The 144179-nt window shown below is 38.0% G+C and overlaps 2 protein-coding genes across 2 annotated transcripts; both read left to right on the top strand.

Annotated features, from left to right (window-relative positions):
* Positions 1–62626: 62626 nt before the first annotated feature.
* On the top strand, positions 62627–91195 carry LOC143624563 (uncharacterized). The gene is made up of 9 exons (XM_077095173.1): positions 62627–62696; positions 62811–62936; positions 63051–63179; positions 63290–63547; positions 64067–64070; positions 64193–64630; positions 64747–65073; positions 90023–90693; positions 90786–91195. Exons 1-9 carry the CDS (start codon positions 62627–62629, stop codon positions 91193–91195), a joined length of 2433 nt encoding a protein of 810 aa, XP_076951288.1.
* A 369-nt stretch (positions 91196–91564) lies between these two features.
* LOC143624562 (uncharacterized) lies at positions 91565–92791 on the top strand. Its single transcript, XM_077095172.1, has 2 exons — positions 91565–92419; positions 92786–92791. Exons 1-2 carry the CDS (start codon positions 91565–91567, stop codon positions 92789–92791), a joined length of 861 nt encoding a protein of 286 aa, XP_076951287.1.
* Positions 92792–144179: the final 51388 nt, after the last annotated feature.

Raw genomic sequence — 144179 nt, 5'->3', positions numbered from 1 at the left:
CAAAACAGAAAGACTTCTATGTCGACGTCATGCCAAGAAACTGAATAAACAACAACTTATACATGTTGGTGTTGTACATCGTGTCAATCAACAACACATCTGGAAAAACACGCCACATCGTTTATAAGACATTTCATGAAAGAAGAAAACATCCTCCGTCCTGTCCGTTGAAGGATTCTCGTAGGTCTGAAAGACGAACCCATGGTTTTCGAGAAAGTTTTCAAGTACCTGCATTGGGTTTAACAAAAAGTTACTAAATATTACAAATATTCGTATTAAATAGTCAAATTCGGAAGGGTTTCAACTACCTTCATGGGGGTGTCACCAAGTTTATTTGGTCTTTAACGATCCTCACGACGTTGTATACGTCCTTAATAATACATTTGTTACTTGGAAACCGATCTGTTAAGGCTGGCTTAATTTGACTAGCCCTCAACCCTTGTTGTTGTAACGTTGCAACCATATCAAGTTCCTCGTCGGTCAGTTTATATGTGTCCCTCCTCAAAGACACCATGATCGTGGTTGTGCATCTCGTTGACTACCGCCAGCTTCCAACAATCACCTCCCGCGTTGTGCCTCTCGATTAGTTCAAATATGCAACCCCTTTTAATATTCCCGATATGCATCATTGTGGCCTTGAGTTTGGGTTTCCCTACACGATTGCATGCAAGGTCCACACTTTTGTTCCTTGACCGTTGGACCACGATAACACAACCATGCTCCCATCATGTCATCTTAGCCTAATCCACCAACTCATCACAAGAATTAAGATACTGACTTCAAGTAATGTAAACAAATATATAAAGTGTGTTAAAAAGGAATAAAAATAAGTTGAAAAAAACATATTGGGTCACACATTATCCGTTACATACGAAAATGTCATCTCGTGTATGTAACGGTCACCATCGCCGCCACCGCCACCACCACCACCACCACCATCATCATCATCTTCTTCATCATTGCCTCTTTCACCGTCAGCCTCTTGAATGGCATCCTCGACGTATGTTGGTACCGGTCGTGACAGGTATGATGGCTAATTTAATGGTAGCTGGTACAAACTTTGGGTTCCTTAATACGGACCCTCTAACGGTAGCTCGTATGAAGACTGGGTTCAGTAATATGGTTGACCATAAGGTTGTTCTTCCGGTGGGACTTCGTATATGTTCGACTTGCTATTATCCTCCCGCTTCGAAGGGTGACTACCACCGTATATGCTATACCCCCTGACAAAATATAATGGCAACATATCTTATTTAAAAAAGAACCATCGACTACTATGATATATAAATATACAACGAAACCTGGTCAGGATTTGGTAAGTCGGACTGCTCGATATATGAATACCCAGACTCCTAGTTCAGATCAGGAAGTACATTCAAATTTGGTAAGCCCGGCTTCTCCGATTGATCATTATATGCATAGGCCGACTGCTCGTCGTTTAAGCCTAGAAATAAATGATCATACCATAACATTTTTTGTCTTGTGTGTAATGTGTGTTGTGTTTGTTGATTGTGATTGAGTTGTGATATCTAGAGATAAATAAAGGGGAGCCGGAAGCATTAAATATTCAGATTTTACTCAATCTGCCGCCGATAGCCCTATCCGCTGCTTATAGGGTACGTGGTTTGACTGATTTGATTATCGCAGGTTGTCAGGGTACCTTATCCGTTGTGTATAGCTCTCTCCGTGGCGGATAAGGTACCTAGTAATTGGCACAACCTACAAAAAAACCTCCCTGTGGCGTATAACCATATCTGTGCCCGACCATTAAAGAATTGAATGTGGTCGTGTCCGTTCGTTAGTACTGCAAACGGAAACTAATGGAAAACCAAACACTATTGGACAAACAGGCACCGATGAACACTAATGAACATTACACCATATGATATTTAGAAGTACTTAACACTTTACAAAGTAACCAAACACATAATCATATCAAAATAATGTTTTGATTTTCAATATCCATAAATTTCTAGTGTTTAACTAGAGGCTTCATATTTTTTATTCTTCAAGGAATTTCTACATACACCATTCTATTAAACGGACGTTATCAGACGTTCATAAACACTATTGAACGAATAATGTCTTTATCCATGTTCGTCTGTTAAGCTTACCGAACAAATTCTTTTTGTCCATGTCTAGTTCGTTTATTAAACGAAAGGACATAAACGAACTTCTCACCGAACGGACAGCCGAACGTCCATCGGACGTCAGGTTTGCTTACAGCCCTTGATGCAGATAGAGAAGCTACTGGGAATACTCTATGAGCATTTCCAATCGGTTCTCCATCTCCATCTCCAAATATATAATTACACTAATAATCACTACTTTCTCATTCATTCTCAATTAAATAATATTTTTTTATACATTTATTATTACAATTTCTCTCTACTCCACTTACAACCACTTTAAAAAATATTAAAAATTATGGAGGGTGAATAAGTTTCTCTAAATTTAACCACGAACAATAACATTTTCTCTCATTTACTCACAACCACTTAAAAAAAATATGGATGGCGAGAAGTGTTTTCTCTAAATTAGCCATGAACGATAACATTTTTTCTCTGCTCTACTCACAACCATTTTAAAAATTCCCTAAAAGAACATACTCACATAAGATAAAATACCCATTGTAAATGTTCGCACCGGCTTACTAATAGGTGGTTTTAAAAGAGATTCAAATTATTGTTTATTGTGATGCTTACATTATAAAAAGTTTTGAAATATACCTGCAAATTCTTGCTTAGGATCTCCTTGCTTGGTAAAGACTAATGTACGCAGACACATGACATACATTGAAGAAACACGGATCTACTCCCCACTAATGGGTCCTAGATCCAATGAGTCAACAGGGTAGGATACGGTTAACTTCCTATACGATATGAACACAATTCCCCAAAGTCCAATGACGTGAACCTGCAAAACAAACACCGTGAGCTCGTTATGGGAAGGACAAGAGGGGGGGGGGGTCTTCCCGTAACCACCCTCCGGCGTGAGAATAAGTACAGTTCTGACGAGACTAAAGTACTTAAGTAAATTGAGATAGTACAGTGGGAGTGAATGAATATCTCATGATGATTGAGAGGGTATTTATAGCCGAAGTGTGTGGGAAAGTGATTGGACCAGCTGCCCCTTTAGAAGATGCTTTCATAACCGTCTGGACACGTGTCCTCACATATTATAGGTTTAGCCTATACGTTGCATGTGCATGTATAACAACCTGGACACGTGTCTTTATAACATTGGTTAATGGGGTAATATTGGCTATGTGCACGGTTATAACGACCTTGCCAGGTGTCATTAGTTGATTGGCCAAGTGATCACGTATTGCTCAAGAAATCATCTTTGATAAATCTTCTAGAAGGTAATAGTTGATAACAGCTGTCCCGGGACATTACCTCGTGGTCATTTACGCGGAAGGATGTTCCTTCTTGAGGATGACTTTTGAGGGTGCCAGGATGCTTCCGCATGTGCCATGAGGATGTTTCTTCCTCAGATGATTTATGCGGATGGTTCATATGTCCCGCGGGTGACTTGTGACGTGCTCTTGGTTGACCCGCGGGTGTTACTTAAGGTATTTAGGTCTTTTTAGTACCCTACCTCTATAAGTCCCCCAGTCCAGTGTTTCTTCCGTGTGAAGTATTTTATGCCGGTGAAATTCTGGACTTAATGTGGATTTGGGGATTTGATTTTGCAAGTTGGTGAGAAATATCTTTTGTTGCTGTGGATAATCATGAAAAAAAGACTAGTTGACCACTCGCAGGCGCGTGTGCAGGTGACAGGACGTTTATGACGGCTGTCACTGTGACCGATTGTACAACTTTTTCCCTTTTTCGAATTTCCCACGTGACGTGGCGATCTTTTACTTGATGGTTTTTTCTCTCTCCACTGTTCGCATCCCATCGCATTCATTTCGGTGGGTATAAATAGAGGGAGTTAACTTCTTTTTGAAGTTTATCGCCTTTTAATCTTGGATACTAACTTGCTCTCTTTTTCTGAGTCCTTTGATCTTTCTTTTGATTCCTTTTGAACTAATCCAAATATTTTCACTGAGTGTTTTACATATGGCATCTGTGCAATCTGAAGTTGATGAAATAGAAGTCCAATGGGACTTGGATGAGTATCAGAAACTAATTACGATCTACGGTATTCCGCCGGAATGGGGACTACAGTTCCCTTCTGCCGGCTCTATAGCCGGCTTTCCAATATGGCATCTGTGCAATCTGAAGTTGATGAAATAGAAGTCCAATGGGACTTGGATGAGTATCAGAAACTAATTACGATCTACGGTATTCCGCCGGAATGGGGACTAGAGTTCCCTTCTGCCGGCTCTATAGCCGGCTTTCCACCTCCTAGAAAGATGGCTTTATACGCCGACTATTTTGACCATGGGAACTTTCGCCTTCCCATCACAAAGTTCTTTCTACGGGTGGTTAAAGCATTTGGGATTCACTTATCTCAACTTCACCCACGTGCCGTCATGCGAATTCGACACTTCGAGTTCTTGTGTATGGCACATGAACTAGTACCTCGGTTGGACCGATTCGTTGTATTTTACAAGATGGCCAATCAGAATGGATGGTTTACTTGCAATAGCTTGCCAGATAGAGTTATTGGCAACGTGGCCGAGGATACTTCCAAGGATTGGAAGAAAAAATTCTTTTGGATCTCCGAGGACGTGGTGCCTGAGACCATGATCCGTCGCGCTCCCAATGATGCTCTTACTGATATTACTCCGGCCACCCATGAGAAGCGCGACTGGCTTCGCACGCTTACTACTTCACCAACGCCGATGCGAGCACTTCCCGAAGAAGCCCTCGTATGGGCGGGTATGAGTCGATTGTGGCCGTCTCCTTTCATGGAGCCTGTTTTTATTGAGCTAGACGGCTGTAAGTTCTACTACTCTGTTCTTTGTCTTGTATTTTTGAGGTTCTATTATTGATGTTTGGTTTTGTTTCCAGGTTTTGGATCGATGTTGCATGTCCTAGATGATGATAAGGGCTGCGTGGGTAGGAATATCCGTGATATGAAGGATACGCCTGTTCTTGAAAGAACGGCTAGGTACTTCCTTTTTCTGGTCAAAGTACGCGCTGAACCAATTATCTCGGAGGCTATCTTCGAATCAGGTGCGTATTTCCAGAACCCTCCGCCTCTTAATGCGCTGACCTCCGATGGGACAATTGTCATTCTAAGTGATGATTCCGCCCTTTGTGAGGGAGAAAGCTCAGATGATGCTTCTGAAATTTCATCTGTCTCTCATTTGCTGGCAGAAATTTACCGGAAGAGGTCCCTCCATGTATCTCAGGCGAGTGACGCAGGTACTAGTGCTGCAGACGCCGGGAAGGAACCGAAGACGAAGAAACGCCGGACACATCGTCCGAGGAAACCACTACCGCCCAACCTTGCAGAGCGTCTGGGGACAGTAACTGGTGAGTTCTTATTTGTTAACTGTTGTTGTTCATGATAATGAGATCTGACTATGATTTTGTTATGCAGATCCGTCTATTGCTAAAGGTCATGCATTTGGTCGGCTATCGACGCCGACACCAAATGTTGAAAAACAACCATCTCCTTCTCTGGAAAAGGAGGCGGATAGACCTGTTTCCCCTCCTGTTGAAATGACTTTGGAGGGGTCTAACATTCAACCGGTGATTATCGGGTCCCTGGATTATCTTTCCGGGGTGGGGATGTCACCGATTCTCAACATGATAACCCTGAAGTCACTGCTGAAGGCTTCAGGGTTAACGAATCTCCAATGCGACCTCCTTCTCAGTTTAACCCTACCTCTTCGCCTTTTACAACGGGCGAAGGGGATGATTTCTTATTTGGAAGCCTGTTTATGAAGCTGGAGGGGGTTCCTCGCAAGGTGGCCCACAACAGTCTTCCTCCACTCCTGTTCTTCTCGGGACCTCAAGTTCTCAATATTTTGGGAACGTACAGTTGCGGGAAGACTTTGATTTGTTTGTCCCGTCTTGGGACATTGTCAACGGGTATGGATTTGTTCTTCACTGTATGCCGCCTGCTGAAGTGGAATACCAACGAAGTCGCTCCCGTCAGGATCTTCATACTGACTTGTCTATTTCTTTGACTAACATCATAGCCTGTAGTCAAGAAATCCTACGGGAGTGGTGAACAATGGGCGGGAGCTTGGTGTGGCTTCCGAGGCCGTGAAGTTGCGGAGAAGGTAGCTGAGGAGCAGCGGAAAGCAGCGGTCGCGGCTAAATGGAAACAAGTTGATGCCGAGGCTTCACTTAAACTGGAAAAAGATCGAAGTGCTGCCGCTGCCAAGAGTTGGAAAGAGGCCTGTGAAAGGTCTAACGCCACTCTCGAAGCTTCCCGAGCTGAAACTCAAAGGAAGAAGGATGATTTGGCGAAGACACAGGACGAGGTGTCTCGTCAAAACACTCGAATCCAAGAGCTCGATGAGGAATTGAGGTTGCAGAAGGAGTGCAATCTGAGCTAAAAGATAAATCTGCTGCTGAGATGCAGTCTGCTTATGACTCCTTACTGCAGTCTCGTGCTGAAGCTGAGAGCCGTACCTCTATCAAACTGCAAGCGCACCGGGATGGGGCGGAGCGTGCTGAGCGGGAAAGGCAGTACTTCCTCAATCGTGGCCCTGACTCAGTATGCGTTTCTCTCATGAACTGCTTCGTTTTTGTGTATTTATTTCTATGATGTTTCACAAATCTTGTTTATAGGTCATCCGTCACATCAAGAGGAGCACGGAGCTTACTGATTGCTTCGTGAATCTGACGACTGCTTTGGAAGGGATTGGCCGGGTGAAAGGCTTCAACGAGGGGTTGTCATTTTCCCAATCCGGATAATCCATTGAGACCCATCCCCTCCACGGTCTTGATGCGGAGCAGGAACTCGGTACGCAGGTCCAAGAATATGATGGCCTTATCTTCCCGCTGCAACATATGCTCCTGGAATTTGCCTTGGCGGAGGATGGTGTGAAACAGTTGCGGGTTTATATTGATGATGAGTCTGAGGAAGATGAGTCTGATGATGACAAGTCTGAAGATGTGGCCCACAATGCTCCGGAAGGCACTTCGGCGCCTAACCCATAGGATAGATGTAGGAGTTAGAACCGAACTTGTAGTTTCTTTTCATGTTTTTGTAATTACCCTTTTTGAATATTAATGAAAAGAACTTGAAGTTGATAATATCTTTGTGAGATATATTTTCTTTGAATTTTGAATTTTTGGTGCAAGTTGGATAGTGTCGATGACAGGGCGGAGAGAGAACTTTAGGCTGTGGCTGACAAGACGTGTAAAACGCGTATTTGACAGCCTGTAAACACTTTTTCGAATCTCCCGCCTGACGTGTCACTCATCCCCTGGTCCACATTTTCTCTTTCCTCTGTCAGTCAGACGGTCGCATTAATTACGATGGGTATAAATAGGCCTTGATGTCTTCAACCCATTCTTATCACTTACATATTCTTTCCTTCAATCATACCAGAGAAGTTTACTTTCTTGCATCCGTCTTTATAATCTGTTTCAATGGCTGCCCAGAAGAAAAATCCTCCCGCTATTAATGAAGTCGGGTGTGACATTAAAGAGAAGGACTTCGAGGACGTTAAAAACTTATACGGTATTCAACCGGAGTGGGAAGCCGAACGTCCAGCAAAAGGGGCTATTGCGACGGCGCCTCCGGCAAAGAAGATTGCCGTTTATTTGGATCATTTCACTACGGGTAACTTCCGGTTACCCGTGACGAAGTTTGTTCGGTCTGTTCTGAGAAACTATTGGCTCTACATATCCCAAATTGACCCATTTGGGATGCTGAGAATTCGGCACTTTGAATTTTGTTGTCAATCCCACAATTATGACCCATCCGTTGCCATGTTTGCCATTTTCTACAAGATGACATATCGTGACGTGTGGTACGGTTTCGCTACTACCGGAAGAGGTCCAATCGTCTTTGAATGGATCTGGAGTATTCATGGATGGAAATCCAAGTTCTTTTGGATTCGGGAGGACGTCATCCCGTTTCCATGTCCCAACGGAAACCGGAAGACGTGGCTTCCGAGATTCCCGTCATTGAATATGAAGGTCAGAAGTGGTTTGACATTTTGACTAAGACACCGACACCCATGAGACCTATTCACGAAGGGGCGATGGTTTGTGCCAAAATGAGTCGTTTATGGCCATTTCCTGCCTTGGAGCCTTACTATGAAAATTCTGACGGAAGTAAGTTTTTACTTATAAAATTCCGGGTTCTCAGTTTACTTTTTTTAACATTCGTCGATTGCAGGTGAAGGTAAAATCCTCTCCACTCTTGTGCATAAGATGGAAGGCATGATGTTACGCCGCCCTATTGCTCGGCATGACGTACCGTTTTTGGAACGCACGCAGAGTAATTTTATTTTTTCCACCACACTTACTCCGGAGCCTGTTGTCTCTGAGGCGATGTATGCCCAAGGTGAGGAGTTTGTCACGAAGTGTGAAGGTATTCTTCAACCTCAACCTATAAACTGCTGCTACTTCAAGCGGGGTGATAGTACTTCTTTCGTCTAGCGAAGAGTCGTCACTCTGCGAAGGAGGATTATCGAGTGGTGCTACTAACCCTTCGCATTCGTCTGTAGGTTTGACCCGCAAGCAATATTCGAAGGCCACCATCGGCCCGATTATAGGTGAGGAAGGTGGTCTTCAATCTGTTGAGGGTGAACCTCAAGTTACGTATGTGGGCGCTTCAAAGGCTGCTGGCAAGCGGAAAACGCAACCTTCCGATGCCGCGCCCAAGAAGGAAAAGAAGAAGCAAGAAAAAGCCAAAATCCCGGACTTGGGGGCTCGTCTTCGAGAGATTTCCGCCCAAGACGCTTCTAAGGGTAAGATTCAAACCCTTGTGATTATATTTGAACTTGTCGCTTCTCGGTGACTTCAGGAGTTTTACTTTGGAAATGTTTCAGGTTTAAAGGATTCAGCTGCTACACAACTTCCAACTCTACCAACCTCGCCATTAAACACTACTCAAGATCCGATCAAGTTATCGGATACTTCTCCTATTAAGGAGAAAGAGGTTAGTGGGTTCGAGAATCTTCCTACATCTCCACCTCATCACGAGTACCACTTCCGGAACCAAGGCGGAGTTAGTGTGTTCAAATATGGGGGGCAGGCTTCCTCATCTCGAGTGGAGGAGGATACTACTCCGCATAACCCTCACTGTTCGTTGCGTCAGAACTCGGTGTTGAACGATGCGGACGTCTGTCATGAATATCTCCAAGAGAGTCTTCCTCCTACCGAGAAAGAACGACAACGTCGCCGTATCCGCAAGGAGCTTTTAGACTCAAACTCTTACCACATGGCGAACACTGTTTCCACCAATCAAGAGATACGTCGTGATTGGCTGGCCATGAACGAGGAATTGTACGAAACCGAGCTCAAACTACTTGACGCTAAAAGGAAGCTCTTAAGGCGCTGACTGAAGCTCAGGAGAGTCATCAGGCCATGGAGGCGGAGAAAGCCGAACGTCTTGCTGCTGAGGAAGCCAAGGCTGTTCTTCAGAAACACCTGGATGAGCAAGCTGAGCTGATAAAGATCCTTCAGGCTGACTCGGCAGCGTCGGACAAGCGCTTGTCCGACCTGAATGCCAAGAATCGAGACCAAGCCTTGGAGTGTGCTGGTCATAAGATGGATCTTATCCGGGCTCATGCGGATAAGAAATGGCTTCTATCGACAGCGATTCCCAAGGTATCAATTCTTTTTGTTAACATAATTAATTCAGATGGGTATGTGCTCACACATGTTTGTTTGACTTAATAGGTTATTACTGACGTTCGGAACAGTGACAATCTTGGGAATTGTGTTGTGGTGCTCCTCCGTGCCTCCGAGCAAGCAGGCCGACAAATGGGCTTTGAGGAAGGATATAAGTTTGGTTCTGAAAGCCGGGTTCCAGAGGAATATGTCCTGACCGGCAAGAACACTACTGCTATCCTTCTTGAAAAAACCAAGGATTTTGATACTCTAAATTTTTCTCTCTCCGATCATATATCGGAGCTCGCGTATAAGGAGAATGCCATTGAACAATTAAAGGAGCTATTGGATCTTCATGAGGAGGAGGAAGAAGAAGCTAATAATTCCACGGAAGATGAGGATGTCACCCCATAAATATATATGTCTTTGTTGTAAACATTTCTTTTGCTTGTAATCTCATTTGACTATGAATAAGAAGTCTTGTTTTCTTCCGGTGCACTTTGTCTTATTTTCTATAATATAAGTGTCTGTTCGGAACTTCGTTTTTGTTAATAAAAGATTACAACTTATCAAAATAACATGATACTAACTCGACATTTTCATACATTGGGCATAAGCCTTTTTACAATAAAGGAAATTGCATAATTTGCTAATCTATGTGGGCACACAGGCCAAAATAAAAGAGGAAATAAAACTGCTACATGTAGCATTTCTTTAACTGTGCTGCGTTCCAAGTTCGAGGGATTTCTGTCCCATCCAACTTCTCCAACTTGTAGGCACCTTTGGATAGTACTTGTTTGATTTTATATGGTCCCTCCCAAGTTGGGGCTAACTTGCCCGGAGGCTCCTGACCAGAGGCCTCGTTATTGCGGAAGACAAAGTCTCCCTCATCGAATTCACATGTCTGGACCCGCGAGTTGTAATAATTCTGAAGCTGTCGCTTGTAACTGTGCTCGCGGATCGATGCTCATTCTCTTCTTTCTTCAAGTAAATCGAGATTCATCCTAAGTCCCTGATCATTATCATCAATTAGCAGAACCCTTGCGGATGGAATCCCAATCCCTACGGGGATCATGGCTTCAGTACCATAAGTTAGGCTAAAGGGTGTCTCCAAATTACTGGAGTTCTTTTGGGTGCGGAAAACCCAGAGTACATGAGGCAGTTCGTCCACCCAACCCGTTCGTTGTGTCCCTAGCCTTGCCTTAATCCCTTCCTTGATAGTTCGGTTGGTCCTTTCGACCTGACCATTTGCTTGCGGATGAGCTACGGATGTAAAGGTTTGAATGACTTGAAGTTCTTTCAACCATTCTTGCAATCCGCTATCAGCAAATTGGGTCCCATTGTCACTTACCAATTCCTGCGGGAGACCAAACCGGCAGATGATGAATTCCCAAAAGAATTTTTTCACGCTTGAAGCCGTGATTGATGCAAACGGTTTGGCTTCCACCCACTTGGTGAAGTAATCAATGGCCACTCTCAGGAACTTGACCCGTCCCGGGGCTTCTGGGAAAAGTCCTATAATATCAATAACCCATTCTTGGAAAGGCCAGGCAGATGTTACTGGAATCAGTTCGTTCTTTGGGTGCAGGGTATTGGGGGCATGACGCTAGCATGAATCACACTATCTGATTTCCTGCACAACGTCTAAGTGAATGACGGGCCAAAATACCCTGCGTTCATGATCTTTGCAACTGTCATTCTTGGTCCCGCGTGTAACCCGCAAATTCCTTCATGGATTTCTCGAATTAGGTAATTTGTGTCTTCTGCGTCCACAAAACGTAATAACGGACAGAGAAATGATCTCCGGTATAAGATACCATCAGTCAACTAGTAATTCAGAGCTTTGTGCTTAATCTTCCGAGCCTCAGCCTTTCCTGCTGGAAATGCTCTGGAAGATAAGTACGCTTTAATGGGCGTCATCCATGATTCAACGCCAGTTTGAATTATCAGGACCTGATTTTGTGGAACGGATGGATGATCTAGAACTTCAACACGAATATCTTTGGCAAAATGCTCAAAATTCGTTGAAGCTAGCTTGCTAAGAGCATCCGCCGATTTATTCTCACTCCTCTTAATGTGAATAACATTGAAAGAGGAGAATTGGCGGATCAAGACCTTTGCTTGCAACAAGTAAGAAGCCATGACATCGTTTTTGGCTTCATATGTTCCGTTTATTTTTCCCGCAATTAGCATGGAATCCACCCGTGCTTCCAAATGTTTCAGCCCAAGCTTTTTCGCTATCCGCAGGCCTGCCAGGAAGGCTTCATATTCCGCCTCATTGTTGATACTTTTGAAGTCCAATTTGATGGCGTATGAACTCGTGCCCCTCAGGTTTGACTAGCCTTAAGCCTGCATCGGCCCCTTCGCTGCTTGAAGCTCCATCCGTGAACAATGACCAAACTTGCCCTTGTTCCGGAGGTGCTTGGGGTTGTTGTTCAATTAAACCTTCTTGTTCTTTGTGTTGCGAGACTTCGATGACGAAGTCCGCCAGCACTTTCCCTTTGATTGCCGATCTTAGTTTATATTCTATCGAGTGTCACCCAATTCGATAGCCCATTTTGCTAGTCGCCCGGATAGTTCAGGCTTACTCAACACGTTCTTGAGTTTGTATCCGGTTAACACATTGATGGGTTGACCCTGGAAGTATCTGAGGGGCCGACGTGATGCGTATACTAATGCCAAGACCAACTTTTCCAACATTGAATATCTTGTTTCCGGGTCTGACAGTGTTCTACTGACGTAATAGATCGCTGTTTGGACATTTTTCCTATCTGTCAGTAAAACAGCCCCTACGGCGATGTCAGATGCCGATAAATACAGCGTTAATGGTTCGCCTACGTGAGGAGCAGTTAACGTAGGTAATTCCATTAAACACTTCTTGACCTCCTGGAATGCTTGTTTGGCTTCCAGAGTCCATCTAAATTGTGCCTTTTTGAGGCGGTTCATCAATGTTGAGATAAACGGGTAAGATTTAGCAGCGTGGTTTGCCAGAAACCTATTTAATGCTACTAATCTTCCGTTAAGTGTTTGAACTTTCTTGAGGGATGCGGGAGATGGCATACGGGCTATTGCTTGAACCTTGTCCGGGTTAGAATTGAAACCCGTGCCTGTAACGATTACCCCGAGGAACTTTCCTTCCTCCATCCCGAAGGAACATTTCGCTGAGTTGAGTTTCATGTTAATGCTTCTCAACTTTCAAAAGTTTCCTCTATGTCTCTTAGCATTTGGTCTTCTTCGATGCTTTTTATCAATAAATCATCCATATAAACTTCGAGATTTCGACTTATCTGACCCTTAAAGGCCTGGTCCATTAGTCTTTGGTATGTGGCCCCCGCATTCTTTAACCCGAAAGGCATCATTCTGTAACATGATGTTCCTTGGTCAGTGCGAAACACTGTCTTGTCCTCGTCACCAGCCGCCATATGAATTTGGTGATACCCTTTGTAGGCATTGAGGAAGCACTTGAATTTGAATGGGGCCACAGCATCTACCTTTATGTCGATCTCCGGCAGTGGGTAACAATTTTTCGGACATGCTTTGTTTAGGTCTTTATAATCTATGCACATCCTCCACGTTCCATTGTTTTTTGGGACAATTACTGGGTTGGCCACCAAGGTTTGATACTTGATTTCTCGTATAATCCCGGCATGCAGAAGATCTTGTAACTGTTCATTCATGGACTTCGTTTGTTCCGGGCCCATCTTTCGTTTTTTTTTGCACAATTGGGGTGATTATTGGATTCACCTTTAACTTGTGTTCCGAAATGCTCCGCGGGACACCGGTCATATCCGCAGGCTGCCATGCGAAATGTCAATGTTCTTAGTTAATAATTGCTTCAAAAAGGTTCGGAGATTTCAGAAATGGCTGGACCAATTACTACGGTTTGATCGGGAAATTTCTTGTTAAGAATCCATTTCTCTGGTTCAGTCCTTTGATTTTGCTTCAAAACTTTACTTGGTCTTGAACTTTCGGTCGTGAAGCAATGTCGATTAACATGAATTATTGCTACACCAGTGCGGGTTGGAACCCCTACTGACCCGTGAGCTGTGGACGGATGGGCATTGAAGTCACCAATTGCCTCTCGTCCGAGGATAATATCATGTTTAGAAGTTGCCGGTAAAACTAAAAATTCGACCTCCTCAGTTCTTGAGTGAACCCCATCACTAAGTGTGACCGGGAATGTAATGACACCACGCGGGTGCATTATTTCCCCACCAAACCCCGAAACGGGTGCATGGATAGGTCGTAATCGTTCTTTATCATCTTCCTCAAGCTGTTCAAAGCACTGTTCGTACATAATATCGGATGTACTGCCAGTGTCGAAGAACACATATTGTGACTGATAATGCCCAAATAGAGCAGTAATTATCAAAGGATTCTTGTTGCACGGTCCTCCTTTGATACATGGAAAAATGACGGGCTCGTTTTTCCACTCTTCGTCCGCAAATTCTTTTCTCTTACCATTGATCTGTTGGCCACCCTGAATCATGTGGACGTTGAGATCTTTTATTTGCCTTTGGCCCGGGCCCTGGTTATCCTTTGTGGGAGGTTTACCAGCCCCTGGTCTTACGCTTTTGACCAAATGATCTAATTTCCCGTTCTTTACAGCTACCTCTATTTCATTCCTTAGGGCCACACACTCGTTTGTATTGTGCCTATATCATTGTGATACGTGCAATGTTTTTTATTATCGAGGAATGATTTCCTTGGTAACGGTTGAGGCTTGCCAAAAGTCAAATTCTCCGTTGTGAGGATTTCTGAAGGAGTTTTTTACAACTAAGTCCAACTGCTGTTGGAAGATCGTGTTGGAAAGTTACGCTTGTTTTTGTTGCCAATCAACGATCTTGCATCGAACTGCTTCGGTTGCTCTATGGTCGGTTGCAGCCATGACCAGTTTGTTCCTTTAGCTTGTTTATTTGGTCTCGGAGTCTGGAACTCGACCCTTGGTAATTGCTTCTGGCTGCTGGACCCTAGTCTTTTTTCGGTTCTTGCAAACAACTTAGCTGCTGTCATGATATCGTCCCAGGATTCGGGCATTCCGTCTTTTCCAGTTAGCGTGCGAATTAAGGCGTCACTATGGACATTTTTACGGAATGCTCCTCTCAGCATGTCTTCACTAACCCCTAGGATATTAAGGCTCTCGTTATTAAAACGGGTAATGAAGTCCTCAATGGATTCATTATTTCGCCTTTCAACATCCAGTATTTATGAAGGATCACGCGTATGCTTTCTTTGTTGGCTGAAGTGTTGAGAGAATTTTGCTACAAAATCTTTCCAACCTTTAATCTGTCTACATGGTAATTTCTCAAACCACTCCCGTGCCGCCCCGGTGAATGTAAGTGCAAACATGCGACACCAATATGGAAGAGTCCAACCACTGACTCCTCCAACTTCTTCAAACCTTAATAGATGATCACTAGGATCGGTCATTCCATTATATGTTCCAACAGATGTTGGAATCTTTGAGTTAATCGGTAATGGAGCTGTCGCAATGCTTGAAATAAATATTGAATTTTCTGCGAAAGATTCTGGGCGATATGGTATGGAAAAATCATACTCAGCATTACTGTGATACTCCTCATGGCTGACAACTGGCCGCGGATAGCTAGTCCCTCCGTACGAAGGGAGGCGACTATCCCCGCTGTAGTAACTGTTGGGTTTTAACAAGATTATCAAAGTCCAAAATAACCATTTATTAGGAAAACGCAGCGGAAGATATAAATTTAAATCTTGTTATATTGATTAATATAAAACCCATTTTATATGTAAAACCCAAGCCCCGGATCCATATACGAATTACATGCATACCAAAACTAACAACTATAGGGGGTTTATGTAAAATAACCTTTCAATAGGCAAGAATATGAAGGAGATGACAGTTTGAATGGCTAGCCTTCAATGGAGAAGAGCCTCAAGCTTGTATACCCTCCAAGCCTTCAACAAACACCTTGCTTGCCAGGATTTATTCACTCTTGCACTTGAAAGATAAAAACCTCTTGTGTTTTCTTCTTCCTTGAACCGAAATCAAAGAGAGAGAGAGAGAGAGAGAGAGAGAGAGAGAGAGGTTGAAGAGAGCTTTTGCATGTAATATGGTTGGGTGTTGATATGTTGTGTCCCAAGAAGATATTAATAAGAGAAAATGAAGTTTAAACAAAAGGGTGGGAATTTTCCCCCCAAAAGTGGGCTGGTCATACCAGAAATTATTTTCTCTTTCTTCCTGGAAACAGACTAATACCCCATGTACTAGTCTCAGGACTAGTATTCATATACCAGTCGCAGGACTAATACTCCACGTATTAGTTCACAAGACTAATACTCCATGTATTAGTCACAGGTCTATTGAAACTTTGTGACATTTAACACTTTTAACTTGCCATAAGTTTCATGCAACATACCACAACCATTATCATATATATATCATTTAACCAACTTAAATAATATCATAAGATAATCTCTCTAAATAAATTATCCATATAATTTATCAATTCCTCAAGTGTAAATATTTAGAAACCCATTTTCTAAATATCATAAGTGCTAATATTTATTTGTTAGATTATATCTACAATAAATATTATGGTGTTTGTCTAGCTTGTTATTGGGTATGACCTGACTTGGATCATAACGTACTAGCTACATCAACTCTAATATGTGTCTTGGGCAGACTGATTCCTACAATCTCTCACTTGCACAAGATACATAGAAGATTGATGCAAATAGCAAATACCTCCTAACAACGGTTTACTACCCGTAATACGTATGACGAAGTGCCATTCATTAATATCATCCCCTTCAAGTCCCTTACTTGAAATGATTTAGGTGAACCTATCATTTATCCTTTTGCCACAGATGTCATGTCAAATCCAAAGACTCGGAATGATCATTCTTTATTGATTTAACTTAGCAGGCCTTAGACATCTCACTCTCAACGAATAAGAGGGACAAATCCCTCTATTGACTACATACGTCTCTCACAATCACCTTGTACTACACTTGAGCTCAGCCTTATGTACTGACATGTTTCAGAGCAGCGAAGAGCTAAGTCAAAGTATAATAGTCGATGAATATCAAGATCCAATATGTATCTCAGGTCGGAGGATACTATGATGTTCGCCTTTACTCAAATTTACTTATGATCACAAATCACAAGGATTCCATGCAGTAAAATTGAGAGCGGGCAAGTCCAATATTTATCCCACAAATATCTATAAACCTTGGCAGCAACCATTGCTATATTCATAACCTATGAATATCTACCAATCCAAGTTCATAATAGTCTTACCTTCGTACTTGTTCCCACAAATATGAACGACTACGGACATTTAGAATAATTAAGTTATTCACGGATTTAAACATGCTAAAATGGAACATAACTCAAATGTCATAATCATATGAATGAGTCAAAATAACAATTGTTCCGATATCAAAATACAAAATTTGATCAAATCCAATCACTAGAATATCGAAGTCCAAAGGCGCAAATATGACCCTCATGCTTAGGCCTTTCAAGGAGCTTCGTGAGTGGATCCGCAATGTTTTGATCAGTGTGAACTTTGCGAATACATATCTTTCCCTTTTCAACTTCATCCCTTATGTAGTTGAATCTCCGCTCAATGTGCCTTGTCTTTTGATGTGCACGAGGCTCTTTGATTTGAGCAATCGCACCCTCATTGTCACAAAAGATCTCTAGAGTGTCCCGAATGGTATGGACTACCCCTAAATCGGCCACGAACTTTCTAATCCATTCAGCTTCTTGAGCTGCCAATGAGGCGGCGATGTATTCAGATTCAGTGGTGGACAAGGCTACCACATCTTGTTTTGCGCTCTTCCAAGAGACAGCCCCACCATTCATAACGAAAATATATCCCGATTGTGATCGAGAATCATCTCGATCAGTTTGGAAACTCGCATCCGTGTAACCCTTTACAACGAGTTCCTCCTCACCAGAGCTATATATTAGAAACATATCCTTAGTCCTTCTAAGGTATTTCAGTATGCTCTTAACCGCCATCCAATGGCTACTTCCCGGATTTTGTTGGTATCGACTTGTCATACTCAAAGCGCATGACACATCCGGTCTAGTGCATATCATGGCATACATGATGGATCCTATAGCCGAAGCGTACGGGATTCCTTTCATTTTCTCTTGCTCATCCTTTGAGATTGGACATTGAGTCGCACTCAATATCGTTCCATTTTGAATAGGTACCAAACCTTTCTTAGAGTTCTCCATCTTGAACGTTTTCAAGAATTTATCAATGTTTGCACTTTGGTTTAAACCTATCAACCGCCTTGATCTATCCCTATAGATCCTTATTCCCAAAATATAGGCGGCTTCACCAAGAACTTTGATGGAAAAACAACTCCCAAGCCATGCTTTTACACATTCTATGGTTGGAATGTCATTCCCAAACAAAAGTATGTCATCAACATACAATACTTGGAAAGTAATGATGCTCCCACTAGCTTCCTTATACACACAAGCTTCATCAGCGTTTTTGATGAGTCCAAATTTCTTGACTTCTTCATCAAAACGGTGATTCCAACTTCTAGATGCTTGTTTCAATCCATAGATTGATTTCTTTAACTTGCATACTTTATTAGGATGTTGTGGATCGACAAAGCCTTTGGGCTGAACCATATAGACATCTTCTTCAAGATGTCCATTTAGAAAAGCGGTTTGACATACATTTGCCAAATCTCATAGTCATAATATGCGGCTATGGCAAATAATATCCTAATAGACTTTAGCATCGCCATGGGCGAGAAGGTTTCATCATAATAAACCCCTTGAGTTTGAGTGAAACCCTATGCTACGAGTCTAGCTTTATAAGTATCCAAGTTTCCATGCATATTAGTTTTCTTCTTGAAAACCCACATGCTTCCAACCAGTTTGGAATTAAGAGGTGGAGCAACCAAGTCCCATACTTGGTTGTCATGCATGGATTGCATCTCAACGTTCATGGCTTCCAACCATTTATCACAATCAGATTGAGACATTGCATCTCGGTATGTGGTGGGTTCATTCGAATCTACCACGTAGCATCCATCCATGAAAAATCCATATCTTTCAGGTGGGGTGCTAATTCTACCAGTCTTGCGAACGCTTTGTGTGTTTCGATCAACCATTTGATCATTATCAACAACCTCTTGTTGATCGCTAGTGTCAACCGAATGTGTATCGGCTTGTGGTTCTCGATCCTCCTCGAGTTCCATAGTTCTATCAGTTCCTTCCATAAGGAACCTTCTTTCCAAGAACTTAGCCTTGCGAGCTATAAACACTTTATGATCATTTGGATTGTAGAAGTAATATCCCATCGAATCTTCGGGATATTCTACAAAGATACACTTAGTGGAATGGCTTTCAAGTTTATCAGGGGTGTAGATCTTAACATAAGCCTCACAGCCCCATACCCTTAAATATGATAATGACGGAACCTTTCCATGCCATATTTCGAAAGGTGTCCTTTCCACTTTCTTGATTGGTGCCATTTTAAAATACGGGCAGCAGAGATTAGTGCGAAACCCCAAAATGATAGAGGTAATGTGCTTCTAGCCATCATGGATCGAACCATATCCAATAGAGTTCGATTCCTCCTTTCAGACACACCATTATGTTGTGGTGTTCCAGGTGGAGTAAGTTGTGAGACAATCCCACAACTCCTAAGATGTTCTAGAAACGCATCATTGAGGTATTCACCTCCTCCATCGGAACGTAGTTCTTTGATTGTTTTGTTGAGTTGATTTTGTACTTCATTTTGGAAGACTTTGAACATTTCAAAGGCTTCATTTTTGTGTCTTAACAAGAACACATACCCATAGCGACTATAATCGTCGGTAAAGGTAATGAAGTATGTTTCATCATTCCTTGTCATTGTCGTAAAAGGACCACATACATCCGAATGTATGATACCTAATAAGTCTTTCGCCCTTTTATTAGTTCCATTAAAGGGCTCCTTGGTCATCTTTCCTAATAAACAAGATTCACATTCATCAAATGAATCATCACTTGATTTCAAAGGACCATTCTTTTGAAGTGTATGAATGCGATCCTTGTTTATGTGACTAAGGCGACAATGCCAAAGAAAAGTTTTACTCAAGTCCCTTTTGAGTCTTTTGGTGCTAGCTTGGTACAACGAGTTATGAATGGATGTATTATCATGAACCAATTCATAATTGCCATTAACGGCATTGCTTTAAAATAAAAGACATCATTCATGAAAACATAAAACCCATTGTCTACAAACTTGAAATCATAACCACATTGTCTTAAAAGAGAAACAGAGATAATGTTCCTAGTCAAACTAGGAGCATACAAAATGTTTTTCAAAACAACTTTCAAACTATTTGGAAGCTTCAAAACATAGTCTCCTTGGGCTTCGACATCAACCTTTGCTCCGTTGCCCATGAAGAGACTTGTATCTCCTTTCTTGAAATGTGTATTTCTTTTGAACTCTTGCAACAAGTTGCAAATATGAGTTCCACATCCGGTATCCAATACCCATGTATAAGAATAAATAACATTAAGATCAATATGGATCATGAAAGTTGTACCCGAGGTTTGCCCCGCATCCCTCTTGTCTTTCAACTCTTTGAGATAGGTTGGAAAATCCCCTTTCCAATGTCCTATCTCACCACAACCAAGGCACGGTTTGTTTAAGCTAACCTTTAGCTTCTTTTCCTTTGGTTTGGGTGGTTCCGCTTTAGCTTTCCCTTTGACGTTACCCTTGACGCTTCCCTTACCTCTAGCAACCTTTGCTTTAGGTTCCGGGTGACGCCTCTTCACCGATTGTTTTTCTTCCATATGACATGCATGAAGCGCTTGAACCCTTTCAAAGCGTTCCACCGTAACTTGAGTAAGGAACATTTCCTTAAGTTGGGTGATCATGCCATATTCCCCATGAGTTTCAAAACCCTTTTGAATCTCGGGAATCATAGTTCCCAACATGAGACAAGAAACTTGCACCGAATCCTCGGTGTATTTCATCCAATCGTTATAGGCATCTAAATCGTCAATGTTTGGTTCATCGGGAATAGGATCGTCCAATATGTAGGACCTTTTCTTGTTTGAGAACAATTCTCAAATTTCGATACCAATCCATAAAATTATTATGGTTAAGACGATCCTTATCAAGTATAGCTCTTAGTGATAGGTTATGCACGGGTGGGAAAATAGCGTTAGGTGGATTGTAGATTGCGGACATCTACATATTTTAACAAAGTTCACTTTTTGTATTTTCGATATCAATAAATTTTAATCTTTAATACCCTTTATGTCTTCAAGACAATTAATGTTTAAAATCTAGAAACCAACGTTACATTCACATAGTAGTTAGGTGACCCTTATCCTACTATTGAATTAACAAGGTAGTCAACGTTTGACGATTGCAACCCTTTGCAACTTCTAGTTTTATGGGATCGGTTAAACATCATATGTTTTGTTGGCATGTTTAATAACATAAACACCTTTGAACGCCATGTGTCGGTGACCCTATTTACATGGTTTCCAAATCAAGTCGTCCTACTTACACACACGTGTGAGTTTACACAAACAAGTGGTTAGGTGACCCTCATCCCAAAAGTATTGTAAAACCACCTTAAGATCACAAGTTTTCTTAAATGTGGTTAGCTGACCCTTACCCCACATCAAGTTTACAAGTGACTTAAGTGTCGTATAAAAGGATGGTGTTTAACATGTTCTTTTAAAAGGGATTTAAGTTTTCTAAATTCTAGATTGGAAAACTATATAATTTACCTTCCATTTGCATGCATTCAAATGTATGGTACCTTTGAAAACCAATTTTCAAGTTCCTTTTAATAAAACCCATTTTATTGTGAAATCATTAACCTTTAATAAAACCAATTTTATTACTTAATGATTTCTAAGGAACCAATTTTATGCAAGTTGTTGATATTAAGTTTGTTAATTATCCTTATCCAAATAAGATAAAACAAAATATATAAATCAACCATGCAAGCGTAAATAAACAACCACAAGTTCATAACCTTAGCCACCTAATCTTGGCCACACTTGTTGACCGAAACAAGTGTGCCAAAAGGTCTCTCCTAAAGGACGAGAAATGACACAAGGTATGTATCGGTGAACTCCCACTTGATCCCGCATCCATATGCTTCAAGTGTCCACCTTGTGTTGTGACCTTTCCACTTTATTTAGGCTTCCAATGGGCTCCAACTTCAGCTCCTAGATCCTTGGGCCTCCACGTTTGGGCTTTGGCCTTTGGGCTAAAATCCCATCTTGGACTATAAGGTCCATTACGGCCCAAAACCAAAACCGTAACCTTGTTGCATCTTCTTTTACAAAAAATATATCCTAATACATTTTTATATAGTAAAAGAAATACAACTAATCTACTTATTATTACAAACCAATATGAATGAATAAATAGATTACAAACCAAATAAAATAATATTACAACCAAATTGAATATTGAATAAATCACAGCACAAACACACATCCAAACACAAGGTCATGGCTAGGTTATAAACATCCAAATATGCAAGTATTACATCTCTAAATGGTTCCCCTTGTAAACCTCAAACTTTCGGCCAAGGATAAGTAAAACCGAAAGTTTCGGGTTTTGTCCAAACAAAACAACCAATCATCCAAATGACTTAATTCTTCAAGATTATCATATGCATGTAAATTATAACCTTGAAGAACCAAGGGGAAACCAAAATCCCCAAAAATTTCGGCCATTTGGTGAACCACACCATAAAACCCGAATATTTTTTTAGATATATTGATGCATGTATCCGTATAAGCGGCTCTTGATGCCACTGTTGGGTTTTAACAAGATTATCAATGTCCAAAATAACCATTTATTAGGAAAACGCAGCGGAAGATAAAAATTTAAATCTTGTTATATTGATTAATATAAAACCCATTTTATATGTAAAACCCACGCCCCGGATCCATATACGAATTACATGCATACCAAAACTAACAACCATAGGGGGTTTATGTAATACAACCTTTCAATAGGCAAGAATATGAAGGAGATGACAGTTTGAATGGCTAGCCTTCAATGGAGAAGAGCCTCAAGCTTGTATACCCTCCAAGCCTTCAACAAACACATTGCTTGCTAGGATTTATTCACTCTTGCACTCGAAAGATAAAAACCTCTTGTGTTTTCTTCTTCCTTGAAACCAAATCAAAGAGAGAGAGAGAGGTTGAAGAGATTTTGCATGTAATATGGTTTGGTGTTGATATGTTGTGTCCCAAGAAGATATTAATAAGAGAAAATGAAGTTTAAACAAAAGGGTGGGAATTTTCCCCCAAAAGTGGGCCGGTCCTACCAGAATTTATTTTCTCTTTCTTCCTGGAAACAGACTAATACCCCATGTACTAGTCTCAGGACTAATATTCCATATACCAGTCGCAGGACTAATACTCCATGTATTAGTTCACAGGACTAATACTCCATGTATTAGTCACAGGTCTATTGAAACTTTTTGACATTTAACACTTTTAACATGCCATAAGTTTCATGCAACATACCACAACCATTATCATATATATATCATTTAACCAACTTAAATAATATCATAAGATAATCTCTCTAAATAAATTATCCATATAATTTATCAATTCCTCAAGTACAAATATTTAGAAACCCATTTTCTAAATATCATAAGTGCTAATATTTATTTGTTAGATTATATCTACAATAAATATTATGGTGTTTGTCTAGCTTGTTATTGGGTATGACCTGACTTGGATCGTAACGTACTAGCCACATCAACTCTAATATGTGTCTTGGGCAGACTGGTTCCTACAATCTCTCACTTGCACAAGATACATAGAAGATTGATGCAAATAGCAAATACCGCCTAACAACGGTTTACTACCCGTAATACGTATGACGAAGTGCCATTCATTAATATCATCCCCTTCAAGTCCCTTACTTGAAATGATTTAGGTGAACCTATCATTTATCCTTTTGCCACAGATGTCATGTCAAATCCAAAGACTCGGAATGATCATTCTTTATTGATTTAACTTAGCAGGCCTTAGACATCTCACTCTCAACGAATAAGAGGGACAAATCCCTCTATTGACTACATACGTCTCTCACAATCACCTTGTACTACACTTGAGCTCAGCCTTATGTACTGACATGTTTCAGAGCAGCGAAGAGCTAAGTCAAAGTATAATAGTCGATGAATATCAAGATCCAATATGTATCTCAGGTCGGAGGATACTATGATGTTCGCCTTTACTCAAATTTACTTATGATCACAAATCACAAGGATTCCATGCAGTAAAATTGAGAGCGGGCAAGTCCAATATTTATCCCACAAATATCTATAAACCTTGGCAGCAACCATTGCTATATTCATAACCTATGAATATCTACCAATCCAAGTTCATAATAGTCTTACCTTCGTACTTGTTCCCACAAATATGAACGACTACGGACATTTAGAATAATTAAGTTATTCACGGATTTAAACATGCTAAAATGGAACATAACTCAAATGTCATAATCATATGAATGAGTCAAAATAACAATTGTTCCGATATCAAAATACAAAATTTGATCAAATCCAATCACTAGAATATCGAAGTCCAAAGGCGCAAATATGACCCTCATGCTTAGGCCTTTCAAGGAGCTTCGTGAGTGGATCCGCAATGTTTTGATCAGTGTGAACTTTGCGAATACATATCTTTCCCTTTTCAACTTCATCCCTTATGTAGTTGAATCTCCGCTCAATGTGCCTTGTCTTTTGATGTGCACGAGGCTCTTTGATTTGAGCAATCGCACCCTCATTGTCACAAAAGATCTCTAGAGTGTCCCGAATGGTATGGACTACCCCTAAATCGGCCACGAACTTTCTAATCCATTCAGCTTCTTGAGCTGCCAATGAGGCGGCGATGTATTCAGATTCAGTGGTGGACAAGGCTACCACATCTTGTTTTGCGCTCTTCCAAGAGACAGCCCCACCATTCATAACGAAAATATATCCCGATTGTGATCGAGAATCATCTCGATCAGTTTGGAAACTCGCATCCGTGTAACCCTTTACAACGAGTTCCTCCTCACCAGAGCTATATATTAGAAACATATCCTTAGTCCTTCTAAGGTATTTCAGTATGCTCTTAACCGCCATCCAATGGCTACTTCCCGGATTTTGTTGGTATCGACTTGTCATACTCAAAGCGCATGACACATCCGGTCTAGTGCATATCATGGCATACATGATGGATCCTATAGCCGAAGCGTACGGGATTCCTTTCATTTTCTCTTGCTCATCCTTTGAGATTGGACATTGAGTCGCACTCAATATCGTTCCTCTTTGAATAGGTACCAAACCTTTCTTAGAGTTCTCCATCTTGAACGTTTTCAAGAATTTATCAATGTTTGCACTTTGGTTTAAACCTATCAACCGCCTTGATCTATCCCTATAGATCCTTATTCCCAAAATATAGGCGGCTTCACCAAGAACTTTGATGGAAAAACAACTCCCAAGCCATGCTTTTACACATTCTATGGTCGGAATGTCATTCCCAAACAAAAGTATGTCATCAACATACAATACTTGGAAAGTAATGATGCTCCCACTAGCTTCCTTATACACACAAGCTTCATCAGCGTTTTTGATGAATCCAAATTTCTTGACTTCTTCATCAAAACGGTGATTCCAACTTCTAGATGCTTGTTTCAATCCATAGATTGATTTCTTTAACTTGCATACTTTATTAGGATGTTGTGGATCGACAAAGCCTTTGGGCTGAACCATATAGACATCTTCTTCAAGATGTCCATTTAGAAAAGCGGTTTGACATACATTTGCCAAATCTCATAGTCATAATATGCGGCTATGGCAAATAATATCCTAATAGACTTTAGCATCGCCATGGGCGAGAAGGTTTCATCATAATAAACCCCTTGAGTTTGAGTGAAACCCTATGCTACGAGTCTAGCTTTATAAGTATCCAAGTTTCCATGCATATTAGTTTTCTTCTTGAAAACCCACATGCTTCCAACCAGTTTGGAATTAAGAGGTGGAGCAACCAAGTCCCATACTTGGTTGTCATGCATGGATTGCATCTCAACGTTCATGGCTTCCAACCATTTATCACAATCAGATTGAGACATTGCATCTCGGTATGTGGTGGGTTCATTCGAATCTACCACGTAGCATCCATCCATGAAAAATCCATATCTTTCAGGTGGGGTGCTAATTCTACCAGTCTTGCGAACGCTTTGTGTGTTTCGATCAACCATTTGATCATTATCAACAACCTCTTGTTGATCGCTAGTGTCAACCGAATGTGTATCGGCTTGTGGTTCTCGATCCTCCTCGAGTTCCATAGTTCTATCAGTTCCTTCCATAAGGAACCTTCTTTCCAAGAACTTAGCCTTGCGAGCTATAAACACTTTATGATCATTTGGATTGTAGAAGTAATATCCCATCGAATCTTCGGGATATTCTACAAAGATACACTTAGTGGAATGGCTTTCAAGTTTATCAGGGGTGTAGATCTTAACTTAAGCCTCACAGCCCCATACCCTTAAATATGATAATGACGGAACCTTTCCATGCCGTATTTCGAAAGGTGTCCTTTCCACTTTCTTGATTGGTGCCATTTTAAAATACGGGCAGCAGAGATTAGTGCGAAACCCCAAAATGATAGAGGTAATGTGCTTCTAGCCATCATGGATCGAACCATATCCAATAGAGTTCGATTCCTCCTTTCAGACACACCATTATGTTGTGGTGTTCCAGGTGGAGTAAGTTGTGAGACAATCCCACAACTCCTAAGATGTTCTAGAAACGCATCATTGAGGTATTCACCTCCTCCATCGGAACATAGTACTTTGATTGTTTTGTTGAGTTGATTTTGTACTTCATTTTGGAAGACTTTGAACATTTCAAAGGCTTCATTTTTGTGTCTTAACAAGAACACATACCCATAGCGACTATAATCGTCGGTAAAGGTAATGAAGTATGTTTCATCATTCCTTGTCATTGTCCTAAAAGGACCACATACATCCGAATGTATGATACCTAATAAGTCTTTCGCCCTTTCATTAGTTCCATTAAAGGGCTCCTTGGTCATCTTTCCTAATAAACAAGATTCACATTCATCAAATGAATCATCACTTGATTTCAAAAGACCATTCTTTTGAAGTGTATGAATGCGATCCTTGTTTATGTGACTAAGGCGACAATGCCAAAGAAAAGTTTTACTCAAGTCCCTTTTAAGTCTTTTGGTGCTAGCTTGGTACAACGAGTTATCAATGGATGTATTATCATGAACCAATTCATAATTGCCATTAACGGCATTGCATTAAAATAAAAGACATCATTCATGAAAACATAAAACCCATTGTCTACAAACTTGAAATCATAACCACATTGTCTTAAAAGAGAAACAGAGATAATGATCCTAGTCAAACTAGGAGCATACAAAATGTTTTTCAAAAAAACTTCCAAACCATTTGGAAGCTTCAAAACATAGTCTCCATGGGCTTCGACATCAACCTTTGCTCCGTTACCCATGAAGAGACTTGTATCTCCTTTCTTGAAATGTGTATTTCTTTTGAACTCTTGCAACAAGTTGCAAATATGAGTTCCACATCCGGTATCCAATACCCATGTATAAGAATAAATAACATTAAGATCAATATGGATCATGAAAGTTGTACCCGAGGTTTGCCCCGCATCCCTCTTGTCTTTCAACTCTTTGAGATAGGTTGGAAAATCCCCTTTCCAATGTCCTATCTCACCACAACCAAGGCACGGTTTGTTTAAGGTAACCTTTAGCTTATTTTCCTTTGGTTTGGGTGGTTCCGCTTTAGCTTTCCCTTTGACGTTACCATTGACGCGTCCCTTACCTCTAGCAACCTTTGCTTTAGGTTCCGGGTGACGCCTCTTCACCGATTGTTTATCTTCCATATGACATGCATGAAGCGCTTGAACCCTTTTAAAGCGTTCCACCGTAACTTGAGTAAGGAACATTTCCTTAAGTTGGGTGATCATGCCATATGCCCCATGAGTTTCAAAACCCTTTTGAATCTCGGGAATCATAGTTCTCAACATGAGACAAGAAACTTGCACCGAATCCTCGGTGTATTTCATCCAATCGTTATAGGCATCTAAATCGTCAATGTTTGGTTCATCGGGAATAGGATCGTCCAATATGTAGGACCTTTTCTTGTTTGAGAACAATTCTCAAATTTCGATACCAATCCATAAAATTATTATGGTTAAGACGATCCTTATCAAGTATAGCTCTAAGTGATAGGTTATGCACGGGTGGGATAATAGCGTTAGGTGGATTGTAGATTGCGGACATCTACATATTTTAACAAAGTTCACTTTTTGTATTGTCGATATCAATAAATTTTAATCTTTAATACCCTTTATGTCTTCAAGACAATTAATGATTAAAATCTAGAACCCAACGTTACATTCACATAGTAGTTAGGTGACCCTTATCCTACTATTGAATTAACAAGGTAGTCAACGTTTGACGATTTCAACCCTTTGCAACTTCTAGTTTTATGGGATCGGTTAAACAACATATGTTTTGTTGGCATGTTTAATCCCATAAACACCTTTGAACGCCGTGTGTCGGTGACCTTATTTACATGGTTTCCAAATCAAGTCGTCCTACTTATACACACGTGTGAGTTTACACATACAAGTGGTTAGGTGACCCTCATCCCAAAAGTATTGTAAAACCACCTTAAGATCACAAGTTTTCTTAAATGTGGTTAGGTGACCCTTACCCCACATCAAGTTTACAAGTGACTTAAGTGTCGTATAAAAGGATGGTGTTTAACTTGTTCTTTTAAAAGGGATTTAAGTTTTCTAAATTCTAGATTGGAAAACAATATAATTTACCTTCCATTTGCATGCATTCAAATGTATGGTACCTTTGAAAACCAATTTTCAAGTTCCTTTTAATAAAACCCATTTTATTGTGAAATCATTAACCTTTAATAAAACCAATTTTATTACTTAATGATTTCTAAGGAACCAATTTTATGCAAGTTGTTGATATTAAGTTTGTTAATTATCCTTATCCAAATAAGATAAAACAAAATATATAAATCAACCATGCAAGCGTAAATAAACAACCACAAGTTCATAACCTTAGCCACCTAATCTTGGCCACACTTGTTGACCGAAATAAGTGTGCCAAAAGGTCTCTCCTAAAGGACGAGATATGACACAAGGTATGTATCGGTGAACTCCCACTTGATCCCGCATCCATATGCTTCAAGTGTCCACCTTGTGTTGTGACCTTTCCACTTTATTTAGGCTTCCAATGGGCTCCAACTTCAGCTCCTAGATCCTTGGGCCTCCACGTTTGGGCTTTGGCCTTTGGGCTAAAATCCCATCTTGGACTATAAGGTCCATTACGGCCCAAAACCAAAACCGTAACCTTGTTGCATCTTCTTTTACAAAAAATATATCCTAATACATTTTTCTATAGTAAAAGAAATACAATTAATCTACTTATTATTACAAACCAATATGAATGAATAAATAGATTACAAACCAAATAAAATAATATTACAACCAAATTGAATATTGAATAAATCACAGCACAAACACACATCCAAACACAAGGTCATGGCTAGGTTATAAACATCCAAATATGCAAGTATTACATCTCTAAATGGTTCCCCTTGTAAACCTCAAACTTTCGGCCAAGGATAAGTAAAACCGAAAGTTTTGGGTTTTGTCCAAACAAAACAACCAATCATCCAAATGACTTAATTCTTCAAGATTATCACATGCATGTAAAGTATAACCTTGAAGAACCAAGGGGAAACCAAAATCCCCAAAAATTTCGGCCATATGGTGAACCACACCATAAAACCCGAAAATGTTTTAGATATATTGATGCATGTATCCGTATAAGCGGCTCTTGATGCCACTGTTGGGTTTTAACAAGATTATCAATGTCCAAAATAACCATTTATTAGGAAAACGCAGCGGAAGATAAAAATTTAAATCTTGTTATATTGATTAATATAAAACCCATTTTATATGTAAAACCCACGCCCCGGATCCATATACGAATTACATGCATACCAAAACTAACAACCATAGGGGGTTTATGTAATACAACCTTTCAATAGGCAAGAATATGAAGGAGATGACAGTTTGAATGGCTAGCCTTCAATGGAGAAGAGCCTCAAGCTTGTATACCCTCCAAGCCTTCAACAAACACATTGCTTGCTAGGATTTATTCACTCTTGCACTTGAAAGATAAAAACCTCTTGTGTTTTCTTCTTCCTTGAACCGAAATCAAAGAGAGAGAGAGAGGTTGAAGAGAGCTTTTGCATGTAATATGGTTTGGTGTTGATATGTTGTGTCCCAAGAAGATATTAATAAGAGAAAATGAAGTTTAAACAAAAGGGTGGGAATTTTCCCCCAAAAGTGGGCCGGTCCTACCAGAATTTATTTTCTCTTTCTTCCTGGAAACAGACTAATACCCCATGTACTAGTCTCAGGACTAATATTCCATATACCAGTCGCAGGACTAATACTCCATGTATTAGTTCACAGGACTAATACTCCATGTATTAGTCACAGGTCTATTGAAACTTTGTGACATTTAAAACTTTTAACAAGCCATAAGTTTCATGCAACATACCACAACCATTATCATATATATATCATTTAACCAACTTAAATAATATCATAAGATAATCTCTCTAAATAAATTATCCATATAATTTATCAATTCCTCAAGTGCAAATATTTAGAAACCCATTTTCTAAATATCATAAGTGCTAATATTTATTTGTTAGATCATATCTACAATAAATATTATGGTGTTTTTCTAACTTGTTATTGGGTATGACCCGACTTGGATCATAACGTACTAGCCACATCAACTCTAATATGTGTCTTGGGCAGACCAATTCCTACAGTAACTACCTTCCGGATGATAAGTTGAGTCATATCCGTCCAATTCATCCTCATAAGATGGTACCCGAATATCTATGCAAGGACGAGGACGTAACCTCCGGATCTCACCTACATTCTGTTCTGGTGGCTGACTGTACTGAATGTGGCTTCCCCTTATGGGGGTGAGAGATAGATCTCCTGGGAGGCTCGTCGTACGTCAGGGTACGACCATGGAAACGCTCATTCCAGACCCGACGTTCATATTCTGCTTTCAAACTGTCTTGTTGAACACGAAGCCATTCGTCCGGAGACAAATGTCCTTCGGTTCTGAAGCTATGACGGTGAGCTCTTCTTGGGTTAGAATCACCAGAATCTTCTTCCAAACCTAACTCCAACTGAGTTCGGTGGATTTCTCTTGTAACTCATTCTAGATTCCTCCAGTTAGAACCTCCTGGGGCTGTGACATGCCCCAGGTCAGTAATTGGTGTAACAACATTCCCAGAGCAGTGTTTTCTCTAAATTAGCCATGAACGATAACATTTTTTCTCTGCTCTACACAAAACCATTTTAAAAATTCCCTAAAAAATGAAGAACATACTCACATAAGATAAAATACCCATTGTAAACGTTCGCACCAGCTTACTAATAGGTGGTTTTAAAAGAGATTCAAATTATTGTTTATTGTGATGCTTACATTATAAAAAGTTTTGAAATATATCTGCAAATTCTTGCTTAGGATCTCCTTGCTTGCTAAAGACTAATGTACGCAGACACATGACATACATTGAAGAAACATGGATCTACTCCCCACTAATGTGTCCTAGATCCAATGAGTCAACAGGGTAGGATACGGTTAACTTCCTATACGATATGAACACAATTCCCCAAAGTCCAATGAGAATAAGTACAGTGGGAGTGAATGAATATCTCATGATGATTGAGAGGGTATTTATAGCCGAAGGGTGTGGGGAAGTGATTGGGCCAGCTGTCCCTTTTAAAGATGCTTTCATAACCGTCTGGACATGTTTCCTCACATGATAGGTTTAGCCTATACGTTGCATGTGCATGTATAAAAACCTGGACACGTGTCTTTATAACATTGTTTAATGGGGTAATATTGCCCCATGTGCACGGTTATAACGACCTTGCCATGTGTCATTAGTTGATTGGCCAAGTGATCACATATTGCTCAAGAAAGCATCTTTGATAAATCTTTTAGAAGGTAATTAGTTGATAACAACTGTCCCGGGACATTACCTCGTGGTCATTTACGCGGAAGGATGTTCCTTCTTGCGGATGACTTTTGAGGGTGTCAGGATGCTTCCGCATGTGCCATGAGGATGTTTCTTCCTCAGATGATTTATGCGGATGGTTCATATGTCCCGCGGGTGACTTGTGACGTGCTCTTGGTTGACCCGTGAGTGTTACTTAAGGGTATTTTGGTCTTTTTAGTACCCTACCTCTATATACATGAAAGACACTTTTTAATTATTTGGTATTTTTGTGTGAGACAATTATTAAAATAAAGTTATTAATATAGTTGGATTATGCATTCTCTATCTTCAACAATGTTGTCTAAAAGATTAATTAAATGAAACATTCAACCAAGAATATGGAACAAAAGGCTTGCGGTCTATGCCACGATCAAAGGTAGGATCTATGCTACTGATCAATGGTAGGCCTACCGCCAACGACAATTACCTAAACCAAAGAATTTTGCTATGAAATGAACCATGATCTAAACCATACTAGAGTGTATCAACCTTCTAAAGTGCAATTCCAAACAAATACGTCATAAAGCAATCCCAAATTTGACTAGGGAAAGTTAACAAATACTGATCAATGTAGTATTTAAGTCAAACCTTGTTTATAAAGTCAACAACATGCTTTTACATCCTCCGCCATATAAATTTCGTCCATGTTGGTATATGGTAATGGAATAGACGATGAAATGGAATAAGTGAGGGAATGGAATGAACGGGGTAATGTAATTGATCATTACCATTCTATTGACATGTTTGGTTACAATGTGGGAATAACATAAATTATTAATTTTTATTTTTTAGTGAGCTAAAAAAACCTGGAAAAATAAAAATGGTAGTGAGTGGAAGTGGGATGTGGTGGTGGGCGGCGAGCAATAATGGTGGTGGTGGGCGGTGGTGGCGGTGGCGATGGCGATGGGGCGAGAGCGATTTGTGGTGATGATAGTGGGTGGTGGCGGCGGTGGCAATAGTAAGTGGCGAGTGGCAGGCGGTGGTGATGGCCGGGAGCGATGGTTGGTGGTGACGGTTGTGGGCGACAATGGTAGGTGGTTTGTGGTGGCGATGGTGGATGACGATGGTAGGCGGTGGTGATGGTTGGTGGTGGCAGCGGAGGTGGGTGGTGGTGGTGTTGGGTGGCGGAAGCGGTGGTCATGGTGGCCAGCGGTGGAGGCGGGTGGTGGTGGTGGTCGACGACGGAGGCGATGGTGGGTGGTGGCGGGCGGCGGTGGTGGGTGGTGGTGAGGAGACAATGAGTAGTATTGGTGCGAGAGTTGTAGAGGTGATATAATGTGAAAGAATGATGCAATGAAAAAAAACAATGGGTGGATGAAAGGTGTTTTAGAGGGAATATAATATACATGGTAATAGGTGATTCCATTACATTAACCAACCGAAAACATTTTTTTATTCCATTATAATGGTTCATTCCATTCCGCCTCACATTCATGCATACCAAACGATACCTTAATGTGTGTTTAAATCGAACTAATGATAATTTCTAGATGAAAACACACATGCTTTTAAAACATACTTTATAAATTAAGTCAACGTTTTAAAAAATAACTCCAGGGTTATTAAATCATTGTTATAACGATGTGAAGGTAATCTATCTATCTATATAAAATATGTTTCCCACCACCTATCAAGTCATCAGATAACTTGATTTATGATTTAAGATTTTCTATGTGATTGACCTGAATTTGCGGGCATGAATCTTACTAAATCCGGATAGTTCCTAAACGAGTTACAACATATCATTTATTTGTGAAACTCTCTCATAATTAAACAATAATTTATGCGGGTTATGAGTATCACAAAACGCGGATAGTCTTTAAACAAGTTATAACATCTCATGTATTTGTGAAATAATATCAAAATCATCAAACAATAATTTTCACGGGCCATGCGTCTCACCAAACATGGATAGCCCTTAAATGGGTTATAACATTTCATTTATTTGTTAAACACTTACATCATCAAACCTTAATCTAATTTATCTTCTCTACATATTCTCCACCCCTGGTCTATCCTCTCCATCACTAGTGCACCCACCATCGTCAACCTCCCCTCTCATGCATCAACTACCATCGTCATCTACATGAACCGCCTATTTTTTCATCAGAAAAAAATTCGTGTTCATGTTTATTTGTGTTCGTTTACGCTCATTTGTTAAAATTCTAGAAAACATGCACATCTCAATTGAAATATCTAAAACGTTAAAAAAAATATAATGCACGTTGCTAACTAATATATACGTATTAAATCAAAACAAAATATTTTAAAAATTAAACAACTCATTACAAAAAATAAAATAACAAAATAATTAAAAACAAAAATTTAAATAAGCTCTCGTAACACAAAATCAAACTAGTCGTTAATAAACTTTTTAAAACTCAATTTTATTAACAAACAAATTACTAAATAAGCTCTCGTAACACAAAATCAAACTAGTAGTTAATAAACTTTTTAAAACTCAATTTTATTAACAAACAAATTACTAAAAATCAACATACTTATATAAAAATGACATTTTGACGAGTAGTTAAACCGAACAAACCATTAGACATTGATCTGATTTTAAAACATTGAACATTGATCTTAACAATTGTAACTTCATTAATGTTCGCTTCTTCCTATTTATATATATTACAAGTTCTTCTACACAGGGCATTGCGCGGGGTAAAACTTCAGCGTTGATAAAACCCAAGCGTTACAATGATGAGTCAACGCGAATTCGATCAGTATCAGTTATATTCGTGAGGGTCTAGATATCGTTGGTAAAGTTTGAGGGTTAAAGCCCAAAAATTAATTCGTCAAATTAACATACAAAAAAAATCAAAATATTAAAATGATATTTATTTGGTCGGCAAACCATGGCGGTGAAAAATACAAGCGTTGTCATTCTCGGTCATTGTAATAATAATTCGACACAAATTCGGCTGGTTTTTATTAGGCTCGTTACGGTACTGGAGCTAAAAATGAAATATATATATATATATATATAATATATATATATATATATATATATAAACGAAAACATAAAAATCCTACGTGTCGCGATGTGGTCGCTCCCCCTTTTTTTGGAGTCACCAGATTTGTTTGATTTTTAAATGGAGGCTTCTCATGCATTTGACCCAAATTCACGGGTATGGGTCTTACCAAACCCAGATATTTCTTAAACGGGTTATAACATCTCATTAAATTAAAATTATTCTCACCAAATTATTGATGTGAATATCCTATAAAATAGGATATACTAAAAAATATCATATAAATTTTTTTTTTTAAAAACAGATATTATATAATTAAGAAATAATTTTATAGTAAAAAAATAAGCGGGTTTTGGGTCTCACCAAACCTAAATAACTTTTAAACCGGGTTATAACATCTTAGTTATTTGTGAAACCTGTTTATCATCAAACTCTAAGTATATTAAAAATTTCCTTACAATAAATAAAATTAAACTCCAAAAAAGTATATAAATATTAAAAACTAATAATGTAAAACAGCTCCTGTAATACGGGGAATAAAAACTAGTGTGTTTGTGTGTGTGTATATATATATATATATATATATATATATTTATATATATATATAAAAGGGTTCAAATAAGAATAAGAAATTTCCTAGGAATGGTAAGAACCAATAGATTTTTGACATTTGTCATTATTAATTATGGTAAAAGAACAATTCTAGGAAACTATGTCGGTTATTGGTAATTTTAAACCTCAACCATTGATTAATATGATCCGATGGCTATGATTTATTCCTAGCATTCATTGGAAACTACTTATTTTTAGGATAACCCTCCCCTATATATATATATGGACCAATGGCCAATTGTGAGTGTGCGTAGGGGGTGGGGGTCGGATGCTAAACTTACGCGTTGGTAAAACCCGAGCGTAGCCAGTCACATGCGTTGAAGAGGTGAGTGTACTCGAATTTGGTCGGTTTCCGTCAGCTTCAATATGGTACCGGAACTAAACAAAAATATATTGACATTTGATCGGTTTCCCTTTCGTTCATTATGGTAACTGATATAAAAAAAAACAAAAAAAAACAAGGACAAATACGGTGCGGCTAAGTGATCCCATAGGGCACTTGCGGCACCAAAGTTCTAATTTTTATATATTAGTAATAGTCATGTGTGATGTATGGTGTCAAAATATAGAACTCGATTAGCATGGCCTTATTTGAACCCGGAAAAGCTAATTGGGTCAAAAAAAAATATTGATCGGTTTATTCGGATTAACGCGATTAACCCGAATAGTTTTTAGGGTTGGTTTTCGAGCCCGTTTAAAAAAATCGGATTTTAGGTTGACCAGCATAACCCGATTAATCATTATATATATATATATATATATATATATATATATATATATATATATATATATATATATATATATATATATATATATATATATATATAGGATGAGTATCATTATAGAACTCTTAAATTATTTAAGAACTTGTAGGAACCCTTAAAAATTAATGTTTTCGATAAATTTTTTTGTATATTAGTGTTATTTGAGTGTAGTTATGTAACATCCCGAAATTTCCAAAATGATATTAATTATATTACTTAATAATAGAGGGAAAGTTTACTCGGGTTATCGGGAAATAAATAAATAGAGTAGGAGTTGGTATGGGTCAGGCTAGTGTTGGGTAATGGATATGGGTTATGGACTTGGGTTATGAAAGAAGGAAGGAGAGTCCATGGGCTTAAGCCCATGATCCCTAAATATAAATACCATTAACCACCATTTAATCCTCATTCTCACATATTCCATACACACACACCCAAAACACACATGACCCGAACCAAGATCCGAAGGCGAAAACCCGAGCTTGTTGGTGCTGGAACGTTGTGACGGACCAAAACAACATCAAGGCTTAACCGTGTTCGTAGTTCGACTCGTTCAAGGTACGTTTATAGTTAGAAATCGTTCGTATAGGTTCGGTTGATTTGAGAAATGATAGATCTGAGTTTGTATGGTAAAAACGAATCCAACAAAGCTAATCTTACTGAAAATGGTTATGATTTGATGGGTTAATCGATTGATAAAAAGAACCCGTAACCTATATTCCTAAACCGCACCCTTAAAACATCGATGTTAGGTCGATTTGATGGTTGGGGTTTGTAGGCGCTGGTCAGATAATCCCGTGGGTACCTAAATCGAGTTATTTGGTTAAGAAACGAAGGTGATTAAGGGATTTAAGAACGAACAGTAGCTGCAGACGACAACTTCGCCTGCAAGCTAAGTTCGCCTGATGAACTTCGCCTGCAAGCTAAGTTCGCCTGATGACAACTTCGCCTAAAGCCAAGTTCGCCTGATGACAACTTCGCCTAAAGCCAAGTTCGCCTGATGACAACTTCGCCTAAAGCCAAGTTCGCCTGATGACAACTTCGCCTAAAGCTAAGTTCGCCTAAGGTTTAACTTCGCCTAAAGCTAAGTTCGCCTAAGGTTTAACTTCGCCTAAAGTTAAGTTCGCCTAAGGTTTAACTTCGCCTAAAGTCAAGTTCGATTAGAGAATAGATTAAAACGATAAGTAAAAGTAAGCTAATACTAGGCCACCAGATTAGATCAGGCGAGTATTGATACGTGTAACTTATACAGTCAGTCGAGCACAGTTAAAGAAGGGATTTACAACTATCAGAGGAAGAAGCAGAGTTCAGGTGAGTTTCTAGCCCCATTCCTTGTTATGTTTTCGGGGCTATGTGCATACTCGATGTGTTTGTTAATACATTTATCCTAAGTGATAAATGTATGCCATATGTGATATATGTGATGGATATGAATGATTGCTTGTCGGTACGCGAACGATCTTCGGATATTGCGCGTACTGTCAGGTTAAAAATAAAAGTACGAATATTATATATCGAAGATGTATGAATATTACAAATGAATACTTGTCGGGGCGTGAACGATCTTCGGATATTGCACGTAACGACAAGGGGTAGGGTTGTTAAATGAAGGATGTAGAGAACGCCTAGAGTGTTCTTATGTTATAATGTAATTATTGTATATGTGAAGTATGTGTATACAGGTACACGAATGGTATGTGAGTTCTACGTTCGACATAGTAAGTTAGGATGGCAAATCCCTCTAACTTCTGTTGGACATAGACTTGGCAGGTGATGGCGTAGTTAAGGACTGCGAGCCTTATACGTGATGTAGATGATAGATGTAGACGTATATAGGGACGGTGGGCCTTATACGTGTTATAGGAGATAGACGCCAACGTAGATAAGGACGGCGGACCTTATACGTAACGTAGATAAGGACTGCGGACCTTATACGTAATATAGATAGGCGTCAGCACAGGAAAGGACTGTGGACCTTACACGTGCTTTAGCATAGGGGAGGACTGCGGACCTCGTGCGTGCTATGAATTAGGTTGCAACATAGGGAAGGACCGTGGGCCTTGTACGTGTTGTGGATGTATGATGGTATAGGGAAGGACCGCGGTCCTTGTACGTACCATGAATGGTGAACATAGGTAAGGAGTGCGGACCTTTTACGTGTTCACGATCGTGAGTACAGGTATAGACGGCGGACTATGAACGTACTCTCGGTAGACTGAGGTTAGTGATTGTAGATATGTATGTATGTATGGTAGCAAGTATGTATGTAGAACAGAAGGGTAACTAGTGAAGTATGGATATGTATCTTCGGATATGTATGTATGTGTTGTATTGTATGGCGTACGATTAACTAGAACTCACTCAGCGTAGCTGACTTTTAGTATGCACGCAGGTGAGTAGGATGAGGCAGCTCGCTTGAGGAGACACGTGGCACTGAATAAGAGGCTGGCATCGGAAGACTCAAGACGTTTAAGTTAAATGTTTCGATTATTTGAAAGACAAAATGATATTTTAAGACAAGACGTGTTTCGTTATGAAATGTTTTATGAAAGTTTTTATATTCCGCGAAAGTTTTAATGAACTCTGATTTGTACGAACTGTGTTTATGAGTAAATCCGACGCTAAAGTAGGGCTACCGGGTTCGGGGCCTTACAATTTATATTACTTTTTATATCTATAATTACGATTACAGTTGTGAAAATTAGTTTTTACACATATCTAAACTTTTTCTGCATATATGTAAATTTGCTATTACATAAATTTTACACATATGTAAACTTGTGATTTATATATGTAATAACAAATTTATATATAAAATATGGTAAAACTAGTCTCAAACAATGTTAATATATGAAAAAAATTAAAAAAATGTTTGTTTCTTCTGAGTTCGTAGAAGTTCTTAATTTTTTTGGAGTTCTCAAATGATGCTAACCCTATATATATATATATATATATATATATATAACTTCTAGTATTCATTTATCAATGAACATGTGAATTGTCACACCCCAACTTACGGCCTAAATTTGTGACCAGAAGATGGTACATGTTTTGTAAATATATCAGAATCTAATGTTGTAATGCAGAAGTCTTGATTTAAATATTAATATATTTCAAAAGACGGGGATTAAACACCTGATAATTGTTACAAAAGTGTTTAAATATGAATAACCATAATTTACATTCTATTAATAATAAACGCTTCAACTGAGCCTTCAGATCGTCTAATGGCTATCCACCATCTTCAAACACTTACTCTTGATTACCTGTAAAACAGTTTATAATATACGTCAGCAACACATGTTGGTGAATACGTTAAAACAAAATATTGTAATACTTAATTATCCCCTCGAGACATCGTAGGCCTTGGTCCAACGTGGCTTAGGAAATAATAAAGTTAAAAAGTCTAAATAACTATTACAAACTCTAGCTCAACTCGAAACCGCTCAGCGAACACTGCAGCTTTCGAGATCGTAGCCACTACCTATATACACAAGATTATCCTCACTCGAACATCGTAGGTCCGTCCCAACGTGGCGGAAGCATAATCAGGCGTGGTGCGGTGTGTCCACCGTCTACCTACATGTGAAAGGATCCAGACAAATGTATACGATAGCCTGAGGGCTAGCGATTACTTTTGTTTATAATGTTTTAAGGATACGTAATCCCATGTAAATAACTAATGACTCGATTTATAAACTTATAAAGTGTTACTGATGTATTCTTCTTGTTACCTCAAACCTAAACTACGAAAATAACCTTTTATAAATACTAGATCAATAATTTAGCATGGCCATATATCTTTCCAGCTAAGGAATGAGAAATCCTATCCTTCCTTTCCTTTCGACACCATTGGTTTCTTGGATATACTCGATACGTCTCCATACGTGTTTCGATTTGGAATAATATGAGCTAGCGGGATGTTGGAATCGAATGAGTCTGAATCTTCTTCCATTGTTGTTTGGTATGAATTTTTGTCGCTAGATATAGGAATTGGGAAAAAAAGATGTTCCCATATAACATTTCCCTTTACCTGATCGAAGTTGAACTGATTCTTGGCTAGATTGACGATCGACATCTGTTCGAGGTTATATTAGGGATAGAAGCGCGTTTTCTTATCCTATCTGTACTTGATATATCTTATTCATATTTAATTTTTATTATTCAATGAATTTAATATCCTTAATTGAATACTAATGATTATCATAAACTCGAATCAGATCAAAGCCTAGGTATGATTAAATACCTAATTCGCTAAGATTGATGGCTCTGATACCAACCCCACACCCCAACTTAGGGCCTAGGAGTGGGACCAACAGTTGGTACATGTTTTGTAAATATATCAAAGTTTAGCGGAAGTCTTTAATTTATAGTAAAATATTAACTTATATTTTGAAACCTTTATTTATAATAAAATATTGGAAAATTTTTATTTATAAAATAATAAAAATATTTAATTTATTTGGAAAGCTTCTCGGATAATAAACACCCGATTATTTAATTTATAAACCTCGTTTGATTTTACAAATCATATTGTTTACAATATTTTAATAATATAAAACTGAGCCATCTCTACGTTGCGAGTATCTTTGATGGCTATAATTCCTTGTTACCTGTACTATCTTTATTTCCTGAAATGTTGGGGGAAAAAATACGTCAGCAATATGCTGATGAATCATTGAGTCTAAAAACATTTGTAAATATTTCTTTGACTGATAGAAACGTCTCTTATTTTTGTTATTTGTACCACTTCCATACACACCCAATTACGGTTCTCCGGGAACTGACGCCCATTGGAGAACTTTTATTATGACCTCTAGTCTGCGGCCACGTAGCCTTGACTAATAGACTATATTGATTATGTTTGGATCCAGACACATGTGTACTCGGTCTGGGATGCTTTTATTTTCTATCTTGTATTTTAATTGGGATCACGTAATCCCATAAATCTTTATTTGACTGACTTTGTTTAAGATAAACAACCCGTTTATCTCGACTGATTGAAAAGGTTTAACGTATTCACCCGTGACTGTCTGTTTTGAATGACGTGGTGATCTCGTTTGAAAAACTTTATGAATGAATGAATGATTGATTGAATGATTGACCTATAACAAAATTAAACTAGGTTTATATAAATACCCGGATCGTCTCTTAATCCGGCTACAGACTTTTAGTCTGGTTTTGATAGCTTAAACCTTGATTGATCTTTTCTTTTGTTCGAATGAAATATTTTTGATATGAAATCTTTCTCTTTATTTGCTAATCATTTGTTATGTTTCTTCTTCAAGAAGAAATGTCTATGATATGTTTCTTCTTCAATAAGAAACGTTATTTGTCTATAACCTTTGTATATAAAATCTTATGTTTCTTAATCATAAAGAAACACTGTACCTCTTGTAGATAAATCTTATCTTTCTTACTCTTTAAGAATTATTATTTTAACTATATCCTCATGTATGTAAATGTTTATATTTTTTAACCATGAAGAAGTTATATTTTTAGTAATAACATTTGTTTATATAACTTTTTATTTCTTAATTATAAAGAAATTTTATTATTAACTTTTTAATTCGATCAAGGTCTAGGCTATACCCCTCACTAGGGTCTAAGCCATTAAATAATAATACTTAACTCGGGCAGAATCCCTACCTTGCTTGGCTTAATATTTACCTACACTTTCAACAGCACTTCCGCACTAGAACGAATGTCGGGGTATTCTTGATCCACCTTTCTTGGCACGCAAATAGAGGCAACATTCGGGGTCGCCGGGTCATGCACGTACTTTGAGGCAGAATGTCGGGTTATTTTTAGGGTGGCACGCACTTCGAGGAAACGTCGGGTATATGGCACGGTTTACGAGGTCGACACGCGTTACAAGGTCGGCACGCAAAATGAGGTGCGCCGGTCGTCGGGATTTGTCAGCACGAGCTTCGAGTTGTCGTCGGTATATGGTATGGATTGTGAGGTTATTAATTGTCAGGTCGCGGCACGAAAAACGAGGAGGTTGGTGGTACGCCAAACAATGCTCGGCACGCAAAATGATCTAAAGAGAGAAAGTATTTCTAGAGAGAGAGAGTGGTTTTGGTGTGAATGGAATGAGCCATGAAGCTCCCTATTTATAGCTGAAATCTGGTCCCATCGCGATACGCGATGGAACCTTTCTTTTGGCTATCGTGTATCGCGATGACACATGTTACTCAGAGAGCGCCACGTGTCGCCACATGGCCTGACACATCTGTCACGTGTTGCCACGTGGTGGACACGTGTCATCTTCCCATTATCCTTGTCATCGTATAACGTGATGGGTTAATGTCTTGGGCCGTAGCGTATCGCGACACCACCCTTTCTGGATTTCTGTGACGTTCCCATCGCGTATCGCGATGTCTCCTTGGCTATGCCCATCGCGTATCGCGATGGGTTAATAAATTAAACATTTTTATTTTTAATCCCTTTTCTTCTATTAACCTTTCATATTTGGATCAAAATTTTGGGAATGTTACACTATATGTAGATGATATTGTTATCACCGCCTCATCATATGGATTTATTAATGACATTCTTCGACCCTTGTTAACTGAGTTTGCCATGTTCGATCTTGGACCATTGTATCATTTTTTTTTTCAAACAAGTAGTCCCGATAGTTTGTTCTTTTGCAGAGGCTTAGTATGTTGTTGACATCCTTAAACATTTTAACATAACCACATAAAAACTATTCATCACTCCTATCGAAATAGGTTTCAAGTTGAGTGCTGATGTTGGTACTATGCTCGAAGATGGGACGAAATACCTTATTTTGGCAGGTGCTTTTCAATATTTAACGTCCACTTCTCTTGATATTTCATATGCAGTTTAACAAACTTGTTTGTTCATTCATGCTCCTCGGGAATCCCATATGGCACTCGTGCGACATATTATTTGATATGTTCGGGGTACAATGGATCACGGACTACATCTATTCGCATTCGCCTCACGTCGGGATATTGTGTGTCTTTTGATTTAATATCATGGCTGTATGTGGCAACCGACGATTTCACAGTTTAGTGTAAAAGTGGAATGTCAGGGTGCATCAAACGTTGTGGCAAAATTTCTTGGTTTTGCTTCACACTTTAGTTATGATTTGTGATAATGTTTCGGCGGTATACTTGTTCCGCATCATCGTACCAAGCATGTCGAGATCGATATTCACTTTGTTTGCGTATGAATTTGGCTCTGTAATAGTCGTATCGTTCACACTGTTGCACCATATCAGCACGCTAACATTTCACCAAATGTCATCCTCGTTCTTTGTGTGAAAACATAAAAAAGAAATTGTGTGTTAGTATGGCTCAAACTCCAGGGACGTGTTAGAAGATATATTTATTATATCCTACTATATATTAAAACAATAGAGTTTGGTGCCACATGGCCCCTTCCTATTGGACGTTAGCCTCTCCTTCCAAAAATATCCCTCACTTCTCTAATTTTCTTATCATTAAAATAAATCAAAAACATATTATTTTCCTTATACATTAAATGCATTTAATTTAATTAAATACTTTAAATGAATTACAATATTACGATTAATTTTTTTTCCTTGGATCCCCTTTCTCTTCATTCTACCATTATCTTCCATCAGTTTAACCAGTATCTTCCATCAGTTTAACCAGTATCTACAGTTCAATCGTATTATGATAATATCCTTCAGTTTAACCGTCCCTCCGACGAAATCAATTTATCCGTCCCTCCGACGAATTTTTTAGTTCGTTTTCTTCAAAATCACGGCTATTAAGACGCTATAATAACGAAATAATCATTGATCTTATCACGGCTATTCAGTAGATCCATGGTTATTTTTGATCAGATGTTCGGATACTTTGCCGTCGCGTCATGGTTATTGTTAATCAGATCTGAAAGACATTGTTGTCGTCCCGTCAATTGGATTTTATTTTCCGGTAAGTAATTTCATTGTGAAGATCTGAATAACATGTTATATTTTTTGTAATATTAAGTTTTGATTTTTATTGATTACTATCATTAATAAGAGCTAACAATTTTTTAAATTCGAAATTTGAATTATTAGTCAACTTAATTTTCAAATTATGAACTCGTAATCACCTATGAGTTATTACTGTTTATTTATTCCTTTTAATTAAATCCGTATTTACTTTCTAAATATTTTGGAAAGTTGTTACAAAGAAAATATTAATTCATAGTATATTAAATGAGTTTTACTAAATTCGAAATTTCTAATTGTTTGTCAACTTATGACAAATTTTGGCAAGTTGTTATGATTTTTATTTGTATTAGAATTTTTGTATTAGAATTTATTATTTTATATAAATCCTTGATTTGTTAATGTAAGTAATTATATCAAGTTTTGAAATTCGAAATTTCAATTGTTAGTCAACTTATGACAAATTTTGGCAAGTTGTTATGATTTTTATTTGTATTAGAATATTTGTATTAGAATTTTTATTATCAATATATTCAAAAAGTTTACTAAATGTTATTTAGATTTACATTCTACAAATTATTAAAAATTTTGGCAAGTTGTACATTCTACAAATAATATCAAATTTTGGCAAGTTGTTAGGATTATTTTTTATAAATCCCTGATTGTATTCTCCTTCAATTAACCGTATTTAGAGCTTTCCTATTTTTGTTAGTAATTCCAAGTTTGTAAAAAATACTCCGTGTCTATATATACTGTAACCATAACGAAGACATTCACACAGTTCTCACTTTCTTTGTCTTCGTTTCATATTTGTTTCATTTTCAAGATTTTCATTTTCGAATATACATATAAATATTTATTTTCACTCATGTAAATTTTATTTACCGATTCTTTTATCTTTGCATTGATTTTGTTTTTGTTACACAGCAAGATGGAAGCAAAAAACTTTACCATGTTCAACTCTTTGGATGTTTCGAACAACGATTGCTTACTGAAGGTTCGTATACTTAGACTGTGGCGTTTGAAGGACAACAATAAACCAGGAGAGGACTGGTCCATCGAAATGATCTTACAAGATGAGACGGTATGAGAAATATGCATACAATAATTGTTTATTTTTTTTCATTTCTTTCTTATTATATGCATACAATAATGTTTGTCTTATTAATACTGTAACAGGGTCATCGAATGCAGGCGTATGTATGAAAACTTGCATACCGAAACATGATGTTTGGCTTGCTGAGAATCGCTCATTGATTGTGCGAAAAGCTTCCCTTGGTGCAAATCTGTCAACATACCGTGTAGTTGACAGCCCACATAAGCTCTGTTTCACGTCAGAAACTCGACTTTCGATTTGTGATGAGTTTAAAGGTCACATTTATGGATTGTCGTTTGTTACCTTTGATGATATCAAAGCCAAGAACGTAACTCAGAATGGAACGATAGGTATCCTTTTTTGCATCTTTTAATTAAATTTCGTTTTAAATTCAATACATTATATTACGACAGTTAAATACGATCGTTTAATATCTGTTTCATTCCTCAATATAAATTATTTCTCAGATGTAATCGGTCATGTCAGTAAGTTTTTCGACAATAAAAACTCATTCTTCTGAGAGGCACAACACCAGAATCGAAGAACCATGGAATTTGCTGATTTGAGGTTTTGTAAATAATTTATATATTATCATGTATAATTAAATAATTCATTTTTGTTAACTTCTACTTTTCGATGAACCAGTGGCAAAACGATTTATCTCACCTTATGGGATGACTATCTTAAACAACTTATCAAATATGTTTCTGACAACCCGAATGAGGAGTATCTCATTATCGTCCTCCAATTCGCACGAGTCAAGTACTATGGAGGTATCATTATACATTGAGTATTTTATTTCTAATCCTTAAAATTCTTTATAGTTAATAATTCTAACTTTACATACGTTATATGATTTTGGCAGAAAATGTTTATGTTCAAAACTCTTATGGTAACCAAGTGTCAAGGTTGATGATCAATGATTACTTGTATGAAGTGATTGATTATAAGAAACGGTAATGTATTATAACTATTTAATTATAATTTTATTTTATTACACGTATACATTATTGTTTATTTTAAACACCTTATGACTTATTTTTTTGAAATAATAGGTTGCTTGAAATATCCTCGAAAGTCAATGTCGAAGTACCTAAACCGGTTGGTTCATCTAAGCTGCTAACTGTTAAGGATGAATTTTTGAAGAAGTATCCGTTCTATTCAATCAGTGATCTTTGTACCATTTTGGAGGTATGTAACCATTTGTGTTTGTAAATACTCATGTTGAGTTAAATTTTACTAATAAGTTCACCATGTTATTATTATAGGCTAAAAACGTCGTCATAATTGGTACCGTTAAGTATATATTGTGTAACATCCTAAAATTTTAATGATGAATAAAGGAAGTTATGTTTAGTGATTTCGCGTAATTGATTAATGTCGGGGAAGGAGCGGGTCTTGGACTTGGATTAATTGAGATGGGTTAAATGAGAATGGGATTTCAGGGATATAAATACCCCCAAAATCCCAAAATATCTTCATTTTCCCCCACTCTCCTAAACACACACATACACACACACCAAGCACACCCAAAACCGCCGCCGGCCGGGCCGAGAAAGAAGGAAGGATCGAGCGAGGTCCGGGTAAGAGAGAAAGATTAGTGGTGATACCAAGATAAACGAGATCCAAACAAGCTCAAAAGGTATGATTCTTGATCTTGGAAGTTTAAAGATCCGAGATTTTAGTGTATAAACGACCGAAAATGGTCGGGAAGTGTAGTGGGTGGTATTGAGCCTTAACAAGGGTGTTAAAATCGCCCGAAATGTTGATCAGAAACCGAAACAGCGGACATCTGGGCAACTTCGCCTTCATCTGGGCAACTTCGCCTTCAAGCGATGAACTTCGCCTGCAAGCTAAGTTCGCCTGATGAACTTCGCCTGCAAGCTAAGTTCGCCTGATGATAAGTTCGCCTGAGGTTTAACTTCGCCTAAAGCCAAGTTCGCCTGAGGTTTAACTTCGCCTAAAGCCAAGTTCGCCTGAGGTTTAACTTCGCCTAAAGCTAAGTTCGCCTGAGGTTTAACTTCGCCTAAAGCCAAGTTCGATTAGAAAACAAATTAAAAACCTAATGAAAAATGCGTTAAGACAGTTAATGGAAATAAAATTTTTCCAAGCTGACATGGCAGCTCGACCCCAGCCAGGGGCTCTGCCCCTTGGACCCTGCTAGGGGCTGCCGCCCCTAGACCCCGCTGCCAGGGGCGCTGCCCCCGGACCCCCGTTCGTTGTGGGTCATATAAAGATAGAGATACATTATGAGAAGTGATAGTTAATTGATACGTATACTTGTTATACAGTCAGCCGTGCACAACTGAAGAAAGGAATTACGATTAACGGTGAACGTAACCGTGTTCAGGTGAGTTTCTAGCCCCATTTATGTGTTATGTTTTCGGGGCTGTGTGCATACTCAATATGTTTGTTAATACGCTTATCCTAAGAGATAAGTGTATGCCTTATGTGAATAATGTGAAATGTATGAATGATTGCTTGATGGTACGTGAACAATCTTCGGATATTGCACGTACTGTCAGGTTGTAACGCTATGTATATGATAAGTATGATATGTATGCTTATGTGTATGAAAGTGATAAAGTTAATAAAAGAAGGAAATGATGGTTGTATGTTTATGAAAGGGGTACCGAGCCCTAATAATACTCGAGGTATGATGTATGGTTGTATGGTAACGAAGAGGGAATAGAACCCTACTAATATTCGAGAACTAGGGAACCGAACCCTACTAATATTCGAGAACTAGGGAACCGAACCCTACTAATATTCGAGGAAAGAGGGAAACCGAGCCCTAATAATACTCGTGGAAAGAGGGAAACCGAGCCCTAATAATACTCGTGGAAAGAGGGTACCGAGCCCTAATAATACTCGAGGAAGGAGGGTACCGAGCCCTAATAATACTCGAGGAAGGAGGGTACCGAGCCCTAATAATACTCGACGAATGTAGGGCGTAATGCTCTTTATAACGAAATATATGAAAGTAAGTTAATACAAAAGAAAGTATGAAAGTAAGAAAGTAAGGAAGTATGAAAGTATGAAAGTACGAATGAAAGAATATAATGTTATGAGAATGGTATGATTATGTGATTATCTAGAACTCACTCAGCGTAGCTGACTTTTAGTATGCACGCAGGTGAGTAGGATGAGGCAGCTCGCTTGAGGGGACACGTGGCACTGAACAAGAATCTGGTATCTGAAGACTTACGATGTTTTAATTTAATGCTTTAATGTTGAAAGACAAAGGATGTTTTGAGACAAGTTATGAATTATGTAAAGTTTTATGAAAGTTTTATATTCCGCGTAAATGTTTTAATTAACTCTGATATTTAGAACTGTGTTTATGAGTAAATCCAACACGAAAGTAGGGCTACCGGTAACGGGGCCTTAAAAGTTGGTATCAGAGCAAAGTTCGAGAGATTTAAGCATCATACATGCTTAGACTCGAACAGAGTATGAGATATAAGTAAGAAAGGAAAGAAGATGCCAGTTCAAGAGTGCCATGCGTCGCTCAAGCAAGATCAGTAAAGGTAAAGTGTATAATTAAATGATATATGTTAATGAGAAAGAAAAGATACGTGAACGGCAGGGATAGGAATAATTGATTGTTGATTTGGCTAACTGCTTAAGTAGAACCAGCACAAATAGACTCATAAAGGGAAGTGTAGAGGACACGGAAAGCAACGTGATCAGCTAGTCACAGCTGGCCACTGTTATTACCTGTTAGCCTTGCTATCCTTGTACTAGATAGTTCCTTGAGTGATGATGTTTGTGTTTTCCCTTTTTGAATACGATGGCTGGAGCTGGAGACATTGTTGGAGCTGGAGGTCGCACTGGACGACGCGGCAGGCCTCGTCGTGTCCAGCAACCTTCGGTTGAGACAGCTTCCAACACCGAAGCTGAAGGAAGCGCAGCGGGAAGAAACCCGGAAAACAATGAAGGAGTTCAACTGGATCCCGCCATTCAAGCAGCTATTGTTCAAGCTGTGGCCACTGCTGTGAAGAATATTACCCCGGGAAGGTCTGCTGGAAGCCGTGAAAGAACTGTTGAAGGGGCAGGTGGTAATGGTAGAAAGGATGACGAGAGGGAAAGGGGTGACTCAAGTGAGGTAAGATCTGTAAAAGACGATGATAGGAAGAGGGGCCGAGGCGGTTGCAACTATAAGTCCTTCAAGGGTTGTGACCCGCCTAAGCTGACTGGTTTAGGAGACGCAATCGCTACTCTTCAGTGGATAACCGCCATGGATAAGGTTATCCGCATTAGCGAGTGCCGTCCCGATCAAGCTGTCGGTTATGCCACCCAATCGTTTGAAGATGAGGCTATGTATTGGTGGGAGAGTGTGGAGCAGAGGAAGACCCGTCAAGAGATCAAAGAGATGAAGTGGGACGACCTGAAGGAGTTAGTAATGAAGAAGTTTTGTGCTGACGCCGAGGTTGAAAGGGCGGAGATGAAGTTCCTAAATTTGAAAGCTGAGACAATGACGCATCGTGAGTACACCACCGAGTTCAATCGAATGTCTAGGTTGGTGCCCGATATGATCAACACTGAGGCTAAAAGGATCAAGTGTTATGTGAGGGGATTACCACAGAGAGTTCGCATGTTAGTCAGAACAAGTAAGCCTACTACTTTCGATTCTGCTGTCGAACTCGCAGAAATGGTCTACGCAGACTTGGTTGCGGATGATGTGGTGGTGGGGGATGAGAAGAAAGAGAGGAAAGGGGTCGCTCCCGCTAAACGACCCGGTACCCAGATGTGGAACCCTAAGAACAAGCAGCCGAGAGTTTGGGAGAACAGGTCATGCAAGACTTGTGGCAAGGCGCACAGTGGTGAGTGTAGGTGGGGAAGGGGTTCGGATACATGTCATAAGTGTGGAAAGATACATGCCGGAGAATGTAAATTTGGGTCGAATGTTTGCTACAAGTGTGGGAAGGAAGGTCATTATGCTCATGAGTGCAGTTCTAAGCCTGCATGCTACAAGTGTGGTAAGACGGGTCATTTTGCTAGGGAGTGTACCGAGAGTGAAGCTGGAGGTAGTAGAAGGAATGATGCCGATCAAGCTAGGCCAAGAACTAGAGCCTACATTTTGACCCAAGAACAAGCCAAGCAGATTCCGGATGTTGTCACAGGTACGTTTCTAGTGAACGGTGTTTCCGCTACTGTATTATTTGATTCGGGCGCAAACAAAAGTTTTGTAGCCACACCATTTAGTAAACTAGCTAAAATGAAATGTTGCCGGGTGTCTGAGACTCTTATAGTAGAAACCGCTAGTGACACTTCGGTTAAAATAACAAAAATGGTTAAGAACTGTAAGATAGAATTGGAAGGACATGAGTTCCCGGTTACCTTGTACGTTATGACCTTGGGAGGGTTCGATGTGGTTTTGGGTATGGATTGGTTGTCTGAGTTTGAGGCTCAGATAGTATGTAAGAGTAGGATGATAAGGTTAAAGTCATTGGATGGTAGTGCGGTAACGGTTTATGGTGATAAGGAAAGTTCTGGGCTTAATGTCATTTCGATGATGAAAGCCGAGGGTTTGCTAAGGCGAGGGTGTTGTGCCTACCTGGCGTATGTCGTCAACGCTACGGCCGAGACGAAAGAAATGAAAGATGTTCCTATTGTGCGCGACTACCCAGAAGTATTCCCTGAGGATCTTCCGGGGTTGCCACCAGAGCGAGAGATAGAATTTCAGATAGATTTAATACCAGGAGCCCAACCTGTCGCGAAAGCGCCTTACCGTCTAGCACCGTCCGAGATGAAAGAATTGATGTCACAACTGCAAGAACTCCTCGACAAAGGTTTCATAAGACCGAGTGTTTCCCCGTGGGGCGCACCAGTATTGTTCGTGAAAAAGAAGGATGGAAGTATGAGGATGTGCATAGACTATCGTGAGTTGAATAAGCTTACGGTAAAGAATAGATATCCATTGCCAAGGATTGATGATCTGTTTGACCAACTGCAAGGTTCAAGTTGGTTCTCACGAATAGATCTCAGATCAGGCTACCATCAGCTGAAGGTGAAAGAGGCAGACATCCCTAAGACAGCGTTCCGAACGCGGTATGGACACTACGAGTTCCTCGTAATGTCATTCGGTCTAACAAATGCTCTTGCAGCATTTATGGACATGATGAATAAGGTGTGTCGGCCGATGTTGGATAAGTTGGTTATCGTCTTCATTGACGATATATTAATTTATTCAAAGAGTGAGTCTGACCATGCCGAGCATCTGAGAGAGGTATTGGAAGTTCTGAAGAAAGAGAAGTTGTACGCCAAGTTTTCGAAGTGCGCGTTCTGGTTAAGAGAAGTGCAATTTTTAGGTCATGTGGTTAATCCGGAGGGGATTACCGTGGACCCAGCTAAGATTGAAGCGATAACGAATTGGAAGACTCCGCAGAATCCGACTGATATACGAAGCTTCCTAGGGTTAGCTGGCTACTATAGGAGATTCATCGAAGGTTTCTCCAAGATAGCCGCACCGCTGACCGGTATGACCCGAAAGACGATAATATTCAATTGGGGAAAGTTTCAGGAGGAAGCCTTTGAAGAATTGAAGAAGAGACTCACGCAAGCTCCAATCCTTACTTTACCCGATGGTGATGAGGATTTTGTTGTTTGTGCTGATGCCTCGCATCAAGGGTTAGGTTGCGTGTTGATGAAACGAGGGAAGGTGATAGCCTACGCGTCTAGACAGTTGAAGGTCCATGAGAGTACTTATCCGACGCATGATTTGGAGTTAGCAGCTGTAGTGCATGCTCTTAAGATATGGAGGCATTATCTGTACGGCACTAAGTGTACTATCTATACCGATCATAAGAGTTTAAAATACTTCTTCGAGCAGAAAGAACTGAACATGAGGCAGAGAAGATGGTTAGAATTGATAAAGGATTACGACTGTGAGATTAAGTATTACCCCGGTAAAGCTAACGTGGTCGCTGATGCGTTAAGTCGTAAGAATGAGGAAGTCCTTGCAACAGTGAAGTCATATAAGTTGATCATGAACTCAAGCCTTTTTGAAGAAATCATCAAGGTGCAGTCAGAAGTGTTAGTAGACGAAGGGTTAGTAAAGAAAGAAAGGATTTATGGCCAGCAAGATGAGTTGATGGAAAACACTCATGGAGTTAAAACTAGATTTGACCGTATGTGGATTCCACGCCATGGTGATCTTAGAAGTCGAATCTTAGATGAAGCTCATAAGTCAAGGTACTCAATCCATCCTGGAGCTACAAAGATGTACCAAGACTTGAAAAGAGATTACTGGTGGCCAGGAATGAAGAATGATGTAGTGGATTATGTTAGTAAGTGCTTAACTTGCTTACAAGTCAAGGCCGAGCACCAAAAGCCTTATGGGAAGATGCAACCGCTAGAGATACCTGAGTGGGAATGGGAACACATCACCATGGATTTCATAACTAAGCTACCTCGTACGGCTAAGCAACATGATACCATCTGGGTGATTGTGGACCGTTTGACCAAGAGTGCTCACTTTCTGCCCATACGAGAGGCCATCTCGTCAGAAACGTTAGCAAGCTTGTTCATCAAGGAAGTTGTAACCAAGCATGGAGTACCATTATCGATCGTGTCCGATAGAGATACACGGTTTACTTCGAGGTTCTGGAAGAAATTCCATGAAGCTATGGGGACGAGGTTGAACATCGGTACGGCGTATCATCCTCAAACTGATGGACAGTCTGAAAGGACGATCCAAACCCTTGAGGATATGCTACGTGCTTGTGTTTTAGATTTTGGTGGAAGTTGGGATGATCATCTGCATCTAGCAGAGTTCTCCTATAACAACAGTTACCATTCAAGTATTGGTATGCCACCGTTTGAGATGCTTTACGGTAGACGATGTAGAACCCCGGTGTGTTGGGGTGAGATTGGTCAGAAGGAAATGGGAAGCCTAGAAGTGGTTCAAGAAACGTCTTCAAAGTTCGATCAGATCAAAGCAAGAATGAAAGCCGCGCAATACAGACAAAAGTCTTATGCAGATAAGCGGCGACGACCAATTGAGTTTAACGTTGGTGACAATGTGATGCTCAAGGTCTCGCCTTGGAAAGGGATTATCCGTTTTAGGAAAAGAGGAAAGTTGAGTCCGAGGTACATTGGACCGTTCAAGGTTGTAAAACGTGTGGGTGAATTAGCTTATAAACTGGATTTACCCGATGAGTTAGAAGGAATTCATTCAACCTTCCATGTTTCTCATCTGAGGAAGTGTCTAGCTGATGACACGTCTCACGTGCCATTGATGGACATTGAGGTTGATGAACAATTGAACTACATCGAGCAACCGATAGCGATCGTTGACCGCAAGGAGAAGCAGCTTCGTCACAAGATTATACCTTTGGTAAAAGTAATATGGAAACACCGCAAGGGATCAGATGCTACTTGGGAAGCCGAGGATGAGATGCGCAAGTTTTACCGTAGTTTGTTTATGTAATAGTTAGGTTTCGGGGACGAAACCTCTTTAAGGGGGGAAGACTTGTAACATCCTAAAATTTTAATGATGAATAAAGGAAGTTATGTTTATTGATTTCGCGTAATTGATTAATGTCGGGGAAGGAGCGGGTCTTGGACTTGGATTAATTGATATGGGTTAAATAAGAATGGGATTTCAGGGATATAAATACCCCCAAAATCCCAAAATATCTTCATTTTCCCCCACTCTCCTAAACACACACATACACACACACCAAGCACACCCAAAACCGCCGCCGCCCGGGCCGAGAAAGAAGGAAGGATCGAGCGAGGTCCGGGTAAGAGAGAAAGATTAGTGGTGATACCAAGATAAACGAGATCCAAACAAGCTCAAAAGGTATGATTCTTGATCTTGGAAGTTTAAAGATCCGAGCTTTTAGTGTATAAACGACCGAAAATGGTCGGGAAGTGTAGTGGGTGGTATTGAGCCTTAACAAGGGTGTTAAAATCGCCCGAAATGTTGATCAGAAACCGAAACAGCGGACATCTGGCAACTTCGCCTTCATCTGGGCAACTTCGCCTTCAAGCGATGAACTTCGCCTGCAAGCTAAGTTCGCCTGATGAACTTCGCCTGCAAGCTAAGTTCGCCTGATGATAAGTTCGCCTGAGGTTTAGCTTCGCCTAAAGCCAAGTTCGCCTGAGGTTTAACATCGCCTAAAGCCAAGTTCGCCTGAGGTTTAACTTCGCCTAAAGCCAAGTTCGCCTGAGGTTTAACTTCGCCTAAAGCCAAGTTCGCCTGAGGTTTAACTTCGCCTAAAGCTAAGTTCGCCTGAGGTTTAACTTCGCCTAAAGCCAAGTTCGATTAGAAAACAAATTAAAAACCTAATGAAAAATGTGTTAAGACAGTTAATGGAAATAAAATTTTTCCAAGCTGACATGGCAGCTCGACCCCAGCCAGGGGCTCTGCCCCTTGGACCCTGCTAGGGGCTGCCGCCCCTAGACCCCGCTGCCAGGGGCGCTGCCCCCGGACCCCCGTTCGTTGTGGGTCATATAAAGATAGAGATACATTATGAGAAGTGATAGTTAATTGATACGTATACTTGTTATACAGTCAGCCGTGCACAACTGAAGAAAGGAATTACGATTAACGGTGAACGTAACCGTGTTCAGGTGAGTTTCTAGCCCCATTTATGTGTTATGTTTTCGGGGCTGTGTGCATACTCAATATGTTTGTTAATACGCTTATCCTAAGAGATAAGTGTATGCCTTATGTGAATAATGTGAAATGTATGAATGATTGCTTGATGGTACGTGAACGATCTTCGGATATTGCACGTACTGTCAGGTTGTAACGCTATGTATAAGATAAGTATGATATGTATGCTTATGTGTATGAAAGTGATAAAGTTAATAAAAGAAGGAAATGATGGTTGTATGGTTACGAAAGGGGTACCGAGCCCTAATAATACTCGAGGTATGATGTATGGTTGTATGGTAACGAAGAGGGAATCGAACCCTACTAATATTCGAGAACTAGGGAACCGAACCCTACTAATATTCGAGAAAAGAGGGAAACCGAGCCCTAATAATACTCGTGGAAAGAGGGAAACCGAGCCCTAATAATACTCGTGGAAAGAGGGTACCGAGCCCTAATAATACTCGAGGAAGGAGGGTACCGAGCCCTAATAATACTCGAGGAAGGAGGGTACCGAGCCCTAATAATACTCGAGGAATGTAGGGCGTAATGCTCTTTATAACGAAAGATATGAAAGTAAGTTAATACAAAAGAAAGTATGAAAGTAAGAAAGTAAGGAGTATGAAAGTATGAAAGTATGAATGAAAGAATATAATGTTATGAGAATGGTATGATTATGTGATTATCTAGAACTCACTCAGCGTAGCTGACTTTTAGTATGCACGCAGGTGAGTAGGATGAGGCAGCTCGCTTGAGGGGACACGTGGCACTGAACAAGAATCTGGCATCTGAAGACTTACGATGTTTTAATTTAATGCTTTAATGTTGAAAGACAAAGGATGTTTTGAGACAAGTTATGAATTATGTAAAGTTTTATGAAAGTTTTATATTCCGCGTAAATGTTTTAATTAACTCTGATATTTAGAACTGTGTTTATGAGTAAATTCAACACGAAAGTAGGGCTACCGGTAACGGGGCCTTACATATTGGGTAACAAGGAATGGTACTATAATGGATGTAAACGTTGTAGTCGTAAGGTTACTTCTACTTTTGTTGATGGAGTGAAGGTTTATGAATGTAAGAATTCAAGTTGTAATTCTCAAGGTGTAACCGCTGGACCGAGGTACTATTTTATAAATTTAAAATATATAATATTATTACTTTTTCATTTAATAATATTAAATTAAACTGGTGTTTTACAATCATTTTTAAAATAAGCCCCCTTTATTTTACAGATTCCGAATTCCAATTCGTGTACAAGATACGACCGGTGTTGTTTCTCTTACGTTGTTTGATAGGGATGCGAGACAGTTGTTCAATAAGCCTGCTGATGAATTTGTTACCACTGATGTTGAGGTATGACATTTGTACCATTCTCCCATACAATATGTTTTTTTGTGTCATTTACACTATTCAGTTCAATCTATTAGTTTTCATATTATTATGTTCTTTTTTTTCATTGTTTTAAAACCAGAATTTTTTAATATCTTATAAACATAAAATAAAACGCAAACAGCTTTTATCTTATTTAACTTGATTTTCAAATCATTGACTTTTCTTTTTTTACATTTTAGAACTTCATTAAATGATTTTTTATTATGTTCATTTTCTTAATTGTTATTTTGAAGGTTGATCCGATGCACACGTTTCCTGAAGAACTCAACACTATATTAGAAAAGAAATTTGCTTTCATTGTTGAGGTTAGTGACTACAATATCAGGAACTCATATGACGTCTACGGTGTCACCAAGTTAACCGATGACCAGGATGTTCTTAATGATCTTGATAAACAGCTTGCTCATGGTCAGGTATGATTATTGTTTCCGTTTTTAAAAATAATGTTTTAATGTACATTAACAAACTGTGTATTTATTTAATTTTAAATATAATTCAATTTAACTTCATGTGCAGCCTAATGACAATCAGTCTTTAACAGTTGGATCATCCTCTAACCTGAAATCAACCGAAAATGTAACAGTTGGATTATTAATCCGTTTTTTTAATAATCCAAAACTTTATAAATCTAAATGTTTATACTAAAAACAAGAATGATAAACTGATTCGTAGGAGTTGTTGACACCTTCGTCCGACCACTTCACTCTTATTTCAAACTCTGAAGACGTAATTCCGGATCATCTTTCATCTCTTGATGGGAAGGCTATTTCTTTACCAGAGGTTGATGTAAAACTCAAGCGGAAGTTGGATGATACTTATGATGGTCAGGATGACACCGGTATGTCTGCAACCAAGACGAAGGTTGATGAACAACCAGTTGTTGATGCAAATGTTGATGACGTGGATATTTAAAATGGACGAAGGCGCAACTTAATAATAAACGCAGCTTATTGCATGCATCGTTTGTCTTTTTTAATGGTTTGACTATGGATGTTTTTGGTTTTTATCTTTGTTTATTTGACATTGTGATTTGGGTTTTATTTATGTTGGTTGAATTTTATATGGATATCTTTGAACTTATGTTTTCCTTATGTTGAGTGTTATTTTATAGTAGGATTATCTATTATCTTTTTAAGGTTGTTAAAAAATTATATCAATAAGTTATTTTATTTTCTGTATTATTTATGTTGGTTGAATTAAATAATTCATTTTTGTTAACTTTTACTTTTCGTGTTTTTGTTAAATAAATTATAGTAACAAACTTAAAATCTTCCTTATTTAACTAATTAGATCATGAGCAAATATAAACTACTTATTTATTTCCAGAGTTACATATAATTATATAGTAACAATCACCCAAATAAGTAATAAATTCATGAATAAATTTAGAATGTTAGATTTTTACTAATGTTGACATATAATTAGTTAACAGTTGACCATATTGATCAATAAATGTATAGATTTAAACAATCTTCTTAAATTTGAAAATATAATGTATCTATTAAAAGTTTAAAGGAATTAGTTACTTATTACCATAAATCATCAACTATATTTAACAGTCGTCCATTAATTACAATTTTAGAGTTTATGAGGAAACCCGTTAATAATTATATAACAAGCACATATAACTAAAAACACGGTTATTTTTTGATTTATATATTTTTAGAACGTATTAACATTAATATTACAACAGATTTAGTCATTATTTGGTTTGATAACAAATCAAGTTTATTCTTAACAAAAGAAATTAACTACCCACAATTATTTTTCAAATATAAATATACTATTCTAAAAATAAGGATACAATATAAATTTCTAATGGATTTTTAAATATTTACTTCCAAGTAAATATTCTGGAAGCTTACTATAATAATAATATTAACATCTAAATATAATAAACACACATATATATAATATCTTCATTAATATCACACAGCCAAAAACCGATCGTCTTCTTCTTCTTCGAACTTCCAAACACTAAACAGGTAATTAACTCTTCCAAATCATGGAGATCCTTTTTTAAAAATGTTTTACAATTGTTATCGTTTCCTCTTCTTTAATAATATCAACATTATTTCTGTTTTAGTTATTTATAAATTAAGTTAATTTTTCAACCAGTTTGTGTTAATCCAAAAACATTAAATTTCATTTAATAGTTAGTTAGTTTTTTGTTTCCATGATATAATCTTCTTTGCTTAAGCTAACCCATAAAAATTAATTGTCATTAATCAATGTGTGTGAAACATCAGTACATATTATAATTTAAACGATTACATACCTGTTTCCCGGTAAAGTAGAGTTGTAATAACACTTTCTAGACACATTGTTCGTAACTAGGTGTTTTTGAGTTATTTAGTGTGTTAATAAAAGAAAACCACTAACATACCTTAGAACACGCCTCGTGATTTGATTTTTGTTAACATATGTATTTGTCATATTTGTATTTGAAGTTGCTCTATATGTTATAACAATTTGTACTAAATGTTAGTATCTTCAGATAGTGATAATGGTGTTACCCGCGGTTATTGTGTTTAACGATCCTTCAAAACCGCAGATGGTATGTATTACTAATTATAAATACATTTGGTTATTTATTAATAACAATTTTTTAGGCATATACGATTTTTATGAATTAACGATTGTTTACCATTTAGGTTATTCCTGCTGAGATATGTGAACACTTACTTCAACTTGAACCCGATGAACGTTTTATTAATTTGTTTCACAATAACGACAATGGGCAGTTTATAAATATTGACTTCATCAACAATGAATATGTTTTAGCGTTTGGATGGAATCAGTTTGTTCAGAGAAATCAATTTGATTTTGGAGATCATTTTGTTTTCGAACCTCTTAACGACCTTGAATGGCGTTTCTTTTGCATCCCTGATCACCCGACTTTTGATTTAAAGAATTTGGAGGCTGCTGTCAAATTTCCTACTCTAAGTTATCTGGTATAACATTCATTTTAAATCATCAATTATCTTACATTAAAATATAATAATAATTTTATTATGTCATGTTTGTTCATAGTAACAAATTATATATACTGATTTACACTGTCTACTAGCCATTGCGGACTGATCAGGTTTTCCGGTTCTTTCATAACCCTGCCCATGAAGTAATCGTGCATGTTCTTACTGTTGATGGAGCCTCATGGGATTTACCGATATTTAATCTGAACAACGGTGCATCAACTTTTGGTCTTGGCGCTGCTTGGATCGAAGTTGCTAAACACGTGAATCTTATGCAAAATGACCATATTGTTCTAAGACATCTTAATGATAACACATTCAGATGTTATGTTTTTGACATAAAAGGCATTGAACGTATCAACTTTGATCCACTTCTTGTCTATTACGGTCCACCCCTGAATGATCAAATTGATTTTATGGACATACTTTTTGGAGATGACGAACCTGAAGGTTTGAATTCAACTTATTTTTTTGTTTTTTGACACTATGCATGTATTCAACATAATATAATAATCCTATGTACATTAGTTTTTCCAGCACCTGATGAACCAGTTCAAGTTGTAGATGACGATGTTGAAGACATGGATCAAGATGAATTGGATGATGAACAAAACAACTTTCTCGAAGTCGTGGTTTCTAATAGATTGGTAAGTGATATTACCGTGTAAAATATTTAATTATTTAAACATTGGTTTTACTTCTGGATGGTTATTAATATGGTGATTGATAATTTTTCAATATGTTAATTTTTAGCGTTTGCCCGCTGACTTTGCGCGTGACAATGACTTGGATGTTGAAACACCGTTGATGCTAATCAATCCCGAGGGCATAGACGTTCCTACAGAGATACGCTTGGAGTTAAATCAGGGGACATACAGGTCGCGTGTCCATGATTGGCAACTGTTTATTGACCTCAATGGTATTGAGAATGGAGATGTGTGTGTTTTCGAGTACCACCGAAACACACATTCACTTATACTTTTGGAAATAAACTGATTCCTGTAAGCCAAATCCGTATCATTTTGTCTCCGTGGGTGTTATTTAGTTTTCTTTGTTTTCTTTTGCGTATGTCGACACTTTTGGTTATGGTTTTCGATGTTTTCGTAATGACTCGGTTGAAGACTATTTAAAATGTTTAGATAATATCGTATGCTGAAGTTTGTATGTTTTATCTTTTTGATGATTGCGACATCTAATTTTTGTCATTTTGTTTACCTTACGTTAATATTCGTTTATAATTATAATTATTAAAACATATAAACTGACATAGTATTATGTAACACTAACGTATGTAATTAACTTATTCAATTTTTTTAAAAACTATTAATTAATATATATATACATATGTTAAGTAAATCAAATATGTATACTAACCTTCTTGCTTTTTGTCTAAATTTGTTATTAATGGAATTGATATACTTTGCTTTACACATCTTAATGATCACACATTAGGCTATATGTTTTTTGACATAAAACGCATTCAACGTATCAAGTTTGATCCAGTTATTGTCTTTTAATTAATAATTTTAACCAAATTTAATCTTTCCATTTTTACATTAAATAGTTAGTTATCGTTTAGTCCCTTATAATAGGAATAAATTCATCAATATATGTAAATTGTTATTAACTTTTTTATGTTTATATCTAATTACTTAAAATTGTACCAAACGGAATCAATAAATGAAATTTGATTAAAGTTTTTCATTCAAATGTTATACAAAGATTATGGTAATTAGATTTTTGTTATTTATTATCAAATATTTTGTGCTGAATAAATGTAATTATTAACAACATTCTCGGTCCTTCATTTTAATTGGTAATAAAGATATTTGAAATATGGCATGTATAATTATTTTTTCAAATCAATTACACAATCATAGTGATTGTTTCAAAAAAGACAAGTTAATTAACGTCAAATTATAAACAAAAACACTTTTCAAAATTTTTTCAATTAATTTTTACTTATATAGAAATAACATAATTTATTCCAACCATATATACTTTGTCTTCACTTAAAATAAGGTTACCATAAACAGTCACACCTTTACCTGAAGCCTATATATTGAATAGGTTAGCTTATAAAACATGTCACTCTAAAATTGTCACTACTAATACCTACTCGGTTATTAACTCTGGCATTCATTCATTCGGAAGTTTTGATAGCATTTTAAGTTGAGTATTATTATAAGTTTGAAGGTATGTAAGATTTACTTTTGGAGAATACGCTATTTTACATAATCGCAATTCTTATAATTACAGCCTATGTAATTATTGTTCTCTACATCATATTAGATTTATAAATTTCACATGTTAATCATATTATTTTAATTTTATATTTAGATGTCTTCAAGATCAAAGAGACCCACAGATTCTCAATCATCCTCTTCCAATAAGAGGAATAATACAAATGGTTAGTGACTTTCACAATTTAAGATTACTATGTAAATACTATGTTGTAATAATATTAATTTTGTTTCAAATACATGCAGTGTCATCGTCTAGACAACCATTGAGTATCATATCAAACGGTAATAATTTTTTTAGAATTCATTAATTGATTTTAATTTTTTATATTTGATGACCGTCTTTTTTTATTAGATGTTATATTTTATATGACATACGGCAACTAAAATTTTTGCTATTCGTCGTGTATTTGAGTATATTTTACAACGTAACTTACTTCGTTATTAAAACTAATTTAAAGTATCATATTTTACTTAAAAGATACATATAATAAAATGATTTTATTAATTTTTACCTATTGAAGATCAATTTTATATATGTTTTTATTATAAAAACGAAATATAAATTATATTTTTACATATATCTACCGCCATTTTTTACATAACACAGGAGTATTAATTGATACCTTCTTTACGTCAAACTAATATAGATCTCCAAAATCATTTTTTACGTTCTACAATTTAAAAATCAAAAAGGAATCAATATTCATTTGTGTTTTTAATATTTATGTTTAATATTCTGTTTTTTTATATAAATTACAAAGAAAATCAAAACTAATTACAATAGCGTATTACTTAACCGAGCTTTAACGTATTTCAGCAAATATAACAAAACTTTTGTGTACAGACTAATTTGTCTTTCTTAGTACTTATGGTTTATTATATTCTATTTATTATGTTATTCTAACGACAAAACCAATTTAGCGTCTCATCCATTGACATCATCTAATGTTACGCGATTCTACAATGGACAAGAAAATCACCCTCCAACAACTAACGACGGTTATATCTCCACAAGCTCCAGTAACACAGGTACATTATTTAATTTTATTTTCTTTTTCGATATATTCAAAATATATGTATTCACTACATATATTTCTTATATCCGTGCTTTTAATTAACCAAATTTTAATTTTAAAATATAATAGTTGTCACGATGAATACCAAGGAATCTATTGCTAAGGATAAGCGAAGACATAGAAAGATGGTTCTTGACGGAAGGAGAAGTAAAATATTAAACAACAATATAAACAACACATCAACCGGTAAACTTTGGTTTCTAATAATTTTGTTATAAACCACTAAATTAAATTGATCATGATGATTACTTGTATTTGTAGTTAATTGTGGTAGTAGACTGAATACAATCTTTCAATCAACTAATTCCAGTACTTCAACAATGGGCCAACAACATCAGACATCACGTCCTTTATTATCAATTAACGGTACCGGTGAAACTTCCATAGGTTAGTTAATATGTATTTTTTTTATTATTATGTTTTTGTTATTTCTTTTATCTATATTAATTTTTTCTTTATTGTTTTTATTAACTGACATTGTAATTATTAATAATTATGTAGTTTCACCAACAAACACATTAAAAGATTGCTTAATGGAAAACCAAATAAATCAGAGATTGTTTTTAAACCGAAGACTCAACATTATTAGTCCTCAAACTACAAATCCACAACAACAGTTGTTATCACCAGGTAAACCAAGTACAAATTATGTTTTTTTAACACATGTTATTTATGAATTTAAATATTTATATATGATGTTGTAGTTTCTTTATATATTAACAACCAATTTTATATTTTAGGTGTGAATGTGACATCTACTTATCGTTTGACACCACTGTCTAATATTACCAACCACCATTTTACTTCTTCATCTAATATATTAAGGCCTGGATGTTCTTCCTCATCTACAATGTTTTTTGGTCAATCCTCATCAACGCATCGTGCATCTCGCAGAAGCGTTAATGTTGATCATCCCATACCCATGCCAAACTTAGATCAATTTGATACGCTTAACGGTGAAAACGAGTCTATCAATCCTTGCAAATCGATATCTTCAGGTACGTGAATTCAATTATATTTGGTTTTGTTAGCTACTATATTTATAATTTAACTTTTGTAACATATTTCATTGAATTTATAATTTAACTGGAGATCATATTTCATTGAATTATATGTATTCGTGTTGTACTTTTTTGGATTCATTCTGTTATTCCCTACTGTTTAAAGTTAATGTTTTTGGAAACTATTCATATATATATATATATATATATATATATATATATATATATATATATATATACATATGTTAAATAAGACATAGTGTTATTTAACAAGAACCAATCAAAATAACGTTTTCAATTTTGTGGTAAACTATTAATATATATACATATGTGAAGTAAAGAAAACATATGATATGAATAGTTTATTGGTTACTGTATAATTTTTTTATTAATGTAATTTATATACTTTGCTTTAGACTTTTATACATTATTAATAAATAATTTCAGCCATTATTAACTTTTTCATTTATTTATTAAATAATTTCAACCATGTATGCGTAACTATTGATTTCTTAGGAAGGTATTTTTTTATAAGTGATGGTTTAACTAACAAAATATCTCCAACTACGTTATTCATAGTTAATATATATATATAATTCATCAAAGTTGTTTTTTATTCACGTCATATTCTATTTTCAACAGATTATTTAGATCATGGAGTCAAAATGTCATGTGTGGAGTTTGCAAAGCATTATTATGGGATTTAGAGACCAACAAAGGAAAAACAAACAACGGTGTCACAAGTTACTCACTCTGTTGTAGTACCGGTGATGTGCAACTTCCGGACATCAAGCCTCCACCAATGAGTTATATGAATTTGTTCCTTGGTCATGATAGTACCAGCAAGTATTTTCTTCAAAACATTAGACGATATAATTCCATGTTTTCTTTTACGTCTCTTGGTGGGAAGATTGATAATTCTATTAATCGAGGAAACGCTCCATATACTTTTAGACTTGGTGGAGAGAATTATCATTCGTTGGGAAGTCTTCTTCCAATGCCTGACGCCAAACCACGGTTCTCTCAACTATACATTTACGATACTGAAAATGAAATATCAAATAGACGAGACATATTTCGGTACGTCACTTATCTCTTTTAATTGTTTTAATTATTACATTCATATTTGTATAAAAAATGATATTTTTTTAATTAGACGTAATTTGATTTTTTGCCCTGTCCATGTTTTTATGTAGGGAAACAGATTCAACTGATAAATTGTTGGACAACCAAATTATTTGCTTCCTCAAGGACATGTTGGATTCTCATAATCCGTTGGTTAAAAGTTATCGGATTGCAAGGGATTGTTTTCAACAAAACCCAAATTTTGATTTAAAGTTGAGAATAATTGGAACACGCAAAGGAGACGCAAGGACGTACAACCTCCCAACAACTTCTGAAGTTGCAGCATTGATCGTTGGTGATATTGGTGATGCAGTTGATAAAAGAGATATTATTGTCACAACTCAAAGTGGATCTTTGAAACGTATTAGTGAATTGCATCCGTCATATGTTCCTCTTCAGTATCCAATTTTTTCCTATATGGTAACGATGGTTATAGTATTGACATACTGCATCGTGATGTTCGAGGTTTGACAAAAAACAAACGCAAGAAGTGCACTATGCGTGAATTTTGGGCGTACAGATTTCAAGATAGGCCAGACAGCTACCCGCTAACTTTAAATGGCGGAAGACTGACTCAGCAGCTGTTTGTAGATTCGTACACGATGATAGAGACTCAAAGGTTGCATTATGTACGCACACAACAAAAAAATCTTAGGTCTGAAACTTATGAAAACCTAAGAAATCGACATTCGGCTGGAACATCTGACGTTTCCTCTGCTGGCCAACGTATTATTTTACCTTCTTTATTTACCGGAGGTGCTCGGTATATGATGCAAAATTACCTTGATGCAATGACTATATGTAGATGGTTTGGTTATCCCGATTTCTTTATAACCATAACATGCAACCCGAATTGGCCGGAAATCAAACGATTTTGTAGGTTCCCTGGATGAATCTGCACGGGATATCTCGATCTACACAGGTGCGGAATCCCTGCGTAGGTTGTTACGAGCGTAGAACACGAATCAAACAAACACACGATACGAATAAACGAACACACGTTATATTATAACCGAAACACGTGATATAATCACTGAATACAGACTCAATACTCTCTGGTTCTCACGTCTCTCGACTCACACACGTCTGTATATGATTACCTTTAAAAAACTAAACAAGCCGTGACCTAGCGTATAAATACACGACAACTTCGCCTTATATGTTCAGGCGAAGTTGTTGCTAACTTCGCTTGACTAACAAGTTCGCCCATATCAGCGAACTTGTTAGCAACTTCGCTTATACAAAACATAAAATATTACAAACGCAATTACAGACACTAGACACTGAACTACTGACATTATGCACCAACAGACTCCCCCTTGGCAGTAGCTTCATCTCTTTAGCTTCAAACACGTGTCTTGTAATCTTCAACCTTGTATCTTCACGCATGCACTCCTTCTCTAACACAAACCGACACAACTCTTTGATATTTCCTCGCTTCGTCTTTCCAAGCAGGAATATAAAAGATTTTCTTCTCATTGAGCACCTTTTAATCACGAAGAGCCTCAACTGCTCATCATAGATCCAGCATATAATCCCTTTCTTCGCTTAAGCATAGCCTTTAATGTTGTAACTCTTCTTAAACATTGTAGGGACCGCCGGTTTCTTCGTTTTGACGAACCACTGAGCATAGCCTTCCTTCCATCTAGACTGCTCTTCCCATTCAGACTCATCGCTTCCAATCTGTTCACTCAAATCGGCTTTCTCAACATCTGGTATCTCATGCTCCACATTCTCTTCTACTATCTCTCCCTCTTCAATCTCTGTATCCATCACAATCTCTTCACCAATTTTCTCTATCACATCACTCGGTAGAATATCATCATCACCAACGAAGTCATCAACCATCTCCTCTACGTCCACCACCACCACATCATCACCAGCTGCAGATGTCGACTCCCCCTGAGTTGTGGAAGTTCCAAGAGCTTGAGTAGTTCTTGGTAGCTCACCACCTGCATCTTTCGACGCATTGGGATCATCGTCTCTATCATTTCTTCTCTTCGTCCTCAACTCGTCGCCTTTACAGCTCGTCTCCCCCTGAGATGCCAAGAACTTCTTCAGAGCATCTATGATCTTTCCATGTTCTACCAGCAGGGACGACTGCATCTGATTCTCTGCAACTAGGCGTTGAATAGCCTGGGTCTGGATAAGATTCACCTTTGACTGTTCTGCCACGTCCCGTTCAAGTGCTGCTATTCGTTCTGAGTCTGAGAGGGTTGCATCGAAATCGAACCTCATATGTGAAATGTCTTGAGTGTACTGAGGAGGGATTTCCGATGTCACCGGGACCTCAGAAGTAGAAATAGACGTAACCGCAGGTGGTATCGTCACCGATAGCCCTGCAGTGGCCACAACAGTCGACTCAATAAAGCGTGCCACGACCTCCGATGGAGTAACAGTCGGAGGCGGCAACGAAACGATCACGGGAGCCGAAAGTTGGAAAGTAGTGGATGGGAGGCCAAAGGTAGACGAGGTAGCCACCACGGGAACACCCGTAGCGCTTGGCCTTGTAACCTGTAGTGACGAGGGAACCATTGTCATACCGGATAGTGCTGGTGGAGTGAAACGTACCACCCTAGAGCTTTCACCGGCTCCTGATCCTGCACCTATCCGTTCCCTTCTTGACCTTCTTATCAGTTGTTGTACCTCTTCCTCATAATCAGACTCATCATCATCATCTGTTCTCTTTCTTTTCCCATGTAGTCTTTCTCTTGTCACCATAATCCTTCTGGCCTCTGCCACTCCATCATCAGAATCTGAGCCAGCCACCGTTGTAGCTGCCCTAGTAACATGCACAGTCGAAGCACGTTCAACAGGGACCTGAACGTTATCCTCTGGATCCACCCGATCCATATCAAAGAAGCCTTGACCACCAAATTCTGCATCAAGGTCCACGTTCTCCTCCGGTGACACAACAGGAGCAGCAGGTATAGCTTGAGGTGCTCCTGCCTGTTGTGGTGCCGGGTCCCTAAACTCATCCCCACGAGCAGGCACATACCCCGGGTTGATTAAGTACCCAAAGAGTGGAGTATGGCGAGGACGAAGCTCAGGTTTGCTCCTCGCACTGGAGGATCGACACTGGGCGAAGATCCGTTTGTTCACACTCTCTACATATCGGATCGGACGACGCTGAGGAAGTGTTGGAGCAACATGATTCAAGATCATTTGTTGGAATCTTGGATACATGATGAATCGCTCACGCGCCATCGCTCTTCGTTGACGATCAATCTCATAAAAGACCATCTGACTAAAGCTGAATCGCTTGTTGTATGTCAGAGCAGTCATCGCTGACTGCATGGTCGCCCCATGCCATCAGTGCCCGCCTTTCTCCCTGACATGCATACTATCATAACATGCATGAGAAAGCGCCACTGGTCAAGCAGAAAACCCTTCCTTCTCTGCGAATCCCCCAAGGGACCTGAATAACCCATCCTCAAAAATGCTCCATCGCGAAAAGGAGCTACAAACTCTGTCGGGTCATCCCTTGTCTTGTTTCCAAACCGCAGAGCCGCCCGGATATGTTCAGAAGAGAACTGAACCATCTGACCGTTGACTGTTGCGCGCATCATCGGGGGTTCGACTCTACAGTCGTATTCCACGGTCTGCCAGAAATCCTCAATGTTGGGTAAGGATATCGGCAGAGTTGTTGTAATGGCGTGGAATATCCTCGAGCGTAAAAGGAATTTGATGATTTCGCGGAAATCATCAACTCCGCTCGCTTCCGGGTCTAAGGTGATATACATGTTGTGACCCGGGAAGAACTGTCTTTGTTGATCACCTCCGTCATCACCGCCTGCACCACCTGCTCCAGCAATAGCAGCCATATCTGCAACAAACAGGTTAAGTTAGATAAACGTCAAAGCGAATCACAAGTTCGCCTGTTACCATGAGCGAAGTTGTGATCAATTCTGTATAGGCGAAGTTAAAGGTGAGGCGAAGTTGGAAAACAACTTCGCTTCAACTTGAACTTCGTCTGAAAATAGTTAAGTAAAATGGTCCAGGCGAAGTTACGGATAACTTCGCCTAATCACAACATCGCCTCATAAACTGTTTCAAAATCAATAATCAGGCGAAGTTAAACCTCAGGCGAAGTTACGGATAACTTCGCCTAAACTGTAACTTCGCCGAATTTGAATCGGCAATAGTTAGGATTTTGAACGACGTGTAGATGATGATTTCGGAGATCAAGGACTCCGAAATACATGATTTTATGAAGTTTTATACGTTCAAGTGGTTTACTATCACGTAAAAACAAGTTTGAAAATCGGGTTTTTAGGTTTCAAATAATCGAGGTCACGAAACGGGTCGTATCGACCTGTGATAATCATTAACGACAATGATTATACGAATATGGAACCCTACACACCTTTAATCGACAATGAAATCGAGAAAGAAACACAGAATGATTGATGATAATAGAATCGATAAGTTCGCCGAGGTTTCTGTGAGTATAAGTTCGCTGGGTTTTGAAATAAATGAACAGTTTGACCTTTAAAGTCCTTTATATAGGGTCACAGATGTATCGGCGAAGTTGTGGATAACTTCGCCTATCAGGCGAAGTTATGCAGAACTTCGCTGAAATTAAAAATTTTTCAAAACAAACCCCATAATTTGAACAATTTGCAACTAAGTTAGAAAACATCCTTTAAAGCGTTAAATGAAACGATCAAGACCAAGTAACCAGGTATAAAATCATACAACTCCAAAAATAAAAAAACTTTTAAAATAAAGGTACACGGGATCAAATTTCAGTCTCGACAGGGACTACCATGTTTTAGAAAAGATCCGAACAGGAATCATACTAATTTCGTGACTGTCACACAGATCCGTGTTCAGCTGTATTATGACATAAAGAAACAGGTTGTAAGCAGGTAATCTACTTAGAATGGTTTTCATCGTTTCTGTGATACGAGTTAGGTTCAATTAAGCTCAAAACTTAAGTGGGCAACAACTCAGAGATTATGATGCCTCCTATCTATTCTCAAAGCGTATTTGGCTTTCCCCAAGTCACCCCGAATTGACCTTGACCCGTAGTGTCTGATTAAGTAGTGATTACACTTCGATCTTAGACTCTGTTTCCCGTTCACCTTCTTGCGTCTTGATTGAGAATCATTAACCTTATGAACTCTAGAATACACACATTTTTTTTATTTTTTTTTAATCTAACATATATATACACAACTTCAAGTAGAAAATAACTGCAAGTCCCGAATCTGGATCACTGCAGTGTCTTGACACGCTATCTTCACGGGACTCAGAACACTCACGGGCTCGTGTATGACTGGGTAATCGCTTTTCTGCCTATCATTTGGAAAGATATGTATGAAGACATGCACAACTCTTAAGGAGTTTCCACATAAAATCGAGTAGATTTAGTTAGTATCACTTCTACTTTTACGCACCATAAAAGCTACCATGACATACAATGACTGTTCTAAAGACTTTTAAGCCTAATAACTTCACTAGTTAAGCACACAGAATCAGTATATCTATCACTTTCCAAGGTTGGACCAATTTTTTGTTAAACATAGTAAAGTAACTTCTTACGAAGTAGTAGACTTGAAAAATAATTTCATCTCCCGAAAAGAAAAATTTAACTTCTATCGCCCCAACCAGATCAAAGTCTTCAGGTTAACGGCTATCCCGAAGATCCAATGGATCAGCTGGACCGACCACATACTAGTATGTGTCCTTCTAACTAAGTATGATCGACTAATTTTCAGCGAAAGAATGAAAACTCATCATAAACCGCCCCGGTCACTTTCAGTCATCTGGTTAATGGCTATCCTCATATTCTACAAGTAGAAATGAGGACCAAACATATCCTAAGACATGTCCTTCAAACTGAGGCAACCGACATAATTCTAAGCGATAGTGACGTATTTTTTTTTTTTTAAACAAACATAAGAAAGCACGGTTACTCGGGATTGATCATCCCATTCAGCTCAACAAGGTTTTGAAATCTAGATTTGTCAAACGCTTTCGTGAATAAGTCAGCGAAATTATCTAACGTATCAACCTTTTCGAGCTCAATCAGCTTCTTCTCAGCACAATCCCGTATAAAATGATGACGTATGTCAATATGTTTAGTTTTACTGTGCTTCACGGGATTGTTAGTTACTGAGATAGCAGCTGTGTTATCAATGCAAATAGGAGTAAGTGAGAAATTCAGACCATAGTCGCGCAACTGTTGTTGAATTCAAAGAACCTGGGAGCAGCAGTTGGATGCTGCCATGTATTCTGCTTAACAGGTTGAAATTGCGACTGAAGTCTGCTTCTTGCATTGCCACGACACCAATCTGCCACCAAGAAACTGACATCCACCAGTTGTAGACTTCCGACTCTGATTGCACCCTCCATAATCAGAATCTGTGTAAGCGACTAGCTCCAAGTCTCCTCCTCTCGGGTACCACAAGTCGCCTCATTCTTCGTGAAATGCACGGTATAATCCTTATCACAGATCTGCGAAACACTCAGCAGATTGTGCTTCAGTTCTTCAACAAAGTTAACTTTCTCTAGCGTCATCTTCCCGTTAGTCACAGTCCCAATTCCTGTGATCTCTCCACCGCTCTCTCCTGCGAAACTCACTCTACCACCTTGAACAGGTTTCCAGTCTTGTAACAATTTCTTGTTACCCGTCATGTGCCGGGAACAGCCGCTTTCCACAACCCATTGATTGTTGGCAGCCCTGTTCAACTGTTCCTGCACGATCAAAGCAGAGAGTTAAAATCTGGGGACCCAAGACCGATTGGTCTTGGGTCGATACATCCCGTACCTTGGCTGTCCAAAGTTAGTATCATAATCATTTCTGTGAGTCCTAACAGGATACCTTCTTGTGGATTGATTTTGAGGCCTTCCAAACCTTTGTGAATTGAAAGAATTATAACTTACTGTTTGGTTATCAGCAGTGTGAAACTGAGATTGGTTTCTTTGAAAACCTGAATTAGTCTGATTTCTGAATTTTGAATGGTTTTCACTTTTACCAGTATTATAATTACCATTAGGCTTAGTCTCAGTTTTGGTATGCCTCACACCTCTGAATCGCTGCTTCAGAAGGCAATCTGCAACTAGGTGCCCTAATTGATTAAACCTAAAACAACACATATGCTCAACTTTCTTTTCAACAATTGTTTTGGATGTCGAGGCTGTACTACCGCCCGTTCGTCTCACATATGGTGGGACATAAGGGTTTAGCGGAGAACTCTTTTTAGTTGTTTTATCTTTCTCTCCACTATTTGGTAATACAACCTCCTCCTTTGTCTTACCCGACTCGAATGACTTATCCGAATCTGATGAGACCGGACTCGGAACAGAAATTTTAACACTTGACACAGGCGGACTTGTTTCGCCTCTACTAACATCTGGTTCTTTACTAGTTACCTTAGTTGGAACTGTCTGAACAACCTCAAAGTCAACAGATTTCTGATTACTAGGATTAAAAGTGTAATTGTGATTATAAGGTGGTGGAACCTCATGATAACCAATTCCTCCCCTCTTAACTGAGGAACCTTGATCACTAACAAGGTGATCAAGAATAGCAGAGGAATTTCTGAACTGCTCAAGTTTTCTATTCAGTTCCACCACTTTCACCTGGTGATCAGCAATCTGTTTTTCTCTTTCAGCTATTAGTTTGGTTTTTTCTTCCAAAACTTCATAGCTTAGATCAATCACTTGAATTTTTTCAGCAAGTTTTGCTTTTAGACTTTTAATATCTTTTTCACAAGCTTTTATTTTAACTTTATAGCTATTTTCTCTTGCTTTTGTAAAATGATGATCTTCTTTTAGAGTTTTAAACTCAGCATCCAAACTAACATACTGATCAGTTATAGTTGCTAATTGCTCAGACAATTTTTCACATTTAGAACAAGTAGGTTTAGAACATACCTCGGAGAGCTGGTCTTTAGCATCAGCCATGAAAGCTTTTTCTTCTCCAGTAGCTTTCTCACTTTCTTCATTTTCCACATTCGCCAAATTTGCCTGTTCAAAGATTTCTTCAGAATGCAGGTTCCAGTTATATTCACCATCTTCTCTGGAAATCATGGCACTATAATCTTTACTACCCCCATTATGCTGTGTAGACTTGCCTTGACCACGTTCTACACGCTCATTTCTGCACTCCTTAGCAAAGTGGCCGTTTTGCTGACAGTTGTAGCATCTTACCTTCGTCTTGTCAAACCCTGGCCTTCCACCCACAAACTTTCTTCCGGTCTTTTTCATAAACCGTTTCACTCTTCTCACGATCATAGCCATCTGCCATTGCAGATCCATTTCTTCCAGATCATCAGCATCAATCTGGTCATAGTCTTCATCCAACATAGCTGGATCAACAATCTTCCCCTGAATGTAGTTCTCATAGGAAGCAATAAAAGAAGCATAGAGAGCAAACTGCTCTTCAGCAGATTTGACACTCATAGGCATCTTAGAGTAGTTGTTGCTAGGAATACTTGGAGAGCAACTACTCTTGCTTGCTTGCGGTTTAGATGCACTAGATCCACCTGCTACAAAACAAAACATCACCATTCGTGTTGACTGACACATGCCCCTCATGTGATGAGTTGGCGCCCGACTCTCCCTTCGAGTAGTAGGCAGCTGATTCAGTCTTCGAACCTGAACTAGAGTTGACTTTAGCACCATACATACCTGGATCTTGAACCTGATCCGTAGGTGTCTCCTTTCTAACCATGTTAAGCTCAAAGGTTCGGAGCTTGTTAACTGCTGTCTCAAGGTCATAGTCAGCAAAGTCTTTATCTTCTCTCATCAACACAGTATACATCTCCCATTTTGGTGGGAGAGCATCAAGAAGCTTCTCAACAATCTCATCTTCTTTGTATGCAATTGAATAGTTTCTGAGTTCAGTCATCAGATGATAATATCTGGTGATGATATCATCAAGTGATTCGTTTTTCAGATACTTGAAGACCGAGAATTGAGTTTTGAGCAATTTGATCTTCGAAGCACGGATTCCCACATTTCCTTCAAACCGGTTCTCAAGAGCTTCCTAAAGCTCTCTTGCTATCTTGTACTTTCTAAAAGTATGAAGGATCTCTTGTGGAAGAGCCATAGTGATAGCAGCATGAGCCTTGCTCTCGGCCTCATACATCTTTTTCTCTTCTTCTTCCATTTTGCTGTACTTTTTGATCTGATCACGACCTTCGTACTCCATAGTTGGTGGAATATAACCATCCTGGATGCATACCCACATTTTCGCATCCTGGTACTTGACATATTGTTCGAACCGATCCTTCCAAGCAACGAAGTCGGTTCCTTTAAGCAACTTTGGGGCCTTAGTAGCTGACCCTGCTTCTACTTCCATCTTAACTAACTCTGAGATGTTAATTGACGACATCTTTCTCAAAAACTAAGAAACCCGAAAAACAAAAAAACATTTCTTCTGAAAAGTACTGTAGGCGAAGTTACGGATAACTTGGCTTAAGTCTTAACTTCGCTGAAGAACTTCGCTGATTCTTAACTTCGCTTGAGGTAAGCGAACTTAGGAGGTAGGCGGAGTTGTAGAGAACTTCGCTTGAGTTAGGCGAACTTGAGAAGGTAGGCGAAGTTGTGGATAACTTCGCTTAACCTTATATCTTCGCCGAAACCCTACGAACAATAACGGCAACTTCGCCTGATGAACACGAAGTTTCTACAGATCTGATTTCTGGGTTTTTCGAGGTTTTTGACGGTGTAAAGGGTTGAATACGATGGTAAGAGGTAAGAATGACACAAAAACACAGAAAACACGTCCCGCGAATAGTCGAAATGGGACGATTTCTACACCCGCGTGAATATCCCGAACCACACAATTGAGCAATAGCTCTGATACCAATTGTAGGTTCCCTGGATGGATCTGCACGGGATATCTCGATCTACACAGGTGCGGAATCCCTGCGTAGGTTGTTACGAGCGTAGAACACGAATCAAACAAACACACGATACGAATAAACGAACACACGTTATATTATAACCGAAACACGTGATATAATCACTGAATACAGACTCAATACTCTCTGGTTCTCACGTCTCTCGACTCACACACGTCTGTATATGATTACCTTTAAAAAACTAAACAAGCCGTGACCTAGCGTATAAATACACGACAACTTCGCCTTATATGTTCAGGCGAAGTTGTTGCTAACTTCGCTTGACTAACAAGTTCGCCCATATCAGCGAACTTGTTAGCAACTTCGCTTATACAAAACATAAAATATTACAAACGCAATTACAGACACTAGACACTGAACTACTGACATTATGCACCAACAGATTTTTACGAAATAAAAATCGAAAGTCCGAAGACAGGCTCGATATATTATGTCGGGTATTTAAAATGAAGCTTGATTCATTGATGAAAAATCTGAAGGATAAAGCTTTGTTTGGGAAGCTTCAAGCTGGTATGTTTTATTTTTGTAGTTCATAATAACATTGGTTTTTTAAGATATTGTTGATTATAATTATCAAAATTAAGCTATCAAAACAATTAATTTTAACATATGTTATCTTTTTTTTAAATAAGTTATCTAATTCACAACTACTTATATCATGCAGGTGTGTACACAATTGAATTTCAGAAACATGGATTACCCCATGCACACATTTGCCTTTTTTTGTATTCTGAGCACAAAATTCATAATCCGGAGTGTATAGACAACTTTATCTCTGCAGAAATTCCAGATAAGAATGAAGATCCAGAGTTGTATTCGCTTGTAAGCGACCACATGATGCATGGTCCATGTGGTGTTACTCACCCTCAATGCACTTGCATGGTGGATAACGAATGCTCAAAAAATTTCCCAAAGAAACTTCAAAATGAAACGTCCATTGATTCTAATGGCTTTCCTTTTTATCGAAGAAGAGACTTGGGTAATGTTGTTGTTAAGTCTGGGGTAAATTTAGACAACAGACATGTTGTTCCTTATAACAAGAAACTGTTAAAAAAATATCAAGCCCATATCAACGTTGAATTGTGTAATCAAGAGGTGTCGGACCGGTGCGGGACACGGTTTCCCAACGATTCACGGGGCAACGTGTTAGAGTGCGGAATCCTCTAACACGGCGATTCGGTGGTGATCAACAACGCACGGTTACGATTCCTAAGACGGTTTGACACCTAGGGACGGAGGAAAAGACCGACACGACGAAGATGGGCAGAGAGGATTTTCGGCAGTAGCAGGTTCGTGACTGTGTGTAATGTGTGCTCTCCCTTGTGAAATTTCCTAAGTTTCGTTTATATATCGTATACTGATTCGATCGAATGAGTATCTCATTCGATCGAATGAGTCCTGGTTCGATCGAATCAGTCACTGATTCGATCGAATCAGTTTCTTTTGACATTTTCAGTCCGTTAACTTGGTTTCACGATCGTTATTTTCATATCGAACCATCCTGATAGAACTGGGGACATACACATGACATTTCATGTCCTAACAAACTCCCCCTTGGAGCCAGTTCTATTTACTTATAATCAATCGAGTTCTCTTGCTCGATCGTAACTCCCCCTTGGAGTTATCTCACTCTCTCTTTTCTCAAAGCTAGTGGTGCGCACGTTGCATCCACGAACTCCTTTCTTCATGAAGTTCTCTCAAGATCAAATGGTTCAGTCAGTCAGACTTACCATAGGTTCCGCATATCCTGAGAAGCTGTCAATTGGAATTTTAGATAAACATTTAAGCACAATCTATCACAATGTTCCAAAACAAATTACATTCAACTCAAGAACAATTACAATCAGAAGATCAAACCTTGAATTACAACAAGAAACAAAATAAACATGACAATTAAGCTTCAGTTTCTTGTGCATACTTCTTCTGTTGCTCTTTCCAGTTTGATCCTGCATGTATGTCATAGGCAAAGCAAATCCTAATGACATTTCTATACGTTAATGCTTGCTCTCTGTCTTCGGGGGCATAAAGAATCTCTGTCTTGTATAGTGTATAGACATCCTCCCGTGACAAGTTTGTGAGCCACATAGGATCAAATATGCGAATTGTGCTCCAATTTCCATTGTCGTTGAGCACGATAACTGCTTCATGCAGTCTTCCATCATAGTACCAATGCCTGAATGCTTTGTAGAAGTCCTGCTTCATCTTTCTTAGAGGAATCTTCTTCATCGTGAGTGGTGGCATGTACTTCAAGATAATCATTGGCCTGTTGGTGATCGGATCGATCTCCTTTTTACTTGTATATCTCTTTGGCCTCTGTGGAGTGATCATCTTCCATTTTGAGTTGTATTCCTTTCGCAATACACTCTGATAGTACGTGGCAAATGGAGATGAACTGGCGTAAAGCATATCAAGATAGTTCAGACGGTTTAGATCATAAGTAGGAAGAGTCTTCAAGTCAGTGATACGTTGAAAGTACTCAACCCCTTTTTCTCTCTTGATAGCAATGCAATTAAGATCCTTCAGACACGCCCAAGCAATAATCTCTCCTGAAGTTCTACGACCCTTCATCTTATAAGACGTTGTGTGAGGAATGGTCGGCTTTGCTTGTCGTCTGGACCTTATCTTCTCAAGAATAGCGTTGAAAGCTTTCTTGCATTCTTCTGTTTTCTCAACGAATTCGGCTTGATCTGCTTCAGAAGGCTGTTTCATTGTGTTTGACCTTTTGTCAGCCTTCTTCTGTATTTCCTCCTCTGTTACATTTTGGAAGAAACTTGCAGAGTTAGGAAGATTGTCAGTTTGAGACGTGTAGTATTCTGGATATTCTTCCTGTGTCAAGTCTTCCATTTCAACTTCATCAAATTGAGAGGGATCAGCGGCCGTAGATGATGTTGAGTCAGGTGTAGCAGCCGAAGAAGATGTTTGTTCTGTTGAAGGCAAAGCCAGATACTTGCCTGTTTCTTCATTGTATAGCTCAAACATTTGTTCCAGTTCTTCTTCTGTGAAATTGTGTGAAATTTCACCTTCTTCCAAGTCTCCACTTGCGAAGTTTTGCTGCTCATATGGATTGTCCAGTAAAAACGTGAAATATTCCGCTGCTGTTTTTGATTGCAGCGGTTGGACATTAAACGGATCAGCATCACCTGGTTGATTAAAAACCACAATGTAACACAAATTTTAAATAAACATATGTAATATCATAAACATGAAATACAATACCATTACATATGAAACTAAGTTTACACACAAATCATTAATTAAAAAGATTTAACATTTAAGTCCTCACTACATTCACTCAAATTCCTCTTAAATACCTTCACCTCCATCATCAGAAGAGTCCAGTTCGTCTGTGTCCACATCGACATTGGTTGGACCTTCCAGACGAAGAACATCTCCTTTCAGCTCGGTCACTTTTGCTTCAAGGCTTAGATTTGACTCTTTCAGCTTGTTGATCGAAGATCCTTGTTCAGCGACAGTAGCATTTAGCTGACTGTTTTCAAGCCTGAGCATTTCGTTCTCAGCTTGAAGTTTAGCAATCTGCTCATCTCTGAGTTGATTCTGTTCTTCTTGCTCTGTCTTGAACAATAACATCTTCATCATAGCCTTGTGAAGATCAGCAATTTCAGATGCAACCTTTTGAGGTATAGACATTTCCGGTTGAGGTTGAGGAGTAGGTTGTGGTGCTGACTGCGGTGTTGGTGGCTGTGCTGGTTGAGCAGGAGGGGCAGCAGAAGTCCCAACTGATGGTACCATTGAAGGACGTGGTTGATCGGAAAATAAACTCCGATACTTTCTTGTAACCTTCTTCTTCTGCCTCTTTGCAGGCCTTTCTTCAGTCGCATCTATCTCAGCCGGTTGTTTCTCGGCTCTAACTTCTTCACCAGCCTCCAGATCCTCAACATTTAAATACCAATCAGCCTGTTTTTCAGCTTCTGTCCTTGTGTCTTCCGGGACCGCCACCTCCTCAGTGTCAGAATCGTCGCTGGATTCCTGATACGGTAAATTCTCGACGTCTGAATCACTGGCAGCATTTCTCCACTTCCTCTTCGGAGGGGCCCTGTAGGACGGATTGACTATATGCCCGAAGCATCGTTTGAGTGGTGGCCTGGTGGGACGTTCTTTGTAGGATTTGAGACGGTTGAGAGTCTCATTCTTCATGTGGTCCAGTTTCACCACATCACCTTCATTTTCTTTCAGTAGACCCGGTGCTTGAGTATCAACTATCATCTGAACGAACCTCGGGTACTGAAGAAACTTCTCGCTCTTCCCTTGTTTCAACGTGATGTTTTCCACCATATGACCAAACGTCATTTGAGAGAAGTTGTAGGGGCGGTTCATCACTAGAGCAGCTACGGTGAACTGCATGCTTTCCCTCAGCTTGTCAAAGCTAGTTCGTTGAGGCCCCAAGCAATGCATCACCACGTGTGCCAGATACTTGAATTCGGGGCACAGGTTGGCTTTGTGAAGCAGACCGGCATTGAGATCGCCGTCATACTTCATTCTTGCGAAACATCCTCTAGTTGCCGCAGGATGTAATGATGTAGGGTCTGATTCTAAGTCTACAAAGCCGCAGACTTCTCGGATTACCTGGGCAGATATTACGATGGCATGCCCTCTGACCGTGGAGCGAATAACCGACGGCACGACTGTTTTGTCGTGCGTGGCATTCCTCCAGAACTCTTGTTGAATTGACATTATAGGCTCAACGATCCTCGAGATAGGTCCAGAAATCCTTGACCTCTTCAGAAATTTGATAACTGTTGCAAAATCCTTCCCGTGGCTAGACTTTTCGTCCAGGAAAGCCACGATATTGTGCTTGATAGACGTTTTGAATGGAGCAACCACTTCTGCAACTTCAGCCATTGAATCTGTAAACTTAAACGTGTTAGAACGAACAGATATCGAAACGACTGAATGCGTTTAAAATTTTCAAATTTTCTGGACTAGTTCGATCGAACGAGCAACACATTCGATCGGGTGAGCTATTCATTCGATCGAATGAGATCTGGTTCGATAACAGACAATCGAATGAGATAGATCTTATCATTTACTTCTGATTCGATCGAACTACTAATCGAATAAGTCACATTCGATCGAATAAGGAACTCGTTCGATCGAATAGACAGATTCGACTCATTCAAGCAGAAGCCCAGAAATGAAGAACACCCGAACCCGGAAAACCAAAACGACCAAAAACCCGATCAAAACACGGTTAAAAACAAGTAAAACTTACATTTTTGTAATCTACGTGAAAAACTGAATAAAGTGATCGGATCAAAAAGAGGGTTTGAGAAAAACAAATTTGAGAGAGAAAATCCGTAATATTTTTCGAATAATTCTGTCCGATCGAATAAGTTTGAATATTTATACTGTTTTTGGACTTATTCGATCGAATGGACTTGTTCGTTTGGATCATTCGTTCGAATGAGATTCTATTCGATCGAATGAGTCTCTTCACAACTGTTCGCATTCTCTCACACACTGATTCGATCGAAACTGTCCATTCGATCGAGTTATTCATTCGAATAGCAACCTATTCGATCGAATGAGGGAAAACATTTGAAAAATAAATTTTTTAAATTTCTTATTTCCCGTCCATCGATCGTGATGCCTTTGAACCTGCACGAAAACATAAACTTTTGACACTTGGTTAGTTTTCTTAGACATTTTCCAATCCTGAGAGCTTCGTTCCTACAGAACATATAGATCATAATACATTAGTAACAAATGGAAAAATATCAGGCTCAAACATCTTTGGGTTTTCTTGTCACTTCATTCTTTCTTTCATGCACAGCCTGTTGCACAGATGAACATTTAGCAACCTGCATGAAGTTTTCTTTCATTCCTACACACTGGATAAACATTTAGTAGGAACAGACAGGGATCAGACTACCTGTCACGATGATTTCTCATTAAAAAAAACAGAATAAAATTAAAAAAAATTAATTCAGAATAAAAATCTTTTTGTATGTTTTTTTTTTATAATATTCAAACTGAAATAAACAACTGTACAAAAATTTAAAACACATTATTTTTGGTTGAGAAGGATCTATAATAAGAAATCATACAGACGTATATGACTATCTACTGAGACTTTTCGGGAATTTTTTTTTTTTTTTTTTTTTTTTTTTTTTTTTTTTTTAACAGAATATACGAAGTTAAACAAGACATAATGAATATTCTTTTTGTGAGAAAGATCCGAACAGGAATCATACTAATTACGTGACTGTCACACAGATCCGTGTTTAGCTGTATTATGACATAAAGAAACAGGTTGTGAGCATGTAAATAACTTAAAATGGTTTTCATCGTTTCTGTAATACGAGTTAGGTTCAATTATGTCTCAAAATTTAAGTGGGTAACAACTCAGAGATTATGATGCCTCCTATCTATTCTCAAAGCGTATTTGGCTTTCCCCAAGTCACCCCGAATTGACCTTGACCCATAGTGTCTGATTAAGGTTGTAAGTGTCTTCATCTGCTTCCCGTTTTCTTTCTTACTCCATGATTGAGAAGTCTTGACATTGTTAAATCTAGAATGTTTCAATCACTCATAAGGTAAATTTTTTTTTTTTTTTTTTTTTTTTTTTTTTTTTTTTTTTTGAATGTTACATAGACTTCAGAGTAGTAAACAATTGCAAGTCCCGAATCTGGATCACTGCAGTTTCTTCACACACTATCTTTACAGGAATCAGAACACTTATGGGCTCGTGTATGACTGGGTAATCGCTTTTCTGCCCATCATTCGGAAAGATATATATGAAGACATACAAAACTCTTAAGGAGTTTCCACGTAAAATCGAGTAGATTTAGTTTGTATCACATCTACTTTTACGCACCATAAAAAGCTACCATGACACACAATGACCGTTCTAAAGCCTTTTAAGCCTAATAACTTCACTAGTTAAGCTCACAGAATCAGTGTATCTATCATTTTCCAAGGTTGGATCAATTTCTCATTTTCTGAATATATATGAATGTCCTTTTTTTAAAAAAAATAACGTTTAAATTATTTCGCCCCGATCAAGTCAAAGTCTTCAGGTAAACGGCTATCCTGAAGATCCAATGGATCAACTGGACCGACCACATACGAGTATGTGTCCTTCTAACTAAGTATAACCGACTATTTTTCAGCGAAAGAATAAAAAACCCATCAAAACCCGCCCCGATCACTTTCAGTCATCTGGTTAATGGCTATCCTCATAATCTACTAGTAGAAGTAAGGACCAAAACACATCCGAAAATGTGTCCATCAAACTGAGGTAACCGACATAATTTTAAGCGATAGTGATGTATAAAAATTTAATATAAGAAAAATGAAAATAAGCTGTACAGAAATAACAAATCTTTTTGATGTCTCAGTATGATAGCGTCTGTGTACTATCACCTTTCTTGTAACAAGATCAACATCTCAAAATTTTGAAAATTTTTGGTTTTTTCTTGAAACCTTTCTCCCCCTAGAATTTATAAAAAAAAAACAAAATCTTTTTGGATTTTTTTTTTAAATTTTTAAGAAAAGAAAAAATGAAAACAATTTAAATGATATCTTCAGGAACATCTTCTGATATACGTTTAACGCCGTTGATCTCTAGTAAATATAAAAACCGTGGTTTATCAAATGCTTTAGTGAAGAGATCAGCGCGTTGTTCCTGAGTGGGGATTTTTATCACATCGATTAACTTCTTTTCGTAGCAGTCACGAAGGAAGTGATATCGAATTTCGATGTGCTTCGTTTTGCTAAAATGGACCGGATTTTTGGTAATTGAAATTGCAGCAGAATTATCAATATATATGGGAGTAGTAGAACATTCAATACCGTAGTCACGCATTTGTTGCTGAATCCAAATAACTTGAGAACAGCAACTGGCAGCCGCAATATATTCCGCCTCAGCTGTTGAAGTGGAGACTGACGTCTGCTTTTTGCATTGCCACGTTACTAAACGACTTCCAAAGAACTGACATCCTGCTGTTGTTGATTTGTAATCGAGTTTACAACCACCATAATCCGAATCACTATACGCATGAAGATCGAAGTTGTCATCATAAGGATACCAAAGACCCCAATCTGGAGTACCCTTCAGATAACGCAAAATTCTTTTGACTGCAATCAGATGGGAGACCTTCGGCTTTGACTGGTAACGTGCACAGAGACACGTAGCAAACATTATGTCTGGCCGAGAAGCAGTCAGGTACATTAGAGATCCGATGATCCCTCTATAGTGAGTTGGATTGATCAATTCACCCTTCTCGTCAGGATTAATCCCGTGATTAACCTCTAAAGGAGTTCCCTGTGAAGAAGAACTCAACATCTCAAACCGTTTCAAGATGTCATTGACGTATTTTGTCTGGTGAATGAAGATACCGGAATCTTTTTGATCAACTTGAAGTCCTAAGAAGAACTTCATCTCACCCATGGAGCTCATTTCAAATTTTTCTTTCATCACTTGTTCGAACTCCTTACAAAGTGTTTTATTCGTGGACCCGAAGATGATGTCGTCCACGTACACTTGTACCATAATTAGATCTCCTTCTTTTTCTTTTGAGAATAGCGTGCAGTCAATGGTTCCCCTTCTAAACCCGTTGTTCAGAAGGTGTTTGGATAGTTCTTTATACCAAGCTCTCGGGGCTTGGTGAAGACCGTACAAAGCCTTGTTGAGCAGATAGGCTTTGTCCTTGTGATATGGGTCTTCAAAACCTGGAGGTTGTGCCACATATACGGTCTCTTCGATGTGACCGTACAAAAAGGCACTCTTGACGTCCATTTGATATACTTTGAATTTCTTGAAAGATGCATACCCCAAGAACATCCGGATTGCCTCCAAACGAGCAACCGGAGCATATACCTCATTGTAGTCTAGGCCTTCGATTTGCCTAAACCCTTGGACCACCAGGCGGGCTTTGTTGCGAACAATCACTCCACGATCGTCACGTTTACATTTTAGTACCCACTTAGTGCCAATTTTCTTCTGTCCTTTGGGGAGATCCACCAGCTTCCACACACCAAGTCTTTTAAACTGCAATAATTCCTCTTGCATGGCTGAGACCCAGTTGGGATCTTTCAGCGCATCGGTGGTGCTGTGTGGTTCTTCTTGTGCTAAGAAGCATTCATGGGCATTAAGAGCAACTGATCCTGACTCCATCATTTCTGTGTAGAGACCAAAATTCAGCTGTCGACGAGTTTTGACACCCTGTTGAATGTCCCCTATAATGTTGTCTTGTGGATGATCACGTTCAGTCCTAACAACCGGATTGTCAGGAACGACAACATTTTGTTCCAAGTTAGTTAAGTTCGGCTCAGGAACTGGAGCGGATTGTGGTGCCTCTGAAGTAGACGTTAGAGGCTGATCTGCATTCGGCACTTCTTGATTTGACGATGAAGGTTGTGAAGTAACCTGAGTTGGTGCCGATTGTACATCATCTGCTGGAGATTCATCTTCAGATTCAGATTCGGAAGATTCTTGAACTTGATCGCTAGACTCTGTGGAGGAAGATGATGACGGACCAGGATGAGTTGAAGATTGCAAAGATTCATCAGGAGGTGCATTTTGCGCCTCATACATCATTTGAATAGCAATCTCATACAGATTGAAAGACTTGAACAATTTGTCATAATCAAACAACCAGTCTTCTCCTGTCCCCTTGGCTGGTTCTGTGTAGCGTTGAACATCGACATGGTACCATTCTTCAACTAATTTTGTTGTTCTGTTGAAGACCCTTTTGAGAGGTACGCTGTAACCCAGAAAATAACCCTTGATAATCTTCTCCTCGAACTTATTATCAACGTGCCTTTTAAGTAACGTGCAAAGAGCTCCGAATGGTTCCAGGTGCTCTAAGTTAGGCCTTCGTCGTTGAAGAAGCTCGAAACTTGTCTTGCCGTGGCGCTTGACAATGCCTACCCGATTTAATGTGAAACAGGCGTTGGCAATTGCCTCACTCCAAAACGTAACAGGTAACACTGAGTCGGCTAACATTGTTCTTGCTGTCTCGATTAACGTACGATTTTTCCTTTCAGCAACCCCGTTCATTTGTGGAACATATGGAGCACTGAACTCCTGAACGATCCCTTTTTCTTTGCAGAAATTTTCAACATTCGCATTTTTAAATTCTGTACCGTTATCTGACCGCATTCTTCGAACCTTCAGATTGTATTGAGACTCAATAGTTGTAACCAGCAGTTGTATACATCCAAACGTTTCTGATTTTACTTTCAAGAAAAACACCCAAGAGAATCTAGAATATTCATCAGTAACCACTAGACAGTATGAGTGCCCAGAGATACTTTTGACGCTTATTGGGCCAAAAAGATCCATATGAAGGAGTTCCAACGGAATATCAATCGAGTGGAAACTCTTAGACTTGTGGGACCTTTTTATTTGCTTTCCTGCTTTGCACTGCACACACGAATCAGGGAGACGAAAGCTTCTCAGATTAACTCCCTCAACTAGTCTGTTGTGCACAAGCTTGTTCATGTTCCTGACATTTATGTGTCCCATCCGTCTATGCCATAAGACAGTATCACGTTCGGATGCCTTGGACACAAAACATGTCGCCGTTGGAGACGATGACCCTGCCTTAGCCATATCCAGAATGTAGAGATCACTCTGGCGTGCAGCTGACATTAAAACCTTGTCTTCAGGAAAGTTGAAATCCTTAGCCAAGATGTGGCAATCTCGGTCGTCAAACATAACTTTGAAACCTTTGTCGCAGATTTGACTTATCGACAACAGGTTGTTCTCCAACTCTTTGATGAAATTAACTTTCTCAAACAAAATTCGCCCATTAGACACAATTCCTTGGGCCGTGATATAACCTCCTTGATTTCCTGCAAAGGAAACTGCACCTCCTTTTATTTGTCTGACACTTGAAAGGAGATTCATGTTTCCAGTCATGTGCCTGGAAGCTCCTGAGTCTATGATCCACATGTTGAATCTTGGATCATATAGAGCAACCTGCACACAAAAACAAAAGGTTTAAATATCATTGGAAACCCAAGCCTTTACGGTCTTGGGTTTTCCATTTTCATCACGAATGTACAATTCAATCCATTTACCCTCATTAACACTGTTTTCTGGTTTGACATTGTTGTCAACAGTGTTAGTTTTCTTTGGTTTCCAAAAGTCAGTCTTCTTCTCAACATGTTTGAGATAGATGGTTGAAGACTGAGTTTCACTTGTCGAAGTGGAAACATTTGGATCTGAGGGGTTTGGGGATTGGTGTGGTGAGGTTGGCTGAGGTTTCCGAGGAGAAACCGACCTCGGTGTGTGAAACCGTTCTTGACCTTGAACGTCAATGGTCGGTCGCCTCCTAGGAGGTGACTTGGCATACCTCGGATCCGGAGTCGATATGTACTGCTTAGGATCCGTGTACTTATAGCAAAATCTTGCTATATGCCCTACCTCTCCACACGAAAAACAGTAGTTTCTCCCCCTTTGACTTGGTGGAGAGAAATAACTCTGTTTTTGTTGGTTATCATAGTACCCCCTGGATTTGATATTTTGGGGTGTAGTTTGTCTAGGAGGGTGTTTTGGGAAATTATGTTTTTCATTAACGTTACCCTCCTTTACAAACTGGGTACTATGTTCCACATAGACTTTCTCAGATTTAGGATTAAACTTTTTCTTCTGAGAATTTCTTGTTGTTGTTGCCTTTGACTTAGATGGTGGTGGGCCCGACTTAGTTGTGGAACCTAAGTCCGTGGCAGCAACATTTTGTTTGGACTCAGGAGCCGGGTCAATGACTTCTTTTCCCTTAGACTTAGAAATTTGGTTTGTGTCCTCGGGTATATAATCATTTGATTCATCATCCGGCACAGCTCCTGGTGTGCTTGCAAATTGATTCAGGATCGGGGGTGGGACATTGTTATATCCCACGCCTTTTTCCTTTTTGCCTCGGAACTCGGGAATGATGTGTTCTAATAAATAAGATGAATTTGAGTAACTTTTTAATTTGAAATTCAATGATTCAAAATCAGCTTTCAAGTTTTCCAATTCTTTTTTCAAAACATTATTCTTATTTATGTGAAAATTGATAGAATCTTGTTGATTCAGAACACATATTTCAAGTTCCTTGTTCTGACGCTTAAGGCTATCAATCTTTTCTTTAAAAGCAGACTCTTTCTGCTTCCAAGCCTTATTCTGTGCAAGCGCGTCAGTCAGTTCCATTAAAGATCTTGAGGCTGCTTGTTTGTAAGCCTCGAGATCTTCAATTCTCTCTTTTAGAGATTGAATTTCTTGTTCATACAATTCACATTTTAAACATTTAACATTTTCTGGTTTGGGAGTTGATGGGTTAGAACTTACCTTGGCATTTGATGTCTCTGCCATGAATGCAAAGCAAAGATTCCCAGCTTTTTCCAGAAACGATGCAGAAGTTGCTTTAGACTCTACTTCGTTGACTTCTTCAACTTTAGCAGCCTCTGCGGGAATTGTCGAACATGAAGATATTTGAGGAACATTTGACTCTTTATCGTGATCCTCCTTAATCTCCAAAGATACCACTTCAACCTCAAGTTCTTCTTCATGGACTTCAGCAGCTGGTTCATCGACAATATATTCTTCATTGGTCGAGGAAACAACAGACTCGGTTTCAGAGTTTCCATCTACTATTGTGACATCAGCCATGTTGATGCTGAAGTTCCATGTCTCGCCTTCATCCCCTTGAACTGCAAGAGCAGTTTCATTGTTGATGTTGACGTTGTTTGCTGCGGTTTGATTTTGAGGGACCAGTTGTCTCTCAAGGTTGACAGTTGCAGCAGCTGCAGCAGGAGTGGATGATGATGAAGTGGTTCGGAAGGGATATTGGTGACCTTCCCTTCTTGGCTTCGAACACTCCTTGGCAAAGTGACCAAGTTCGCCACAGTTGTAGCATTTTACTTTGTTTTTATCAAAGCCGAACTTGGATTTGTTGTTTATTGAGAGGGCCTGACCTGTTTTCTTCGTCCACTTTCTGGCCCTTCGGAACGCACTGCCAAGAGCCCACATAATGTCTATGCGTTCCATATCATCTTCGTCAAGCTGTTCATAGTCATCACTGTCCAGATGACTATTTCCTAGCTTACCCGCCACCATTAAACTGTAGGACTCAATTATCGTGCCTAGAGTTGCCATGTGTTCTTTGGCAACCTCCACTGTTACTGTTCCCAAGCCTTCAGTATTCAACGTTGCTTTCTCCGTTGACTTGGGTCCGGAGTTAGTACTTGAGTTTCCAGAAGTTGATGGTGGGACGGAAGATCTCGTTTCAGTCCCCTTTGATTGATTTGACGTTGAGGAGACAAAAGCGGTCTTCATCGGAGCATGATCAGTTGAATCTGACATAGGAGGTTTTGACATGTAGAGTGATTTGTCAGAAGTTGATCTCGGTTTTCTGGAGGAGGCTCTTAGTTCAGCCTCTTCTTGTCTGATTTCTTTAATAAAATCAGACAGGAGAATCGTCTCCAGCTGATGACTTCTTCTCATTACTGTCAGGAAGGTGTTCCAGCTGGTTGGAAGTCCTTGAGCAAGACATCTAACCTTTTCAGTCCCTGTTGTTTTGACATTATAGGACTTGAGTTCTGACATTAGATGATAGAATCTCGACAGTAACGATTCAATGTCTTCTCCCGATTCTGGACCAAACAAATCAAATTCACGCTTGAGCTCCCGTGCGTGAATTTCTCTAAGTGAGTCAGATCCTTCACATCGTTCAACCAGTGCGTTCCAAAGAGTTGACGCTGTTGTAAACTGGTTAAACTAATGGAAGAGATCGCTTGAAAGTGCTTGTGACAGTAACGAGAAGGCTTTCTTCTCAGCATCAAAGGCTATCCTTTGATCTTCAGACAGCCTAAAGTAACTCAAAGTCTCACCATCATCATTTGTCGGATGCACCCAAGTTGTCTGAACAGCTTCCCAAAGTCCAGGATTCACACCTGTTATATGAATTTGAAATCTTGTCTTCCAGGTTGTAAAATCGTTTAAAGTCATTAGCTTTGGTGGCTTGTTATAGCTTCCCGATTCAGAATCACTTTCGAGAATCGATTGAATCCTCTTGTTGGTACTCGAACTTGCAGCCATCTTTGTTTCTTTGCTTTAACGTTGAACTGTTGATCGAATGGGTTTGATTCGATCGGATGAGTGACCTATTCGATCGAATGTGTTCTGGTTCGATCGAATGTCTCTCTGAAATGCTGATCTGTAAGTTATTCGATCGAAAGTGAATCTGGTTCGATCGAATGGGTTGAGAGGTTCGATCGAAAGAGTTTCTGGTTCAATCGAACGGGTTCTGACAGTCGAATAAGACAAAGATCGAATCGGCGGATCGAATAAAAGACTTATTCGATCGAATGGTGACTAATTCGATCGAACGAACAAATCTGGTTCGATCGAATGAACTAGGAGTAATTCTCGGCGGGAAAAAAACTGATTCGGTCAAAGTTTAAACTTGTTCGATCGAATAGGAAGGCTATTCGATCGAATGAGTTCCAAAAATAGACACGTTCGATCGGAAAATCTGGAAATTCCAAAATTAGAAGATTTTGACGGATTTTCGAATTTTGAATCAAAAACACAAATCTTGGAAGATCAAGAAGCAACTTAAGATCAAAATATGACTTTTAACACAAAAACAACTTAAGACCAACCAAAAAACGGATCAAAACCACCAAAAATACGAAGAACACGAAGAACGCGAAGAACGTTCTTGACGAAACTCGAACTTTTAACACACAATTCTAAGATCAAAACACCAAAGTATGACAATTTTAACAGTTTTTGACAAGAACACGACGAACACCAAGATCAAAAACACCAAAAATTCGGAATTTTCCGGCAAAAATTACGATTTTCGCGAGAAAAACACGAATTTTACCACGAATCTAACGTGAATCTAGAACCAAAGGCTCTGATACCACTTTGTCGGACCGGTGCGGGACACGGTTTCCCAACGATTCACGGGGCAACGTGTTAGAGTGCGGAATCCTCTAACACGGTGATTCGGTGGTGATCAACAACGCACGGTTACGATTCCTAAGACGGTTTGACACCTAGGGACGGAGGAAAAGACCGACACGACGAAGATGGGCAGAGAGGATTTTCGGCAGTAGCAGGTTCGTGACTGTGTGTAATGTGTGCTCTCCCTTGTGAAATTTCCTAAGTTTCGTTTATATATCGTATACTGATTCGATCGAATGAGTATCTCATTCGATCGAATGAGTCCTGGTTCAATCGAATCAGTCACTGATTCGATCGAATCAGTTTCTTTTGACATTTTCAGTCCGTTAACTTGGTTTCACGATCGTTATTTTCATATCGAACCATCCTGATAGAACTGGGGACATACACATGACATTTCATGTCCTAACAAGAGGGTTCGATAAAGTATTTATTTAAGTACATTAATAAAGGTCCCAGTCCCAATCGTGCAACTATATCCCTTGTACAAAACAATGCTGCTAATCAAGATGAAAATGTAGACGAAGTTAAGGCATTTTATGATTGCAGATTTCTGTCTGCATGTGAGGCGGCATGGAGAATATTTGCTTTTGATGTGCATTATAGATTTTCTTCAGTTACTCGACTTCCGTTTCATTTACCCGGTCAACAGACAGTTGTGTTTGCAGATGATGATGATGTTGAAGACGTTTTAAACAAACCCACTGTTGGTTCGTCAAGATTCACTGGTTGGATGGAGTGTAACCAGAAATATGATCTTGCACAAACCCTAACTTACACAGAGTTTCCAACAAAATTTGTTTGGAAACAAGACTCAAGGGTTTGGGAGCTTCGTAAACGTGGTTTTTCCATCGGTCGAATTCATCATGTTCCACCCGCCTTTAATGAAGCATACTTTTTAAGAATTTTGTTAAATAAGGTTAAAGGTCCTAAATGCTTTGAAGATATTCGTAAGGTTGATGGTGAAGTGTGTGCTACGTATAGAGATGCATGTTATAAAAGAGGGCTTCTAGATGATGACAACGAGTATATAGAAGCTATTGAAGAAGCAAGTCATACTGCAAGTGGTTACTACTTACGCAGTTTATTTGCAACAATCATCATCCTCATCATCATCATCACATATAGTTTATCTCGACCGGACGATGTTTGGGAAAATAGTTGGAGGTTTTTAATTGATGGCATTCTATATAAACAACAAATAGAGCAGAAAAATAAAGGTATCAAATGTTTTTCTTTTATTTTTTATAGATTTATCACAAATATGTTTATAAAAAACCTAATTGTTTAACAATTTTTTTATTGCCTACAGATTTGGTACTTTCAGAAGCCCAACTAAAGAACCTCGCTCTACTTGAAATTCAAAACATCCTGTTGCGAAACAATTGTAGTTTGCGTTGTTTTCCCACCATGCCTTTCCCTGATGATGATTCAATTTCCGCATCAACAAATCGTTTTATGAACGAAGAACTTGCGTACGATACACATCATATGACGGGTGAGTTTGAACGACTTTATAGTTCGTTAACAGATGAGCAATGCAGTGTGTTTAACGAGATAATGGAAGCAGTAGATGCAAAAAATGGTGGTGTTTTCTTTGTTTATGGATATGGAGGCACGGGAAAAACATTTTTATGGAAGACTTTATCTGCTTCCAAACGATCGAAATCAAAAATCGTTTTTAAGTGTGGCTTCAAGCGGTATAGCATCTTTGTTACTTGAAGGAGGTAGAACCGCTCACTCTAGATTTCTAATTCCTATAAATCTAACTGAGGATTCTACCTGTTCAATAACAAAAAATCCAGATGTTTGCAACTTAATTAAGCAAACTGATCTGATTATCTGGGACGAGGCTCCTATGATACATAAGCATGCATTTGAAGCTTTGGATAGGAGTCTCAAAGATGTTTTAAAAGGTGTTAACCGTGATAGTACTCGAAAGCCATTTGGGGGGAAAGTTGTTGTTTTTGGGGGTGACTTTCGTCAAATACTACCCGTAATACAAAATGGATCACGTAGTGATATTGTTAATGCGTTACTTTGTTCGTCCCATTTGTGGTCCAATTGAAAGTTCTGAAGTTAACTAAAAACATGAGGTTAACTGTCGGGTGTAACCCATCCGATTTTGAAGTGGCCTCCCAGTTCGCAAATTGGTTGTTGGAAGTTGGTGAAGGTACACTTGGTGGTGACAATGATGGTAATTCAGTTATAGAAATACCAAATGATCTTTTGATCTGTGATTCTGCTGATCCACTTTCAGAACTTATTGATTTTGTTTATCCTGCAGTATTGGATAATTTTAATGATATTTCTTATTTCCAAGAAAGGGCCATACTTGCACCCTTAAACGAGGTTGTCCAAGATATTAATGACAGATTTTTAACTTTCTTTCCGGGAGAAGAAGTTGAATATCTAAGTTCGGATAGTATTGACAACTCTGAAACTGTCGGGCCTGGTTTCGATCAAGCATTGCACTCACCGGATTTTCTAAATGGTTTGAAGCTTTCTGGTATGCCTAATCATAAATTGGTTGTAAAAGTTGGTGTCCCAGTAATGTTGCTAAGAAATATTGATCAGAAAAACGGTTTATGCAACGGAACAAGATTACAGATTATTCAATGCGGTAGGCGTTTTATCGAAGTAAAGGTCATTTCGGGTACAAACATTGGTCATCGCACTTACTTAACTCGAAGTACACTAACTCCTACAGATAAAAAATTGCCAATCAAGTTGAAAAGAAGACAGTTTCCTATAGCGGTTTGTTTTGCAATGACAATTAACAAAAGTCAAGGCCAATCCCTAGCAAGAGTTGGAATATATCTTCGACATCCGGTGTTTACACATGGTCAGTTATATGGGGCTTTATCCAGAGTGAAGAGTAGAGCCGGAATTAAAATGCTTATTTTAGACAAGGAGTGTAAAGTTACAAATCAAACTTCAAATGTGGTTTATAAGGAACTGTTTAATAATATATGAAGTTTTTATTTTTTATCCATGGAGTGATTGTAAAGATCGTTTTATTTTTCTTGGAAAGTTATTAACAATTGTATATTCTATTATCGTGGCAATATGTATGTATGATTTTTGTTTTTGACTTTAAAATTATCGTTTTATGTTACAAGATTTAATTATTTCAACCCGTGGCGCCCACGGGTCAATAACCTAGTTATTATCTATAACAATTGATAAGTTTGGTGCCGCTAAGTCCTGATTGGGCCACTTGACGGCATCATACTTGTCAATTGATTTTTTTAAATTTTTTTGTTTCAGTTAATTTTTTGTTTTTTTGGTTTATTGTTTTTTTTGTTTTAGTTCTAGTATCGTAACAAAATAACTAAAGCCGACCAAACGTCATTTTTGTGGTTTTTTGTTTGATTGACTTCCGGTACCGTAAAAACATGATAGAAACCGACTGATTCTGCATAAACTCATCGCCTCAACGTCAGAGACCGACAACGTTCGAGTTTTACCAACACCCTAGTTTACCGATGGACACAACCCCATCGTGCACCTCAACTCTTTATATTATCTGTTTTTTTTTTTGGCTCTGGCACCGTAACGAAAATTGACCGAGTGCCAATTTTGTTTTTTCTTGAGAGTTCCGGTATCCCAACGAAGGTGGTGGAAACCTACCGAATTCACCTAGACTCACCGCATTTTGTTTTAAATCCTGTACCACAACGTAACGCATGTAAGGAATACCAACCGAATGCCAATGCTTTTTTTTGTTTTAGCTTTGGTACCATAACGAACGTGACAAAAACCAATCGAATTTGTGTACACTCACTGTAACGATTCCGGCAAATCCAGGTATACCCTAGCCGGTATATACTATTTACGTGCTATTTAATATTGATTATATAAGTTATAGCACATTGATACGAATATATATGGTTCACAGTGTGAATCATACTCAATTATATAGTGAATCGTATTGGAATTACAATTAATCAATGATCGGTTATTGAAACCCGAACGAATCGGGAATTACATTATAGACGAAGTATATAATATTTAGTGATATTTACGAGGTATTAATGCTTCGGGATAAGTAAATTATAGCACAGAAAAAGGATTTCGATTTATTAGTACGTCGGTACGATAAACGAAACCTTTAACACCAAACCAAGCATGAGACGATCAATCAAGCCGAAAAAGATGCTTAATTATTAATAATATGATGTTTTAATGTCATGGGTTAAGTTTTTAAAGTTTTTAAATCAGTTTTAGGTAAATTTTATTTTTAACCCGAAAAACAACCATTTTAGGCTTGTTTTAAGCCGAATTACGAGTTTAAACGAGAAACGAACTGAACCAGATTATCCACAACATTATCCGGATTGCGTAATCCGAATATGTGGCTTAGAATGGATTTGTGGGACCCACCCCCCACCCATATGGTGGACCGATCGGTCCCTTTACATCCATAATCAATTCATTTTTCTTTTTTCTACACATCAAAACTCTCTCAACTCTCTAAACCCTTCAAAGTTCATCCAAAAACCCAAGTTCTAACCAAGATTTGAAGGTATAACATATGTTTTTAAGCTTGAATTTTGTTTTCTAACTTCATAATTCTTGAGAAAAGGAAGTTTCATGTGAAAAATGGGTGAAAACCCGAGATGAAACCGATTCTCGTGTGATCAAAGGATGTATACAAGTTATACAAAGGATTTTGATCCAAGTAATTAGTTAAAAGAGTTTAGAATGAAATTTTACGGTTAAAATCTTGTGAAAATGAGTTTTCATGTGAAAGACGGGTGAAAACCCGAGATGGAACCGACTCTTGCATAATCAAGAGATGTATACATGTTATACAAGGGATCTTGGTCCAAGAAATGAGTAAAAAGAATCGGGAATGGATTTCTACGGTTAAAACCCTTGTTTTTATATAAAAACCGACATTATGAAAGAAATGGTTTGATTGTTGGTATAGTTTGCTTGGTATAGTGTTTATGTGCTTGTAAGTGTTGTATCTAGCGGCTAGCAAAGGCTAGAAACCGAGATCCTTGCGATCTAAAGCTAGAAAACACAAAATAGTTCGGTTTTCGTGTGTTTATGAAATTTGGACAGATTTTCGTGTGCTTAGAGTCGGGTCACGAAATTTCACAGAGATGATCTACACATGAAAATATGAGATCTGTGAATTTTTGGTAATTTTTGGATAAAAGATGAATATTTGGTGAATTTAATGCTCGGTTTTGGCCAAAAATAGTGAAAAATAGCAAAACATGATGAAAAATTCCGGAAAATTTAAGATAAGCTTTTTATAACATATAAAAGTCACCCACAAAATTTGAGCTCAGTTGGAAAAGTCTAAGTAGGCTTTTCGGTGAAACGAGTTCTAGGGCTTTCTAGCTCGGTTTTGGGTGAAAATGGCTTGAAAAATGAGTTTTAAATTCTGGAAAAATTCCAGGAAGTTATGAGGATGACATAGATCATCCCAGAAAAATTTGGGATTTTTCTAAAGTGTTTTGGTATTTTTGACATATTTAGTGTATTAAAAAGGTTTAAAAATAGATAAATAAATGTAAATATAGGAAAATAAATCTGGAAAAATTCCAGGAAGTTATGAGGATGACAGAGATCATCCCAGAAAAATTTGGGATTTTTCTAAAGTGTTTTGGTATTTTTGACATATTTAGTGTTTTAATAAGATTTAAAAATAGATAAATAAATGTAAATATAAGAAAATAAATCTGGAAAAATTTTGTAAAATTTTCTTTCTGTCAAAATAAGTTTTGTGCAAAATTTCAAGACCCGAGACTAAACGGGTCATTATTTGTGCTAAAAAGAACGTAAAAACAAATATTTAAAGCTTAAAACGTGTAAACCGGCAAAGTTCACATAAGCGAGCTGACTGATACACGAAAACTTTAAAAATGGACTATTTTCATAAATCTAAGTAAATTAAGTAAAAATAAATCATCCGAAAATGATTCGGATGATTTGGGTAATTTTACCCGATTTTACCGTTTCCGGCACCGAAATACCGGAAACGGGCCCCGCGGCCAAACGGGGTGTCAAACCGAGCTATAATTTCATCACTTTAACTAAATTGACTGTCAGACTCTAAGCAATGTCACAATCTGAGTCCTTAGGAGTGTCACGGGGTTAACATTGTCCCCGGATCGAGTACAGTACTGGGTTAACAATGTCCCCAGATGTACTGATTAATACGGATTTAGTTTATGGGAATTATATAGTAACGACTAGATATTATATTACAGATCCAGGCACGTGGCTGTTCATTGTATTACCCACAGACTCACAAAAAGGTGAGTTTTCACGAGCCCCTTTTAATGAACTGTTTTAAATATTTTCCCGGGGCGGAAAGCATGATTGTGTTAAATTTCTAAGTACATACCGAACGTATGGAAACACTTGTATATTTTTATATATATATATATGGTATGATGCATATAATAGAAAATTTGTTTATCGGGTGGAATTGTTCTGGGGTAACTTAGTTCCCAGAGGGTTATTGGATATATTTCTGGGTTAACAGTGTTCCCAGAGGGTATTGGATATGTTTCTGGGTTAACAGTGTCCCCAGAGGTTATTGGATATGGTTCTGGGTTAACAGTGTCCCCAGAGGGTATTTGATATGCGCTGGGTTAACAGTGTCCCCAGGGGTTATTGATATGTACTGGGTTAACAGTGTCCCCAGGGGTTATTGATATGTACTGGGTTAACAGTATCCCCAGGGGTTATTTGATATGTACTGGGTTAACAGTGTCCCCAGGGGTTATTGGATATGTTCTGGGTTAACAGTGTCCCCAGGGGTCGTTTAATGTGTTTTTGGGTTAATAGAGTTTTCAATAACGGGCTTAGCATAATTTCATCATTAACATATGATTTTTATACTGATCTATGGTTTATTTAAATTAGTGAAACTCACCAACTATTCGTAGTTGACCCGTTTTCTTTACATGCTTTCTAGGTATGCCCAGGTTGGAATGATTGATATGTGCTTAACTATCTGTGCTACCTGTTGGAAGCTTGCTGCTCTGTATTTTGTAATGAATATATATTAATGTCTTATTGGTAATATATGTGTGTAACACCTAGACAGTAACGCAACTCGCAACAATGTAATATGTTATAAATTAATGTAGTGGTATTTTCTTTATAAGCAATGCTGTTGATATCAGATGTGTCTGTTGCATCCCGTGTACGTTTCCGCTGCGGTTACGGGGTGTTACAGAACTTGGTATCAGAGCCATTGGTTATAAAGATTTAGGATGTCTTTAAAAGATACCTAAAATATAACCAGTAGCTCAAGTATTATAGGATCTGAATATCAACTAATAATATATTGTGACGAGATCGGGATGAACTTGGATGGACAAGTGGGTTATTATGGTCCGGAACATAATAACAGACTTGTCTGCACGAGGGAATTCAAGGGAAGTCACGGGGGACTTAAATAGGTAAAATTGGCAACATATGTGTAAATGTATAATAATATTATTATGTGGCAAAATTGTATAAGTAAGTGCATGATTAATTTAATTATGAATTACACTATGAAAAGGGACTATATGCTTGTTAACTTGTGTGCAGGTAAAAATGTCAAGCCCGCGTAGCTTATCTGTAGAGGAGGATCCGGAGGAGGTTAGCCCCGGAAACTCCGGGAGCTTACATGTGTCATCCGACTCCGAGCCTAGCGAGGCGAGTCACAGGAGCTCGAGTCAGTCCTCCCCGGCCCGGATCGTCAGATCCCCAACTCCCCTTGCACCGCAGGCCACCTCTGTCCCTCCGGGATTTGGTCCCCGCCTTACGGCGCGGATCAGCATTCCGCGTGTCCCACCGACCTCTCCCCCACCCCGACCTGCTACTCGTCGGGGAGAGTCCTCATCCCAGCCCGAGCCGATGGCTCTACCTGTCTGGGGCCTTCCCAGACAGGAGCGGGAGGCGGTGGCCTGGCTACGAGTGCTCACAGAGCAAGTAAATGAGCACTCAGCCGCCCTGACCGTGGGGGTACAGAGACGAGTGTACCTTGGTGACCGCATACTGGATTGCCAGTATGCAATCGACCGGTTGACCAGGGAGAGCTCGTACTCCCTAATGATGGTTCAGCGGTTGGAGGCGTGGCTCCGGGGGGTGGTGGCAGTAGTGGTGGCGATGGTGGCAGTGATGATGTGGTGGGCATACCACCGTGTTTAGTAGTTATGTTTGGATGGGGTTAGTCAGGGACCATTTTCTTTTTTTGATACTCTGTGTAAGTAGTTAGTGGTGATACTAACACGGAGTGAATCTTGGTTAGTTATGATACAACCACTGGCCCCTAGGGTGGGTCTCTTGTAGGGCATATCACTATAGATACTTTTGGGTATCATTCAAGCACTGACCCCTTTACGGGTTATGTCGAGATGATACCGACATAGGGCCCTTGTAATAAAACTAGTTATGTAATGTTGACTGAAAGTATGTAAACTGATGTTTGTGTAATATGAATCAATGTTTACTAATGAATGAAATATGTATTGTGTTTTATATTTTGAGATGGTATTGATTATATATATTTCTTTGATGAATGTGTAGAATGGCACCGAAACGATCCACGAAAATATCGGAAGTAGATGTGAGCCGTTTGATTGCTCAACAGTTGGAGGCGGCGATACCGGATATAGTATCGCGCATCGCCGCCAGTATTAATAACTCAACCAATCCAACCCCTCCGAGCAATCAAACGCCCATAAATAATGGCGGGGAACATAATGCTACTCCTCCACCTACTGATAACACGATTCCGAGTAATGACGCACCGCCTACGGTGGTCGCTACAGACAGTAATGGCCCTATACCTACCGTAGAGACCAACCGCACTGGACCATCCAGGGGTTGTTCAATCAAGGACTTTATGTTATGCAAGCCTTTAGAGTTTAACGGGTCGGAAGGACCGAATAGGTTAGTGAAATGGATAGAGAAAATAGAATCAGTGGTGAATATCAGCAACTGTCCCGAGGATTGTGTCGTTAAGTACGCCACCTGTACGTTCACAGACCATGCTTTGACATGGTGGAACACCATAGTACAGACTCGAGGTCAGGCGGCGACAAACCGCATGACCTGGGCAGAGCTTAAGGATCTTGTTTTGAAACATTTCTGCCCAAAGAATGAATTGCAGAAACTGGAACATGAGTTGTGGAACCTAGAGATGCATGGGGCGGACCACTTGGGATATACCAACCGGTTTAATGAACTGTCACGATTAGTGCCGTGGTTGGTCACCCCAGAGTCAAAGAGGGTGGAACGTTATATTTGGGGACTTACTCCAGTAGTGAGGAGTATAGTTAACGCGGGAGGACACCAGACGTATGAGGGTGCAGTGACACAGGCTGGTATTGTCACGTATGATTTCTTAAGGAGTGGATCGCTAAAGACGACAGGAGAGTCGGCTGGAGGAAAGCGAGGTACGTATGACAATAGGATCCGGGAGAAACAGCAAGGTAAACGTGCTAGACCCACTGCCCAGAACTACGCCATGACTAGTTCGGGCGGAAGGCAAGAACCGCAAAGGGGAACGTTTCCTAAATGTGGGAAATGTGGTTACCACCATGGTGGCGTGTGCAAAGAGGTGGTGTGCCACCGGTGTGGCAGGTTTGGGCACTACGCACCCAGTTGTAGGACAAACTTGAACAACCTGAACCGTCAACCGCAACCTATCCGTGCGCAATCATTTAGGAACCAACCAACCCAACAGCAAAACCCCCAAGGAAACCAATTGGTGACCACCAGCCGTGCTTGCTACGAATGCGGTAGCACAGATCACTTCAAGAAAAACTGTCCGAAGCTGAATCAAGGAAGAAATGGGCGGCAACCCGCGGGTCAGGCATCGTCGTCCAACCCGGCGAGAAGCCGAGCTTTCGTGATAGGGGCGAGCGAAGCACGTCAGGACCCCAGCGTAGTGACAGGTACATTCCTTGTTTCTGACCATTACGCTTCTGTATTATTTGATACGGGTGCTGATAGAAGTTTCGTCTCCGTTAAATTCCTGTCATTAGCAAACATGCCGGTTAGTGAATCCATAGAACCCTATACCGTAGAAGTTGCTAACGGTAAGACCATGATAGTCAATCAAATTGTTCTGAATTGTCCTTTTATTCTAAACGAACAATCCTTCCTGATTGACTTGTTACCAGTAGAACTGGGTAGTTTTGATGTGATAGTGGGAATGGATTGGTTAGCACGCAACAAGGTAGAAATAAATTGTGAAAAGAAACTCGACAAAATCCGGGTGTCGAATGACGAAGAAGTATTAGTGCAGGGTGATAAGTCGGGCAATATGATGCCATTTATATCTCACCTCAAGGCGCTAAAATATATGCGTCAGGGATGTGTGGCGTATCTAGCGAGCCTGACGGCCACTGATTCTGAGGAAAAACGAGTGGACGATATTCCCGTGGTACGCGAATTTCCACAAGTTTTCCCAGAAGAACTTCCTGGATTACCGCCAACCCGACAAGTCGTATTCAGAATCGACTTATTACCTCAAGCCGGCCCTGTTGCTAAGGCCCCTTACAGACTTGCACCGTCTGAGATGCAAGAATTATCCAACCAGTTGCAGGAATTGTTGGATAAGGGATTTATTCGTCCCAGCTATTCCCCGTGGGGTGCACCCGTACTATTTGTGAAAAAGAAGGACGGAAGCCTTCGAATGTGCATTGACTACAGGGAATTGAACAAGTTAACCATCAAAAATAGGTATCCTCTTCCCCGAATCGATGATTTGTTCGACCAACTACAAGGTGCGAGCTATTTCTCAAAAATTGATCTTAGATCGGGATACCACCAAGTTAGAATTCAAGAGGAGGATATCCCGAAAACCGCGTTTCGGACTCGCTACGGCCACTACGAATTTCTAGTTATGCCTTTTGGGCTAACAAATGCGCCAGCGGTGTTCATGGATCTCATGAACCGAGTCTGTAAACCCTACCTCGACAAATTCGTCATTGTATTTATTGACGATATTTTGATATATTCAAAAAGTAAAGAAGAACATGAGCGACATTTGAGGTTAATTTTGGAGCTTTTGGATCAGGAGAAGTTGTATGCAAAATTCTCCAAGTGTAACTTCTGGTTACAAGAGGTGCAATTCCTCGGTCATGTTATAAACCACCAAGGAATACACGTTGATCCGAGTAAGGTTGAAGCAATTAAGGATTGGCAAGCACCTAAATCTCTGAAGGAAATCCGCCAATTCTTAGGCTTAGCTGGGTACTATCGTCGATTTATTGAGAATTTTTCCAGCATTGCCCAACCTTTAACCCTGCTGACTCAAAAGGATCGGAAGTATGAATGGGGTGAAGAGCAGGAAACGGCGTTTCAAAAGCTAAAACAAAGATTGTGCCAAGCGCCAATCTTAAGTCTCCCCGACGGAGACGATGGATTTGTTGTATATTGTGACGCATCCCGTAAAGGGTTAGGATGCGTGTTAATGCAAAATAAAAAGGTCATAGCCTATGCGTCTCGACAGTTAAAAGTTCATGAGAAAAACTACACTACTCATGACTTGGAACTGGGAGCAGTCATCTTTGCACTTAAAATCTGGAGACACTATCTCTACGGTACAAAGTGCACCATATTCACTGATCATAAAAGTTTGCAACACATATTCGATCAGAAAGAACTGAATATGAGGCAACGAAGATGGGTCGAGTTGCTGAGTGACTATGACTGTGATATACGGTATCACCCCGGCAAGGCTAACGTTGTAGCCGATGCCTTGAGTAGAAAGGATCGAGTCAAGCCACTACGCGTGCGAGCGTTGGGAATGATAGTCCAGTCAAACCTTTCGGATTTGATTCGAGTCGCTCAACGCGAGGCGTTGAAAGAGGACCAATTGGATAAAGAAGGACTTTACGGGAATGAGAAGAATTTCGAACAGCGTGTGGACGAAATTCTCTATTTCAAAAATCGGATTTGGATCCCGACCCTCCATGACCTTCGTGAATTAATCATGGACGAAGCGCATAAGTCGAAATATTCCATACATCCGGGATCTGATAAAATGTACCAGGATGTGAAAGAATTTTACTGGTGGCCAGGTATGAAAAAGGATATAGCCACATACGTCGGCAAGTGTACGACGTGTGCGAGGGTTAAGGCGGAGCACCAGAAACCTTCGGGAATGTTGCAACAACCGGAAATTCCGGAATGGAAGTCGGAGCAGATCACAATGGATTTTGTGACACACCTCCCCAAGACGCCCCGAGGTCATGATGCAATTTGGGTAATCGTGGATCGATTAACCAAATCGGCACATTTTATTCCAATTAGAAATAATTATAACACCGAGAGACTTGCGCAAATTTATATAAATGAAATAGTGTCTCGTCATGGCATCCCCATCTCGATCATCTCCGATAGGGATAGCCATTTCACCTCCAAACTTTGGCAAGCTGTCCAAGAAGCGTTGGGAACACGTATTGACCTAAGCACAGCTTACCACCCTCAGACCGATGGTCAGTCTGAGAGGACCATTCAAACTTTGGAGGATTTGCTTCGTGCCTGCGTACTGGACTTTAAGGGAAATTGGGATCAACATCTCCCACTCGTTGAATTTTCCTATAATAACAGTTACCATAGCAGTATAAAGGCAGCACCTTATGAAGCATTGTATGGGCGGAAGTGCCGATCACCACTTTGCTGGTCTGAAGTGGGAGACCCGCAGGTCATTAGATCGGATCTGGTCCAGGAGACGACCAGCAAGATTCTTGAAATTAAGAACAACCTAAAAGCCGCGCGGGACCGGCAGAAGAGTTATGCCGATACCCGTCGAAAACCGTTGTCATTTGAGAAGGGTGAAAAAGTATATCTGAAAGTATCACCCTGGAAAGGAGTGGTCAGATTTGGAAAGGCGGGGAAGTTGGCCCCTAGATATATTGGACCATTCATTATTACTGCAAAGATCGGTCCGGTAGCTTACCGACTAGAACTGCCTGAGGAACTGAGTGCAGTTCATAACGTGTTTCATGTGTCAAATTTGAAAAGATGTCTGGCGGATGAGACATCGGTGTTACCCTTAGAGGGTGTTCAAATAAGTGATAGGCTCAACTTCGTAGAGGAGCCCATCGAAATAGTGGACGGTAAAATCAAGCAACTTAGACACAATAAGATCTCGTTGGTCAAAGTTAGATGGAATTCGCAACGAGGCCCAGAATTTACTTGGGAACGAAAGGACGAATTTCGGAAGAAATACCCCCACCTATTTCCTCAAAAGGAAGTAGTTGACGCGTAAAATTTCGAGGACGAAATTTTTATAACGGGGGGAGAATGTAACGATTCCGGCAAATCCAGGTATACCCTAGCCGGTATATACTATTTACGTGCTATTTAATATTGATTATATAAGTTATAGCACATTGATACGAATATATATGGTTCACAGTGTGAATCATACTCAATTATATAGTGAATCGTATTGGAATTACAATTAATCAATGATCGGTTATTGAAACCCGAACGAATCGGGAATTACATTATAGACGAAGTATATAATGTTTAGTGATATTTACGAGGTATTAATGCTTCGGGATAAGTAAATTATAGCACAGAAAAAGGATTTCGATTTATTAGTACGTCGGTACGATAAACGAAACCTTTAACACCAAACCAAGCATGAGACGATCAATCAAGCCGAAAAAGATGCTTAATTATTAATAATATGATGTTTTAATGTCATGGGTTAAGTTTTTAAAGTTTTTAAATCAGTTTTAGGTAAATTTTATTTTTAACCCGAAAAACAACCATTTTAGGCTTGTTTTAAGCCGAATTACGAGTTTAAACGAGAAACGAACTGAACCAGATTATCCACAACATTATCCGGATTGCGTAATCCGAATATGTGGCTTAGAATGGATTTGTGGGACCCACCCCCCACCCATATGGTGGACCGATCGGTCCCTTTACATCCATAATCAATTCATTTTTCTTTTTTCTACACATCAAAACTCTCTCAACTCTCTAAACCCTTCAAAGTTCATCCAAAAACCCAAGTTCTAACCAAGATTTGAAGGTATAACATATGTTTTTAAGCTTGAATTTTGTTTTCTAACTTCATAATTCTTGAGAAAAGGAAGTTTCATGTGAAAAATGGGTGAAAACCCGAGATGAAACCGATTCTCGTGTGATCAAAGGATGTATACAAGTTATACAAAGGATTTTGATCCAAGTAATTAGTTAAAAGAGTTTAGAATGAAATTTTACGGTTAAAATCTTGTGAAAATGAGTTTTCATGTGAAAGACGGGTGAAAACCCGAGATGGAACCGACTCTTGCATAATCAAGAGATGTATACATGTTATACAAGGGATCTTGGTCCAAGAAATGAGTAAAAAGAGTCGGGAATGGATTTCTACGGTTAAAACCCTTGTTTTTATATAAAAACCGACATTATGAAAGAAATGGTTTGATTGTTGGTATAGTTTGCTTGGTATAGTGTTGATGTGCTTGTAAGTGTTGTATCTAGTGGCTAGCAAAGGCTAGAAACCGAGATCCTTGCGATCTAAAGCTAGAAAACACAAAATAGTTCGGTTTTCGTGTGTTTATGAAATTTGGACAGATTTTCGTGTGCTTAGAGTCGGGTCACGAAATTTCACAGAGATGATCTACACATGAAAATATGAGATCTGTGAATTTTTGGTAATTTTTGGATAAAAGATGAATATTTGGTGAATTTAATGCTCGGTTTTGGCCAAAAATAGTGAAAAATAGCAAAACATGATGAAAAATTCCGGAAAATTTAAGATAAGCTTTTTATAACATATAAAAGTCACCCACAAAATTTGAGCTCAGTTGGAAAAGTCTAAGTAGGCTTTTCGGTGAAACGAGTTCTAGGGCTTTCTAGCTCGGTTTTGGGTGAAAATGGCTTGAAAAATGAGTTTTAAATTCTGGGAAAATTCCAGGAAGTTATGAGGATGACAGAGATCATCCCAGAAAAATTTGGGATTTTTCTAAAGTGTTTTGGTATTTTTGACATATTTAGTGTATTAAAAAGGTTTAAAAATAGATAAATAAATGTAAATATAGGAAAATAAATCTGGAAAAATTCCAGGAAGTTATGAAGATGACAGAGATCATCCCAGAAAAATTTGGGATTTTTCTAAAGTGTTTTGGTATTTTTGACATATTTAGTGTTTTAATAAGATTTAAAAATAGATAAATAAATGTAAATATAAGAAAATAAATCTGGAAAAATTTTGTAAAATTTTCTTTCTGTCAAAATAAGTTTTGTGCAAAATTTCAAGACCCGAGACTAAACGGGTAATTATTTGTGCTAAAAAGAACGTAAAAACAAATATTTAAAGCTTAAAACGTGTAAACCGGCAAAGTTCGCATAAGCGAGCTGACTGATACACGAAAACTTTAAAAATGGACTATTTTCATAAATCTAAGTAAATTAAGTAAAAATAAATCATCCGAAAATGATTCGGATGATTTGGGTAATTTTACCCGATTTTACCGTTTCCGGCACCGAAATACCGGAAACGGGCCCCGCGGCCAAACGGGGTGTCAAACCGAGCTATAATTTCATCACTTTAACTAAATTGACTGTCAGACTCTAAGCAATGTCACAATCTGAGTCCTTAGGAGTGTCACGGGGTTAACATTGTCCCCGGATCGAGTACAGTACTGGGTTAACAATGTCCCCAGATGTACCGATTAATACGGATTTAGTTTATGGGAATTATATTGTAACGACTAGATATTATATTACAGATCCAGGCACGTAGCTGTTCATTGTATTACCCACAGACTCACAAAAAGGTGAGTTTTCACGAGCCCCTTTTAATGAACTGTTTTAAATATTTTCCCGGGGCGGAAAGCAAGATTGTGTTAAATTTCTAAGTACATACCGATCGTATGGAAACACTTGTATATTTTTATATATATATATGGTATGATGCATAGAATAGAAAATTTGTTTATCGGGTGGAATTGTTCTGGGGTAACTTAGTTCCCAGAGGGTTATTGGATATATTTCTGGGTTAACAGTGTTCCCAGAGGGTATTGGATATGTTTCTGGGTTAACAGTGTCCCCAGAGGTTATTGGATATGGTTCTGGGTTAACAGTGTCCCCAGAGGGTATTTGATATGCGCTGGGTTAACAGTGTCCCCAGGGGTTATTGATATGTACTGGGTTAACAGTGTCCCCAGGGGTTATTGATATGTACTGGGTTAACAGTGTCCCCAGGGGTTATTTGATATGTACTGGGTTAACAGTGTCCCCAGGGGTTATTGGATATGTTCTGGGTTAACAGTGTCCCCAGGGGTCGTTTAATGTGTTTTTGGGTTAATAGAGTTTTCATTAACGGGCTTAGCATAATTTCATCATTAACATATGATTTTTATACTGATCTATGGTTTATTTAAATTAGTGAAACTCACCAACTATTCGTAGTTGACCCGTTTTCTTTACATGCTTTCTAGGTATGCCCAGGTTGGAATGATTGATAAGTGCTTAACTATCTGTGCTACCTGTTGGAAGCTTGCTGCTCTGTATTTTGTAATGAATATATATTAATGTCTTATTGGTAATATATGTGTGTAACACCTAGACAGTAACGCAACTCGCAACAATGTAATATGTTATAAATTAATGTAGTGGTATTTTCTTTATAAGCAATGCTGTTGATATCAGATGTGTCTGTTGCATCCCGTGTACGTTTCCGCTGCGGTTACGGGGTGTTACACTCACCGTCTCGACGCCTAGGATCAACAACGCTTGGGTCTTCCCAACGTCCGGGTTTTACCAACCGACGCCACCCATTAGTTCACCTCAAATTATATATTTTTTTGTTTTAATAGTCGGTTTTTAGTTACGATATTATTACGCACGACATCGAAACCGATCGAATTCGCGTTGACCTACCGCCTCAATACCTAGGACCGATAACACTAGTGGATTATATTAGAATTGGATTTGATCGAGTTGTAATTCTTAGAAGTATATTCGTAATCTTGGGGTGTCGATTAATGGGAAGGCTAAACAATTATATTTTTTTTTTTTTGAAAATTGACTTTCATTAAAAACAAACACAACCAACGACTATCACCAAGACGGAGAAAGACGCCGAAAGCCAAAAACCAAAAACAACAATCACGTTACATCAAATAAACAAGGAGAGATGTCAACCGAAGAAAGAAACAACTACCACTAACATGTTTATGCTAATCCAAAAACTAAAAGTTAAATCCAGTATCTGTGGTTGATCATTGTGAAGAAGAGTGACATGAGAGATGATGAGGTGCCTTGGGCGTTAACATGTGGTGTGTTTAAGCTTTAATAAAAAGTTTATTTAAGAAAACCATGGCAGTTGGCCTTTTGGTTCAATGTCATAGAAGTGATGGCAAAAGCTTTGGATCTTAAGTTTTACGGTTTGAAACATGGCTCATGGACCCATGGTGGGTTTTCTCATAAGGGTGGATTTCCTCTTTCTAGTGTTCCTGAGTGAGTTAAGTTTGAAACGTCAAACAAATATGAACGATTGACATCCCGTTTTTAGAAGGCTCACTTAAGATGTGTTATGACAGTTCGAAACATTGTTTAACAAAACTGTAGAAAAACACAAAATAAGATGTCTATAATAATAATAATAATAACCTGATGTTTTCTTCTTTTGATATGCAGATGTTTTCTTATAAAAAAACATTTTATTTGTACAATGATTATAGTTTCTTTATCGGGCATGGAGCCGACAAATATAATCCGGCAATCTTCTCGAAACAATTAAGATTTAGGATCATTTTAGTTATACATTTGTAATAGTCTATGATGATATTAGGGATGACAATGCATGGGTCGGACTTAAGTATTCCTAAACTCATATTTGATTACCCAAACCCGTCAGGTTTTAATTAAGTAATTACCCGTTGGATTTCGGGGTTTCATATCGGATTTTGGGTTTTGACAAAAATCTCTTTGAGCATACACGGTCCAAAACCCATTGTGTTTTAGCTAATTTAATTTGCTATTGCATTTAATTTCGCCTACTGAAAGTTTTAACTGGTTGAATTAGTGTATCTGTTATGCTATTTCATGCGGTGTACTGTGACCGACTGATACATTTCTATTTGATCACTTGATTACGTTGTGTTTCACATGTATACATTTTTAAAAAAAGAGTGCTGTTTGGAAGCAATTCAAAAGGTACAAATCTATTGCAAAAGAAAACAACATGCATAGTTGAACAAAAGTTATATTTATAGGCATAAACAAGTTTCAATAAATATTATATTATAATATACTCTATAAGTCTATATGTATATAGGGTAAAGTTAAAATTTAAAAAAAGAAAAAAAATGAGAAGTGTAAAAAGAAATTGTGACAAAAAAAAACTTTTAAAAATAAATTCAAAAAAAATAATAAAAAAACATAACTCAAAATATAAATAAATAACAAAAAAAATAAAAAAAAAATATAAATGTTTACGTTGTCATTTCCGTTCAAAAAGAAAATTAAAAAATAAAAAAATTGACGAAAAGACACAATGCCAAGATCAAATACACAATTATGAAAAATAAACAAAAGACACAATTATAATTAAAAATAGACACAATATATCACAATAACCAACACAATGTCGAACAAAATATAACACAATGTTAAGTAATATAACATAATATAAAAAAAAGACACAATATTAAGCAAAAACGACACAATCAATGAAGAAAATAAATACAAAACACAATGATAAACAAAAAGAAAAGACTTTTATCACTTACCACTGTTTTATTTTGTTTTTTAATCAGAACGAGAAAGACGGTAAAAACATTTTTGTGTTTTTACTTTTTCTTTTATTAAATTTTAAGTTATGATTTATTTATTTATTTATTTTTAACTTTTTTTAGAGATTTTTTTGTGTGGCTACAAATCCTTCTCACTCTTCTCATTTTTGTTCCCATTTGTAGAATAACTTGACCCTTTGTATATAATATTAAAAGTTATCTACGGTACATCGGGTAAATGAGTCAATGTTATCGGGTAATCAGGTATATTACAAATCTCAGACCCGTTCCAAACCCATGAAAAATTTCGATATCCCAAACCCGACCCAAACTCTAATGGGTCAGATATTACACGCCCCAATTATGTCGGGTTTTGGGTTTACCTATCGGGTTCGGATTTCATTGTCATCCCTAGATGATATGAATGTAAAATCTATCTTTTCCTGTTTCCCGTTCGGTTATAAAAATAATAATATTAAATGTTATGAGATGGGCTTGTGTTGGGTTAAGTAATATGGGTAATGGATTTGGGTTATAAGGAAGGGAGAAAGACCATGGGCTTAAGCCCATGACCCATGATATATATACCATAATTACCCCATAATTCATTCATTTCCACTCATTCCATACACCATAAATACACACTAAATCTCTCTCTCATCTTTCCTTCTCTAGCCGATATAGCAAGAAGAAACTGAGCATCGATCCGAAGTAATGATAGTATGATATTGTATGGATCCAAACCAGTTAGATCTAGTCACGAAACGATGAGCCGATACCCTCAAACGTAAGTCACGAGATCCAGATGGAATCAGGTATAAACCAATCAAAAGACGAGCTTAGGGGTCACCCTAGCTCAGATTTGGATCAAACGTGACGAAAAACGGTGAAAAATAGTGTAAAATATGCTTTTCCGGCCACCGCACATTTTTCCGGCATGAAGGCGTCTGGAAGGCGGCGTATGAGGTTGAAGGAATGTTAGAGAATGTTCTGACATTCTCTGACCTAACCCTAGAAAGAATAACGAATTCGCTATGCCAATTCGTTATGAAAGACTAACGAATTAACGAACGAGGGCTCATTCGTTAGGCTCATTCGCTATGAAAATTCATTAAGAATGAATAACGAATGAGCTTCATTCGTTAAGCAATTCGTTAACGGAGAACTAACGAATGAACCCTCAATACATTATAAAGACCAATTCGTTATAAAGACCAATTCGTTATAAAGTCCGATTCGTTATGAAAGGACACACGAATTAGGAAGCGACGAATGAGTCCCATTCGTGAAGAAACTGATAACGAATTAGACATTGAAAGAATGACAGAAAGGTCTTGGACTTAGGATAAAATGGATTAATTACAAAGAAGCCCTCGAACTTTATGAGTTGGCAAATAAAATAATAAATTAGAATTCTAATGAAAATGTGCTAAGACAGTTAATGAAAATAATATTTATCAAAGCTGACTTTCCAGCTCGACCCCAGCCAGGGGCTTTGCCCCTTGGACCCTGTTAGGGCTGCCGCCCCTAGAACCGCGCTGCCAGGGGCGCCGCCCCTGGACGCTCGTTCGTCGAGGGTTATAATTAAACTAGAAACACGATATGAGTAGCGATAGTTAATTGATACGTGTAATTGTTATACAGTTAGTCGCGCACAGCTAAAGAAAGAAATAACCATTAACGGTGAACGTAAAAGGACTCAGGTGATTTTCTAGCCCCACTTCCTTGTCATGTTTTCGGGGTTGTGTGCATACTCAATGTGAATGTTAATACACTTACCTTAAATGGTAAGTGTATGCTATAATGATATATGTGATAGTATGAATAAAAGCTCGTCGGTGCGTGAACGATCTTCAGATATTGCACTTATCGACGGGGAAAGTAATATTTAGTATGCCTTTTATAAAATATGTATGTATGAAAGTACGTAATGAAATGAGTACGTATGAAAGTATGATTATGTAAAGAAAGGTATGTATGGTTATAGCACGGACGAAAGTATGGTTTAAGTAGGGAACGTACCCTAATAATATCTGCGAATGTAGGGAACGGATCCTAATAATATCTGCAAATGTAGGGAACAAACCCTAATAATAACTGCGAACGTAGGGAATGGACCCTAATAATATCCGCGAATGTAGGGAACAAACCCTAATAATATGCGAAGGTTGTAAGGCGGAATGCTCTTTTAAACATATATGTATGAATGAAAGTATGAATGTATGTAATTATGAAAGAATGAATGAATGTACGTATGTATGAGAGAATGCAAGAAAGAATGAAGGTACATATGGATGTAAGTATGTAAGAAAAGATGAAGGTATGTATCTTCGGTTACGTATTTACGTAAGTATGTGAATGTAATGAATGTTGCCTGATTAACTAGAACTCATTCAGCGTAGCTGACTTTAAGTATGCACGCAGGTTAACGGACTAAGACAGCTGGTTTGACAGGGACACATGGTATATTTAAGGAGGCTGACATCTGAAGATTTGTCATGATGTTTTGAATGCTATGGTTTATGTTATGTTTTAAAATACAAGTTATGGATGTTTGTGATGAATGATTGAAGTTTTATTTATTCCGCGAAAGTTTTAATTAACTCTGATATTTAGAACTGTGTTTATGAGTAAATCCAACGCCAAAGTAGAGCACCGGGATCGGGGCCTTACAGAAACCTCCTTATTTTTTCTCAAGCCATCGGATTGCTTTATTTGTAAATGGTGGTTTCACATGTATTTGACCCGAATTCCTGGGTATTGGTCTCACAAAACCCATATAGCCATTAAATGGGTTATAACATCTCATTATATTAAAAAATAATCTCACCAAATATTTGATATAAAAATCCTATAAAATAGGGATACAATAAAAATTAATATCCATTTTTTTACAAAAATATATTATTTATAATTATGAAACAATTTTATAGTAAAAAAAATGAGCGGGTCATGTGTCTCATTAAATCCAGATAACTTTTAATCGGGTTATAACATCTCGTTTATTTGTGAAACCCTTTTATCGTCAAACCCTTGGTATATTATTAATTTCCTTACAATAAATAAAATTAAAATACAATAAAAATATATCAATATTAGAAACGTAAAATGTAAAACAAACCCCGTAATCAAACCCTAATTTAATTTCTCAATATGGATTTATTTACACGATTATTTTTTCTTTTAAGTTTAACTTAAATGAAAAGTTTCACAAAATAATATCCAAATTATAACAAATGAACATAAGCGAATAAATATAAAAACTAAGTAGATAATTCATTCAACGTTTCATTAAAAAAATGAACAAACCCAACATAAATTAATCAAAATATTTCAAGTATATTATTAACTTCTTACAATAAATAAACTAAAATCTAAAAAAAAATACATTCACAATATCAGAAACGAGAATATTAGAAACGAAAATTTTAACAACCCCCGTAATACGGTGGACAAAAACTATATATCTATCTATTCTAATAAAAGACTATTTAATTTTGCCACTTGTCAATATCATAACCTTCCTATCTTTTTTTCAACATATTTCAATATATGTCTCTTATCTTTAAGTTATTTCAATATATGAATTCAAGTTTACTTTTATTAAAGATAAATCTTAATCGATTCATTCATTAACATTAATGGTGAAATAAGGAAATAACAAAATTTCAACATTAAGTTGCATGTCTGTTATAATAAAATTTTCAAGTCATATGTAATTCCATATTAAAAAAATTAAAGACTCATCATTATATAAGAATTTGGATTTGTATGGTAATAAACTACAAATTCTTTTAGACCGGAATTCGAGCAATATCGCATTATATTTTATATAAGAATGGTTTCAAATTTTGATTTAAATTTTTCTCGTATGCATTTGAATTAAGGAAAGTGAGTATTTTCTTAATTTTCTCCGAACATTATATATAAATATTGCAAAACTGGAGAACTACTATTACATAAATCTTGGGGTTTATTTTTAATTAACTAATTAACTTTTTGTGTAATATAAAGAGTTATAGCAACAAGAAAATCAATATTTAGTTTTCAATATTTTCTTCTATAACTCAGACCAAAGTGTTTAAAAACATATATTATATGACTTAATTTATATTTTGTTATACATTTAAATATATTTAATTTAATATGCCTTATAATACAAATTACTTAATCAAAAGCATTCAAATTCAAAATTTTATACCAAAAAATCTTTTTCAATCCTATCAACTATTTTCACTTTCCAAAAATCATTTATGATACTGAAACCTAGATTCATCGAATATCGTTTTCGTTAGGTTTTTACATAATTTCAATATTATATTAAACTATTAATTTTATTTTTATACAAATACAATGAACTGAGGTTATCTTAGTGTTTTCTATTGGTTAGTACATAATTAAAGTGCTTATTATGGTGTATATTCAAAACAATAAGGCTACACACAAAATTTTAAAAAATTACAGTCATAACATTTATTATTCAAATGTGTTATAAAAATTCATTAATATTCACACCTTAATTATAATGTAACTTAATAGAAATATTAATTATTTTTCTTAATATTTGTAACTTGTTCATGCTCCTCATTATATTTTAAGGACATTCCATTTTCATATTAATTGTAAAAAAAATAGTTAATTAGGTTAAAAGTCATTTATCATGCTTTCATAAAATTAGAAATCTTTGCTTCTTCTTATTTTTTTTATCTCTATAAGTTGTTAATATATATATATATATTAATTAACTATTCCAACAACTTTCCATAACATTAACTAATAAGTAATAACATGATATTAGTATTCAAAATTTAAACATTCCTTATCCAATACTTGAATTATTTTAAATAATAATCACTACATTCACTTTATACAACTTTAAATATTATAATATTCTGCTAACTCAGAATAGTCACTGTTATTTGAAAAACGACATTAAGTTTAGTATGTCTTGTCATTTTCTGTGAATTACATTTATATGAAATGAAACAAATCGTTTTATTATATTTTAATTTTCAGTTATATCTGTTACTTGATTATATAACTTTTAATTTTAAAATATGTAATCAATTAAAATTTAGTCATACATAGAATATTTATGAGAACAAATTTACATGATCAATCAATTCAGATTCTAAGGATGATTATATCATCAAAGTTTAGGTAATCTGTTTTTGGGATAATCATGTTTTTCGAATAAACATGAACTGATGATCTCAAATGACATAATATTAATTGTTTAAAACGTATGATATTTTTTGTGTATGAATATTTTTTTTTGTTAATTTCATGGATATATTTATCATTAATTAGGGTTGGTAATTTGGTATGTACTTGAAGAAACCTTATTTGTCACACGGACAACTATATGTGGCTACATCAAGAGTTACAAGCAAACTTATATGTTACCTTATCAAGAGTTAGAGCAACTCCAATGCCAAAAGGTAACCACAGACAAATGTCTACTAGAGGTGATTTTCAGTTCAAAGCATATCCACAAAACTGAATGAAAGCAAACATGATATGTGGACCAATGTAATTAATTTTCAATTTTCATTAAATTTTGAAACCAATTTCAACCTCCCATTATAATTATCTTTCTTTTTGAATTAAAAAATAATTACTTTTGTTTGGTTTTTTACTTTTGGTGGTAAACTTATTATTTGTTTCTAAGCTTACATACCAACGGTAACCTTCTATAAATATTTAAATAATATGAAATAAATAAATACGATACATATAAAAGTATTTTAGTTTATAGAAAGAAAATATAGAAGTAAGTGATTATATGGAATACATGAATGTTTAAAAGTGGATGTAGTGTTGGAGGAGAAATGAGAGTTTTTGGTGTTTGAAAGTGAATGAGTGAAAATCTAATGTGGCAGCTGATGTGACGCGTTTAGTTTCTTTTTACTCATCCACCATTGTGGATGCTATTACAATTAGACATGGATTAAAGATTTTGATTTTTGATAAACAATGTATACCAACCAATACAACAAATGTAGTGAACATGGAATGTTTTTACTTATTTGTAACATATTTGTGTAATTTTTACAATTTTAATGTAAATTGTAATTGCAGTAACAATATATGATCATTTTATTGATTGAGTTTACTTAATGGTTAGAATTTAATTTTTTTTATCAATTATCCGTGTAATACACGGCCTCAAACTAGTTATATTTATATTTGACAAGTATTTGTGTTTTACTTTTAGTTTTGTATAGTCATATCTAGTTTTATTATTAGATATTTTTTTTATAATAAAGTTGTCGTTCTTAAAAATATAAATCAATTTGATGGTTGATGTTTTTGAGTTTCTGTACGTAAGGCTTGTTAGATTCGTATTTGGATTACCAAAGCTAAAATTCAAGTTATAATGATTGATAAAACAAATTTGAATATGTGCATCAAACCTACATACTTGGATGCACTATTAGACACCATGTATCAAAATGCTAATGAATTAAACTTGCAAAGTGGAAAAACTCTTGTAAAGGATTAGAGAAGTGTCATATACATGTTTGCAAAAACTTTGATGATAGTGAATCCTGTAGGAATTGTTCGTATATACAATAAACACAATAAACAATTTTATTTTAAATGCAATGCGGAAACAAAAGGAAAACAGTAAATTACAAGTACAAACAACTAAATAAAGAAATAAATAACAAAATTCAAACTGAAATGTGAGAGAAAATTTAAACCAGTTAAGGATTATGTTTGACACAGGGCCCTTAAACAAATTTCGAGCCTCCCAGGAGAACTCGTTTATTCCCAGGATACGACAGTCAAGTTGCTATTGTTAGAACTGAGCCAACACCCCATAGTATTCGTAGAATTGCTGAAAGAAAACATGTACACAGAGTTATAAACCTTATTGTATGCTTTGTGTTTTTCTTAATATATATACTATTACTGGAAAACAATTTGTAACAGATCTGGAAGAGTTAAACGAAAATTAAATGGCATTGAACGTCTTCAATGCTTTTTATTGTGTTTATTGATCTTGACAAAAAACTGTTACATTTTCAAAATTGCCGGTTAACTAAAATCAGAGAAGCCATTGTTGTGATAAACAACAGTTCGAACCATTGCTGAACAAGCCTTTGAAAACATAAAGGTGGCTCACTTGAGTGTGGCTTTATTATAATACTGAAAGGAGGATCCCTCCCATATATAAGCCACTCAAATTTTCATCTCTTCTCCTATGTTGCACAAGTTGAAGTCCCATATTTGGGGCTTGATTTCTCATTCATTTTAGCTTTGATTTGGCTCGTTGTGAAGACCTCACATCATAGAACAAAAAACCTCAAATAACACTTATATTAATTATATAATAATATAAATACATTTGGCCAAATATATGGGGAAAAAGCACATTTACACTTAGTTTTTCCAACAAATCCGACCGAAGAAGTTGAAAACATGTTCAAATTGTTCACATGTGCCGCAAAGCAAGAGTAATCTTAAGAAGATGTTTATGCTTTCGTTCCACCACTCGATTTAATTTGTTGTGTAACGTTTAGACAAGATGTTTCTAAAAGGACTCCATGTTCTGTATAGAACTCTTTCGGATTATTTGACACAAATTCACCTATATTATAACACCTTATTGACTTAATCTTTAAATTTCATTTATGATGTAGGTTTTAACCATCTTATGAAAATGGATTAAGCAAGTGATTGTCTCATATTTATGTCTACTTAAGAAAACTAACACTCCCATACTTAAATCATCCACTATGATTAATAATAGTTTTTCTTGGAAAAATAAAACATTCTATTTACTTGCCCAAAATATCACAATGGATTAATTCAAAGCAATCAGTCTTTTTTATTAAACTACGTAGAAATGATTTTTCTGTGTTTTTGGTCGTAAAGAAGGAGTCACAGATAATAACCCGAAATCCTTTTCAGATAATAATTATAATAATTAAAATAGTTCTATTTTATCATAAACTCATTTGAGTAAACAATTAATAATTTAAATAAAATAAAACATAAAGAAACATGGGTCATGTTAATCTATAAAGGTAAACAAAAATGAGAAGAATGAAAAAGTTTTGTAGAAAAAAAACTGAAAGACCAGGAGCCAGATTATTAAACGTCATCATATACATACAATATGATACGGATCGAAGACGTTGCGTTTCCTATGCTATGTTATACGGCGGAAACATAATAGCAAAGGAACTAAACACATCTTAACTCAATGAAATTATCACTATATTCATATAACAAAGTCAAAAGTACAAGTGATAAGATTTGTGCCATAGATTACAAAAGACTGATACAAAATATGAGAAGCAATTTATGCACAACAGTTCTATAGGCTAAAAAAGTCACCAAACGTATAAGACTTATACGCCATATAAGTCTTATACGTTGGTATAACCAACTCATACGCCTTAACATTAAATCTAACATTTCAGCTCGTTTAACAATACAAGACCTAGCATTAGACGTTTAGCACTAACAAACTTCCACTTGGATAGTGCTAAGTCCTTGCTTCTTCAATCAATGCCAAAATGCTTCTTGCGATAAACTTTTCTTGCCTCTTCAAATGACGGCTTCGTTGATTTCAATTGTGAAGTTGGACGAGGAACTCGGCTTGGCATATATTGTAAACGATTCTATGAATCCTGAGTAACCCTCTCCTGCCATTCAGCTTCAAACTCCGCCTCAATACGATCTTGTTCAGCACTAACCTCTCTCCAATTTGTTTCCCAAGCACGTCCAGAATGTATGTTCTTATCAATGCATAAATCAACAACCTTCTGGAACTGATTAGCTTGAATCTTAACTTTGTCGTCTGAACATTGTATCCTGCTCGAATGTAACACTTCTATGTATTTCTGAGAGCAATTTACCAACCACATTGGATCATACACCCGTATCATATCATATCTTTTATTTCCACGATCAAGATAGCACCTGGCTTCACCAGTTAACGCCAAGTAAGACCAACATAGGAAATAAGGATGAAAATCCTGTTCCATTGGGTATAACGGTATAACACGTAGCGAATCTGGTCGAGAATATCTCAAAGTATGAATCAAATCACAAATCACCTTCAGGATTCTTTCTTGATCTTGACATGAAAACATGAGAAACCTAAGGTGTCCGCTTCTTAAAATCTCTTTTTGCTTCATTCACCATAAACTCTCATATCTTCTTAACATGACCACTATTCGGTTTGTATATTAGGTCATAATGTGTACAAATGTCATACACATCGAACCATGGTAACGTCTTGAGCTCCATCAAACTATTGAAGTATTGAACTCCAAATAGTCTTCGTATAGCAATCTTTTGAATTTTACTCAAGTAGGCTATACTTATACACTTTCCCGAAGCCACATCCTTTTGAGTTTTCTTGTAACACTTCACATACTTCACTGGGTTCATGTATATTTTATTAGGCTCAATAGTACGGTCAGAATACCAACCCTTCATTTCCTCCTTTGTGAATTTCTTTTGCTATTTAGAAGGATCCGGTTCCATCTCAATCTCTTCATCGAATACTTCATCAAAAGCATCAAATTCTTCTGATTCTCCCAATATTTAACAAACTTTGGTCTCTCATCAAACATAACATCTTGATTCAACCAGTCTTCATTAATACTTGCCTCAGATATATCTTTTTCAAAATCAAATGTCAGATCATCTATCAGTACATCTAACATTTTTGCTAACTCAGACTTATCAACCGGTATATCTCGTTCTTCTAACTAATCCTCCATATTTGATACTTTAAACCTCGAAGGATATGGAAATATATCAAAATCTCCTAATTGCTCTAATGATTAATCAGTATAAGCATCAACAGAGTCAAACTTTTTATCACCTTTTCCCGACAAGGCACCAACACCACCTTGTGGATCATCATCATCATCAAGATCTGTAAAGTCATCATTTGAGTCATCAAAGTCTAGTTTTTCCTCATCTTCATATTCTTTCTCCTCTTCTACAACCTTGGTTTCCTCAACAGTTTGTTCAACAGTATCAACCACAGGTTCATCTACATGCATTTCCATCTGGCTAGATCCCCCAGCCTGCACAGGGGCATCTTATTTATTATTAACAAAGATTGGATCTTCAATTTTAGACTTTCCTTTATCAGTAGCTCTCTCATTATGATACTCAACCCGAAACATTCCCTCAGCAACACCAATATCTCCCCCATTAACACGTTCGAATACTGTGTCGCTCGCTTCAGCACGATCCAATTCAGAGTTAAGTCTAATACCAAGCTTCTTCTCAATGATAAGAAAGTATTTCATATGTTCATACAACAAATCATCTTGTATCTTTCACTTTCTTCCAATCTCTTCTTGATTTCACCATTCTTAGCTCTTAGTCTATCGTTATCCTCAGCCAAACTTGAAATCCTCACATCTTGATTATCAACTTTGTCTTTCAATAAATTAAATTCCATCTCGACGGTCTATCGAACAACAAATAAGCATCACAATAACTACCAACATACTGGTGTGAAACATTAGGATCAGCTTTAGGAGTCTGTTTGTGTACTGGCTCTTTAACAACTAGTGTAGATCGAGGTATAGACTTTTGAGCATGTGGAGTATTCAAAAGTTTATCTATAGCATCATCCAAGTTGACATCAAACACTGGTGTCTTCTCTACTTCAAAACTTTGATCAGCTTTAGCGGGTTCAGGAGTCTTTTCAATATTTATTTCTTGATCATGAGCAACCCCAACATTCAAATCCTCTGGTTCATCAACAAAACTAAAACCAGATTTAGCCTTTTTAGCCATATGTTTTATACATTTCTTCTTTGGCGGCTAGAATCGAGCTCATATGTTTCATCTTTATCAAACTTCTTCTTCGCACGCCTCTCTTTTTTCAATTCATACATTGCATGAGGATCACTCAATATATTCTTTTGAATCTCAGGATCAGACTCTGTTTCCTCACAAGTTGTATGAATATTTAGTTCAGCACCAACAACAGATTATTGTTGTGAAACTGGAGAAGAATGTGTCATATGTTCAGTTTTAATCACACGTTTTTTATTCCTCTTGGAATTCTGAGATCCCTCTGCTTCATCAGCAAGTTTGGCCTCAGATTTTACAAACCGTCGACTTCCCCCAATTGGAACGAACTTCTGCAAATGAATAAGCTCATTCTCTCGATCAGAATCACTATAATCCTTTCTCCACTTATTATCAGTAGGTGCAACATAATCTGGATCTCTTAAATGTCCAAAGATAGCACGGAAAACATGAATTTCTTCATACGAATTTTTACGATAAGACTTCAACTTGGCACATCCATTTATAGATATGTGAGCCAATTTCAATTCTTCTCCATCCTTAACTACCTCTGGGAATTGATGATCTACAATAAGCTGGATGAATCTCGGATACATCAGCCATTTTCTCTCAGGATACGTCTTCATATGTTCAAATATAACCTTAGAAAAGTTATGTTTTAAATTCAAGCATAGTGCGGTCATCATGCACATCTAATAATCTAAAATCTCCTCATAACCTCCTTTTCGATGACCAAGCAATGCACAATCACATGAACCAGAAACTTGATCGGCCTCGACAATCTAGTTTTCAGATAAGCAACCATGTTCAAATCGTTCTGGTAACCCATTCTTAACAAGCACCCCTTGACCATCCTCTCATCCAAAGCAACCAGGTCAGAAGACTCATCACCTATCTCCAACACATCACGTAGAACTTGTTCAAACACGATAATATCCTTCTTTTGCACCACAAACATGATACACTCTTTGTAAGGCCTCGTTACCGGTGCCCTACTTCGGACGTTGGATTTGCTCATAAAAACAGTTCTAAATATCAGAGTGAATTAAAACTTTACGCGGAATATAAAACTTTCATAAATGTTACACAATAGTTCATAACTTGTCTTAAAACATAACTTGAAACATGTCTTTTAGTTCAAACATTAACAAATAAATCTTCATATGCCAGCTTCTTATTCATCTGCCATGTGTCTCCCATCAAGCCAGCTGTCTCATCCTACTCATCTACGTGCATACTAAAAGTCAGCTACGCTGAGTGAGTTCTAGTTAATCATACAACATTCAATACATTCATAACTACGTACTTCCATACGTACATCATACTTTCATAATTCGTTCATAATATACATACTTACCTTCATACTTTATTCTAAATTCTACTTTACATTATTCTATTCTGCCTCAGATATTAGGGTCCGGTCCCTTTTTCTACCTTAGATATTATAAGGGTCCGGTCCCTTTTCTGCCTTGAGTATTATTAGGGCTTAGTCCCTTTCTGCCTCGAGATTTATAAGGGCTCGGTCCCTTTTCTACCTAGGATATTATTAGTGTCCGGTCCCTTTCTACCTTGAGTATTATTAGGGCTCAGTCCCTTTCTGGCTATCTCTTACATTCCTTTATAACATACATACGTGGCATTCGTACATTATACATAACATTATAACTTGACAGTACGTGCAATATCCGAAGATCGTTCGCGTACCGACAAGCAATCATTCTTACTTTATATACGTATCGTTCATATCATCAAACTATCACCCGACGGTACATGCAATATCCGAAGATCGTTCACGCACCGTCAAGCATTCATCCATACCCAATCATATAAGGCATACACTTACCACTTAAGGTAAGTGTATTAACTAATCACATCGAGTATGCACACAGCCCTGAAAAATAACAAGGAATGGGGCTAGAAACTCACCTGAATGCGGTTACGTTCACCTTTAATTGTAATCCCTTTCTTTAATTGAGCACGACTAACTGTATAAAAATTACGCGTATTAATTACTATCACTTTCCAAATCGTATTTCTGGTTTAATTATAACTCTCAACGGATGAGGGTCCGGGGGCAGCGGGGTTCTAGGGGCGGCAGCCCCTAGCGGGGTTCAAGGGGCAGAACCCCTGGCTGGGGTTAAGCTGCCAGGTCAGCTTGGAAAAATTTTATTTTCATTAACTGTCTTCACGTATTTTCAATTAGGATTTTAAATTATTATTTTAACTCTCCTGTATTCGCAAGCGGGAATAAATGTAAGCGAACATACATGTAAGCGAACTTAACTTAAGCGAACTTAACCAGTAGCAAACTTATACAGCAGCGAACTTAACCAGCAGCGAACTTATCCAGTAGCGAACTTATACAACATCGAACTTAACCATCAGCGAACTTAACCAGTAGCGAACTTATACAGAAGCGAACTTATACAACAAGCTTGCTGTAGCGAGCTGCTACTGCCATGGTTCATTTTATCAACCAAAACACGCGTTTCGCGACTCTAATTCGCTTATTGTGGTTCGGCCTTTGTCCCAACCATTCCCTAGACCGATTGCAGCCCAAACTTGACCCGTTTGTAACATAAAGCATGAACCTTTAAGGCTAAACGTTTAATACTAGATCTAGGGTTCATTTTAGACGATCCGCACATGTTTGCAGGTCCATTAAGTTCGTTTTAGCATCAAGTTTACAACATTACGTTTCATTTACACCCGATCCATTCCCGTTCTAAGTTTCAAGACTAAACGTTTATTGTCACACCCCGACCAAAGGCGGAACATGTCGGGGCGTAACGTATTGATTGGACAGTAGCTCGAAAGACACTAATTAAAGTGACAATAATTATTTAATTCATTAATAGCAAAACAAGTACACAAATTCAATAAACAGAACAACAATTACATCGTGTTTTGTATTTTGAATAATATCCTAAGGTAAAACTAAATTCTTCGATCTTGAACAATGTAAATTACTTGTACCTGTAGCATGTATAAAATAGAGTTTGTCAACACGAATGTTGGTAAGAATACATAAGTTTTAGTTGAGATACATAAATAGGTAAAAACCACAATTCATATTTACATGATGAGTATTACTATTTCTATGAAAATGTAAACAACTAAATAGATGTGGACCCGTTCTTATTGATACGAAATCAATGTACTTGGGTAATGTATGATCATACTAGATGAGGATAGATGAGGATGAGATACCAATCACCAAACATAAAAGAAACAATTAAGCACATAGAGCATTATCATAGAGCATGCAATAGTCACACATAAACATATATCGAATTGTGTTTTGAATAGATGTCGAAATAAAAATGTGTAATTTAAATATGGTATACATGCCACCCCCAAAACGTAAAAGAAAAAAAAAGGGGGATATGTAAACTCAACTTAGAGAATAAACAACCGAATAATATACGTTAAGATTGGTAGGAGAATAAGCGTCGCGCTCGAGAGGCAGCAAAGTCAAATCCTCTAACAACGATCAGAGGTTGGTGAACGAGATCAACCAGCGCCGGCGGTTTAGGGATGAATGAACGAGTTATAACGAGTGAACTGATCTAATTAAGTATAGGGGTTTAGGTCGTGATAGCTTGAGTGAGTTGTGGACGAGTTTAATTGAAATATAAACGAGTTTATATAGGGTTTTAGGAATCGAATGGTCCGCGATTCATTTTTGGCATTGAGCTGTCAATTGGTTGTTGATTAACACAATTAAGGTATGATTTGGACGCGTTTTTGATCACTTAACGTTTATACAAAGTCAATTCCGTGATTCCAGGCCTTAAATCGTGGGTAATGAAGCAAAAGAAAAGTGTTGGCCGATGGTGGGAGGGAAGAAGTGAAAAAGAAAAATAAATAAATAAATAATAATAAAAAAATTAAACAAGTCGGGTTTTCGGGTCCGAAAATTAACGAATGTTACAGGATTCACAACATTTGGAAATTTCATCCCGGAATTAAATAAAACATAACATAAAGAAAGAAAGTAAGAGTCTAAGAAAGAAATGATTTTTTTTATATAAAAAAAAACGCAGATCTTCAGGTGACCCAAATAACGATACAAACGGAAGGCATGATAAGGACACTTATATATAGGATGTACCAGTGGCGTATCCACCATGCCCTTATTACATCGATATTTGTGCCGTTAGCCAAAATCACCCTCGGTTCTGAGTTATGACACACAACCGTATTCACTATGAGTTCTATGCGAAGACTTTGATAATTATGCGTGCACTTATAATTATTTAGGTCGTCGCATGATGCACATAGTTCGTCCAGTTGTGCGGGTTTGAAAACGTGGGTAAAAGGAAAATTTTAAATCGATATCATTTGATCAAGAGCAATGAACTAAAATTGATGAACATAATTAACTAGTAAAATAATCCAAAAATGACGAAATAGTTGAAGTTAACCATCGAGAGTAATAACAACAAAATGAAATAAATAGATATAGGAAAATTTCGAATTATATAAGTAACTTACACATACGATGTAAAGAAAATACTTGAGATGACGACAAAATTCACGCAATAATAAATAGGTTCACACAATAAACGAATCACATGACTTATGAATACAAATATATATAAGGTTTGAGACCAAGATTATAAGATCGATGAGATGAGGTTAGAATGTGGTGAGTTCGGGGGGTAGTCATGTATTAAAATATCGAAATAAAATTTGTACATGTGACTCCTATTAGATAACTTTGTACAACACATGTTCATAGTCCCAATTTTCAGAACATTTGTAGGAAATCGGTCATAGGCAGTTTATGATACAAATATGGTACTATTAGATAACTATGCACATCACCATGCACATAGTCCCGGTAAATAACCGGTCATAGACCACTTAAATCATGAAAATAAATTGTGTAACAATAAATAGTGCAATAAACGACAAGATGGGATTAAATAAGAGATTGAACACCATTATAAATAATCATAATTCTCATTCATAACAAAACTGGAGATTTAAAGAAGTCAATATATTAGATTTAAAAGAAAAGAACTAAATAAAATAAACGTGTTTTGCGTAGCATGTCTTCATTAAGGGTTAGGCTTAGACTTGGGAACCGTTGATGTAACACACTTTCCCTTGAGTAGCTTGGTCACTTGAGGCTGGTTGGTTGATTGGGGTTTGGTTGAATTGAATTGGTTGAATGGGTTGGACTTGAGTTGCTTGGATTGGTTGAAGTTGATTTATTTGGGCTTGGTAGGCTTGATATTGAGCGATTTAAGTTGGGTAGGATTGAATTTGGTTCATGTGTGTGAGTCTTGGGCATGCATTGCGAAAATGGCTAGGGTCTCCACAATTTTAAGAAGCTCTAATAGTTGAGGGTGCTTGAGTAAAGGTTTGAGTATAAGGTAAGGGTTGGATAAGAGGTGAGGTAAGTGGTTGCATCAAAGGATGGTTGCGTTCACGACATGTGGTAACGAGGTGACCAAATCGATTGCAATGGGTGCATTGTCGACACTTTAGGTTAGGCGGATGGTGAAAGTTACACGTATCACATAATGGGTGGGGTCCTGTGTAGGGCTTCTTGGTGGGCTGGGCTTGCGATTGGGCCAGAACATAGTTTTGGGAATTGGACTTTCTTTATTGTTGCGGTAATGAGGAGAGTTGCTGTGCTTGAAGGACTCGGGCTAAGGATACTCGGGTTTGGGAGATTCGGGCTTGGGTTCTTTGGTGGGCTCGGATGCAGACTTATCATTGGGCTTCTTGGAATTTTTCCGCGTTAAGGTCCCGTCCTTAACGTGGTTCTCGGTGAAGGTACCGGCTAGGGTGATGGCATCATGGAGCGTTTGAGGGTCACGACTTAAAACAGAGTCTTGGATTTCCATAGGAAAACCCGAGATGTACTTGTCGATTGCACGCTCAAGTGGAGTGACCATGTTGGGAGAGAAGGCTCCGTTCATGGAAACGATCATTGTAGGCGATGTCATTACCACTTTCTTTTTTCAAATTCCAAAATTCCTCTTCCAACTTCCGAATCTCATGTTTCGGGCATAACTTCTTGCGCATAAGTTTCTTGAGGTCATCCTATGGCAAGGCCATGGCAACCTCAGTGCCAAGCGTGCGCTTCCCACCATACCACCAATTGAGGGCATTCTTCTTAAGCTTGCTCGAGCCGTAATTGGTTTTCTTGTCCTCGGGACATTCACATTGGAGGAATATGCTCTCCATTTCTTCGAACCATTGGAGGAGAACGGTAGCACCGTCGATACCGTGGTATTCGAGCGGGTTGGCACTCTTGAATTGTTTGAGGAGGTAAGCAATTGGGTTCGGAGTAGTGGATGATGAATAAGCATTCACAGTTTGCAATTGAGAGATGATTGTTGGGAGGACTTCCACAATTCCCTTGGAGATGCGGGATGACATGCTACGGCCCGAGTTGCAGGTGCGACGTTTACGGTTGATAAGGCGGGAAGAAGACATGCTACAATGACGACACGTGAAAAATTTATTATGTTTTTGGAAAAAAGAAAAATTGTATAACTTGTGAAATTTCGAGTTTTGTGAAAATTCACGAGAATATAAAATAAAACTTTAATGACTTTAACTTAGGGTATTGATGAAATTGATAATTTGAGAAAAAAAAAGTTTCATTCTTAACAAAATAACAAAAAAATTAGGGAAAAATCTCATAATTGATTTAAGAGTGTGATCGACACATGACCACATTTGATACAATGAGGGTAGTAGATTCGGGTACGTTTGGTGTGATATGCTTTGGCCTAATAAGTTCCACACTCTTACCGAACACTCCAGGAAGGCAACCAGGTCTCGCGGTTGATTGAGATTTATGCGCATTGCACTTCCTTAGGCTCGCAAGCCTTGGTGTCAAGGGTTTAGTAAACAAGTGCGTCCCTCTTACAGTTACTACATATCCGTCCCATGAATCATCCTCAAGGAGAGGGGAATGAAAAGGCGGGATTTCTTAAGGAATTTCCCATTTTCCTTTTATCGTCTTAAAGTTTTTGAAAACAATTTGGAGAGTGAGGCATAGCCTCGGATTAAGTGTGTGATTTTGTGTACAAGAATAATATTAAATCATTAAATAATATTTAAGCTACTGCAATCAATAATATAATTCAGGGTGCAAACACGTAAAGGCATATCATGTATAGGGATCCTAAGAATGCTACTAGGCCGTTATATCTAACCACCTATCTTATAGCCTTCGGCTTTGATACCAATCTGTCACACCCCGACCAAAGGCGGAACATTTCGGGGCGTAACATATTGATTGGACAATAGCTTGAAAGACACTAATTAAAGTGACAATAATTATTTAATTCATTAATATCAAAACAAGTACACAAATTTAATAAACAGAACAACAATTACATCGTGTTTTGTATTTTGAATAATATCCTAAGGTAAAACTAAATTCTTCGATCTTGAACAATGTAAATTACTAGTACCTGTAGCATGTATAAAAATAGAGTTTGTCAACACGAATATTGGCGAGAATACATAAGTTTTAGTTGAGATACATATATAGGTAAAAACCACAATTCATATTTACATGATGAGTATTACTATTTCTATGAAAATGTAAACATCTAAATAGATGTGGACCCGTTCTTATTGATACGAAATCAATGTACTTGGGTAATGTATGATCATACTAGATGAGGATAGATGAGGATGAGATACCAATCACCAAACATAAAAGAAACAATTAAGCACATAGAGCATTATCATAGAGCATGCAATAGTCACACATAAACATATATCGAATTGTGTTTTGAATAGATGTCGAAATAAAAATGTGTAATTTAAATATGGTATACATGCCACCCCCAAAACGTAAAAGAAAAAAAAAGGGGGATATGTAAACTCAACTTAGAGAATAAACAACCGAATAATATACGTTAAGATTGGTAGGAGAATAAGCGTCGCGCTCGAGAGGCAGCAAAGTCAAATCCTCTAACAACGATCAGAGGTTGGTGAACGAGATAAACCAGCGCCGGCGGTTTAGGGATGAATGAACGAGTTATAACGAGTGAACTGATCTAATTAAGTATAGGGGTTTAGGTCGTGATAGCTTGAGTGAGTTGTGGACGAGTTTAATTGAAATATAAACGAGTTTATATAGGGTTTTAGGAATCGAATGGTCCGCGATTCATTTTTGGCATTGAGCTGTCAATTGGTTGTTGATTAACACAATTAAGGTATGATTTGGACGCGTTTTTGATCACTTAACGTTTATACAAAGTCAATTCCGTGATTCCAGGCCTTAAATCGTGGGTAATGAAGCAAAAGAAAAGTGTTGGCCGATGGTGGGAGGGAAGAAGTGAAAAAGAAAAATAAATAAATAAATAATAATAAAAAAATTAAACAAGTCGGGTTTTCGGGTCCGAAAATTAACGAATGTTACAGGATTCACAACATTTGGAAATTTCATCCCGGAATTAAATAAAACGTAACATAAAGAAAGAAAGTAAGAGTCTAAGAAAGAAATGATTTTTTTTATATAAAAAAAAACGCAGATCTTCAGGTGACCCAAATAACGCTACAAACGGAAGGCATGATAAGGACACTTATATATAGGATGTACCAGTGGCGTATCCACCATGCCCTTATTACATCGATATTTGTGCCGTTAGCCAAAATCACCCTCGGTTATGAGTTATGACACACAACCGTATTCACTATGAGTTCTATGCGAAGACTTTGATAATTATGCGTGCACTTATAATTATTTAGGTCGTCGCATGATTCACATAGTTCGTCCAGTTGTGCGGGTTTGAAAACGTGGGTAAAAGGAAAATTTTAAATCGATATCATTTGATCAAGAGCAATGAACTAAAATTGAATGAAAATTGATGAACATAATTAACTAGTAAAATAATCCAAAAATGACAAAATAGTTGAAGTTAACCATCGAGAGTAATAACAACAAAATGAAATAAATAGATATAGGAAAATTTCGAATTATATAAGTAACTTACACATACGATGTAAAGAAAATACTTGAGATGACGACAAAATTCACGCAATAATAAATAGGTTCACACAATAAACGAATCACATGACTTATGAATACAAATATATATAAGGTTTGAGACCAAGATTATAAGATCGATGAGATGAGGTTAGAATGTGGTGAGTTCGGGGGGTAGTCATGTATTAAAATATCGAAATAAAATTTGTACATGTGACTCCTATTAGATAACTATGTACAACACATGTTCATAGTCCCAATTTTCAGAACATTTGTAGGAAATCGGTCATAGGCAGTTTATGATACAAATATGGTACTATTAGATAACTATGCACATCACCATGCACATAGTCCCGGTAAATAACCGGTCATAGACCACTTAAATCATGAAAATAAATTGTGTAACAATAAATAGTGCAATAAACGACAAGATGGGATTAAATAAGAGATTGAACACCATTATAAATAATCATAATTCTCATTCATAACAAAACTGGAGATTTAAAGAAGTCAATATATTAGATTTAAAAGAAAAGAACTAAATAAAATAAACGTGTTTTGCGTAGCATGTCTTCATTAAGGGTTAGGCTTAGACTTGGGAACCGTTGATGTAACACACTTTCCCTTGAGTAGCTTGGTCACTTGAGGCTGGTTGGTTGATTGGGGTTTGGTTGAATTGAATTGGTTGAATGGGTTGGACTTGAGTTGCTTGGATTGGTTGAAGTTGATTTATTTGGGCTTGGTAGGCTTGATATTGAGCGATTTAAGTTGGGTAGGATTGAATTTGGTTCATGTGTGTGAGTCTTGGGCATGCATTGCGAAAATGGCTAGGGTCTCCACAATTTTAAGAAGCTCTAATAGTTGAGGGTGCTTGAGTAAAGGTTTGAGTATAAGGTAAGGGTTGGATAAGAGGTGAGGTAAGTGGTTGCATCAAAGGATGGTTGCGTTCACGACATGTGGTAACGAGGTGACCAAATCGATTGCAATGGGTGCATTGTCGACACTTTAGGTTAGGCGGATGGTGAAAGTTACACGTATCACATAATGGGTGGGGTCCTGTGTAGGGCTTCTTGGTGGGCTGGGCTTGCGATTGGGCCAGAACATAGTTTTGGGAATTGGACTTTCTTTATTGTTGCGGTAATGAGGAGAGTTGCTGTGCTTGAAGGACTCGGGCTTAGGATACTCGGGTTTGGGAGATTCGGGCTTGGGTTCTTTGGTGGGCTCGGATGCAGACTTATCATTGGGCTTCTTGGAATTTTTCCGCGTCAAGGTCCCGTCCTTAACGTGGTTCTCGGTGAAGGTACCGGCTAGGGTGATGGCATCATGGAGCGTTTGAGGGTCACGACTTAAAACAGAGTCTTGGATTTCCATAGGAAAACCCGAGATGTACTTGTCGATTGCACGCTCAAGTGGAGTGACCATGTTGGGAGAGAAGGTTCCGTTCATGGAAACGATCATTGTAGGCGATGTCATTACCACTTTCTTTTTTCAAATTCCAAAATTCCTCTTCCAACTTCCGAATCTCATGTTTCGGGCATAACTTCTTGCGCATAAGTTTCTTGAGGTCATCCTATGGCAAGGCCATGGCAACCTCAGTGCCAAGCGTGCGCTTCCCACCATACCACCAATTGAGGGCATTCTTCTTAAGCTTGCTCGAGCCGTAATTGGTTTTCTTGTCCTCGGGACATTCACATTGGAGGAATATGCTCTCCATTTCTTCGAACCATTGGAGGAGAACGGTAGCACCGTCGATACCGTGGTATTCGAGCGGGTTGGCACTCTTGAATTGTTTGAGGAGGTAAGCAATTGGGTTCGGAGTAGTGGATGATGAAGAAGCATTCACAGTTTGCAATTGAGAGATGATTGTTGGGAGGACTTCCACAATTCCCTTGGAGATGCGGGATGACATGCTACGGCCCGAGTTGCAGGTGCGACGTTTACGGTTGATAAGGCGGGAAGAAGACATGCTACAATGACGACACGTGAAAAATTTATTATGTTTTTGGAAAAAAGAAAAATTGTATAACTTGTGAAATTTCGAGTTTTGTGAAAATTCACGAGAATATAAAATAAAACTTTAATGACTTTAACTTAGGGTATTGATGAAATTGATAATTTGAGAAAAAAAAAGTTTCATTCTTAACAAAATAACAAAAAAATTAGGGAAAAATCTCATAATTGATTTAAGAGTGTGATCGACACATGACCACATTTGATACAATGAGGGTAGTAGATTCGGGTACGTTTGGTGTGATATGCTTTGGCCTAATAAGTTCCACACTCTTACCGAACACTCCAGGAAGGCAACCAGGTCTCGCGGTTGATTGAGATTTATGCGCATTGCACTTCCTTAGGCTCGCAAGCCTTGGTGTCAAGGGTTTAGTAAACAAGTGCGTCCCTCTTACAGTTACTACATATCCGTCCCATGAATCATCCTCAAGGAGAGGGGAATGAAAAGGCGGGATTTCTTAAGGAATTTCCCATTTTTCTTTTATCGTCCTAAAGTTTTTGAAAACAATTTGGAGAGTGAGGCATAGCCTCGGATTAAGTGTGTGATTTTGTGTACAAGAATAATATTAAATCATTAAATAATATTTAAGCTACTGCAATCAATAATATAATTCAGGGTGCAAACACGTAAAGGCATATCATGTATAGGGATCCTAAGAATGCTACTAGGCCGTTATATCTAACCACCTATCTTATAGCCTTCGGCTTTGATACCAATCTGTCACACCCCGACCAAAGGCGGAACATTTCGGGGCGTAACATATTGATTGGACAATAGCTTGAAAGACACTAATTAAAGTGACAATAATTATTTAATTCATTAATATCAAAACAAGTACACAAATTTAATAAACAGAACAACAATTACATCGTGTTTTGTATTTTGAATAATATCCTAAGGTAAAACTAAATTCTTCGATCTTGAACAATGTAAATTACTAGTACCTGTAGCATGTATAAAAATAGAGTTTGTCAACACGAATATTGGCGAGAATACATAAGTTTTAGTTGAGATACATATATAGGTAAAAACCACAATTCATATTTACATGATGAGTATTACTATTTCTATGAAAATGTAAACATCTAAATAGATGTGGACCCGTTCTTATTGATACGAAATCAATGTACTTGGGTAATGTATGATCATACTAGATGAGGATAGATGAGGATGAGATACCAATCACCAAACATAAAAGAAACAATTAAGCACATAGAGCATTATCATAGAGCATGCAATAGTCACACATAAACATATATCGAATTGTGTTTTGAATAGATGTCGAAATAAAAATGTGTAATTTAAATATGGTATACATGCCACCCCCAAAACGTAAAAGAAAAAAAAAGGGGGATATGTAAACTCAACTTAGAGAATAAACAACCGAATAATATACGTTAAGATTGGTAGGAGAATAAGCGTCGCGCTCGAGAGGCAGCAAAGTCAAATCCTCTAACAACGATCAGAGGTTGGTGAACGAGATAAACCAGCGCCGGCGGTTTAGGGATGAATGAACGAGTTATAACGAGTGAACTGATCTAATTAAGTATAGGGGTTTAGGTCGTGATAGCTTGAGTGAGTTGTGGACGAGTTTAATTGAAATATAAACGAGTTTATATAGGGTTTTAGGAATCGAATGGTCCGCGATTCATTTTTGGCATTGAGCTGTCAATTGGTTGTTGATTAACACAATTAAGTTATGATTTGGACGCGTTTTTGATCACTTAACGTTTATACAAAGTCAATTCCGTGATTCCAGGCCTTAAATCGTGGGTAATGAAGCAAAAGAAAAGTGTTGGCCGATGGTGGGAGGGAAGAAGAGAAAAAGAAAAATAAATAAATAAATAAATACTAATAAAAAAAATTAAACAAGTCGGGTTTTCGGGTCCGAAAATTAACGAATGTTACAGGATTTACAACATTTGGAAATTTCATCCCGGAATTAAATAAAACATAACATAAAGAAAGAAAGTAAGAGTCTAAGAAAGAACTGATTTTTTTTATATAAAAAAAAACGCAGATCTTCAGGTGACCCAAATAACGCTACAAACGGAAGACATGATAAGGACACTTATATATAGGATGTACCAGTGGCGTATCCACCATGCCCTTATTACATCGATATTTGTGCCGTTAGCCAAAATCACCCTCGGTTCTGAGTTATGACACACAACCGTATTCACTATGAGTTCTATGCGAAGACTTTGATAATTATGCGTGCACTTATAATTATTTAGGTCGTCGCAAGATGCACATAGTTCGTCCAGTTGTGCGGGTTTGAAAACGTGGGTAAAAGGAAAATTTTAAATCGATATCATTTGATCATGAGCAATGAACTAAAATTGAATGAAAACTGATGAACATAATTAACTAGTAAAATAATCCAAAAATGACGAAATAGTTGAAGTTAACCATCGAGAGTAATAACAACAAAATGAAATAAATAGATATAGAAAAATTTTGAATTATATAAGTAACTTGCACATACGATGTAAAGAAAATACTTGAGATGACGACAAAATTCACGCAATAATAAATAGGTTCACACAATAAACGAATCACATGACTTATGAATATAATAATATATAAGGTTTGAAACCAATATTATAAGATCGACGAGATGAGGTTAGAATAAGGTGAGTTTGGGGGGTAGTCATGTATTAAAATATCGAAATAAAATTTGTACATGTGACTCCTATTAGATAACTATGTACAACACATGTTCATAGTCCCAATTTCCAGAACATTTGTAGGAAATCGGTCATAAGCAGTTTACGTGTTTTAAGGTTACGGTTTAGCTTGGTTATGAGTTTAGCTCTTGTAGTTATCTTGTGTATTGAAGAATCTAACAAGAATCACGTTCGCTTGGCTCAGATCCTACCTTTCTCTCTTGGCCGTATAAGTGATGATATGTGTGTGTGTTTTTGAGTGTGAGTAGAGATTATGGAAGATGGAAATGAGAGTTAGGGTTTTAGGATGGTTTAGGGGGTATTTATATCCCTTAAAGCCCATGGACCTAAGGCCCATTACTCTTTAATCCACCTTAATTAATCCAAGTCCATGATCTTTTCTTTGTTTAATACTAATTAATTATTTAACACACGACAGTTTAACGCAACTCTCTTTATTTAACATTAGAATATTTAGGATGTTACAAGTCTTCCCTGCTTAAAGAGGTTTCGTTCCCGAAACCCAACAATTACTTAAAACAGATCAGGGTAAAACTTGCGCATCTCATCCTCAGCTTCCCAAGTGGCATCTGATCCTTTTCGATGCTTCCATATCACTTTAACCAAGGGTATAACCTTGTGACGAAGTTTCTTTTCCTTGCGATCAACAATCTCTATCGGTTGCTCAATGTAGTTCAGCTGTTCATCAACCTCAATGTCCATCAATGGCACGCGAGACGTATCATCAGCTAGACACTTCCTTATATGAGAAACATGGAAGGTTGAATGAATTCCTTCTAACTCATCGGGTAAATCCAGCTTATAAGCTACTTCACCCACACGATCTAAAATCTTAAACGGTCCTGTGTACATTGGACTCAACTTTCCTCTTTTCCTAAAACGGATAATCCCTTTCCAAGGCGAGACCTTAAGCATCACATTGTCACCAACGTCAAACTCAATCAGTCGTCGCCGCTTATCAGCATACGACTTCTGTCTTTCTTGAGCAGCTTTCATCCTAGCCTAAACTGATCGAACTTTGAAGACGTTTCTTGAACAACTTCCAAACTTCCCATATTTTTCTAACCAATCTCTCCCCAACATACCGGGGTTCTACATCTTCTACCGTAAAGCATTTCAAATGGTGGCATACCAGTACTTGAATGATAGCTGTTGTTATAGGAGAACTCTGCCAGATGCAGATGGTCATCCCAACTTCCTCCAAAGTCTAAAACACAGGCACGTAGCATATCCTCAAGGTTTTGGGTCGTCCTTTCGGACTGTCCATCTGTTTGAGGATGATACGCAGTGCTGATGTTCAGTATCGTTCCCATATCCTCATGGAAATTCTTCCAAAATCTCGAGGTAAACCGAGTATCTCTATTAGACACGATCGATAACGATACTTCATGCTTAGTTACAACCTCTTTTATGAACAAGCTTGCTAACGTTTCTGACGAGATGGTCTCTCGTATAGGCAGAAAGTGAACACTTTTGGTCAAACGGTCCACAATCACCCAGATGGTATCATGATGCTTAGCTGTACGAGGTAGCTCAGTTATGAAATCCATGGTGATGTGTTCGCATTTCCATTCCGGTATCTCAAGCGGTTTCATCTTCCCATAAGGCTTCTGATGTTCGGCTTTGACTTGTAAATAAGTTAAAAACTTACTAACATAATCCACCACATCATTTTTCATTCCTGGCTAGCAGTAGTCCCATTTCAAATCTTGATACATCTTCGTAGCTCCAGGATGAATTGAGTATCTTGACTTATGAGCCTCATCTAAGATTCGACCTCTAAGATCTTCATGGCGTGGGATCCACATACGGTCAAACCTAGTCTTAACACCATGAGTGTTTTCCATCAGCTCATCCTGTTGGCCGTAAATTCTTTTTTTCTTCACTAGCCCTTCATTAACCAGCACTTCCGACTGCACTTTGATGATTTCTTCAAAAAAGACTCGAATTCATAATCAGTTGGTAGGACTTCACTGTTGCAATGATTTCTTCATTCTTACGACTTAGTGCGTCAGCGACCACATTAGCTTTACCAGGATAGTACTTGATGTCGCAGTCATAATCCTTTATCAACTACAACCATCTCCACTGTCTCATGTTCAACTCCTTCTGTTCGAAGAAGTATTTCAAACTCTTATGATATGTGTAAATGTTACACTTAGTACCATACAGATAATGCCTCCATATTTTGAGAGCATGCACTACTGCTGCTAACTCTAAATCATGTGTCGGATAAGTAATCTCATGGACCTTCAACTGTCTAGACGCGTAAGCTATCACTTTTCCTCGTTGCATCAACACGCAACCTAACCCACGATACGAAGCATCAGTACAAACAACCAAATCCTCTTCACCATCGGGTAATGCAAGGATTGGATCTTGTGTGAGTCTCTTCTTTAATTCCTCAAAAGCTTCTTCATGAAACTTACCCCAACTGAATACTACCATCTTTCGGGTCAAACCGGTCAACGGTGCAACTATCTTGGAGAAACCTTCGATGAATCTCCTATAGTAGTCAGCTAACCCTAAGAAGCTTCGTATATCAATCGGATTCTGCGGAGTCTTCCAATTTGTTATCGCCTCAATATTAGCTGCGTCCATAGTAATCCCTTCAGGATGAATCACGTGACCTAGAAATTCCACTTCTCGCAACCAGAACGCGCATTTCGAAAACTTAGCATACAACTTCTCTTTCTTCAAAGTCTCCAATACTTCTCTCAGATGCTCAGCATGATCAGATTCGCTCTTTGAATAAATCAATATGTTGTCGATGAAGACGATAACAGAGTTATCCAACATTGGCCGACACACCCTATTCATCATGTCCATAAATGCTGCAAGAGCATTTGTTAGTCCGAATGACATTACGAGGAACTCGTAGTGTCCAAACCGCGTCCGAAACACTGTTTTAGGGATGTCAGCTTCTTTCACTTTTAATTGATGATAGCCTGATCTGAGATCTATTCGTGCGAACCAACTGGAACCTTATAGTTGGTCAAACAGGTCATCAATCCTTGGAAAAGGATATTTATTCTTTACCGTAAGCTTGTTCAACTCGCGATAGTCTATGCACATTCTCATGCTTCCATCCTTCTTCTTTACGAACAACACAGGCGCGCCCCACGGTGAAACACTTGGCCTTATGAAACCTTTATCAAGGAGTTCTTGTAGTTGGGACATCAATTCTTTCATCTCGGACAGCGCTTGACGGTAAGGTGCTTTCGCGACGGGCTGGGCTCCTGGTATCATATATATTTGGAATTCTATCTCTCGCTCCGGTGGCAACCCCAGAAAATCCTCAGGGAACACCTCTGGGTAGTCGCGCACAATAGGAACATCTTTCATTTCTTTCGTCTCGACCGTAGCGTTGACAACATACGCCAGGTAGGCACCGCACCCTCGCCATAACAAACCCTCAGCTTTTATCATCGAAATGACATTAAGCCCAGAACTTTCCTTATCACCATAAATCGTCACCGCACTACCATCCAAAGTATTTAACCTTATTATCCAACTTTTACACACTATATGAGCTTCACACTCAGACAACCAATCCATTCCCAAAACTACATCGAACCCTCCCAAGGTCATAACATACAAAGTAACAGGGAACTCGTGTCCCTCTAACTCTATCTTGCAATTCTTACCCATTTTCATTATTTTAACCGAAGTGTCACTAGCGGTTTCTACTATAAAGGTTTCAGACACTCGGAAATATTTCATTTTAGCTAGTTTACTAAATGGTGTAGCTACGAAACTTTTATTTGCACCCGAATCAAACAATACTGAAGCAGAAATACTGTTTACAAAAAACGTACCAGTCACAACATCCAAAATTTGTTTAGCCTGTTCCTGAGTCAAGATATAGGCTCTAGTCCTTGGCAGCTTGATCACCATCCTTCTTCCCACTTCCTCCAGCCTCACCCTTGGTGCATTCTCTAGCAAAGTGACCCGTCTTACCGGGCTTGTAACATGCGGGTTTTGCAATACAATCTAGAGCACAATGCCCCACCTTTCCGCACTTGTAGCAAGCGTTCGTACCAAACTTGCACTCACCGGCATGACTCTTCCCACACCTATAAAAAACGTTTGAACCCTTACTCCACCTGCACTCACCACCGTGCATCTTTCCGCAGGTCTTACACGACCTCTTCTCCCAAGCTCTCGGCTGTTTGTTCTTGGGGTTCCACAACTGAGTACAAGGTCTTTTAGCAGGAGCGACCCACTTCTTATACTTCTTCTCTTCCACCACCACATCATCCACCGACAAGTCATCGTAAACCATTTCCGCGAGCCCTACAACGGAATCAAAAGTACCTGGTCTACCAGCCTTGACCAAGACGCGAACATTTTGCGGCAGCCCCCTAAGGTAGCACTTGATCCGCTTGGCCTCAGTGTTCACCAAGTCCGGCACCAACCTTGACATACGGTTGAATTCAGTGGTATATTCTCGGTGCGTCATGTTACCCGCCTTCTGACTCAAAAACTTCATTTCAACCCTCTCAACCTCCGCATCAGCACAAAACCTCTTCATTACCAACTCCTTCAGATCATCCCACCGCATAGCTTTGAACTCCTCCCGGGTCTTCCTCTTTGCAACAATTTCCCACCAGTACATGGCTTCATCTAGAATTGATTGGGTGGCAAAACCCACAGCTTGGTCGGGACGGCACTCGCTAATGCGGATAACCTTGCCCATAGTAGTTATCCATTGGAGAGTAGCGATTGCGTCCCCCAAACCAGTCAGCTTCGGCGGGTCACAACCTTTAAATGACTTGTATTTGCACCCACCTCGGCCTCTCTTCCCGTCATCAACCTTCACCGACTTAACCACACTTGATTACTCATTCTCCTTCTCATCATCCTTCTTACTCCTTTCCCCCGACTTCTCAGTAGTCTTTGCATGACTTCCAGCGGACTTTTCAGGATTCCAGTTCTTCGCAGCAGCTGCTACCGCCTGAGCAATGGCAGCTTGAATAGCAGGGTCAAGTTGATACCTTTCATTGCTACTCGGATTTCCATTGGCTGCACTTCCTCCTCCCTCAGCGTTAGTAGCTGATTCTACTGACGGTTCTCAGACAACGCGTGGCCTACCACGACGTCCCGTACGTCCTCCTATTCCAGAAACTTTCTTAGCTCCAGCCTTCGTATTCTATAAGGAAAACACAAACGTCATTACTCAAGGAACTATTTAGTACAAGGATAGTAAGGCTAACAGGTAATAACAGTGGCCAGCTATGATTAGCTGATCACGTTACTTTCTGTGTCCTATACACTTCCTCTTATGAGTCTATTTGTGCTGATTCTAATCTTAAACAGTTAATCAAACAAACAATCAAGAAATCCTATCCATATCAATCAAGGTAACATTAACATTTATTACTTAACCATTCACTTATCTTTACTGGGCTTGCTGGAGTGACACATGGCATTCTTGTACTATCGTCTTCTTCCATTTCTTACTTACATCCCATTCTATGTTCGAGTCTAAGCATATATGATGCTTAAATCTCTCGAACTTTGCTCTGATACTAACTTGTAAGGCTCCGTTATCGGTGCCCTACTTTGGACATTGGATTTACTCATAAACACAGTTCTAAATATCATAGTTAATTAAAACTTTACGCGGAATATAAAACTTTCATAAATGTTACACAATAGTTCATAACTTGTCTTAAAACATAACTTGAAACATGTCTTTTAGTTCAAACATTAACAAAAAATCTTCATATGCCAGCTTCTTATTCATATGCTATGTGTCTCCCATCAAGCCAACTGTCTCATCCTATTCACCTGCGTGCATACTAAAAGTCAGCTACGCTAAGTGAGTTCTAGTTAATCATACAACATTCAATACATTCATAACTACGTACTTCCATACGTTCATCACAATTTCATAATTCATTCATAATATACATACTTACCTTCATACTTTATTCTAAATTCTGCTTTACATTTTTCTATTCTGCCTCGGATATTATTAGGGCCCGGTCCCTTTTTCTGCCTTGGATATTATAAGGGTCCAGTCCTTTTCTGCCTTAAGTATTATTAGGGCTTTATAAGGGCTCAATCCCTTTTCTACCTAGGATATTATTAGGGTTTGGTCACTTTCTACCTTGAGTATTATTAGGGCTCAGTCCCTTTTTTCTGTACCTGGCTATCTCTTACATTCCTTCATAGCATACGTGTCATTCGTACATTATACATAACATTATAACTTGAAAGTACGTGCAATATCCGAAGATCGTTCGCGTACCGACAAGCAATCATTCTTACTTTATATACGTATCGTTCATATCTTCAAACTAACACCCGATGGTACATGCAATATCCGAAAATCGTTCACGCACCGTCAAGCATTCATCCATACATAATCATATAAGGCATACACTTGCCACTTAAGGTAAGTGTATTAACTAATCACATCGAGTATGCACACAGCCCCGAAAAATAACAAGGAATGGGGCTAGAAACTCACCTGAATGCGGTTACGTTCACCGTTAATTGTAATCCCTTTCTTTAATTGAGCACAGCTAACTGTATAACAATTACGCGTATTAATTACTATCACTTTCCAAATCATATTTCTTGTTTAATTATAACTCTCAATGGATGGGGGTCAGGGGGCAGCGCCCCTGGCAGCTGGGTTGTAGGGGCGGCAGCCCCTATCGGGGTTCAAGGGGCAGAGCCCCTGGCTGGGGTTAAGCTGCCAGGTCAGCTTGGAAAAATTTTATTTTCATTAACTGTCTTAACGTATTTTCCATTAGGATTTTAAATTATTATTTTAACTCTCCTTATTCTCAAGCGGGCATAAATGTAAGAGAATATACGTGTAAGCGAACTTAACCAGTAGAGAACTTATACAGCAGCGAACTTAACCAGTAGCGAACTTATCCAGTAGCGAACTTATACAACAGCGAACTTAACCATCAGCGAACTTAACCGGTAGAGAACTTATACAGCAAGCTTGCTGTAGCGAGCTGCTGCTGCCACGGTTCGTTTTATCAACCTAAACACGTGTTTCGCGACCCTAATTCGCTTATTATGGTTCGACCTTTGTCCAACCGTTCCCTAGACCGATTGCGGCCCAAACTTGACCCGTTTGTAACATAAATCATGAACCTTTAAGACTAAACTCTTAATTCTAGATCTAGGGTTTATTTTAGACGAGCCGCACATGTTTGCAGGTCCATTAAGTTCGTTTTAGCATCAAGTTTACAACTTTACGTTTCATTTACACCCGATCCATTCCCATTCTAAGTTTCAAGACTAAACGTTTATAAAAACATAAACTTCAAGGTAAAAGACATACCTTTACGTGTTTTAAGGTTACGATTTAGCTTGGTTATGAGCTTAGCTCTTGTATCTATCTTGTGTATTGAAGAATCTAACAAGAATCACGTTCTCTTGGATCGGATCCTACCTTTCTCTCTTGGCTGTATATATGATGATATGTGTGTGTGTTTTAGAGTGTGAGTAGAGATTTTGGATGATGGAAATTAGAGCTAGGGATTAGGATGGTTTAGGGGCATTTATATCCCTTAAAGCCCATAGACCTAAGGCCCATTACTCTTTAATCCACCTTAATTAATCCAAGTCCATGATCTTTTCTTTGTTTAATACTATTAATTATTTAACACACAACAATTTAAAGCAACTCTCTTTATTTTACATTAGAATATTTAGGATGTTACACTCTTCCTCGATTTTAGCATTCTTCCAGAATTCTACCACAATCTCCTTTACTACGATGGTGTTTGCCGTAATTGCATTGAAGTTCCTTGAATGTTGAAAGAATGACAATATAGGTCTGAACGGCTCTATCTTATTACTTGTTCCATCCAAAAATGCACAAATATTATGATTAACATCATAATCTTTCACCATCTGCACACACAAACAACCAATCATCATGTTAGAAATTTTTAGAAAAATTTAACAAATAAAAAAAATAACAAGGTATAAGGAACGTATAGGTATTGATCAACGTGTAAGTGTAATATGTATGTATATATATTTTAACGGATGAGACAAATAAACGTGTAAGTGTTTATATCCTTATATGTTTTTTAAACGTGTATGTTGTAACATTGACGTGTAAGTTTTCAACCAAAACATATAAGTGTCATTAACGTGTAAGTGCTTAATAAACGGATAAGTGTCATGGAGTTATAAGATTTTCAAGCTTATAAGATTTTGAATTTATACGCCGTGTAAGTTAATGAAACTTATACGCCGTATATGTGTCTAGCCACTTATGTGTTTGAACCAATCAATTAGGTCAATTTCAATTTTGTCCAAAAACAGACAACATCTGATGGTTCAACATGTACAACAAGGTTCAATTAACCCTCATTAACGTCTATATATAAAAAAATCTATGAGTTATGTCCAAAATAAGTCCAATTTTGAAGCATTCTGATCTGTCGCTGTTCATCATTGCAAACACACTCAGATCTAACAATTAGAAGCAATTTGATTACCTTCAACAACCAAGGTGGTGTGCAAATAAACCACAAGAGTTAACAATCTCAATCAAACAAGTTATGCGTGCAACAGATCAAGAACAATGAATTCGGCGTATATGTTACTCTCTGAACGTATAAGATCAGATAATGAATAGTCAGCGTATAAGATCCCAATATATACCATTTAATTATACGCTCGTATAATTCTTTGACCTATAAACCCGTATAAGTTATAAAAACTTATACGTCGTATAAGTAGAAGACTTATACGTTGAAAATTTCAAACAACGTTTAAACGAAAAATTTCACACTTTCGAACCCAAGCAAGTCCAAATTAATGACCTTGATGAATTCACTTGAAATTTTAACCCCAATTTTGAAAATCTTGATTCAGGCTTAATTTGATTTTTACCATGTGACCCCAACTTGACTTAAACCTCAGAACTAGCAGATCGAAACATTTAAAATTTTTGAATAGGTAATCTTAGCAATAATGTTCCACAACAAGGCATACCCTTGTTATCAAGCAATACCATAAGTTTTCGTTACCATACATGAGTATGCACCATTTCATTTGTCGGCTTGCAGACATTGTGTCCCCTAGGGTCCGTTTCTTATTGGTAGTAAGACGCATGTTAGGGAGGAACAATGTATGACTAACAACGTGTTTGATCAGGTCAGTAGTGTAGGTTGTACAAAGTACAAAGTGACCAAGTTAAATGACTTTTTAGGGTTCGCTCTTTGAGCAAATTTTTAAATATTCACTGAAACGAATACCCAGATGATAAACCGCATAAAGACCCAATGGTTCCAGAAACCTTAAGCATCCCATCAACACGGAATTTAAGGCCATAAAACCATACACCGTTGAAGTGTATATTATATCCTAGATGCATAAAACACTTGTATTAACAATTTGTTTTTGGTGATCTACTGAAATGTAAGGTTTGAGTATGACAGGATATTACATTTCTTCCTTTATTACCAAGACTTTATGTTAGAATTCTAACCCATATTTCAATTTGGCTAGTTAGGTTTATATCACTTATTCTCTTACTTGTTTGTTTTAAATCCTACCAATGCACCGAACATTAAGCAATAGACTTGTATACTTCATTTTACCGGTACTCGTAACAAGATGATCAATGTACAATCATTTTCCTTTTATGATTCAAAACTTATTTTGAGGATCACTTTCTATTGTTTTTGTATTTTTCTTGCCTTTTCTATTTTTTTGGATTTTATACTTTTTCAAATGTTTTTGTATTTTAAGATTTTTAAATGTTTTGAATTTTCCCAAATCATTTGTCCCCCTAAAACCAACAACTATTTAAAGGAAGAATATTTACAAAGAAACATGACCTTGATGAATAGTTACTCAAGGTCGGAATCCATAACCTCGGGATCACTCTCTTTCCCACCTCCCAAATTCCGAATACCATTAAGCCCCAACAAATATGAAAATCTATTTTGTTATCGAAAGATTTGGTAAAAAGATCGGCATTTTGTTCGCCGGTGTAAATTTTTTCTATGGTTATTAACTTCTTTTCGTAGCAATCAAGAATGAAGTGATATCGTATTTCAATATGCTTAGTTTTAGAGTGATTTACCGGATTTTTTTTGTTATGGAGAGAGCAGTTCTGCTATCTAAAGAAATGAGAGTAGTAAGAAATTTCAAACCATAATCGCGCATCTGCTGTAGAAACCATAAAACCTGAGAACAAAAACTAGATGAAGCCACAATCTCAGCTTCACATGTAGAGAGCTATACAGTCGTTTGCTTCTTACACTGCCATGTCACCAACCTGCTACCAAAAAACTGACAACCGGCGGTAGTAGACTTAGCATTCAGCTTGCAGCTTCAATAATCAGAATCAGAATAAGCTCTCAGCTCAAAAACATCGTCTCTTGGATACCAAAGACCGACCTCTGGACATCCCTTTAGATACCGAAGTATCCGCTTCACTAACGTCAAGTGAGATACTTTTGGATTGGATTGATATCGGGCGCACAAACAGGTAGGATACATGATGTCTGGCTTTGATGCAGTGAGATACATGAGAGAGCCAATCATAGAACGGTAAAGCGTCTCGTTAACCTTCTCCCTGGTGGGATCAGGACCGATTCCATGATTAGAGAAATACGAGTGCTGGTCGGCGTTGAGTCAGCCATATTGAACTTCTCTAGGATATCTTTGACATACTTAGTCTGATGAATAAAGATACCATCGGACAGCTGTTCGACTTGTAAACCCAAAGAAAACTTCAATTCTCCCAATGCGCTCATCTCAAACTTCGATTTCATTACTTCCTCGAATTCCTTGCACTGAACATCATTTGCCGACCCAAAGATGATATCATTAACGCAGACATGGACTATCAGTAAATGACTATCTACTTCCTTTGTGAAGAGTGTACAATCGACGGTGCCGCGAACAAATCTATTGTCTAATAGATGTTGAGACAATGTTTCATACCAAGCTCTCGGGGCTTGAAGTTATCCATAAAGAGCTTTGTCGAGCAAGTACACCTTGTCTTTGTGGATCAGATAGAAAAACACCGGTGGTTGTCCCAGATAGACTTCTTCACCCAATTTGCCATTCAGGAAACCAGACTTCACATCTAGCTAATAAACCTTGAATCCTTTCCAAGATGCAAAAGCCAAGAAAATTCTAATTGCTTCAAGTCTAGCCACGGGAGCATATACTTCATTATAGTCGATTCCTTTCCTTTGATTAAATCCAAGAACTACCAATCGAGCTTTGTTTCTAACAATGATTCCATTTTCATCCCGTTTATACTTGAAAACCCACTTGGTTTTTATATACTTTTTGTCAGCAGGCAGATCAACAAGTTTCCACACATCCAGTTTTTTAAATTGTAATAACTCCTCCTCCATCGCATCGACCCAACTTTCTTCTTTAAATGCTTGTTTATAGGTCTGTGGTTCGATTTGCGAGATAATACATTTAAACGAGAATCGATTTTGAAGAGGAGTAACTTGTGAATGATAACAACGAAGGCTCTGGTCGA

The sequence above is a fragment of the Bidens hawaiensis genome, unplaced genomic scaffold (assembly GCF_021521415.1).
Source record: "Bidens hawaiensis isolate Kalapana, Puna unplaced genomic scaffold, B.hawaiensis_p1.1 tig00003870_1, whole genome shotgun sequence".
Lineage (NCBI taxonomy): Eukaryota > Viridiplantae > Streptophyta > Magnoliopsida > Asterales > Asteraceae > Bidens > Bidens hawaiensis.
This window is presented reverse-complemented; position numbering and strand designations above follow the sequence as displayed.

Excerpts from the sequence above, each read along its gene's own strand:
- LOC143624563 (XM_077095173.1), top strand. The coding sequence starts at position 62,627 with ATGAATACCAAGGAATCTATTGCTAAGGATAAGCGAAGACATAGAAAG. Across the intron at positions 62,697-62,810 it reads GGTTCTTGACGGAAGGAGAA|TTAATTGTGGTAGTAGACTG; the intron begins GTAAAATATTAA and ends TTGTATTTGTAG. Across the intron at positions 62,937-63,050 it reads TACCGGTGAAACTTCCATAG|TTTCACCAACAAACACATTA; the intron begins GTTAGTTAATAT and ends ATAATTATGTAG.
- LOC143624562 (XM_077095172.1), top strand. The coding sequence starts at position 91,565 with ATGAGGTTAACTGTCGGGTGTAACCCATCCGATTTTGAAGTGGCCTCC.